This window comes from Microcaecilia unicolor, chromosome 11 (genome assembly GCF_901765095.1).
Source record: "Microcaecilia unicolor chromosome 11, aMicUni1.1, whole genome shotgun sequence".
In the NCBI taxonomy this organism is placed as follows: domain Eukaryota; kingdom Metazoa; phylum Chordata; class Amphibia; order Gymnophiona; family Siphonopidae; genus Microcaecilia; species Microcaecilia unicolor.
In genome coordinates, this window is record NC_044041.1 from 161134458 (window position 1) to 161278636 (window position 144179).

At 45.5% G+C, this 144179-nt stretch overlaps 1 protein-coding gene across 2 annotated transcripts; it reads right to left on the minus strand.

Moving 5' to 3' along the window:
- Positions 1 to 616: 616 nt before the first annotated feature.
- LOC115480231 (probable G-protein coupled receptor 132) lies at positions 617 to 103925 on the minus strand. Of its 2 annotated transcripts, none has more exons than XM_030218751.1 (4): positions 103804 to 103925; positions 75549 to 75572; positions 36886 to 36970; positions 617 to 2085 (listed from the first exon to the last, which is right to left on the minus strand). In XM_030218751.1, the coding sequence occupies exon 4, from the start codon at positions 2080 to 2082 to the stop codon at positions 997 to 999; it is 1086 nt and encodes a 361-aa protein (XP_030074611.1). In that variant the 5' UTR covers positions 2083 to 2085; positions 36886 to 36970; positions 75549 to 75572; positions 103804 to 103925; the 3' UTR covers positions 617 to 996. The 2 variants fall into 2 exon arrangements, with proteins under 2 accessions (XP_030074611.1, XP_030074610.1); XM_030218750.1 differs by having other exon boundaries at positions 103697 to 103925.
- Positions 103926 to 144179: the final 40254 nt, after the last annotated feature.

Sequence of the window (144179 nt, forward strand, 5' to 3'; positions counted from 1 at the left end):
GTGCACTCCTAAGTCCCAAATTATGAACACAGCATGAACAACTGAAGCGAGATCTCTTGGGAGGAGACAGCAGTGCCTAGAGCCACCCAAAGGAAGAAGACAGCTGAATAGTGCCAATATAAGTTTCTCATATTTTATTCCATACATGTGTAACAGAAGAAATTCTTGGTTAGAATTTCTGGGAGGTCATGATGTACATTAGCTTCTGAATTTGTACCAAGTAGTATTTTAAACTGGAAATTAATTTTTTAAGTAGAAAACTCATTTGAAAAGGGTGGCATAGTTTTGACCAAGGGGGTTTAATTGACAGGAGACCGTGGCACAAGACAAGTTGAATTTGCAGCCATGTTGATAACACTCAAAGCAAAGCAAACTATTGGGGAAGGGGAAGGGAGGAGAAGGGAAGGGAAATGGGACTTGATATACCACCTTTCTGAGGTTTTGTTTTTTTTTTACAACTACATTCAAAGTGGTTTACATATATTCAGGTACTTATTTTGTACCAGGGGCAATGGAGGGTTAAGTGGCTTGCCCAGAGTCACAAGGAGCTGCAGTGGAAATAGAACTCAGTTCCCCAGGATCAAAGTCCACTGCACTAACCCCTAGGCTACTCCTCCACTGGTCTATGCCAAGCCACACATAGGCAGTCCTTATTTCTAATAAGCAGTTGTTATTGTTTTGGATGACTCAGTATGGCGGCAAGCTCCGCGTACTGGCTTCAGGCTAGATAATGAGCCAAGTAGGATCCCACTATCTCCTATCAATTAAACCTCCTTGGTTCTTCCTGATGGGGCAGTGGAAAGGCCTGGAGTGAGAGGTTGTGACAATGCTGAACTCTGGCCACCCCAGACTTCTTGTCTCTCTACTTCTGGTTTCTGGAGCTTGAGACTTGCATTTCCAGTTCAAGAAGTTCTGGGCCCTTACATTTCCAGTTCAAGTAGTTCTGGGCCTCTGGGCTCCAGCCTCACTGTGTTTTCCAGGTGCTATGATTCGTGGTTACAATAGTTGCAAACTGACAGACTGTAAGACTGGCATTGAAGTTTGCACTTGTGCCATGGTATTTGGACTCCCAGCCCCTTGGCAGCCAAAAGCCTTCCTGAGGTCCTCTTTTATACTGTCAGTGACCAGCACATAAAGAACAGGGTCTAGAGCACTGTTCAGACTGGACACAGCCAGGGACACAGAGAAGATAACATGGACTTTCTGCTCAAAAGCACAGCTGGAGCAGGGGCCCATGTGAGAGAATACAGCTGTGCGGACCAGTAACAGGAGGTGGTACGGAGCAAAGCAGAGCAGGAATATACCTATAATGGCAAAAGACAGACGCTTGACCTTATTTTTCTTCTGGCTGCTAAGTGTGCTGCTTTGGTTTACACCGTGGAAAATCCTCAGATAAGAAAAAGTCAGGACCAGTAGTGGCAGCAGGAAGCCTGTTGTGAAACGGAAGTAGTTAAAGGAGGCGATGCTGCCCTGCAGTGGATACCCATCATAACAGGTGGCATTTTCTTGCTTCCCAGCTCTCACAGACACGCCCAGATGGAAAGTGAACACCAGCAGGGTGACCAAGCCACTGACAAAGCTGCTGTCTTGCGGCTGCGTATGGCCAGCGACGCGGACAGGATACACAACTGCTAGGTAGCGATCCAGGGAGATACAGCACAGTAAGAGGACGCTGATATACATGTTGGAGTAGAAGATAAAAGCCACCAGGTAGCAGACAGGCCCTCCTAGTGTCCAGATGTGGCTTTTGAGGACATAGAAGATCCACAAGGGTAGTGTGAAGATATAGAGCAGGTCACAGATGGCCAGATTCAGCAGATAGATGCCCAGGACATTCTTCCTTTGCTGCACCTGCAGCATGGTGGGCCATAGGGTCAGGGTATTGGTAACCAGACCCAGGATGAACACTACACCATATAGGCAAGCAATGGGCACCTGGCCATACTGGAAGTCAATTCCACAACGGGCATGCTCCTGGGAGCAAGCAGTGCTGCTATTCAAAATAGGCACCACAGACTCCAGCAGGGGGTTAGGAGTCAGGCTGAGGGTCATTGCAGAAGTAGGAAGAAGTGTGGCCAGCATCAGCTGCAAGGAGAAGGGAGAGAGTATTAATGAGGTTAGAGGAAAGGTAACATGGTAACATAGGAAATGACAACAGAACTATAATGGCCTATCTAGTCTGTACATAAAATCCCTTCTGCAAGCCAACATCAAATCCTTATCTCCTCAAGGTTTTACTTATCCTCTTAACCCATTTCCTGCCATATCTGTCCCAAGCACGCTCAAAATCTACCATACTGATGGCCTCTACCACTGCTGTTAGTGGGCCATTTAATGTCTTTCCCTTTCCAGCTTTCTAAGGCAAGACCAAGGCTTCCCCTTCCCCTCTTGTTATCAAGTTTTGCTATCGTTCCTACAGTCCCTCAGTTAATGATGTTTTGCCATACACCTGGTACAGACTTCCTGAGTTGGTACATTATTGAGGCTACTTTTAATCTTAACCCCTTATTCCTCTGATTTCACACACATTGGGAGTCAATATTCAAAGCGATTTAAATGGCCAGGAGAGGCTCTTGGCTGTTTAAATCGCTTGTGCAGGACTATCGGATATTCAACCACACTTAACCGGATAGTGCGCTGAACATTCCCTCTATCCACCTAGTTTGTGGGTGGTCCTGAGGCGTGGTTGGGGCAGAACAGAAACCTTAGCTAGTGGCAATTTTCAGTCCACTAATCAGCTAAGTAACTGCACAAAGATAGGACAGCAAAATAGCTGAATATCGGCAGGTGCCTGGTTAACCTCCGAACAGGCCCCAGCATTGAATAACCAGGGTTAGTTCAGCTCATGGTTGAATATTAACTCCCTTGTTTCTATTTTAATCATTTTCCAAAATGAAACTCCTTAATCCCTTATTTGTCCTGTTTGTCTTTCTTAGATTGTAAGCTCTGTGGAGTAGGGATCATCTCTGATCCGGCCAATATTCAAAACCATTTAACTGGCCAAGAACGGCACCTGGTCAGTTAAATGGTACTTATCTGGCTATCCAGTAATATTTAGTGGTCGATACCTGGCTGGCTTCTGCTGAAATATTGCCAGATAGCACCTAGCGGATAGCCGGTTATATCACACAATATAACCGTCTGCTGAGTTTCAGTGCACCACCAGCCAAGATTGGCAGGCAAGTATAGCCACGTCATACCTGGAATATCTTTGGCCGGTTCAAACTTAACCAGCCAGTGCTGAATATCGGCTTGGCCGGTTAAGTTGGAATTGGCCAAAAAATAAGCCAGATCTTCAATGCTGGTCACTGGAAACATCCCAACATTGAATATCTGGTCTCAAGTGCTGACAGCGGAAGGCAGCCCAGCTACCGTCTGCAGACTGAATATCAGCCCCTATGTGTATATGGCCAGTGTTGTGTATGTCTACTAGCATGTTCAGACGGAATCGGCTTGTGCCACTAACGGTAATATGTAAGCCACATTGAGCCTGCAAATGGGTGAGAAAATGTGGGATACAAAAACAAAAAACAAAAATTATAGAAATGATAAATACAGTAGTACTGCTGTGGGGAAAATAATCCTGCCTCCCCATGTGGGGGACTGCAACCATAGTCCCTCCATTTAGATTGCCCCAATCTTCTTCAATGTCAGTGCTGTTGAACCACTTTTGCTTATATCCACCACTCAATGCACATTTACCCTACAGCTTCTCGGATGCCAATATAATGTACTATTGCTGTTTAGGATTGTAACCACTGCTCTGTGCAGCTTACCCCAGTGCATTCTTGGAAGCACAAAGCAGTCATATACTGCCATTATGGAACAAACTGCTGCTCCATGCAGTGACATGAACAGGCCAAGACACCAAAAGTGGCATAGAGCACCACAAACAATGACCTGAACAGCCCAAAACACTAGCGCTAGAGAGAGGAAAACATATTTTCTTTTTATTCTGGTCTTTTGTTTTCTTTTTGGGGATAAAATACCCTAGTGGTAGGATGGCTGATTTCACCATACAGCAGGACAGTGGTAGCATGCTGCTCAGAATGTAGCAGCAGCCAAAAAAGCAAACAAAATATTAGGAATTACAATGTTGTTGTATTGCTCCATGGCATAATCTCACCTTGAGTATTGTGTGCAATTCTGGTCACTGTAGCTCAAAAAAGATATAATATCATTAGAAAAGGTTCAAAGAAGAACAACCAAAATGATTAAGGGATGGAACGCCTATCGTATGAGGAAAGGCTAAAGAGGGCTAGGGCTCTTCAGCTTGGAGAAGAGATGGCTGAGATGGGATATGATAGAGGTCTACAAATTCCTGAGTGGAGTAGAAAAGGTAAATGTGAATTGATTGTTTACTCTTTCAAAAAAGTACAGACTAGAGGACACTCCATGGAGTTAAAAGGTAATACTTTTAAAATGAATAGGAGAAAATATTTTCAGTCAATGAATAGTTAAGCTCTGGAACTCGATGCCAGAGGATGTAGTAACAGCATGTAGCTGTATATGGGTTTAAAAAAAGATTCAAATTCCTGGAGGAAAAGTCCTTATGCTGCTATTAAGGTAGACACGGGGGAAAGCCACTGGGCTTGGTAGCATGGAATCTTGCTATCTTGGGATTCTGCCAGGTACTTGTGACCTAGATTGGGCACTGTTGGAGACAGGATACTGGACTAGATAGAAAATCTGTCTGACAGAGTCTAGCAAATTCTTATGGTCTTAGTAGACAGAAGAGAGGGAATCAGAGCATAACAAGCAAGCCAACTAGTGGAAAAAAGCACAGAGGGCCTTCACGAACAGGTTAGTGGCGAAATATGGCTTTATTGAGCGACCCAACACAGGGGTCTTGATAGTAGTCAATTATCATCTGCTATGATTCAATGAGTTAAATAGAAAAAGCCAATCAAAAAAATTTTTCAGAAATAGCAGCATATGTACAAAGCAGATTAGCATGCACCAACTAATAAAAATGGCGTAATCTGCTTTGTATATACGCTGCTGTGTTTCTGATAAGTTTTTATGACTTGTTTTTTTGTATTTGACTCATTGGAACATAGTTGATGATAATTGTCTACTATCAAGACCCCTGACGCAGGCAGTTTGCCGAAATGCAGACCATGTCGGTTCTCTCAACAAAGCCATATTTCAACACTAACCTGTTCTTGAAGGCCCTCTGTGCTTTTTTCCACTAGTTGGCTTATGTTCTGAGTCACAAGCGTATACAGGGCAGGCAGTGAAACAGACTACTGCAGCAACAGCAGAACCACAAAGAAGCACAGAGGATGTAGATGTTTTTCTCTTTGTTTTGTTTTCATATGTAGTGTTAACAGACCCAATGGAACCAAGATAGCAAGCCAGGCAGCATGTAAAAGTCCTTCCTAGGAGTGGTTTCAACCTATTTTATAATATCTATCTATCTATCTATCTTATAATATCTGCTTGTTACATTACCATCATGTTTCTATCATTACAATGTTACCCAATACCCTCTGTACTACTAATTATCTATTTTCTTATAGATTTCTACTATTCATGATGTATTGTAAGCCACATTGAGCCTGCAAAGAGGTGGGAAAATGTGGGATACAAATGCAATAAAAAATAAAATAAATAAATAATTTTGTACTTTGGATGCTGTCTACCTCTTTACCAAGGGTGTGCACCCCACAAATTTTCATTTTGTTTAGTTACCCAGGTCATTAACAGGAATTTTTGTTTTGTTCTCTTTTTAATTTATTATTTTTGGAATCAGTATCTTTAGTAGTGCACACTTTCCACAAGTCTGCACTGTTGTGAAGAGTGTGCACTATTTATGACACAGAGGAAAATATGACACAAACAAGAGAAATGTTTGGAGCATTTATTTGAAATGACATGAAATATTTCCCTATTGTGTACACCTGGGTAAATTCAGTGCAGAAGTTCGCACCCTGCACAGACTTCTACATTATTGCACAGATTTTGGCCATGAGAGAGGCAGAGAAAGACAGGCAAGGAAGCTGCAGCCAGAAGAGGAAGGAGGGCCAGGTTAGGCCAGGAGAAGCAGGGCTGGCTTTTAGCAGACAATTGTATAGGAAGCAGCCTTCTTGGGGGGGGGTGGGGGGGGGGGCTGTAGTCATAGCAATAGATCCTGATAGCCAAATAGCTCAAAGTACATCAACATATACTTATACTTACCTGCAGGGAAGGTTCAAAATGTTCAAATTGCCCATTTACCTAGATAAATAGACATTTACGGGTATTGATTTTCAGAAGAGTGTAGGTTCAGGTTAGTTGGGTTTGCCAGATTCTTCATTAAAAGTCTTACAACTGATCCAAAATGCTATGTCTGCTCTTTAGATAGATAGATATTTCATCTTATTTATGCACCTTGCACTGGCTTCTAGAGCTCTAAGTAAGATGACCAAGTTATTTTAGATCTGCCTTACCTTGTATAAACTATCTCATACTCTTAGCTAATAAAAAAATTTCTGACAGCTCCTTGGCTTAAAATTGTTTGATACACTGGATTTCTTATGGAGTGATATTGCTGAAGGGTTAGAAGGAAAAGTTTGCCTTTTTGCAGATGACACAAAGATCTGCAACACGGACACACCAGAGGGAGTAGACAACATAAGAAATGAGGTTCAAAAATTAGAAGAACACTTTGCAGTTAAGATTTAATGAGAAGTGCAGTGTGATGCACTCAGGTGCAGAATTCCAAAGGAACTGTATGCAAATGGGGCAAGAGGTTGATATGCACATACCAAGACCGAAACTTTGTGGTGATAATATCTGAGGATCTCAAGGTGGTGTAATAATGTGATAAGCCACCTCCTTGATTCCTGTGTGCATGCAGTACTAAACAGATTCGTACTGCTATGTACACAGAAATCAAGGAGGTTTTTTCAGCTATGATGAATATCAAATCCCTGTATAGATCGAGAAATTGGCAAACGGGATTGATTTTAGTACCAAAAGGGACAGAGACCTTGGTACTTTGAGGCTGTTTTCCTCCATATTAAACAAAAAATGCCTACATTTAAAACATACACCTCGTCTTACTAGATATGTGGGACTATAATTACAGACTATATCCATTGAGTGAACCCCCACTACCAGGTATTGTGATTTATTAAACTTAAAGTGCCTCCACCAAAGCGCAGCAAGCAGCGGCAAGACCACTCCTTCCCTCCGTGTCCTGCCCTCGCCTGACGTAACGTCCGCTGGAGGGCGGGACACAGGGATGGAAGGAGGCCCGAAGGGAGTGATCTGCTGCTGCTGTTCTGCTTTTTCGAAGGTGAGGCCCTGTGAGTTCAATGCAGAGGGCCCAGGGGTGGAGGGAGGGCCCGGACCGGTGGCGGGTGGCCCACAGAAACCTCGGGTGGGGGGGGGCGCCCTGGGGTCGGCCTTGTCCCGGGCCTGGCCCAGTCTCTGGCGGCCCTAACTGGAATGTGCAATATCTCATTAGGGAGAAGATATTTTCAAGGTAAAAACCAAGTTTGTTGCATGGAGTTTCAGCAGGACAGTGCTGTCTGAAGCAAGATGGTGAATGCCTCATGTCTGTAGCAAGATGGTGAATGCCTCATGGCGAAAGGGAGAAGGAGGTCAAAAGCCTCACAATGGCTCTGGGAGGAAGCAGGTAAGGACAATAAGAACAGAGCCTGTCCACCGGGTGGCAAGGAAGGTGCTAGAGGACGGCCCTTGGTTGGAGGGAAGGCTCATTCCTGGCTGACCTCTTAGGACAGAGATAGTAAGAATGACCAGGGAAATGATAGCGGTAGACAAAGGAGCCAAGCTTGGCTGAGGAGAGAGAGCGGTCAAGGAGCAGCGCAACCAATGGTAACAGTTTTATATAGACAGGCAAGTTTGGCTGCATTTACCTGCGAACTACATTACACACAATGCATTGCTCACATATCTTTGCAGCGAGAACTGCAGCAATGATAGTCCTTAGAAATGAGAACAACAGTAAAGGCATTACACATATTTAGGATCACATTATAAACTAGTGTGCGGCTGTCAGAGGACAGAACATTGGTTGCTTAGCTATGCAGCTGCAAGCTCTGAATTTGGCTGGCAACTGCATAACTTCCAGGTCGCAGTCACCAGATCATTGATCCAATCCTTCCCTTGGTCTCACCAATCCCCCACACTCTCTTCCCAATTTCAATCCTCTACCATAGACCCTCCCCACCATGCGATTCCCCACACACATAGATACTCAGGAACCCCCTAATCCAATCCCCTTCCCTTCTCATAAACCTCCCCTTTCTGATTTGACCCCCCCCCCACACACACACACACAGACAGACACACAAGAACCCTCCCAATCTGATCCCCTTCCCAACTCAGAATCTCACTTTTCAGAGTCCCCCACCCACTCAGGAACCCCCTTTTCCAATTTGACCCCTGAACACAGAAATCTCCCCTTTCTGATCCAATGCCCTCTCAGAACTCCCCCCCCCCCACCAATGCAGTCTCACTTTGACCTCCCACAAACTCCCAAAACTTAACCAGGGGCCATCTGAAGGTTCTAGCAGAAATAGGGCAGAAACAGACCCCTTTTACTCCTGCCCTATCTGGCAAATTGCCCTTATATCAAAGGCTGACCCCCTAGCAGTAGTACCCCAAGATCAACACCAGGGTCAATGGGCAGCATTTTGGACTCAGAGCCAGATGAGACAGGTGCAGAAGAGGACTACTCCTGCCCCCTCTCACTAGACTACCGCAGATGGTCCCAAGCTAAGTCTCGGAGGTTCTCAGAGGTTCAGTTGTGTAGGGGGTATCGAAAAGGGAGGTTCTTATTGGGGGTTTGTTTGGAAAGGGGAGGATTTGAGTTGGAGAGGGTATCAGATCAGGGGTTTCCTCAGTAGGAGAGAGGAATCAGATAGGGGGACATATGGCAGAGGATTGGAACTGGAAGGGGGGGGGGGGGTTCAGGACTATACAAATGTCTTGTGTGGCAGCCAGCACATAACCCAAATATTCTCAGCTATTCAATTCCAGTGCTCATACATGGTCTGGCATTAAATAACTAGGTCTAATTTAGCTAGTGGTAGCAGTGCTTAAAACTGCTGACTGAATATTGACCAGCAATTTACTAATCGTATAGATTGACACAGCTTAATGGGAATGAGTCAGAATGAGTTTAACAAAAGCAAGCCTCATCTTACCAATTTATTAGATTCTTTTGAAAGTGTAAACAATCAAATGGATAATGGTGAGCCAGCTGATGTGAATGTATTTGGATTTTCAGATGTTTGTCAAAGGAAAGTCCTTTGTGAGAGATTTTTTAAAGAAGTTAAAGAGTCACGGAATAGAAGGCAATGCCCCAATCTGGGTAAAAAAAAAAAAAAGAAAAACAGAGAGTAGGACTAAATGGTCAGTTATCCAGATTGAACAGGGTCAATATTAGAGTGCCCCAAGGGTCTATATTGCGACCTATTTAACATATTAATGATCTGGAGATAGGAGGGATGAGTGAGGTGATCAAATTTATTGACACAAAATTATTCCATCATTAAAACATAGGCACATATGCATTTGCCATACTGGGACAGGCCGAAGGTCCAGCAAGTCCAGTATCCTGTTTCCAACAGTGGCCAAGTCAGGTCACAAGTATCTGATAGAAGCCCAAATAGTAGCAACATTGCATGCAACCAAACCCAGGGCAAGCAGTGGCTTCCCCCATGTCTGTCTCAATAGCAGACTATGGACTTTTCCTCCATGAACTTATCTAAACCCAGAAACGCTAACCGCTGTTACTACATTCTCTGGCAAAGTGTTCCAGAACTTAACTATTAGTTGAGAAAATATTTCCTCCTATTTGCTTTAAAAGTACTTCCATGTAACTTCCTTGACAGTCCCCTAATCTTTGTAGTTTTTGAAAGGGTAAAAAAAAAAAAAATCAATTCACTTCTACTCGTTCTATACCATTCGGGGTTTTTTAGACCTCAATCATATCTCCCCCTCAGCTGTTTCTTTTCCAAGCTGAAGAGCCATAACTTCTTTAGCCTTTCCTCATATGAGAGGAGTTCCATCCCCTTTATCATTTTGGTTGCTCTTTTTTGCAATTCTCAAGGTGAGGTCGCACCATGGAGCGATAGAGGCATTATAGTATTCTCAATCTTATTTGCCATCCCTTTCCTAATAATTCCTAGCATCCTGCTTGCTTTTTTGGCCACCGCCGCTGCACATTTGACAGAAGATATAAGCATATTGTCTACAATGACACCTAAACCACAAGCACCTGGCAGGATCCTAAAAGAGTAAAATAGATTCCATGTTGCTTATGCCAAAAATAAGCAGTGGATTTTCCCCAAGTTCATCTTAACAAATGGTTTATGGACTTTTCTTCCAGGAATTTGTCCAAATCTTTTTAAAATCCTGCTGCATTAACTTTTTTTTCTTCTCTAAATATTTATTAGAAATTTAATGTGGGAGGAAATACAAGAAATGGAAGGACAGTGGTCCAGGCTGAAAGAAGCTATAAATAGGGCCACGAACCTTTATGTAAGGAAAGTAAATAAAAGCAAGAGAAAAAGGAAACCGATATGGTTCTCCAAGCAAGTGGCTGAGAAAATAAAGGCTAAAGAGTTGGCGTTCCAGAAATACAAAAAAAACTCAAGAAAAGGGGCACGAGGAGGAATACCGGATGAAACTGAAAGAAGCCAAGAGAGAGATACGTCTGGCGAAAGCGCAAACGGAAGAACAAATGGCTAGAAATGTAAGGAGGGGTGGCAAAATTTTCTTCAGGTATATTAGTGAAAGGAGAATGACTAAAAAGGGAATTGTGAGACTAAAAGATACTGCGAACCGCTATGTGGATAATGATGAAGAAAAAGCAAATTTGCTAAATAGATACTTCTGTTCTGTTTTCACAGAAGAAAATCCTGGAGAAGGACCGCGATGGACTGCAAAAAGTACAATGAGATGAAGTGGATAGAGCACCGTTCACGGAAGAGAGTGTGAATGAACAACTTGAAAAGCTAAAGGTGGACAAAGCCATGGGACTGGATGGGATCCATCCTAGATATTGAGGGAGCTCAGAGAGGTTCTGGCGGGTCCTCTTAAAGATTTGTTTAATAAATCCTTGGAGACAGGAGAGGTTCCGAGGGATTGGAGATCGGCGGATGTGGTACCTCTTCACAAAAGTGGTGATAGGGAAGAAGCTGGAAACTACAGGCCGGTAAGCCTCACTTCAGTTATTGGAAAAGTAATGGAAGCAATGCTGAAGGAAAGGATAGTGAATTTCCTGGAAGCCAATAAGTTGCAAGATCCGAGACAACATGGTTTTACCAAAGGGAATCATGCCAAACGAACCTCATTGAATTCTTTGATTGGGTGACAGGAGAATTGAATCAGGGATGAGCTATGGACGTAATCTACTTAGATTTCAGCAAAGCTTTTGACACGGTTCCCCACAGGAGGCTCTTAAATAAACTGGATGGGCTGAAGATAGGACCCAAAGTGGTGAACTGGATTAGGAACTGGTTGATGGACAGACACCAGAGGGTGGTGGTGAATGGAATTCGCTCGGAGGAGCGAAAGGTGAGTAGTGGAGTGCCTCAAGGATCTGTGCTGGGGCCGATTCTGTTCAATATATTTGTGAGTGACATTGCCGAAGAGTTAGAAGGTAAAGTTTGCCTATTTGCGGATGATACTAAGACCTGTAACAGAGTGGACACCCCGGAGGGAGTGGAAAACATGAAAAAGGACCTACGGAAGCTAGAAGAATGGTCTAAGGTTTGGCAATTAAAATTCAATGCGAAGAAATGCAAAGTGATGCAGTTAGGGAGTAGAAATCCACGGGAAACATATGTGTTAGGCGGGAGAGTCTGATAGGTAAGGATGGGGAGAGGGATCTTGGGGCGATAGTATCTGAGGATTTGAAGGTGACGAAACAGTGTGACAAGGCGGTGGCCCTAGCTAGAAGGTTGTTAGGCTGTATAGAGAGAGGTGTGACCAGCAGAGAAAAGGGGGTGTTGATGCCCTGTATAAGTCGTTGGTGGGGCCCCACCTGGAGTATTGTGTTCAGTTCTGGAGGCCGTATCTTGTTAAGGATGTAAAAAGAATTGAAGCAGTGCAAAGAAAAGCTACGAGAATGGTATGGGATTTGCGTTACAAGATGTATGAGGAGAGACTTGCGGACCTGAACATGTACACTCTGGAGGAAAGGAGAAACAGGGGTGATATGATACAGACGTTCAAATATTTGAAAGGTATTAATCTGCAAACAAACCTTTTCCGGAGAGGGGGAGGCAGTAGAACTAGCGAACATGAAATGAGATTGAAGGGGGGACAGACTCAAGAAAAATGTCAGGAAGTATTTTTTCACAGAGAGAGTAGTGGATGCTTGGAATGCCCTCCCGCAGGAGGTGGTGGAATTGAAAACGGTAACGGAATTCAAAAATGCGTGGGATAAACATAAAGGAATTCTGCTCAGAAGGAATGGATCCTAAGGAGCTTAGACGAGATTGGGTGGCAAAGCCAGTGGCGGGAGATGGAGATGGTGCTGGGCAGACTTATACGGTCTGTGCCAGAGCCGATGGTGGGAGGTGGGACTGGTGGTTTGGAGGCGGGGATAGTGCTGGGCAGACTTATATGGTCTGTGCCAGAACCGGTGGTGGGAGGCGGGGCTGGTGGTTGGGAGGCGGGGATAGTGCTGGGCAGACATATACGGTCTGTGCCCGGAAAAGGACAGGTACAAATCAAGTAGCACATGTGAGTTTATCTTGTTGGGCAGACTGGATGGACCGCGCAGGTCTTTTTCTGCCGTCATCTACTATGTTACTATGTAAATACAGTTGCAACCCCATACAATAATAACTACAAAAAGCTGACCACCAGATAGGTAGCAATAGTTAAAGTTATCAAAGTCCCCCTCCCCCCAAACAAAATCCTCCCCCAACTCAACCAGAATTCCCACAGTGCTGTAGAGCCCACTGTTGTTCCTTCAGTAGACTCCAAGCATTGAGTCCCTCTACCCTCAATCCAAAGTGTCCCCTGCTGAAAAAAGATCTTATAATTGGGTCCATTCCTCATGTGTAGGATCATAACAACCTTGATGCTTATCTGTCAGTTTTTCCAGGTCACTAACAACCCTCAAGTCTCAGAAGCCAGGCATGCACTGTAGGCCTCACAGCTGTTTCCAATGCACAGCAATTTCACACTTAGCAGCTGCTAAACACATTCTCTCAAATCTGGTTTGCTATTTAAGACCCCTTCTGTTCCCCAATCAATCCCAACAGACAAAGCCCTGGATCCAGCATAAAGGTAGTACCCAAACCCCGTGATATCAAATATACAACTGCAGATCAAAAATGTTGTACTTTTCTGCATGACCACCAAATATGATAGAAGGTTCCCCGATCTGCCCAACACCTCCAAGACATCAGAAGCACTCCCAGAGAACACTGCCTTTAATTTTACAGACGTATATATATGTTCAGTAATTTTGTTCTTTATAATAGTCTGGCACCCCGACATCAGACTTACCGGTCTATACTTTCATAGTTCACCTCTGGAAACCTTTTTAAAAATTAGAAAAAATGGCAAAGGATTGCAAGGGAATTGCAGAAGGATCTTGTGAAACTAGAAGACAGGTAGAGGTATGCAGTTGCAAGCACACATTTGGTTTGTATTCATGCAAATCACTTGTATGTGCACATACCTACAATTAACGCTTGTGCAATCAATGTATACATGCAAAAATTCTTGTGCATGCACTATAGCACTCATTTTCGAAGCAGATGGAAGTCTCAAAATGGCCAAAAAAAGTCCATCTACCAAAAACATCCAAATCACGATTTTCAAAAGGCAGAATTTGGACATTTTACACTGCAGTTTGTCTAAATAGCAATGGTGTGTGATGGAGGTGTGTTTTAGGTAGGACTTGGGCGGGCCCAAAATTAGGACATCTTTCATAGATAATGGAACGCAAAGAAATGTCTAAGGCAAAAAAGAAAGACGTTTTTATCTAAACCTGTTTCAATCACTTCCTGGGTTTTAAAAAAAATGCCCCGATTAACTGACCACTAGAGGGATGAAGGCATGATCCCTCCTTCATCTTCCAGTGGTTACTGACCTCCTCCCACTCCCCTAAGAAGTAAAAGTGACAGTACATATCAGACTCTATAATAGCCTTAGGTATTATGGCCATTCCTAATAGAGCAGCAAGCAAGTGTAAAGAGTAGCCTAGTGGTCAGTGCAGTGGACTTTGAACAACAGGACCCAGGTGTAACTCCCACTTTAACTCTTATTTCTGTACAAATATGTGAGTGCTCCTGGCACATAGAAATACTTACCTGTACCCAAATTTATAAGACATCTGCAAGCGTGATGGCTGTTGTAGTGGTGTACCTTTAGGTACAGTAGGTTTTTTATCTGTTCCTGGAGTGCTCTTAATAACATAGTATTCCAGGGGAATTCCGTGCAAAAGAAATTGAAAATTCTGCACAATTCTGCTTATTTGCAATTTTACTGTGCAGAATTGCCCCATTGAAAGGGCTGGCATCTCCCCCTAGGTGTGAAATACTCTCCCCTCCACCATCACCGCAGTTTCCCATGCACATTCCTACAGACCTCTACCCCATTTTCATAGCACATAAACCTTTTCCAGCCCCCCCCCCCCACTTACTCCATTCATCTTTTCCAGCCTCCCCAACTCACTCCATCCACCTTTTCCAACCTCCTCCTTGTGCGCACACACACATGCCTCATCCATCTTTTTAGGAAGAAAATCCAGAAGAGGAACCAGAGTTCTGCAGAAAAACAACACAGTCCACAATAGCAGAACACATGTCTTTAAAGGTTGAAAAGGCTTTTATTCTTGCCACTTTAAAACATTACCTGACGTGGCCACGTTTCGCCTCCCTAGAAGCTACATCAGGGGTTCTCAACTATTAGGGTCTCTCTATGGAGGCGAAATGTAGCCACATCAGGTAATGTTTTAAGGTGGCAAGAATAAAAGCCTTTTTAACCTTTGAAGATGTATGTCCATCATCTTTTTTACAGGCCCTTCCCCTTCCTTATGCTTGAGGTCCCTCACTCCATCCCTGCACCCTCAACCACTTTAGCGTGGCAGGAGGAGCTGCCCAGCAGCATATTGGGCTGCTTCCTGTTCCTCTGTCTTCCCAGGCCCAACTGTTCCTTTGAGCTGTGTGGGCCTCTGTGCAACCCCACGGCAACAACTACTGGGGACCAAAGGAGCAGGAAGCAACCTGAAGTGCTGCTGAGCAGCGTCTCCTCTTGCCATGCTGAAGCCAGTGAGTGTGAAGGTAGGCAGCCAAAAAGCAGACTGCACAAAATTCTGCACAGTCTGCAGAGATGGGGCATTCTGCGCAAACTCTGCATTGCACAGTAGTGCAAAATGCCCCGGGACTCAGTAACATATACAAAAATGAAGATGGGATTCCTACCTGGGTTCCATTGTTTAAAGTCCACTGCACTGCTCTGCAGGGACATCTATGGGGCCATTTTTGTACAAATGATGCCATACAGACGTTTTTATGCCTGCTTTTTTGGCATGCATATTTTGAACATTTCATTTTGGAAAATGGCTGTTCATTTTTGTTATTTTCCACACAAGAATGTCCTTCTCACATATTTTTGAACAGGAAATAGTGACCTTTTTTCTGTTCAAAAATGGCTGTATGATGGATTTTTGTTTTGGACGTTATGAGTAGGACGTCCCAATTCAGAGTTGGACATTCTTTTGATATACTCCCTCCAGTGTGCGAAAACCATGAAATTGCAAAAAGCCCCATTTAAAACAAAGACTAACCAAACTTTTGTGGCCATGCACACACCTACAGACTGGGCATTTAAATGACAGATGAAATATAATATGGACAAGTGCGAAGTGATGCACATAGGACAAAGTAATCCCAACTACTGGTATAAAATGTTGGGTTCTGAGTTAGAAGTTCCCACTCAAGAAAAGATCTTGGAGTCATTATAGACAATATGTGGAAATCTTCAGCCCAGTAATGTGACGGCTGCTTAAAAAGCAAATATTAGAGATTGTTCAAAAAGGGATGGAGAACAAAACTGAGAATATCATTATGCCTCTGTATCTTCTCACTGACTCCGGAAACTCACGGTCCGACGGCCTGCTCCCCGGCAGAACAACCCGAGAGGGATCCTTTCGAGTGGATGCCCTGGTTGACCAGGCCTCAGCCTTGCCGATCCCAGGAACCCTCGCACCGCCGTTGCGCCCCCCCCCCGGCAGGAATTGCCCGGGAGTCGAGTCACAGTGGTGAAAAGAGTGAGCCCGCCAGCGGCCTCCGACACTGGACGCGGATCGCCTACCGACGGCTTGTGAGGCCCGCCTTGGCTTGGCACCCCTGACCCATCAACCCGACACGCGGACGCGACCCTACTCGCGTGGCGGCGCCTGAAGCACCCGACTGGGGGACTCCATCGCCGGCCAGCACCACTCGTCCAGGTACAGACAGTGAACTAACATGGTGGAACGGATCTCCTTTGACTGCCAAGACAAAGGGATTGAAGTTTTCTGCCACAAATCATCTGGATTCCAGTGGCTTGGTTGATGCCTTCACTGGTTTGCTTAAGTTCTGGCCACTCAGAAAGGCTCTTCATCAGCAAACCCTGCTCCAGATCGCTCCAGTCCGTCTTCTCCTGCGTGTCCCGGTCCTGCCACTCAGCTCTCCTCTGTTCCAGCCCACCTGACCCAGCTTGTTCCAGCGTGTTTCAGCCCTGCTGCCCATCTTGTTCCAGTCCACCTGATCCAGCCAGCTCCAGCTCGCTCCAGTCCTGCCGCCCAGCTCGCCCAGCCGCAGTCCGTCGGATCCAGCTTCTCCCTGTTTGTTCCAGCTACCTGCTCCTGCCTCTCCCTGCTTGTTCCAGCTACTGCAGTCCATCGGATCCAGCTTCTCCCTGCTTGTTCCAGCCGCAGTCCGTCGGATCCAGCCTCTCCCTATTTGTTCCAGCCATCTGCTCCAGCCTGTTCCAGCCTGCCTGACCCAGCTCATCCAGCTCGTCCTAGTCCATCCACTCCAGCTTCTTCCAGCCCGCCTGATCCAGCTCATTCTAACCCGCCTGCTCAGCTTCCCCTGTTTGCTCCAGTCCTTCTGCTTCAGCAGTGCCAGCCTGATCCAGCTTGTTCCTGTCCACCTAATCCAGCCTCTCCCTGCTTGTTCCAGCCTGTTCCAGCTACCTGCTCTGGCTTGTCCCAGTCCGTCGGATCCAGCTTATCCCTGCCTGTCCCAATCATCTGCTCCAGCTTGTTCCAGCCCACCTGATCCAGCTCGTTCAGCCTCTCCCTGCCTGCTACCAGCTCCAGCTTGCCGCAGTCGATCGAATCCAGCCTCTCCCACCTTCTCCCCGTTCGTTCCAGTCCATCTGCACCAGCATGCTCCACCCCGCCTGATCAGCTATCTGCCCCAGCTTGCCGCAGTCCATCGGATCCAGCTTCTCCCAGCTCCTCCCTGCTTGTTCCAGTCCATTTGCACCAGCTTGTTCCAGCCCGCCTGATCAGCTACCTGCTCCAGCCTGCCGCAGTACGTCAGATTCAGCGTCTCCCAGCTTCTCCCTGCTCGCTCCAGTCCATCTGCACCAGCTTGCTCCAGCCCGCTTGATCAGCTACCTACTCCAGCTTGCCGCAGTCCGTCGGATCCAGCTTCTCCCAGCTCGTCCCTGTCCATCTGCACCAGCTTGTTCCAGCCCACCTGCTAGCTTGTCAGCCATTGACTTACCTGCTCTCCAGTCCATCAATTCCATCAATTGCTTGTTAAATAGCTTGTCAGCCATTGACTTACTTGCCTGCTAACTTGTCAGCCACTGACTTACCTGCTCTCCAGTCCATCAATTCCATCAATTCCCTCTGCTCGTTTCTGTCCATCTGCACCAGCTTGTTCCAGCCCGCCTACCCCCTGTCACTACACATACACCTGTCACCCCTCAATCACTACTTATGACCCCTGTCCACATTCTCTTCCTTGCCCTGTCCCTTCCTAATCTTTTTCCCCTCCCTCTACCGCTGTCTACTGCTGGAAATCATTGCCCCCCCCATGCCCCCTCCCGTCCTACTCGCTACGGCAATACCCTATTCACCCCCATCCCTCACCACCTCACCATCTCTCTTGTCCCCCTCCTCCTTCCTAGCTCTAACCTTCAACACCTCCTTCCTGCCATTAACCCATCACCATTCCTCCTACGTGCATCCCGTCTTCGTCGCCCGACCTCCCCCACCCTCCTCCGCACTCTTTTGCTCCTCCTCTTGCTATCCGCGGGAGACATTAATCCTAACCCAGGCCCCCCTCACCTGTCCTCCCCCTATCCATGCAAATGATTCCATGAGGTCTCCAATCTCCTCCCTATTCCCCTCCTTCCCCCCTCTTCCCTCCCCTTCTCATGTGCCCTGTGGAATGCCCACTCGGTCTGCAACAAACTGCCCTTCACCCATGATCTCTTCATCTCTCGTTCCCTTCAACTGCTCGCCCTAACTGAAACCTGGCTCTCCCCTGATGACTCTGCCTCAGTTGCGGCCCTTTGCCATGGAGGTTATCTCTTCTCCCACACTCCCCGTCCAGCTGGTCGCGGTGGAGGCGTCGGGCTTCTACTCTCGCCCTCCTGTAGTTTCCAACCCCTCCTCCTACCACAGTCTCACTGCTTCTCATCCTTTGAAGCACCCTTCATCCGGCTATTCTATCCATTGCCACTCAGAGTGGTAGTCATTTACCGCCCCCCTAATAAATCCCTCTCTTCCTTCCTTACCGACTTTGATGCCTGGCTTTCCGTTTTTCTCGAACCCTCATCTCCATCCCTCATTCTCGGAGACTTTAACATACACGTTGATGACCAATCCGACCCTCACGCTTCTCGGTTCCTCACTCTAACATTCTCCTTCAACCTCCAGCTATGCTCCACCACCCCTACTCACCGAGACGGCCATTGTCTTGACCTCATCCTCTCCTCTTCCGGCTCTCCCTCCAATTTCCACGCGTCAGCTCTTCCTCTGTTGGATCATCACCTGATCACCTTCACACTTCTTCACCCCCCCCCCTCAGCCCCGTCCAACTTTAACCACTACCTCCAGGAATCTCCAGGCTATTGACCCTCCCACCCTATCCTCTAGTATCTCTAATCTCCTCCCCTCCATCATGTCCTCCGAGTCTGTCGACAAGGCTGTCTCCGCCTACAATGCCACTCTCTCCTCTGCTCTAGACACCCTCGCACCATCCACCTCCCGTCCCACTAAGCGTACCATTCCCCAGCCATGGCTGACCCCTTGCATCCGTTACCTTCGCTCCTGCGCCCGATCGGCTGAACGCCTCTGGAGGAAATCCCGCACCCACTCAGATTTCCTTCACTACAAATTCATGCTATCCTCCTTCCAATCCTCCCTATTCCTTGCCAAACAGGATTATTACACCCAGTTGACCAATTCTTTCAGCTCCAACCCCCGTCGTCTCTTCGCCACCCTTAACTCCCTCCTTAAAGTGCCCTCCGCTCCCACCCCCCCTCGCTCTCTCCTCAATCACTGGCCGATTACATCCGCGACAAGGTGCAAAAGATCAACCTTGAGTTCACTACCAAGCCATCTCCTCCTCCTCACCCTTCAACCCTCTCCCTCAACCAATCAACCCAGGCCTCCTTCTCCTCCTTTCCTGACATCACCGAGGAGGAAACCGCTCACCTTCTTTCCTCCTCGAAATGCACCACTTGCTCTTCTGATCCCATCCCCACCAACTTACTTAACATCATCTCTCATACTGTCACCCCCTCTATCTGTCATATCCTCAACCTCTCTCTCTCCACTGCCTGTCCCTGACACCTTCAAGCACGCCGTAGTCACACCTCTCCTCAAAAAACCATCACTTGACCCCACCTGTCCCTCCAACTACCGCCCCATCTCCCTCCTACCCTTCCTCTCCAAAATACTTGAGCGCGCCGTTCACAGCTGCTGCCTCGACTTTCTCTCCTCTCATGCCATCCTCGATCCACTTCAATCCGATTTTCGCCCTCTACACTCGACAGAAACAGCACTCTCTAAAGTCTGTAATGACCTGTTCCTTGCCAAATCCAGAGGCCACTACTCCATCCTCATCCTCCTCGATCTATCCGCCGCTTTTGACACTGTCAATCATGATTTACTTCTTGCCACACTGTCCTCATTTGGGTTCCAGGGCTCTGTCCTCTCCTGGTTCTCCTCCTATCTCTCCCACCGCACCTTCAGAGTTCACTCTCATGGATCCTCCTCCACCCCTATCCCGCTATCTGTTGATGTTCCCCAGGGATCTGTCCTTGGACCCCTTCTCTTCTCAATCTATACCTCTTCCCTGGGCTCCCTGATCTCATCTCACGGTTTCCAATATCATCTCTATGCTGATGACACCCAGTTGTATCTTTCCACACCAGACATCACCGCTGAGACCCAGGCTAAGGTATCAGCCTGCTTATCCGACATAGCTGCCTGGATGTCCAATCGCCACCTGAAACTGAACATGTCCAAGACCGAGCTCATCGTCTTTCCACCAAAACCCACTTCTCCTCTTCCTCCACTTTCTATCTCAGTTGAAAACACCCTCATCCTCCCCGTCTCATCTGCCCGCAACCTTGGAGTCATCTTTGACTCCTCCCTCTCTTTCTCTGCGCATATCCAGCAGACAGCCAAGACCTGTCGCTTCTTCCTCTTTAACATCAGCAAAATTCGCCCTTTCCTCTCTGAACACACCACCCGAACTCTCGTCCACGCTCTCATTACCTCTTGCCTTGACTACTGCAACTTACTTCTCACCGGCCTCCCACTTAGCCACCTAACCCCTCTCCAATCTGTTCAGAACTCTGCTGCACGTCTTATATTCCGCCAGAACCGATATACTCATATCACCCCTCTCCTCAGGTCACTTCACTGGCTTCCAATCAGATACCGCATTCAGTTCAAGCTTCTCCTTCTTACTAACAAATGCACTCAGTCTGCTGCCCCCCACTTCCTCTCTACCCTCATCTCCCCTTATGTTCCAGCCCGAAACCTCCGTTCACAGGACAAATCCCTCCTCTCATTACCCTTCTCTACCACCGCCAACTCCAGGCTCCGCTCATTCTGCCTCGCCTCACCCTATGCTTGGAACAACCTCCCCGAGTCCTTACGCCAAGCCCCCTCCTTGCCCATCTTCAAGTCTTTGCTTAAAGCCCACCTCTTCAATGCTGCATTCGGCACCTAACTCTTACCTTTCAGGAACTCCAATTTGACTGCCCCTATTGGTCTGACTGCTCACGCGTCTTTTAGATTGTAAGCTCTTTTGAGCAGGGATTGTCCTTCTATGTTAAATTGTACAGCGCTGCGTAACCCTAGTAGCGCTTTAGAAATGTTAAGTAGTAGTAGTAGTATAGGTCCCTGCTGCATCCCCACCTTGAGTATTGTGCCATTCTGGTCACCACAAAAAGGATTTAGTGCAACTAAAAAAATATTTTAGAAAGGGGTACAAAAATGATAAAGTGGGTGGAATGAATCTTTGTTGAACAAAGGCTAAACAGGTTAGAGTCCTTCAGCTTCAATAAAACATAACCAAGAGGTGATATGATAGAAGTTTTATAAAATGGTGAGTGAGGTAGAACAAAGGTTAAATAAGCAACAGTTGTTGCTTAAACTTTAAAACAATGCAAAACAAGAGAAGATGCCTTAACATTAATGATAGTAAATCATAAAGTTCTTTCAACTAGCACTTAAAGAAGCTGTAGAATCTGTTACTAAAGGATGTGGTTAAAGTAAGTAGCATAAGTAGGATTCAAAACAGTTTTCTACAAAGTTCTGGAGGAAAAGTCAATAAAAACTTATTAACCAGGTAGGCTTGGGAGAGACATTATTCATTCACAACCACAACTGCAGTGAAAACCCTAAATGCAACTAATGTGACCAAACCAAAGACAATCACTGTGTAACAAACAGGTTATAGTGGACCACAGCACACTTGCTAGTAAGAGAGGAAAAAGAAGCCTCAGCCACTGCAATGAAAGAAAAATTCTCAATCTTTCCACTAGCAGTTCTTTTATCTTTCATCAGTCCTCTTAACAAAACCTCTCAATTTTTTTAAAGTGTTCCTTGTGTTATGCACATTCAATTAAACATCATTCAAACGTGAAATTTTATTACTGCTAACCCAGATTCAAAGCACCTTATATTCAAAAAAATCAAAGCTTGGCACGGGCACTTACCTGGAAACACCCAATTGGGCCGCAATTTCACACAGCAATATTGGCTTCCTTAGGGGTTCCTTACTCCAATTACGATGTACTCATCTTCGTGCCAAACATGAAGAAATTTTTTTCATGGCTAGTCTCACTAACTGAATCAAAAATATGGTGACAATCAAATACAGTCTAGGTCTAGCATCCATAACTTCTTCTTGTATCCCCCCACCCCCGACGCTTCATCCTGAGGGATGTGCAGCATTTGTGCAATTACTTGGTAGATGAAAGATTTCTTCAATTCAAGTGATGGCAGAATAATATTTTTTGAGGTCTTTTTCAAATTGTAAAACAGATTTTGTTGTATATGTGGTATAATGTCCTTGTTTTATGTTCTATATAGGCATGACATCACGCCCATTCAAGATCAGAATGCTGGAGCACAAATCAAATATGAAGAGAAATCTGATACAGGAACCTTTGGTATCGCAATATGAACAATTTCACCGTCGTTTTAATGATTTGAAATGTTTTGTGATCGATACAGAACCACTCCAAAAATGTGGAGAGGATTGACTGAAAAGGTTGCAGCACGAGAAGCGCAGTGAACTCACAGGCTCCACACCATGTTACTCAATGGATTAAATTTGACAGTGGATTGGGAATGTTTTCGTACAGTGTTTTGACAGCTGTTTCCGGCACTTTCAGTTGATAGGATGTGATGTGTGCATCATTCAGTTTGATAAGAGTTTTTGGAAACTGACATATGCAACGCCATTTTTTGAAGATTGGGCACAGTGAAAAAAGCTGTAAACATTCCACAGCAAGAAAGTTGTTTAGTAAGAAGTGAACATTAGCTAACCACTTTCATGTTTTAGAAAAGTGGCATGAAGACTGAACACATCATGATTGGAGTAATGAACCCTTGAGGAGGCCAGTACTGCTGTGTGAAACAGCAGCCCTGTTAGGTATTTCCAGATAAGTGCTCATGCCAAGCTTTGATTTTTTTTCAATATAAGGCGCTTTGACTCTGGGTTAGCAGTAATAAAGTTTCAAGTTTGGATTATATTTAATTGAATTTTCATAACACAAACACTTGAAAAATTGAGAGGCTTCTTTTAAGAGGACAGATGAAAGATAAAAGAACTGCTAATGGAAAGATTGAGAATGTTTCTTTCATTGCAGTGGCTGAGGTCTTTTCTTCCTCTCTTACTAACAAGTGTGCTATGGTTCACTATAACCTATTTGTTACACAGTGCATGTCTTCAGCTTGTGCTAGACACATTTTTCATCCCTGGAAGTGAGCTATGATAATTAGATCTACTTTTTGGGATCTGCTGGACTGGCCACTGCCAGTGCCAGTGAAAGGATGCTAGGTTTGATGGACCTTGGTCTGATTCAACATAGCTTCCAGGGTGAACATTCCCTTCCTCAGAAAGTAATAATGTGCACAAAAAACATTCCATTTTGTGGCTTTTGTTCAATTTGTCCTTTTCTGTCATTTGGTTTGTTTTGCTTTATTCTTGATTTCATTCCCTTTAATGTCAGTGGGTGGGGGGGAGGAATGCATTTTATCAAATTTTATCAAATTTTATCAAATTGCAGGGAAGCATCAGCAGTGGATACAACAGCACCCCCAAACACCAAGTATGGGACAAAATGATATGAAGAGTGGCAGGAACATGATCATCCCATAGCACAGTGTCCGAACTGTAGCTTGAACAGCACATAGCCCCAAGAGAAGAGCAAAGCAGCAGGAGTGGGGGAGAAGGGAAAAGAAATTGTAAGAAACAGGCAGGAAATGTGAGGAAAGGCAGGCGAGATGAATTTAAAGTAGTTTGAAAGAATATCAGAATAAGCAGAATATGAGAGAGGAAGTGGCTTTACAAGACAGCTCCTCACATGCCAGCATCTCACAGGGAAACTGCTATCATGCAATATACAGACACTAGCAGAGCATCTGCAGTGTCCCTAGCATTCACAATCACAACCCCCCTCCCACCAGGAGTCGTCTCCCTTTCCTTTTCCCCTGTACTCTCTCTTCCCTCCCCTACCCAAGGCACACTTCTCCCTTCCTTTCCCTCTCCCCCCAGGCACACAATCTCTCTTTTCTGCTTCCATCAAAAGTACTCTCCCCGCCCTCGCTCCCCACAGACATACCCACTCTCTCTCTCTTGCTACACTTTTACTCTCCCCTTCTTTCCTCTCTACCACTGACAGAGATAGGAGGCACAGAGAAGCCTCTTTAGCCCTCCCGGTTCCTGCGCCTACTCACTCTAAGGATCAGAATCCACTGTCAATACCCAACACCTCCTCCTTATCCTCCATTAGCTTCATGGCGTGCACTATTTGAAAGAGTAAATAACTGTTCCCTATTTACCCTTCCTGCCCCAATCATAATTTTATAGACCTCTATTAAATCTCCTCTCAGCCATCTCTTTTCCAAGCTGAAGAGCCATAATCTCTTCAGCCTTTCTCCATAAGGGAGGTGCTCCATCCTCTTTAGCATGTCTATCACCCTTCTCTGTACCTTTTCTAGTTCTGTTATATCTTTTTAAGATGCAGTGACCAGAACTCCACACAATAACCTATGTTCAATCACACTATCGATTATATTCTTGGTTTTATTTTCCATTCCTTTCTTAATTATATCTAGGATTTCAGTGTATTGTCCACAATGATACTTAGATTATTTTCCTCAGTGGTGATTCCTAATAAAATACCCAGCAAGATGCACTTATAGTTTGGATTATTTTTCCTTATATGCATCACTTTGCTGTTGTCCTCATTAACTTTCTTCTGGCATTTAGACACTGAGTCCCTGTAGGGCCCGGAGGGATGACAGAGTAACACCTTTACTACATCAACTGCATTGGCTTCCGGTTGAAGCAAGAGTTAAGTTTAAAGCCTTAGTTTTGACCCATAAGGCTTTTTATACACTAAATCCTGACTATCTGTCAAATCTAACTATTCCTTACACTGCCACATGAACCCTTAGATCCCTGACAGACAACAGGTTAGTGATTCCTCCTCTCACTAGGGCTAGATGGGAATCTACACGGAATTCGGCTTTTTTCTATTTGTCTCCCTCTCTTTGGAATGGCCTTCCAAAAGAGATCAGACTTGAGAAATCTTACTTTCATTTTCGTAAACTTTTGAAAACCTTCTACTTTATCGAGTATGTAGACCAGAATTTAGAATAATGGAAGAAAGGTTATAAATGGGCATCTGTAATATATACTAAATCAAAACTGTATTATCTGTCTGTGTAGATTATATTATGTATTTAATTTTTGTATTTGCGGTGTTCTCCTGTGTACTAATCATGAGTTATATTGTTTTCATCTTATGTAGCTAGTTTGTGGGTTTGCTGTGCTTTCCTGTAATGATTGGAGTTCTAATGTTTGTCCAATTTGTACTTATTGTATTGCTTCTTTTTATAAATTGTAAACCGTTCTGTCTTGCAGTAGCAATAAGATACGGTATATAAATTGACGTAAATAAAATAAAAATAAATAAAATCTCCAAATTTACTAATCTTATTTTTGCATTTGGTCACCTCGCTCATTGTTCCCAGATCATTTATAAATATGTTAAAACACAATGGTCCCAGTGCAGGTCCCTGTGGTACGTCACTATTCACGTCTCCATTTAATCCTACTCTGTTTCCTATCTTTTAACCACCTCCCTATCCACATTGTTTCCTACCCTATAATGTTTTAATTTTCTCGGATATCGTTCATGAAGGACTTTATCAAATGCCTTCTGAATATCCAGACACACTGTAAGGATAACTTTGTATATATCATCTAGATGGGGAAAAGAATGTCTAAATCAGCAAGTTCTGAGCCTTTATGGTGCTGCAGAAGGAACAAGTATATTTGCTGTGGCGTCCAACAGAAAAGGCCATAGGAACATAAGAAAAACCATGCTAAGTCAGACCAAAGTCAATCGCGCCCAGAATCTGTCACTGATATGGGACAATCCAGGTTACAAGACCTAGCAGATCCTAAAAAACTAAATCTATTTCTCATAGCTCATTTCCAGGAATGAACAATGGCTATCCCAGGTCTGCTTAACCAATCATTTTCTATTAACTTTTCTTCTAGAAATGTTTGAACCGCTTTTGAACCACGCTATGTTAGTCACTTGACCACATCGTCTGGTAACAGATTCTACAGCTTAATTGTGCTCCAAGTGAAAAAAATATTGTTTTCAATCTGCTGTTTATTAGTTTCGTGGATTTTACTTTTGTTTTAATATTGTTTGAAAGATTAAATAACTTTCACCTGGAGTGTAAATTTTAAGGGGCTTCGACGTTAGCTTCAGAACATTTAGTACAGGAAAAGTGCTGGGCAGACTTTTATGGTCTGTGCCCTGAGAAGGGCAGGGAGAAATCAAACTCGGGTATACATATAAAGTATTACATACCATGTAAAATGCGTTTATCTTGTTGGGCAGACTGGATGGACCGTTCAGGTTTATGTTACCTATTCAACAGTACCACCTCACTCATGATTTTATAACATCTCTCAATTCTCCTCTTAGTTCTCTTTTCCAAACAGAAGGAAATCCTAACCCAAAGCTACCCAAACTGTGGGTCGGGACTCCAAATGCAGTTCAAAACCTGATTTTGGGGTCACGACTTAGGTGGGTTCACCATAGATACATCATTATTCTGTACTTCCAGGGGGGTCACATAATTTTATTTAGCTACAATTATGGGGTCACAGGCACAAAAAGATTGCAAAGCACTGCCCTAACTTGTTTAGACTTTCTTCATAAGGGAGGTGTTCATCATCTTGGTTGCCTTTCTCTGAACCTTTTCAAGTCCCACTATCTCCTTCTTGAGATTGGGCAACCAGAAGGTATGGGCACACTAGCATTTCAATTATGTTCTCCATTCCTTTTTGAATAGTCCTAACATTCTATTTGGTTGTTACCTGTGTGTTTGGTGGGGGATGGGTTGTTTTTTTTTTGGGGGGGGGGTGGTATTTTGGGCAACTAGACCATACCAATCTTAATATTTCAACTTATTATCCATAATGACATCAAAATCTTTATCTTGGGTGGCGACTCCTAACTTGGAACCCAGCACTTTGTACCTGTACTTGGAATATATTTCCTATGTGCATCACACTTTGCAGTTGTCCACATTAGACATCCAGTCTCCCATGGTCCTTCTGCAATAAATAAGAATCCTCTGCCATTTTAATGAGTTTCAATAATATTATCCTATCCTGTCTACCTTCTTTAATCCCAGAGGGGTATAATCGAACGGCCCCGGCGAAATACATGGACGGCGATGTATTTTGGCGGCGCCGCAAACAGCTGGCCAGACCCGTATTTTCAAAAAAGATGGCCGGCCATCTTTTGTTTCGACAATATGGGTTCCGGCCAGCCAAATGCCTTGAATTTGGCCGGGGTTTGAGATGGCCGGCTTCGTTTTTTAGCGATAATGGAAAGTTATGTCGGCCATCTCAAACCCCGGCCAAATTCAAGGTATCTGGCCGTGGGAGGAGCCAGCATTTTTAGTGCACTGGCCCCCCTGACATGCCAGGACACCAACCAGCCACCCTAGGGGTCACTGCGGTGGACTTCAGAAAAGCTCCCTCGTGCATAGCGCCCTTACTTTGGGAGCTGAGCCCCCCAAACCCACTACCCACAAATGTACTGCACCCACTAAAATTGCTCCAGGGACCTGCATACAGCTTCTAGGACTTATTGCTGCTGTATAACACCAGTTCACACCTGAAGACTAATCTCTCTGAAAAAGTCCTTTCTTGAAATAAGCACGATTGCTCACAGTTAACTGCAGATCAGAGGTTGTGCCCCACTGGCAAAGAGTCCCCTGGTACTAAGATTAGCAGTAGGTCAGAGCTGGCACAATGGTGTACAATGCTCTCTTTCAGCACCATGCAAGGTATGAACTATGTTCTCTAACGTGGGTAACACAGGAAAGGAAAGGGAACTAAAACTGGCTTACAAAAATGGCCACTACCGCATGGACTACAACAGGAAACAAAACAGGGCACACTCTGACCTGGTTGCAGGGGGGAAAAGCACCATGGGAGTAGAGCCCAGTACCCTACACCCAATACAATGCATTGGTAATGTGACTCTGCAGTGCACCTAACAGAAAAGGTGTCACACTCACCCGAGAGCCACATCGCAACCAGGGAAAGGCTGTCGGAGGATACAACACATTCTGCTGTCATGGAGGTGGGTACGGCATTTGAGGCTGGCATACAGGCTGGCAAAAAAGGTTTTTAGTTTTATTTTTTTAGTTTGGAAGGGGGTTGGTGACCACTGGGGGAGTATTGGGAGGTCATCCCCGATTCCCTCCAGTGGTCATTTGGGGCACCTTTTTGAGGCTTGGTCGTGAAAATAAAAGGACCAAGTAAAGCCGGCAAAATACTGCTTAACGCCGCTTTTTTTTTTCCATTATCGGCGAAAGCCGGCCATCTGGTAGCCACGCCCATGTCCCGCCTTCGCTAATCTACCGACACGCCCCTTTGAACTTTCTCCGGCGAAGCAACGGGAAAGCGGCGATGCTGTCAAAAATGCCGCTTTCCATTATACTGATTTCGCCGCTTTTCCGAAATCGCTGGCCATCTCCCGATTTATGTCGGGAAATGGCCGGCAATAACTTTCGAAAATAAGCTGGCTAGTCATATATTATCTAGCTCAACTTATCATACACTACTAAGCCCGACTATGTTGTTTTACTACTGTTTTATTGAAAATTCTATTCTTAATTTTGTATTTCAAATTACTATGTAAGCCGCATTGAGCCTGCATTATGTGGGAAAGCACGGGGTACAAATGTAATACATAATAATAATAATTATTATATCATCTACAAATTTTCTCCTTTTTCCAGAACATATATATATGTGCAAGGGTCTGGGACCAAAGAAATACATGCAGTTAACCGGAGCGTGCACTTAACCGTTGTGACCCAAAGAAGCTTGACATCTGATAAACATATGTACTGTTTATTATACGTACAGTACACAGTCTCCGTTAACTAACATTATACAGTCTTCGTTAACTGACGTTAGGCTTACTTGAAGTAATCAGTCATAGTCCTCTGTACACTCTTATGTCTGTGAGTTCCATAGACTACGTCTGCCAGACAATAAAAACTGTCATAGCACTGACATCCAGTGGCCTCCAGATAGGCCCGCACGGTGTTGAGACTCTCCAGCGCTCTTGCAAAAGTGACAGGAGGTTGTTGAATTTCGTCAGCATGTGCCTTGCTGCTCATTTCATCATCTGTTTCATCATCAGCCGTTGCCTGCGTATAGGCGCATATCTGGACATCAGTGCTGTAGTCAGCTGTTTGTAGACGTAATCAACAGCTATGTAGTGATGAAACTCCTCTTCAGTAACACCGGCTGGGATGTCAATAGTCTGTTCATCTGACGCATTTGCAACAGCTGCATCTGTTTTGTCCCTTTCCACATCCCTAACAAAGCTTGCCCACTTGTAGCAGTTCACAATGGTAGCCTGTGCAACATAATTCCAGGCTTCTTTCTGCATATGTAGGGAATCCAACAGTGATAGATTATGAGCCAGTTCAACAGCACGTTGCCTGTCTGGTCATCCATAACGCTCATCAGACGACGTAGCACAAGAGCCCGATAATGTTGTTTGAAATTGGCTGTTATGCCCTGTTTGGTGGCAGGAAGACCACCTTGACGTTACACAGCCTGAAATCATCACTGTGTGCAGCACAATTATCACAAAGCAACAAAATCTGACACTTTTGTGCCCGCATTCTAGTGTCTAACTTCTTTAGCCACTGCTTCCAAATTTCCCCAGTCATCCATGAATTTGCGTTAGCCTCGTATGACATAGGAAGTCTTTTAACATTCTTGAAGCAACGGGGCTGTTTGCTCTTTCCAATGATGAGTGGTTCCAACTTCTCACTCCCATCCATATTGCAGCAAAGGAGGATCGTCTGTCAGTCCTTCGACGTTTTACCTCCTGTAGTTTCGGCTTGTTTGAATGCAAGTGTTCCATTAGGAATCACTCACCAGTTGAGACAGTTTTAATCAGCATTGAAAATGTCACGAGGTGCAAACTCATTCAAGATGGTAGGAAGAACTGAAACAACCCAATTTTCAGCACCAAAGTCATCAGTGTCTTGTTTTTCACCATGTTGTTTCTTGAATTTTATGTTGTTCCTCTCCTTCCATCTTTCCAACCATCCAACAGTGGCTTTGAATTCAGTTAGTCCAAGACTTTCAGCTAGCTGATTAGCTTTCTCCATAAGCAGTGGACCACTGACAGGAAACTGTCTGCTCCTGACTTGAGAAAACCACTGAAGAAGAGCATCTTCAACCTCCTCAGCTTTTCCCGCTCATTTTCGTTTCTGGTGTGGATTTGTCTTGTTTTGCCAGTCTTCCAGAAGCTGGTCTTTCTGCTTCAAGATAGGTGAAATTTTACTGGGATTGACACCATATTCTTTAGCAATAGATGCTTGACTTTGCTTTCTAATTTTTTAAGAACTTTTATTCGTTCAGTTGCACGACGACGACTCCTCTAGTGTATACTCTAACAACATTCTTTCACTTATTCTGCCTGTGGCAGTTAAAGGGGCGGTAAATTTGAAATCTTGTTGGTTGTCACGCGCCAATCGGCTTCCATATTCCGTGCGCGCGCTTATACAGAGTCTTTCCTGCAGAGCAGCGGTCTTAAACCATGCATATAAGCGAATCTTGCACTTATCAGTGGTGTGCTAAACCGAAGTTTGTCCACATAGAAATTGATGGCGCCAAAAACGGGACCAAAGTACGGCATGCAGTTAAACAGAGCATGCGCTTATCCGACGTGCCAGGGGGTGAGATGGAAAACCCGGACTGGACTCCTAGCTGCAATGGGGGAGGACATGGGTGTAGGCTAACAGGAGGTGTAGGCTGGCTGCCACTAGGGGGAAAGAGATAGGAAACCCTGGGTGCAGGAGCTCCTCATTAGGCTCATGCTCAACTCAGCTGGTATGGGTGTGTAGAGAAGCTAATGAGTGGAGAATGATTGGTTGTGAAGGCAGAAGCCAGGGATTGATAAGGCAGGTGGGAAGGAGACTCATTAGTTCAGTTCAGGAGAGAGAAGGGGAGAAGTATTTGCAGGCTGAAAATCCTTGGGCAGGGAGGTCCCTAAAGTACTGAAGCAGGCTGAGATTCTTTGGGTGAGAGGAAGTCCCAAAAGTATTGAATTCACTGTGAAGCTGATGCAGGGGAAAACCCTTGGGTAGAAGAAGTCCCTAAAATATTGAACTCTCCTGAAGAGCCCAGACTGGAACCTGTAAGCCTGTATTGAATCCTGGTATGTGATATGCTGCTGTTGGAACTGTGTACTAGAAACCTGCATGGAATAAAAGTCCTTAAGATTGAAGTTACTGGTGGACATCTATTTCTTCATTGTACCGGGAGCCTGTGGCTGGAGGAGATTGTTCTATTCTTGGCTGCACAAGAAAGGTACCTGGTTACTATATATATATATATATATATATATATATATTACACTGTATATACATAGATAGATAGATATAGACAAGTCCCAGTACAGACCCTTGAGGTACCCCATTTTGAAAACTATCCATCGAGTCCTACTTTCTTTTTCTTGTCTTTTAACCAGTTATAAATCCATGATAAGTCATTGCCATAGACTGATAACTGAGGAGTCTGTCATTATGGACTTTATCGGATGTCTTCTGAAAATCCAAATACTCTGTATTAAATAACTTACCTTTATCTATGTGTTTGTTTATGCCTTCCAAGTATCTAATAAATTGTTAAAGCAAGACTTGTGTTTGCAAAACTCCTGCTGACTCATTTCCATTAAGCCATGTCTATGTATATGTCAGTAATTTTTTTTTGTTTAGAATAGCTCCTACCATTTTGCCAATCTTTAATTTCTTGGATCACCCTTGGAGCTTTTTTTAAAATTGGTATTTAGATGCCGAGTCATCCTCCTGCAGTTCTTCACAATTTGCTAGTCTTTTAACAACTAGAGTGGAGGAGTGGCCTAGTGGTTAGAGCACCAGTCTTGCAATCCACAGGTGGCCGGTTCAAATCCCACTGCTGCTCCTTGTGATTTTGGGCAAGTCACTTAACCCTCCATTGCCTCAGGTACAAGCTTAGATTGTGAGCCCTCCTGGGACAGAGAAATATCCAGTGTACCTGAATGCAACTCACCTTGAGCTACTACTGAAAAAGGTGTGAGCAAAATCCAAATAAATAAACTGACTAGTTTTCTCTCACCTCCACAAAAAAGGGTGGTGGATGCTTGGAATACCCTCCTGAAAGAGATGGCAGAGTAAAAACAAATGTGCTGGCAGGGCCGGTCTTAGGCAGAGGCGGCCGCATAGGGCCCCGCGCCTAAGGGGGCCCCGCTCAGTGTGCCTCAACTCTGCCTCGTGCCTCCGCTCCGACCCGGACCGGGACCACATCGAGTCACTCAACCTCTCTCCAGCCATAGGCAGATAAAGCATTCCTGGCATACCTTGTACAGTGTAGCACTGTGCTGGATCTTTTCTTAATATTTTTCCTTATTTTCTCCTTTGTTATGAGAATTGGAACTACTAATTGTAGTGGACTTGAACTGAATAATTTCTGTGGAGTGGAGGTTTCATGATGATAGCATTGTGCTTATTATTTCAATCAGTTTTTTTGTACAAGTTTAGCTTCATTTGTCTTTATTTGAAATTTCATAAATAAAAAAAAATTCTAAAAATGGAATAATCTTATCAATGGGGTGGAGCTAGGGTGGGGCGGAGCTATGGTGGGGCGGGGCTAGGATGGGGCCCCACCAAATTGGTCTGCACAGGGCCCGCACTTGCTAAGACCGGCCCTGTGTGCTGGAATAGACACAGTGGATTGATAAAGAGAATAGAAACAAAGCATAGAGTACCTCAGCTGAAACAACTGTGAAATAAATTTTGCACTTCTCATAAAATCATGGGGGATGTTGCCTGCTCTATAAAGTAGGTAGCATCCCTCTCCCTCACCCCCTCCCCCCCAAAAAAAATAGAAAGGCACAGAGGAAAGTAATTTGCATTTTACAGCAGGTACAGCCACCAAACAACAAAAGCATGAAGAAAGTATTCTGAACTCTGTAGCAGGTACTACCCTAACAAATTTACTGGGCAGACTCAATGGGCTATGTTTGTCTTTATCTGCTGTCACCCACTGTTTTGCTATGGTAATATTGGCCACCCTGCAATCTTCAGATGCTATAGGTGTTTAAATGATAGCTTACAGATTACTAGTAACAAGTTAGTTTCAGAAGGGGAAGGGAAGTTTATGTCTAAAAAGTTAACTTTTTATTTAGACGTGGTACTTGGTACGTTCAGGTTATACAAAGGCACTCTGATTGAGGAGCTGTCCACTGGAGGGATTAACGCGTCACCTCCTTAATTCCCCAGTGGTTGCTGTCCTCCTCCCGTCCCAGAATATGAATCTAGCAAGGGATACTAGGGATCTATGAATGCTTCAGGAACTATAGAGCAGAGGAGTGGTCTAGTGGTTGGGGTGGTGGACTTTGGTCCTGAGGAACTGAGTTCAATTCCCACTTCAGGCACAAGCAGCTCCTTGTGACTCCGGGCAAGTCACTTAACCCTCCATTGCCCCATGTAAGCCGCATTGAGCCTTCCATGAGTGGGAAAGCGTGGGGTACAAATGTAACAACAAAAAAAAACATTCAGGGTGCTAGAATCTGTCAAATTAATTTCCTAATAGACCCCCATGCAGAGTTGAGGAGAAACCTAATGGTTAACAGAGTGGTCTAAGAACCAAAGGACTCACTTCAGCTCTTTGTGGGTTTCTTTTTCTTTTTAAGAAGTTATGTAGCCTAATGGTTAGTGCAGTGCCCTGAGAATTAGGGGAACTGGATTCAATTCCCACTGCAGCTCCTTGTGACTCTGGGCACGTCCCTTAACCCTCCACTGCCCCAGGTACAAAATAAGTATCTGTATATAATATGTAAACTGCTTTGATTGTAACCACAGAACGGCAGTATATCAAGTCCCATCCCCCCTCTCCCTCTTTAAATTGTGAACGCTCCAGGGACAGAAATACCTACTGTACCTAAATGTATAAGAAACTTGCAAGCCTGAACGCTATTGACGTAGTGTGCATGCTGCCACAGTCATCCACGTCCCTTGTTTTGCCCTGTTCATAATTTGGACGTTTCAGTTTATAAAATGTGGTCATCAGCTGCACATAGACTTCCATTTCTCATGTATTTTAGAACAGGCTGGATGTCAGCAGATCCTGTTCTAAAATACACGAGAAATGGACGTCAGTATGTGATATGCATACCCGAACGATCCAACTTAAATGCCTCAACTCTGCAACACAACAAAACCAAAGCTCTAACTCTTCCTCCTCATGATTCCTAAATCTGTCTGTCACGCATGAACTTTATTCTACCACAACCTCACTCTGTATTTGTTCATACCGATATTGGTGATCGCCTCTACGATACTATGTAAGCCACATTGAGCCTACAAATAGATGGGAAAATGTGGGATACAAGTGTAATAAATAAATATACCGACATGGATGTACATATTATGAGTTGGACATCTTTTCTAAGATGCCGTTCTAAATCTTCTAGATTTACTGTGATTTACTTTAATGCTCCAAACATTGAAGAATGTTTCTGGTTTGGTTATGTTCCCAACATCCTCCTCAGTAATGTTTAGGGGATCATGTCCTCTCAGTTAGCATGAGGTAACATTACTGCTTCGAGGCCCAGACTTGAACCTATGCAACTGGGGAGCTGTCCTGCAAAAATCTTTCTGTCCAAGGAGGTGACTTTAAAAGCCAAAAATATAAGCACAGTTCCCCCAACGCACTCCTCCAAACTCTAGATCTAAATATGTTAACTAGGGGTTATGTGTAATTCAAAGCAGGTACAAACCCAACAGTTCAAACTGCCCCTATAAATTATGTAGCCATAATAAAATAAGGCATTGCACATATACTTTGAAGAACTGCCCGGAACGTGCCTCCTTTAAAATCACCGCATGCTGATATATTTATGTATAAGTAGTGCCTTTTCTAAAATTGTTCTGTATATGTGCATGCTAATTTACATACATAAAACTGTATGTAAAAGTTAAATCTAAGTCAACTGATTCAACTCCACACTTGAGAGTTGCACAGGGACAGAAATCTTACCTGTCCCCGCCTGTCCTTGATAGAATCTTGCCCGTCCCCACTGGAATCTTACCCATCCCCGCAAGAATTTAACCTGTAACCACTCAGTCCCACAAGAATAATGGTACATAAAAAAGAATTCCGGTAGATAAAGACCTGAACGGTCTATCCAGTCTGCCCAATAGTCACACTCATTATCAATTCATAATTAAATCAACAATGAACATGATATTATATACTTGATTATGGTCTTTCTTTGGCGTTTCTGGGACATAAACCATAGAAGTCTGTGCAGCCCCATCCTTATGTTCCAACTGCTGGAGTTGCCGTCACAGCCTACTCCAGCCTATTTGTCTTCTCATTTGCAGGACACAGACTATAAGTCTGTCCAGCACTGTCCTCATGTTCCAACCAGATTGCCATATATGAGAGACAGACCATACAAGTCTGCCCGGTATGAGCCCTAGTTCACCACAGCCAGAGTCACTATCTAAGCGTCACTCGATACATCCACACACATGCAGCCATTTAAGTTTAGGATTTTTTTATTCCCATAGAACTTCTTCCATTCCCACGGAAACCCTGCAGGTTCTGCAGGATTCCCACGAACCCCATTCCCATGCAGGTCTCTACTCCACACTCACCCTTCCCACCCCTCACATACTGCTCTTCTCCTACTCTTATCATACAATCCTCACCTGTTTCTTTCATCTACTCTCTTTTGCCCCCTTTTATCTCTGTTTCACACTAGTCTTCTTCCACTTTTTCTTCTCCTCACACTATAGTCCTCTTTCCATTTTACCCTTTCCCATTCACCTATCTTTCTCATCCCTTTTACAACTTTCTGAACTTCCCCCAACTCCTGCCATCCTCAGTCCCTCATCATCTCTCTCCTTACTTCCCCTTATACTCTCCCCTCTTTCCTTGCTCTTTCATTCTTCCTCTCTTCTTGCCTTCACCATCTGCTCTTGATTCTAGCTCTATGTCTCCTCCTGGCCTATCTGATTGTATGGTGTTCCCTCTAGCTTATGCTTTAGCCTTTAAACCGCCTTGATGTATAAGGTGATATAGCAAATCCAGAATAAACCATAAACAACCTTATCTGCATGTTTATAAACACCTTCAAAAAATTTGGAAGGGAAGACTTCTCTCTACCACACCAATGTTGGCTCAGCCTCATTAACTCATGCCTAGCTAGTTTCAACAATATTGTTTTTCAGAATATCTTCTACTATTTTACCTAACACTGGCATCAGGCTCACTGGTCTATAGTTTCCTGAATTCATCCTACAGCCATTTAAAAAACTGATTTTACATTGTCCATCTTCCATTCCTTGGCTACCAAAGAAGATTGTAATAGGTAACATATCATTAATTAATAAACTTGCAGTTTCAGTTTTGAGTATTTTCACAATCCTAGGTTGTATACCATCCAGTTCAGGTGATTTGCTAGTTGTAGTTTAACAATCACATATTCCTGTTCTACTGTGATTTGCTTTAGTTTCTCCAAATCATCACCATCAAAGATTGTTTCCAGTGTAAACCCAAAGAAGAGACTTCACAATTTTTCCACTACTACCTTAACATTCCCAAGTGCTTCTTATAACCCTCAGTCATCTAGTGGTCCAACTCACTCCTTCACAGGCTTCCTGCTTTCAATGTACCTGAGAAAAAAAAATACAGGTATTATGAGTTTTAGCCTCTATGGCATGCTTCTTTTCAAATTCTCTTTTGGCTAGCTTACAACCACTTTATATCTAACTTACCAATGCTTATGCTCTTTCCTATTTTTTTCACTTAGATATGTTTTCCATTTTTAAAACGTTTTATTCTGATTGGTTGGTGAATTTACAGGGGGTAATATTTTGGTATATTATGCTGGAGTTTTAATAAAGAACTGCATAAACATAAGAGTGGGTGGGTTGTAAGTTTGGATAGGGTGGGGGGAATGTTAAAACGTTTGATGACATGCCTATTTTTCTGCTCTTATTCAGACAGTGTTATTTCTAAAACGTATTTTGAATTTGTTGGCTGATTTGTCATGTTGTGTCATCAATAAACTTGTTAAATAATAAAAATTTTTATTCATAAAATTTGACATTCCAAATTCAGGACAAACTCTTGAGTAGAAAGACAAACAAATAAAAGAAAAAGCAGTTCCACATACACCCCATTCATATCACAAGTCCACAATAAGAAAGAGACAGATAATTTAAATCCAAAAAGAAAGTCACTATGGGCTCCTTTTACAAAGCGGCGCTACCGATTAGCACACTGAATGTGAAGAAGCTCATTCAATTCCCAAGAGCTTCATCATATTCAATGCATGCTAATCAGTTGCACCACTTTGTAAAAGAAGCCTTACATAGTTTAAAATTTAAAAAAACAGAGAATATAAGTAGAGAATACCCTACCAATACAATCTCAATACTTAAAAATTAACTGGTTCCAGATTCAGGATGCAGCTAGTTACTCTACATTCACTTATTTTATAAAAAGCTGCATTAGTTCCAAGGAAACCAAATCAATATTTTGATAATCAACTAAACATTTATAAGGAAACTTAAGATAAAAAGATGCACCCAGCTTGCTCTAACCTAAGCCACTTTGCTAAAAAATAGTAATAGTTTCCTCCTTCTCTATGTTGCTTTAGATATATATATATATATATATATATATATATATATATATGTATCCAAATATTCAATCAGATGATGTTTATATGCAGTTGAGGATACCCAAAATCAGCTTTCGATTATGCCGATTTGGGTGACCCTGTGAGAAGGACGCCCATCTTGCAATTTGTGTCGAAAGATGGGTGCCCTTCTCTTTCGAAAATAAGCCTGTTAACCAGTCAAGTTTTCAGGATATCCATAATGAATATGCATGAGATAAATTTGCATGCACTATGTGTGTCTTGAGGACCAAGTTGAGAACCATTGACCTACAGCAAGTTTCACACACAAAGTTCCTACAGTTGCATTGTTCTCATCTGATATCTGTAATAATAGAATAAACTCTGCACTATCCTGGGGCTCTTGGGACTCTTCCAGTTGACCTCACTCTGCCTCAGACATCTTCTTTGCAAAGGGTGGAAGATAATGGCTTCTAAGAAGAGGAGGGAGTGACTATGAAAAATCTTGGGTGTGTCAGTAGGGTGTCTTTAAAACATACCAGCAAGGGATACCAAGGGCAACCAGGGAAAATTAATTATGCACAAATTCCACTATTCCACTTTCCATTTTTTGAAAGCCGTCTTTTTACCTTTAATCGCCTTTTCCACCTCCCCTTTAATCATGCCAACAGTAATTTGGTCTTTCTTTGACCTTTTCTAATGTGTGGAATACATCTGATCAGGGCTTCCAGGTTGGTATTGTTTTAAACAGTGTTCATGCTTAATGTGCAGGCCCTAGCAATATATCAAATATGTAGAAAAAACAAATATCAGTTTTAACCTTTGCAGCCCCTCCTTTAACTTTTTTTTCCCTACTTTCTTCATTTTATTACCATTCCTTTTTTTTTTTTAATTTAGGGGAGAAGTTATCATAACGACATAAGAATAGCTATACTGGGTCAGACCAATGGTCCATCTAGCCCAGTATCCTGTTTTCAACAGTGGCCAAGCCAGGTCACAAGTACCTGGCAGAAACCCAAATAGTAGCAATATTTCATGTTACCAATCCCAGGGCACTGAAGGAGCGGATGTCTTGAAGATTGGCAGGATCTAGGGGTGTCAGAATTTGAATGCCATCTGCGTATATAAAACCCATGAGACCTGTGGAAGTAGTGTCAAGAAAATATTGAATAGGGTTGGCACCAAGATGGAGCCTTGAGAGACTCCACAAGCAATGGGGAATGATCTAGATGATGATCCCTAGTAACTTACCAGTGGCGTAGCCAAGGGTGGGCTTGGGTGGGCCCAGGCCCACCCACTTTGGGCTCAGGCCCACCTAGTACCAGCACAGCTATAATGTAGCTGGCAGGGATCCCCAAGCCCCACCAGCCGAACTCCCAACAACTGTCCCTCCTGCATACCTTGTAAATAGCAGATCTTCGCCTGCAATGAGCAGTGACTGATGCATACTGCTCGCACCAGCCCCATAGCTTTCGCTCTGATGTATTCTTGCCTAGGCGGAAACAGGAAGTTACATCAGAGGGAAGGGTATGGAGCCAACATCAGCTGTGTGTATTAGTTGCTGCCTGTTGCCGATGAAAATCTGCTATTTAAAAGGTATGCAGGAGAGGGAGGATATTTGAGAGACCATATGGCATGCAGGTAAGAGGAGAGACCACATCATCTGTGGGATGAGGCAGGGTTCTTCTGCCCACCCATCTTGGGCCCAGGCCCACACAAAATTGGGTGTCTGGCTACGCCCCTGTAACTTACTATGCTGCTCATTTTCAAAGCACAGACAAAGTTACATGGAGGCTCGTAGACTTACAAAATTATATAGGTTACTACGGGGCTCATTTTCAAAGCACTTAGACTTACAAAGTTCAATAGGTTACCATGTAACTTTGTAAGCTAATTGCTTTGAAAATGAGTCTCTATGTATTCTCTAGATGACAGATATGAATGGAACCAATATATTACATGGCCTGTAATGCCAATGTGGTGTAAACATTGTAAGAGAATAGAATGACCTAGATAGCCCACATTGCTAACTTCTCCCCTAAATGGTATAGCAGTCATTTTCTTTTTAACTTACTTTTTATTGAGTTTTCAAGACAACAACAAAAAGCACAATAATCCACCTAACAAAGTTTTGGCACTGCATTGTCTTTTTCTATATCCATTAACTATTCTCTGCAGGTAACTAACCCTTCAGGCTTTTGTTGGATTATTTGTAGTAAATAATTAGCAGATTTTTATACACACAGCTTCAGCTTTAGAAATGTTAATTTCTTTTCTTCATCTCTCTCATACACCCCAGAATAATTCACTGCTGAGTCACTTTAAAGTTGAAGTAACAAAACATCTGTTTACTCACAGTTTGTAGTTAGATTATATTCAGACAGGCTTATATATACATAATACTATACATTTGGATTATCAGCTCTTTCCATGTGCTTAGATGGTAATGGATGCTCACACCATAGATCCTCAGCTTAGGAGAGATCATGAGCTCCATGTGCTGTGCCTAACCCCCACAGGAAGTTGCATGGGTGTGACCTCTCTAAGCAATTTACATCAGAGGTCACAGAGTAATCACAGAGAAAAAAAACATTTCTGACAGGCAATGCATGTTAAATACAATACATTATTCCAACAAACCCCTTCTCATGCATAACTGTCATGCAATTATTAATTCACACAAAGTCCAAGCTTTATACGCAGATTCTCAAAACGTTCTCTGGGTAACGGTTTGGTCATGATGTCAGCTGTCATCTCACTGGTGTGACAATAGTGTAGACTGATGACCCCTTCTTTCGCCAACTCTCGCACGTTGTGGTATTTCGTTGCGATGTGCTTGGTGCGTGACTGAACCTTGTCATTCTGTGACAGTCTGATGCAGCTTTGATTATCTTCCATTATCTGGATTGGTCTCTGTTCATCTATTCCAAAATCCAGCAAAAGTTTTTCAATCCACATCAGTTCTCTGCATGCTTCTGATACGGCCACATATTCAGCTTCTGTAGAAGACAGACTCACAATACTTTGTTTATGACTGGCCCAAGAAATTTGTACATTTCCATACATAAACACATATCCACTTGTGGATTTATAATCAGAATGATCCCCTGCCCAATCTGAATCACAGTAACATATTAGTTTTGGATTACTATTGGCTGAAATCTTCAATTTACAATCAATGGTACCTTTTAAATACCTTACCATCCTTTTAACTGCAGTCCAATCTGATTTGGTAGGTGAGCTGACCCTTCTGCTCAAAATTCCTACTGCATTTGCTATATCAGCCCTGTATGTGGTAGTCAGATATAAAAGCTTACCTATGGCTGATCTATATTGGATGTTATCTGGTAAAGGTTCTCTTACTGTTTCATCCTTCAGAAAATCAGTGATCATGGGAGTGCTTACAACTTGGGCATCTTGCATACCTAAACTTTCAATAAGCTCATTTATTTTCTGCTTCTGGCTTAGAAGATAAGAACCATCATTTTGTTTCTCAATTTCTATACCAAGATAGTATGACACATTACCAAGTTCTTTTATCTCAACATTCAGGTTTAAATATTTTACAATGTCCTTGTACTCTTGCTCACTTTCGCTTGCAATGAGCAGATCATCAACAAAAGCTAAAATGTATGCATATTGTCCATTTCTGCACCTAGTGTACAAGCATTTATCTGCTTCACCTTGCTTAAATCCTAAATTTGTCAATATTTCATGCAATTTGTCATTCCAACATTTTGCACTTTGCTTTAATCCATAAAGACCTTTGTTTAATTTACACACTAGCTGTCTTTGTTTTGTATTTATGAAACCTGTTGGCTGTTCCATGTACAAGTCTTCAGTTATATCTCCATGAAGAAATGCTGTTTTCACATCAATGTGGTTGACTTGCATGCCTTTTGAGACTGCAATGCTCAGAAGTGTTCTAATTGTCGTGTGTTTCACTACAGGTGCAAACACTTCATCAAAATCTTCTCCATATTTTTGAAGATATCCCTTTGCGACTAATCTGGCTTTATACCTTTCCACTTTTCCTTGTGCATTCCTTTTTAACTTGAATACCCATTTGCATCCTATAGCTTTCTTGCCAGGAGGTAATTTTGTAAGAATCCAAGTATTATTTTTATGCAATGCATCAATTTCTTCTTGTGCAGCTTTACGCCATTCAGCAGCTTCTTCTGCTGGCATTTTCTCAATCTCATCCCATGTTAAGGGCTCTTGAGCTTCTGCTGACTTTGTTAGGTAAGACAGTCTTGGGGGTGGAACACCTTTGTTTTTCCTGGATGAGCGTCTGACAACAGGTTGGTCCGACCTTTCCGCATCCTCTAAATCTGAGAGTCCTTCTCCAATTGATTCCCCTTCTCCAACTGTACTGTCTTCTGCAATGATCCTTTCTGTGTCTGCTTCCTCTGCCTGTTCCTCGTTAGATACAGGTGAGTTGCTTTCAGACATCTGCCTTGGTATGGCATTTATATACACTGGCATGTCTATTATGGTTCTAGATTCATATTCTGGATGATAAGGCTCATCTGGGATAATCCAGCCTTTATCAACCCTTTTGTTTTCATCAAAATATGTAACATGTCTTATGCCAACAATGCCAGTTTTCAGATTCAAAATTCTATATCCTTTGTGTCCTGGAGCATAGCCAACTAAAATGCCCCTTTCTGTTGTGGAATCCAGCTTATGCCTTCTTTGCTTTGGTACATGAGCATATGCTGTACTTCCAAATGTTCTTATGTGTGACAGGTTTGGCTTCCTACCATGCCATGTCTCATGTGGTGTGCGCTCAGCGCCTTTAGTTGGCATTCTGTTTTGTAGGTACACTGCTGTGAGAATAGCTTCCCCCCATAGTCTTTTAGGGAGATTGCTATCTGACAGCATACACCTGGTCATTTCCACAAGTGACCTAAATTTTCTCTCTGCAACAGAATTTTGCTCTGGTGTATAAGCTACTGTTGTGATATGCTGAATGCCTTCTTATTCTAGAAATGTGCGCATGCTTTGTGAAGTGAACTCACCACCATTGTCGGTCTGAAGAACCTTTGGTTTTCTTTCAAATTTATTGCTCACCATGGCTACGTATTTCTTCAGCATGTCTGTGACTTGACTTTTTTCTTTCAGCAAATAGGCCACACAGTATCTAGAAAAATCATCCAAGAATATTAGCACAAATCTGTTATTTCCCAATGATGGGATATTAAATGGTCCACATAAGTCACTGTGTATTAAGTCCAGTACTTTATTACTCCTATTTCCGGTGTATGCAGGAAATGAGGGTCTCACACCTTTTTGAGTAACACAGTCTATGCATTTCTCCATTTTACCAGTATCTGCACTTATTTGAATGCCTGTGGCTAGTTGCCCACTGTGAAGATCCTGGATCACCTTAAAATCACGATGTCCCAGGCGGCGGTGCCAGATTTCCAGACTACATTTACCATCATTCTTCCTTACTTGCGCCATATGTGAGGCTTCACCTGAAATGCTCAGTTTATAAACATCATTATGCATAAAAGCTTCAGCATACACTTCATCATTTTTAGAGATTGTGCACTTATTGTTTTCAAAATGAATCGCAAATCCCTTCTTATCTAATGTAGATACACTAAGCATATTGCAAACTGCTTGGGGAATATACAAGACATCACTTACAGGAATTTCTTTAACTTCATTAGACACTTTGCATTTTAAGAATCCAATGCCTTTTGCTTGGATCTGAGTAGTCCCTGCGTTTGCAGTTTGAAGAATACCTTCTTCTGGACTCATTTCCTGAAAGAAATCCTTACAATTGGTTAAATGGCATGTGCTCCCCGAATCCAAAATCCAAGTACTTTCATTTGAATTATTATTTACCATAGTCAAAGATTTTTCTACCATTAGAAAGCTCTTATGTTTATCATTGTCTTTTGTACATGTCCTGCTTGGAAAATTCTTTTGTTCCATTGGCTTAGGTGAGCTAGAGGGAGTGTTTTGTGTTTCCTTACACCATTTAGATACATGTCCCTCCTTTCCACATGAGTAGCAAATCAGCTTGCCCTTGGGTGGAGTTTTCCCATAGCTCCGCCTTCCTCTGTTCTTTGCCAAGAAATTTGTTTCATTTCTCTCTGACTGTCTTTGAGAACACATCTCCTCAGAATCATTAATTATGCATTCCTGCCTCAGTTTTGATGCTGCCTGTTCAAAAGATTGCCCTTCAATGGCTTCATTTACAGACCTAAAAACATCAAACTTCTTTGATAGTGAGGTAAAAAGAAATGCTCTTTTCAATGCATCACACATGGGAATTCCAGAAAGTTCTAACTTTTGAAATGAAGACATAAGATGCATAATGTGATCATTACATTTACTTTTATCCCTTAATTTGGTTTCATTCAACTCTGCCAACCAAATTGGTTGCTGTTTTGCATATGTAGTTGCATACATAGTTCTTAGTTTATATAAAATTTCGTTTGCTGTATCTTTTGCCTCCACTAATATGGCTTGTTTCTCTGAGAGAGCTTCCAAAAACATGCACTTCACATAATAGTTTGCATTGTCCCATTCAGCCATATTTTCAGCTGTTCTGTTTTGGTCTAAGCATATATTTAATTTCTTTGCTTGAAGGAGACATCTGAATCTTAGTTCCCACTGCTGATAATTAAATTCAGTTAATTTAGGCACCTTGAGAGAGTAGAAAAATGGTGAATTTCCTCCCTCAGCCATTTCTTAGCCTTGCCTTCTGTTTGTTGTGTGGGGGGAGAGAGAGAGACAGACTGAATCTTTCTTTTAAAACTTAAGAGAAAAATGTGGCTTTTTTACTGCCTGGTAATATTTCTCTTCTTTTTCAATTCCTGACCCTGGGCCCATAACCCTTTTGTTGGATTATTTGTAGTAAATAATTAGATTTTTATACACACAGCTTCAGCTTTAGAAATGTTAATTTCTTTTCTTCATCTCTCTCATACACCCCAGAATAATTCACTGCTGAGTCACTTTAAAGTTGAAGTAACAAAACATCTGTTTACTCACAGTTTGTAGTTAGATTATATTCAGACAGGCTTATATATACATAATACTATACATTTGGATTATCAGCTCTTTCCATGTGCTTAGATGGTAATGGATGCTCACACCATAGATCCTCAGCTTAGGAGAGATCATGAGCTCCATGTGCTGTGCCTAACCCCCACAGGAAGTTGCATGGGTGTGACCTCTCTAAGCAATTTACATCAGAGGTCACAGAGTAATCACAGAGAAAAAAAACATTTCTGACAGGCAATGCATGTTAAATACAATACATTATTCCAACAGTTTTGGCACTGCATTGTCTTTTTCTATATCCATTAACTATTCTCTGCAGGTAACTAACCCTTCAGGTCCAGCTGCACTAACATGTCTACTTTATTCCTTCTAGGTTAAAGATGCCTTATCCACTACTCATATTAGCAATGCTGTTTCTCCCACTAAGATTTAACCAAAACACCGAAAACCTCAGCAATGCACCTTGCCAATGATTTTACACCGTTGCAAGGATTTCTTGCACCTACCTCGTCATCGGTTTTCAAGTGTTTTAATACGGAATGAATATAAACTTCCCTCCACTTTCCTGCTGCATATACAGTTATCTTATGTTATATATTTGAATTTTTACATAGTAACATAGTAGATGAAGGCAGATAAAGACCTGTACGGTCCATCCAGTCTGCCCAATAAGATAAACTCACTATCCAGCTTATAATCGAAAGAGAACAACGCCTATATTTCGACCCAAATCGGGAGATGGGCGTTTTTCTCGCAAAGGCGCCCAAAATCAGTATAATCGAAAGCCGATTTTGGGCTTTTCCAACTGCACTCCGTCGCGGAAACGAATAAAGTTGACGGGGGCGTGTCAGAGGCGTGTCAGAGGCGGGACTGGGGCGTGGTTATCAGCCGAGGAGAGATGGGCGTCTGTAGCTGATAATAAAAAAAAGGCGTTTTGACCGCGATTTTGGGTCACTTTTTTGGACCCTTTTTTCTCACGAACAAGTCCCAAAAAAGTGCCCCAACTGCCCAGATGACCACTGGAGGAAATCGGGGATGACCTCCCCAGACTTCCCCAGTGGTCACTAACCCCCTCCCACCAAAAAAAACCCCACTTTAAAAACTTTTTTCCAGCCTGTATGCCATCCTCAAATGCCATACCCACCTCCATGACAGCAGAATGTGTTCGATCCTGTCACAGCCTTTCCCTAGGTTAGATGTGGCTCTCGGGTGCAGTACAGGTTCACATCAGCATTGCATTGTGGTGGGTGTAGGGTATTGGGCTCCGTGATTTCATTAGCTTGTGTTACAGTCTCACGATGTTGGTAAGCTTTTCCCCCTGCCTACTGGGTCAGAGTGTTCCCTGTTGTGTTTCCTGTTGTAGTCCATGCGGTAGTGGCCATTTTTGTAAGCCAGTTTTAGTTCCCTTTCCTGTGTTAGCCACGTTAGAGAATTTAGTTCTTACCTTGAATGTGTCTGAAAGAGGGCATTGTACAGCATTCTGCCAGCTCTGACCTACTGCTCATCTCAGGACCAGGGAGACTCGTTGCCAGTGGGGCACAACCTCTGATCTGCATTTAACTGTGAGTAAACGCTTTTATTCCAATAAAGGACGTTTTTGGAGAGATTAGTCTTCAGGTGTCAACTGGTGTGCCAATGTTATACAGCAGCAACAAGTCCTAGAGGCTTGCGTGTATGCAGGTCCCTGGAGCACTTTTAGTGGGTACCGCAGTGCACTTCAGCCAGGTGGCCCCAGGCCCATCCCACCCCCCACCTGTAACACTTGTGCTGGTAAATGGGAGTCTTCCAAAACCCACTGTACCCACATGTAGGTGCCCCCTTCACCCCTAAGAGCTATGGTAGTGTTGTACATTTGTGGGTAGTGGGTTTTGGGGGAGGGGGGTTGGGAGCTCAGCACCCATGGTAAGGGAGCTATGCATGTGGGAACTTTTTTTGAAGTCCACCGCACTGACCTAGGGTGCTCAGTTGGTGTCCTGGCATATCAGGGGGGCCAGTGTACTATGAATCCTGGCCCCTCCCACGACCAAATGGCTCGGATTAGGCTGTTTTTGAGCTGGGCGTTTTTAGTTTCCATTATCACTAAAAAAAGCAAACGCCCAGCTCAAAAACGTCCATTTTTTTCGAAAATACAGTTCGGCCCACCCCTTCATGGACCCGTTCTCGGAGATAAACGCCCATGGAGATAGGCGTTTGCATTCGATTATGCCCCTCTGTATGTACTACTTTATATGTATACCCGACCTTGATTTGTCCTTGCCATTTTCAGGGCACAGATTGTAGAAATCTGCCCAGCACTAGCTTTGCTTCCCAATCTCCACAAAACTTCTGTGGATCCATTCCTTCTGAACAGGATTCCTTTGTGTTTATCCCATGCATTTTCGAATTCCGTTACCATTTTCATCTCCACCAGCTACCACGGGAGGGCATTCCAAATATCCACACCACCCTCTCCGTGAAAAAATATTTCCTGACATTTTTCCTGAGTCTGCCCCCCTTCAACCTCAATTCATGTCCTCTAGGTCAACGGCCTTGCCATCTCTAGAAAAAGTTTGTTTGTGGATTAATACCTTTCAAATATTTCAAATATTTCTCCTTTCCTCCAGGGTATACATGTTCAGGTCAGTAAGTCTCTCCTTGTACATCTTTGTAACACAAATCCCATACCATTTTGTAGCTTTTCATTACAATGTTTCAAGTCTTTTTACATCGTTAGCAAGATACGGCCTCCAAAATTGAACACAATACTCCAGGTGGGGCCTCATCAACGACTTGTACAGGGGCATCAACATCTCTCTATTTTATTTATTAGGATTTATTTACCGCCTTTTTGAAGGAATTCACTCAAGGCGGTGTACAGTAAGAATAAATCAAACATGAGCAATAGGCAATTACAGCAGTAAAAATATTCAAATAATACAAAATATGGCATAGTATGCTACTTACAATGTCAACACAATACTTAATAGAACATTTTCATTGATAGTGAAGGGTAAAGCAAAGATGTAACATATATATAGGTAAGAGAGTAAGAAGAGTTAGAAAGTAAGGTCACTGATTTAAAGAAAGTTGCACATGAGGTCAGAGAGATGGTTGAATATTATCTCAGCTAGGGTAGGAGTGGATAAACATGTCCTACTGCAGTATGTGCAGCCCGAGTCACTCCTTGTGTGTGTGAGTGAGACTAACAAGTAAGTTACTTCTTCCATTACATACATTACAGCCTAGCATCCTTCTGGCTATGGCCACTGCCATGTCACGCTGTTTTGTCGCTTTCAGATCCTCAGATACTATCACCTCAAGATCCCTCTCCCTGTCTGTGCATATCAGATTCTCACCGCCTAACACATATATCTCCCGTGGATTTCTACTCCCTAAGTGCATCACTTTGCACTTCTTTGCAATGAATTTAATTGCCAAACATTAGACCATTCTTCTAGCTTCTGCAGATCCTTCTTCATGTTTTCCATTCCCTCCAGGGTGTCCATTCTGTTACAAATCTTGGTATCATAAGCAAAAAGGCAAACTTTACTTTCTAAACCTTCGGCGATGTCACTCACAAAATGCATTGAACAGAATCGGCCCCAGCACCGATCCTTCAGGCACTCCACTATTCACCTTCCCCCCTATGACTGAATTCCATTAACCACCACCCTCTGGCGTCTGTCCGTCAACCAGTTCCTAGTCCAGTTCACTACTCAGGGTCCTATCTTCAGCCTGTCAAGTTTATTCCAAAGCCTCCATATGAAGAACTGTGTCAAAGACTTTGCTGAAATCTCCACAATGGAGAAGGGTAGTTAGTGGGGTTCCCCAGGGGTCTGTGCTAGGACCGCTGCTTTTTAACATATTTATAAATGACCTAGAGATGGGAGTAACTAGTGAGGTAATTAAATTTGCTGATGACACAAAGTTATTCAAAGTCGTTAAATCACGGGAGGATTGTGAAAAATTACAAGAGGACCTTACGAGACTGGGAGACTGGGCAGCTAAATGGCAGATGATGTTTAATGTGAGCAAGTGCAAAGTGATGCATGTGGGAAAGAGGAACCCGAATTATAGCTATGTCATGCAAGGTTCCACGTTAGGAGTCACGGACCAAGAAAAGGATCTAGGTGTCGTCGTTGATGATACGTTGAAACCTTCTCAGTGTGCTGCTGCGGCTAAGAAAGCAAATAGAATGTTAGGTATTGTTAGGAAAGGAATGGAAAACAAAAATGAGGATGCTATAATGCCTTTGTATCGCTACATGGTGTGACCGCACCTCAAATATTGTGTTCAATTCTGGTCACCGCATCTCAAAAAAGATATAGTGGAATTGGAAAAGGTGCAGAGAAGTGCGACGAAAATGATAAAGGGGATGGAACGACTTCCCTATAAGGAAAGGCTAAAGCGGCTAGGGCTCTTCAGCTTGGTGAAAAGGTGGCTGAGGGGAGATATGATAGAGGTCTATAAAATAATGAGTGGAGTTGAACGGGTAGATGTGAAGCGTCTGTTTACGCTTTCCAAAAATACTAGAACTAGGGGGCATGCGATGAAGCTACAATGTAGTAAATTTAAAACGAATCGGAGAAAAAATTTCTTCACTCAACGTGTAATTAAACTCTGGAATTCATTGCCAGAGAATATGGTAAAGGCGGTTAGCTTAGTGGAGTTTTAAAAAGGTTTGGACGGCTTTCTAAAGGAAAAATCCATAGACTATTATTAAATGGACTTGGGGAAAATCCACTATTTCTGGGATAAGCAGTATAAAATGTTTTGTACTTTTTTGGGATCTTGCCAAGTATTTGTGACCTGGATTGGCCACTGTTGGAAACAGGATGCTAGGCTTGATGGACCTATGGTCTTTCCCAGTATGGCAATACTTATGTAGGGGTGATATGATACAGACGTTCAAATATTTGAAAGGTATTAATCCATAAACAAACATTTTCCAGAAATGGGGAGGTAGAACCAGAGAGCACGACTTGAAGTTGAAAGGGAGCCGACTCAGGAATAATGTCAGGAAGTATTTTTTCACTGAGAGGGTGGTAGATCCTAGAATGTCCTCCCGTGGGAGGTGGTAGAGATGAAAATGGTAATGGAATTCAAAAATGTGTGGGACAAATACAAAGGAATCCTGTTTAGAAGGTCTGGATCCAAAGAAACTATTCAGAGATTAAATAGGAAATCCGGTGCTGGGCAGACTTCTATGGTCTGTGCCCTGAACAAGGCTGAATAGATTTGGATGGGCTGGAGTGGAGCTATTCAGGGGCATTGACTACAACTTTAGAACAAGGCCAGTGCCGGGCAGACTTCTACAGTCTATGCCCTAAAAATAGCAAGGATAAATCAAGATCAGGTATACATATATAATGTATCAGTTCATACCATATGCAATGAGTTTATCTTATTGGGCAGACTGGATGCACCATACAGGGGTCTTTTATCTGCCGTCATCTACTATGTTACCAAGTAAGTAGTACATTTAAAACAAACTGGAGAAAGTATTTCTTTACTCAGCATGTAATTAAACTCTGGAATTTGTTGCCCGAGAATGTGGTAAAAGCAGATAGCGTAGCAGGGTTTTAAAAAGGTTTGGATAATTTCCTGAAACAAAGGTCCATAAGCCATTATTAAGATGGACTTGGGAAAATCTATTGCTTATTTCTAGGATAAGCAGCTCAAAATCTGTTTTGCTGATCTGGGATCTTGCCAGGCACAGAATAATGGGCTTGATGGACCTTTGGTCTGTCCCACTATGGCAACACTTTTATTCTATGGCAACACTTGTAGATTACATCTATCACACGTCCTTGAATCAATTCTCTGGTCACCCAGACATAGAATTCAATGAGATTCGTTTGACACAATTTAACTTTGGTAAAACCATGTTGTCTCAGATCTGGCAACTTATTGGATTCCAGGAAATTCACTATCCTTTTCTTCAGCATTGCTTCCATTACTTTCCAATAACCAAGTGAAGCTTATCGGCCTGTAGCTTCCAGCTTCTTCTCTGTCATCACTTTTGTGAAGAGGGACCTCATCCACTCTTCTCCAACCCCATGGAACCTCTCCCATTTTCAAGGATTTATTAAACAAATCTTTAAGAGCACCCGTCAGAACCTCTCCTAGTTCTCTCAATATCCTGGGATGGATCCCGTCTGCTCCCATGGCTTTGTCTACCTTTAGATTTTCAAGTTGTTCATAAACACTCTCTTCTGTGAATGGTACTATATCCGCTCCATTCTCATATGTAATTTTGCCAGTCAATCGTGGTCCTTCTACAGGATTTTCTTCCGTGAAAACAGAAGTATATTTGCTTTTTCTTCATCACTTTCCACATAGCAGTTCACAGCATCTTTCAGTCTCACAATTCTATTTTAGTCTTCCTCCTTTCACTAATATACCTGAAAAAATGTTTGTCACCCCCTCCTTATATTTCTATTCATTTATTCTTCCGCTTTCACCAGATGTATATCTTTCTTGGCTTCTTTCCGTTTCATCCGGTATTCCTGTTCTTGAGTTTTTTTGTATTTCATGAATGACAACTCTTTAGCCTTTATTTTCTCAGCCACTTACTTGCTTGAAGAACCATATCGCTTTCCTTTTTCGCTTACTTTTATTTACTCTCCTTACATAAAGGTTTGTAGCCATATTTATAGCTTCTTTCAGCCTGGACCACTGCCTTTCCGCTTCTCGTATGTCCTCCCAGCACATCAGCTCTTTCTTCAGGTATTCCCCCATTGTACTAAAGTCAGCATGTTTGAAATCCAGGTCTTTGAGTTTTGAGTGACTGCCCTCCATTTCAGCTGCTATATCAAACTGTTTGATGGTCACTGCTGCCCAGGTGGGCACCCACTCGGACATTTGAGACACTTTCCCCACTTGTGAGCATCAGATCTAGCGTTGCTCCCTCCCTCGTGGGTTCCGTCACCATTTGTCTGAGCAGAGCACTTTGAAAAGCATCCATGATCTCTTTACTTCTTTCTGATTCCACAGATGGAAATTTCAATCCGCATCCGGCACGTTGAAATCTCCCAGCAACAGCACCTCTCTTTTCCTAGAAAGTACAGGAAGTAGTATATAAGGTCAAAAGAAAATGCCATCACCATCTTGGCAGAGATATTTCATATATGTATGAGCTGACCTGGTGCTATTATAATTTGAGGTAAGGTAGTGGGTATTAAGAGTGTCACCCATGAGGGGGTGGGGCCTTGGGAGGTATATTTACCCATAATGCCTGTGGACATTGCCAATGGTGTAGCTTCACTATGGACAGTGCTGTTATGACCCGGTAGTGGTGAGCCCCTGTGCCCCGACTGAGCACGGCAGAGATGGAGTGGCACCGCACTCGGTCAGGCAGCCAGACAACCCCAAGCTTCACCTGGGAAGCGACCACCGTTCACCGGGAGTTAAGCCCCCAGCTGCAGGCGGCCACCAGGACTTCAGGAACCGGAGGGGTTGCACAGCCGCTGACCAGGAAAGCAGGAAACAGACACTGTCCAGAACCAGTACTCCAACAGGCCAAGAAATAGTCAAAATCAGTCCAGAGTCAAGGCAGGCAGCAAACAAGCAAAATCCGAAATAACTAGCCAAGGTCTGGTACACAGGAAAAACAGGAACAGAAGGCGGTCGGTGAACAGCACTCCGACAGCAACTCCTCGGAACAAAAGAGGACGAAGCAATGAAGGCCTGGAGGCAGTGCTTTAAATAGTGAGAAAATCTGAACAAACCACACTCAGGTGAAATCAACATGGCTGCCCCCATAGGAGATCCTCCCAAGACCAAATATGGAGTTCCTTCCTGATCTCGTTTACACAAGATGGCCGCCCCCTCCTGAGCTAACCAAGATGGCCACTGCCTGTGCTCTAAACCGGATGACGGCTGCCAGACTTGGGAAACTGAAACCGACCCATCCTGGAGAAACATCAAAAAGCCGGCTAGCACTGCCGGACCGCACCTCGCCGGTGAATCAGACGCGCAGGCCTGGAATCAGGTGAGGAACGTAACAGTATCCCCCCCTGACGCCTCCCCCGTCTCCCTGGTCCGAGTCGATTAGGATGGAGGGAATGGTACTCACGGACCAGGTCTGGAGCATGGACGTTGGTTGCTGGCTCCCAGGAGTTGTCTTCGGGTCCGAAGTGTTTCCAGGACAACAGGTAGAACAACCTCCCTCCACGTAGCTTCGAGTCCAGAATCCGGTCCACCTCGTACTCGGGGTCTGGATCACTCTCTGGCACGACCACCCTCTTAGGTTCCGGATGCCACTTGGACCTGCGGAAAGGTTTCAAGAGAGACACGTGGAAGGCATTGTGTACTCTGAGTTGACCGGGCAGGTGCAGCCGATAAGTCACCGCGCCTATCCTGGAGCGCACCGCAAACGGCCCAATGAAGCGAGGGGCAAACTTGAGTGATGGGAGCCGCAGCTTCAGGTACCGGGTGCTTAGCCAAACCTTCTCTCCTGGCTGGAACGTGGGAGCCGCCTGCCTCTTGCGGTCGTACGTCTCCTTGGCCTTGACCGCTGCCCGGCGCAGCTGCTCCTGAACCTTCTTCCATGCTTCCTGAAGAGTTCGGACCGTGGACTGAACTTGGGGTGGAACCTCAGCGGGGGAAATTGGTGGAGGTAGACGAGGATGACGCCCATAGATGGTGCTGAAGGGTGTAGTCCGGGAGGCTGAATGCAGACTGTTGTTGTAAGCGAACTCCGCCCAGGGTAGCAGGGTGGACCAATCATCTTGGCGCTGATTTGAGTAGGCTCGGAGGAACGCCTTCACGGTTTGGTTGACCCGTTCCACCATCCCGTTAGTCTGCGGATGGTACGCTGAGGAAAAGAGAGTGGTTACCCCAAAAGCTGAACAAAGCGCTCTCCAAAAGCGGGAGGTGAACTGAGAGCCCCGGTCACTGATGATCCTTTGGGGTAATCCATGGAGCCTGAAGATGTGGGTGATGAAGCTGGCGGCAAGGCTGGCTGCAGTGGGCAAGGTCTTCATAGGAACAAAGTGAGCCATCTTGGAAAACCGGTCAATCACCACCCAGATGACGGTGTTGCCCTGGGAGGCCGGCAGATCAGTGATAAAATCCATGGACAGGTCCTCCCAGGGCTGCTGTGGTACCGGCATGGGCTGCATCAAGCCCCACTGCCTCTGATGGGAACTCTTAGTTCGGGCGCATACTGGACAGGTGGTCACATACTGCCGCACATCCTGCGCCATCCGCGGCCACCAGTATGACCGAGAGATCAGATGGAGGGTCTTATGGAACCCGAAGTGTCCGGCGAATTCAGAAGCGTGCCCCAGCGCAGCACCTTCCTCCGGAGACCCACTGGTACTGCCCTCTGGCATGCGGCACTCGCCCCGGATATGGAAGGAATGCAGGCCGGATTCAACATGGGATATGGCTCTTCCTGGTCCCCGGGAGCCTCGAAACTGCGGGACAAGGCATCCGCCTGGACGTTCTTCTCCCCTGGTCTGAAAATCAGGCGGAAGTCGAAGCGTGCAAAAAACAGAGACCACCGGGCCTGACGAGGATTCAGTCTGGTAGCATTTTGGAGGTATAAGAGGTTCTTGTGGTCGGTGATCACCATCACCGGATGCGCTGCTCCCTCCAGCAGGTACTGCCATTCCTCAAAAGCCAACTTGAGCGCCAGAAGCTCCCGATCTCCCACTGTATAGTTTCGTTCCGCGGGGGTGAACTTACGGGAGAAGAAGAAGCAGGGATGCTTCTTCCCGGCAGCAGATGTCTGGGAGAGCACGGCCCCTACTCCCAAGGCTGAGGCGTCTACTTCCACCAGGAAAGGCTGGGTAGGATCCGGACTGCGGAGGACTGGTGCAGAAAGAAACGCTTTCTTCAAGGTGGCAAATGCAGCAACCGCCTCTGGCGTCTAGTTCTTGACATCGGTGCCCTTCCTAGTGAGGGCCGTTAAGGGAGCCGTGATGAGGGAGTAGTCCTTGATAAACTGTCGGTAGTAGTTGGCGAACCCCAGGAACCTCTGCAAGGCCCGCAGGCACTGGGGAGCCGGCCAGTCGCGGATTGCAGTCAATTTCCCAGGATCCATTTGTAATCCGGTGGAGGACACAATATACCCCAGGAATGGAAGACTCTGCTGGTGAAACGAGCATTTCTCCAATTTGGCATATAAGCGGTGCTCCCGGAGCCGCTGGAGCACAATGCGGACATCGGACACATGCTGGTGCAGTGAGGCAGAGAAAATCAGGATGTCATCCAGATACACTATGACAGAAGTGTACAGTAGATCTTGAAAAATGTAATTCACGAAATTCTGGAACACCGCTGGGGCATTGCAGAGTCCAAAGGGCATAACCCGGTATTCGAAGTGCCCCTCGTGAGTGTTAAAAGCCGTCTTCCACTCATCCCCTTCACGGATCCGCACCAGATTGTAAGCCCCGCGCAAATCCAGTTTGGTGAAAATCCGGGCTCCTTGAAGGCGGTCAAACAACTCCGGAATGAGTGGAAGCGGATACCGGTTCTTAATGGTGATCTTGTTCAGGCCCCGATAATCTATGCAGGGGCGAAGGGACCCGTCCTTCTTGGACACAAAGAAGAACCCGGCCCCTGCAGGAGAAGTGGAGGATCGGATAAACCCCTTGATGAGATTCTCCCGAATGTATTCTCTCATAACACGGGACTCCTCCCGAGATAATGTATAAAGACGCCCCCGAGGTGGCTCTACACCAGGCAGAAGATCTATAGCACAGTCAAACGACTGGTGTGGGGGTAAAGTATCCGCTGCCCGGGCGCTGAACACATCCTGGAAGTCCTGATAGTCATGGGGTAACCCAGATAACCCCTTCTGCGGGGTTGGCAGTGACACAGAGCAGAGTGGAATAGGGGTCTTGACTCGCAGGAGACAGTGCTCAAAACATCGAGAACCCCACTGCCTAATCTCACCAGTAGTCCAGTCGATTACAGGCGCGTGTAGCCGCAGCCAGGGGAGTCCCAGAATCACTGGATGGATGGCTCGGGTGAGCACCAGAAACTGGATCTTCTCCTGATGCAATGCCCCCACCTGAAGATGGATGGCTGTGGTAACCTGAGAAATAGTCCGGGGAAGGCTGTCCCCCTGGATGGAGGTGACCCGGAGCACCGGCTGACAGGGTAGCGTGGGACTTCCCAGCTGGGACAAGAACTCTGCGTCAATGAAGTTCCCTCCGGCCCCAGAGTCCAACAAGGCTCTAGTCTGAACCCGACGCTCCCCGTCTTGGAGCAGAACAGGAACTGAGAGCAAATTGTCTGGAAGGGAGGCCAACCGGCCCAGAGCCACTCCCTTCATGGGGCTCGGGCCGGAGCGTTTCCCGACCCCTTAGGCTTGTTTGGGCAATTGCCTGAGAAATGGCCGGCCTCCCCACAATACAAGCACAGACGGTTTCGGAGTCGATGATTTCTTTCTTCCTTGGACAGGCGATGTCGGCCCATTACCATGGGTTCATCCTGGGTTCCTTCCGAACCTTCCTCATGGAAACCACGTGCCTCTGGATGAGGACACGGACCTCCGGATCTCTGCCGCGGCCGTGACATTCCTCTCTCCTGGGCTCGCTCCTGGTACCGGATGTCAATCCTAGTGCAGAGAGCAATAAGGTCGTCCAAAGTGGCCGGAATCCCTCGGCCGGCCAGCTCATCCTTGACTCGCCCGTCCAGTCCTTGCCAGAAGATGGCCGTTAAGGCCTCCTGGTTCCACCGAAGCTCCGCGGCCAGCGTGCGGAACCGGATGGCGTACGCCCCGACCGACCCGGAGCCCTGCTGAATCCGCAGCAGTGCTCCCGAGGCAGAAGATGGTCGGCCAGGTACGTCGAACACCATCCTGAAATGCCGCAAGAACTCCTCCAGGTTGGTCAGTATCGGGCTCCGCTGTTCCCACAGCGGAGATGCCCAAGCCAGAGCGGCACCCGACAACAGAGAAATGATGAAAGTCACTTTAATTTGATCGGAAGAAAAAGCATCCGGCTGTAACTCAAACAAGATCTGACATTGGTTAAGGAACCCCCTGCAGGCTGCTGGGGTTCCATCAAAGCGCGGTGGCTCCGGGAGACGCAGACATGTGGTGGAAGCCTCCGCTCTAGATCCTGGAGGACCCGCAGCGGCCTGCTGCTGGGCCCCTAGAAGTTGATTGCTGACGTTCTGCAGTATACTGGACAATCGGGCTATTTGCGCCTGCTGCAGCTGTACCGCCTGAGCCAGCTTAGGAAGCTCGGAACCATCTGGCGAGCTCATGGCTTCGTCCTACTGTTATGACCCGGTAGTGGTGAGCCCCTGTGCCCCGACTGAGCACGGCAGAGATGGAGTGGCACCGCACTCGGTCAGGCAGCCAGACAACCCCAGGCTTCACCTGGGAAGCGACCACCGTTCACCGGGAGTTAAGCCCCCAGCTGCAGGCGGCCACCAGGACTTCAGGAACCGGCGGGGTTGCACAGCCGCTGACCAGGAAAGCAGGAAACAGACACTGTCCAGAACCAGTACTCCAACAGGCCAAGAAATAGTCAAAATCAGTCCAGAGTCAAGGCAGGCAGCAAACAAGCAAAATCCGAAATAACTAGCCAAGGTCTGGTACACAGGAAAAACAGGAACAGAAGGCGGTCGGTGAACAGCACTCCGACAGCAACTCCTCGGAACAAAAGAGGACGAAGCAATGAAGGCCTGGAGGCAGTACTTTAAATAGTGAGAAAATCTGAACAAACCACACTCAGGTGAAATCAACATGGCTGCCCCCATAGGAGATCCTCCCAAGACCAAATATGGAGTTCCTTCCTGATCTCGTTTACACAAGATGGCCGCCCCCTCCTGAGCTAACCAAGATGGCCACTGCCTGTGCTCTAAACCGGATGACGGCTGCCAGACTTGGGAAACTGAAACCGACCCATCCTGGAGAAACATCAAAAAGCCGGCTAGCACTGCCGGACCGCACCTCGCCGGTGAATCAGACGCGCAGGCCTGGAATCAGGTGAGGAACGTAACAAGTGCATCCTGGATAGATCCCCAAACTGGGTGGTGTTTAAGAGCCACAAACAATACAGGCTGTGGGACAAGGAATGTAGTTTATATCGTTCTTTGTTCGTGCAGTCTGGATTATGTTGGCAGGAGTAGCCATCATCCCATCAAGATCAGATTAACAAAGCATAAATCACATATTATTAATCAGAATTTACATGCCCCATTGGGTGGCCCAAACACATGCTGTTACTAATATGAGATGGTGGATCATTGATTATATCAAAGTGGGGAGGGAGGGAGGTTCGATATTTATAGAATTACAGAGAACAGCAGACGTTTTGTAAAATTAAATACAATGATGCCGTGTGGGTTATATTTAGAGTTGGAATGGATGTCTATTTTAAGGTAGTCAGAATTCTGGGGCTGGGTGACGTAGGTATACAAGTAGTAGTATATAAGGTTATAAGGCTAGAAGAGAGAAACTGGCTAGATCCATGTCAATCTGGATTCAGATCCGGTTATGGAACAGAAACGGTCCTCGTATCCCTACTAGATGATCTTCACAGAAACCGAGACAAGGGATTTGCCTCGATGTTAGTACTGCTAGATTTTTCAGCAGCTTTTGACATTGTGTATCATGATATCATGCTAGCACGACTGATAGAAACAGGCATCAATGGAACAGTACTTGCCTGGTTCAGATCCTATCTATCAGACAGGCAACAATTCATAATGTTTGGCAGCAACTCATCACCACCATGGACACTGACCTGTGGGGTACCACAAGGATCGATACTGTCATCTATTCTGTTCAATATCTACCTCAAGCCACTAGCTGAGCTGATTCAGTCAATGGACACTCAGTTCTACATCTATGCAAATGATGTGCAGCTACTCACACCCATTGAACCTGACTTATCTACAGCCTTGAATAAACTGATTACCTGTCTAACATCAATTCAAGAATAGGCTAAACACAACAAACTTTGCCTGAACCCAAGTAAAACCGAGCTTCTCTGGGTCCCTAACACAAATGGATACATACCTGACATCAAAATCCCTTTTGGAAAGTATGAACTCCCCCTCAAATCACAAGTCAGGAACCTTGGAATACAGTTAGATTCAACACTTACTCTGATTCCCCAAATCCAAGCAACCTTCAAGAGCTGCTTCTACTATTTGCGACAGCTATGCTACCTCTCTCCTTACACCGAGAAGGTAAATCTTATCCCAGTTGTGCATGCCATGATAACATCAAGACTGGATTACTGCAATGCACTATACAATGATCTGACTACAAAGGGCCTGTACCAGCTCCAGTTGATTCAGAATGCAGCAGCAAGACTCATAGAAGGTTGCAAATGATGTGACCACATCATACCATTTTTGCAAAAACTTCATTGGCTACCAGTACAATACAGGGCTAAATTTAAAACTACTACTACTACTACTTAACATTTCTAGAGCGCTACTAGGGTTACGCAGCGCTGTACAGTTTAACAAAAAAGGAGAGTCCCTGCTTGAAGGAGCTTACAATCTAAAGGACGAAATGTCAAGTTGGAGCAGTCAAGATTTCCTGAATAGAGGTGTAGTGGTTAGGTGCAGAAGGCGACATTGAAGAGGTGGGCTTTGAGCAAGGATCTGAAGATGGGCAGGGAGGGGGCATGGCGTATGGGCTCAGGGAGTTTATTCCAAGCATGGGGTGAGGTGAGGCAGAAAGGGCGGAGCCTGGAGTTGGCGGTGGTGGAGAAGGGTACTGAGAGGAGGGATTTGTCTTGAGAGATCTATGTCTGATCTTCAAATCCTTGAAAGGAAATGGCCCTGAGTACCTGAAGAATAGGATGATCCTCCACACACCGCCAAGGACACTGAGGTCCTCTCAAGGACTATCACAAACTACACTCTCTCCAAAAGACATTACATGATGTAATACCCGCAAGCGAGCCTTCTCCGAAGTAGCCCCCACATTCTGGAATGCACTGCCTGAAAGGCTTTGCTTAACACAAGACTATCTCTACTTCAGGAAGCAGGTGAAAGGTTGGCTCCTCAACCAGGCCTTTAATGGAAGAGCTAACCAAGTTGTTATTCTCACTCACACAAGGAGTGACTTGGGCTGCACATACTGCAGCAGGACATGTTTATCCACTCCTACCCTAGCTGAGATAATATATATATATTTTTTAAAATATTTTATTTATGCTTTTACATTTATTAAACAACATAAATGTAATGGAAATATGGGAAACTGTTTACAAAGCAAAAAATAATTTTTATACATTGGAAATATTACTCTATCACTTTGTCCACAAAAAGGATCCAGATACTAGGCAAACAGAAGGAAATTAATTATCAATGAGCATGAAAAGCAAGTTTATCCTGCGAGCCAACTTTACAGCGTATTACATTCTTTGGGATTCAACTAAGGAGTATTAACACTTTCCTTTGCTACTATAAATTGTTGCAGTTTTAAGGGATCAAAGAATACATAGTTATTTGATTGTAGGAATACTAAGCATCTACAAGGAAATTTAAATTTGAAAACTGCACCCAGGTTGAGAAGTCTCGCCCTATATTGCAAGAATTCTCTCCTCCTCTTCTGCGTATCCCTTGTCAAATCGGGAAAAATTTGAACCCTCGAGCCCCAAAAAAACTGCATTAATATGTTGAAAATAAATCTTAAAGATGTTGTTCCTGTCCATTTCAAAGGCAAAAGTAGCCAGCAGTGTGGTCCGTTCTGTCACTATGTCCAAGGAGCTCTCTAGAAAGTCAGTTAAATTTAACTGCTGATTTTGCGGTTGTTGTTCGTTTAAGTTGATTGTAGCTCCTGTTATGTACTGGGCCTTAACAATGGGTGGAAAACCCTCCACTAGTAGACCCAGGACGTCACTGAAATATTTCCTTAACATCTCCACCGCAGGAATCAATGGAGACTTGGGAAAGTTTATAAACCGCAAGTTATTCCTACGAAACTGATTATCAAGAAATTCAATTCTTCGTGCTTGGATTTCTTTATCTTTCATTAAATTTGTCGTAATATTCTTAAGTTTAGCGACTTCTCCTTCCAGGAGTGCTGTTTTATCTGATTGTTCTTGAGATTTGACAGTCAAAGTTTGGGAAATTTGTTTAACCCCCACAATCTCCTTTTTAAGAGAGTTTGTTATCATTTTAAGGGAAGCATTTAATCCTTGGATTGAGTCCCAGAGCACTTCTAGTGTAACAACAGCCGGTCTTACCACAATCCCGCCACCTTCCGGGGTGTCTCCTCGATATGAGAGCGATTCCTCCAGCTCTCCCTGTGTTGTTTCGATAGGGGTAGAGAAGCCGACAGGTCCTCCCAGCTGAACGGGCAGGGGCTGCACAACCGCTTCCTCCATCCGATTCCTCTCCATCGGCGTCTGAACACCTCTTGGTGGGGGGGGGCTGCCCTTACGGGGGGACTCAACGTCACCTCCTCTATGCTCTGACCCGTTTCCGCGGGTCTCGTCGAAGCAGGAGCTTGCGCTTCGAGCGGTCTCATCCCGAAGGCTTCTAGTGTGGTTTGACGAACAGCGGGACCCATAACAAGGTTCGGGGAGGCTTGAACCTTTGTTTTCCCCTTCCTTTTCCCCATTCTTCAAGCAAAAATGGGGAAATTCTGGCGTTTTACCACAACTATCCCTCGGAGATAAGAAAACGCCCACACAGCTCAAATCGCCAACTTGGATCTTTATCGCTGCGATAATATTTAATCATCTTTCTGACCATTTTGTATTGGGTTTTTTTTTAATATTTTTACTGCTGTAATTGCCTATTGCTCATGTTTGATCTATTCTTACTGCACACCGCCTTGAGTGAATTCCTTCAAAAAGGCTGTAAATAAATCTTAATACATAAATAAATAAGAAAACGCCGTCACCATCTTGGCAGGTATACATCATATATATAAGCTGAGCTGGCGCTATTGATAATTTGAAGTAAGGTGGTTGGGTATTAAAAGTATCACCCATGGGGGGCTGTGTACACACATCTTCTAATGGAGTGTATTATGAATTTTATTTGTAGGGGACAGTCTTCGGGACAGCCCTGGGGGGGGGGGGGTGATCATGTCGGATATCATGTCCCCTGTCTGACAATGCTCTGCTTGAAGTTAAATCAATCTATAGGTTATATAAAAATTCAAATATATAACATAAGATAGCTCTATATGCAGGAGGAAAATGGAGGGAAGTTTATATTAATTCCGTATTAAAACACTTGAGAACCAATGACGAAATGGGTGCAACAGTGTAAAATCATTGGCAAGGTGCACCGCTGAGGTTTTCAGTGTTTTGGTTAAATCTTAGTGGGGAAAAACAGCATTGCTATTATTGATTGTAATCTCCCATACAAGAATGTGTGTGCGGAGGAAGTGACGTCACGGACCGGGATGGCAGCTTGAACGCGGAGCTCCATCGGGGCATTGTTTAGAGCGAGCAAATCCCACAGACTTGAGCAGCATCCCGAAGACTGCATCGAAGGGGAAAGGTCCCTGAGGTATGCCGCCAAAGAAGGGACTGGAGCAATTCCGTTTTTCGACGGATCAAAGTAAGAAAATGCTGGCGGCTTCGGCGGGGCCAGAGCGGAGTGAAGCAAAGATGGCGGCGAGTCCAGCTGTGGCCGGGGAGGAGCACGCTGAGGAGGGACTTGAGGCTGGCGAGATTGCAAAATCAGAAGTAGTGGCTTGGTTTCAAGACTTGAAGGCCGATCTGGCGGGGGTCCGAAAGGATATACAAACTGCCCTGAGAGAAATTAGGGCTGAAATTCGTGTCGGTGAGGTGGAGGAGGGATGGAGACTTTTAAGCAGGACATGGGGAAACTGCATAAAGTGGTGAATGCTGACACTCGGGAATTACAACAACTCAGGGAGCAGGTGGAAGACCTGGAGAATAGGTCGCGCCAAAACAATTTGCGATTCAAAGGAATCCCTGACTTGGATATATTTAGCAACTGTGAAGCAGTGATTCAAGAGCTGTGTGGGTTCATTTTGAATTCTGAGGAAGGTGGTCAACTACTAGACCTCCGCATCCAGAAAGCACACAGAGTGGCTGGCCCGCAGCGAGAATCTCACCTGAGGGACATTGTAGTGTGTTTTGCTGATTTCCCCATGAAGGAGAAGATATTGTCTAAAGCGAGGCAGCAAAAAGAGAATCTTTGGAAAAACTGTAAGATTTGAGTGTTTCAAGATCTGGCATGGACTACATTGCAAAAGCGTCTATCCTTTCGCGAAGCCACAATATTTATGAGGTCAAAGGAGATCCGGTACAGGTGGCTCTTCCCATTTGGGATGTGGCTAACGGTGGACGGTAAATCGCGTAAAAACCCCAGATGAAACATGGTTAACATTGCGCTCTTTGGGGTGTAGAGATGTTCCCATTCAGAAGGAGTTACAGGAGACCGCCAAGGAACCCAGAGCGGATTCAGCGTGGCAGAGAGTGGTGGATCGGGGAAAGAATTCTGACAAGCAAGCTTCCTGAAGGAACACAGACTTATGCGGACTAGTGGAGGATTGATTAATTCATTGAGAACATTATGCAGATAAGCAATTACTCAGGGGGTGCTATGTATAGGGGGTCTGCAGGGGAGAGGGGAGGGAGGGCAGGGTACTCTGGGGAGTATGGGAAGCATGGGAATAGGTTGGAAGCTGGTGAGGGGTGAGGTGTGAGATGGAATTGGAGGGATTTTGGATGAGGGAATTAAAATTATGCAAGTTTGGGGGTGGAGGGATGGAGGGAGGTTGCGTGGAGGGGTGTGGGATGAATGAATGCAGTGGATGTGGGTGAATGTAGGGTGATGGGAGGGTTAGGGATTAGCTTTTGAGAGGTTAAAGTCCTGGGAGAGTGCGTTGATTCCTCGTGGGATGGCTGATTTACTGATAGAGGGATCAGCTACAGGGAAGGGAAGGATGGGGGAGGGGTTGGGGATATGTTGGAGCAGAGGAGAGTTGGTTTGGAGCGGGGGGAGGGCAGAGATCGCCTGTGGGGAAGGGGAGGGGAGAAACCTTATTGGTGAGTACATGGAATGTAAATGGGCTAAATAATCAGGGGAAGCGCAATAGAGTATTTAAGGAGTTGGGCAGGCTGAAGTGGGACGTAACGTTTTTGCAAGAAACACACTTAAGACTGAGAGATACTCACATGCTGCGTTGCAGGCCTTTTCGGGAAGTGGTGGTACATCAGGGAATAGGACCAAAAAGGATGGGGGGAGTGGCCATTTTGATAAGATAAACTTGTGGGTTTGTGATTAAAAAGGTGTTTTGAGATACCAGTGGGCGTTGTGTGGCCCTCAGAGGGTGGTTGCAGGGCAAGGAGCTGACATTGATTAACATTTATGCTCCAAATGTGGGGCAGAGGGAATTCTTTCAAACATTAAAAGAAGAAATTTTAGGATTTGTAGGCGGGCAGGTCGTGGTAGGGGGGGATTTTAATATTGCCCCGGATGCAAGGCTAGATCATTCAACAGGAGGAGGGCAGCAGAATGGCCCTGGGCAGAAAGCATTGTTACAATTTTGAAGGGGTTGGAGGTGGTGGATTGTTGGAGGTTGTTACATGGGGTACAGCGGAATTACACCTTTTACTTGCATGCAGTGCAGACTTATTCCCGGATAGATGGGTTATGGGTGCATCGCAATGGATGGCATATGGTGGGGGCTGCTGAAATAGAGACCATTTGTATTTCTGATCATGCGCCACATGTGGATTAAATTAACTGGGTTGGGTCAATGCAGGCAACAAGGAGTCTGGAGACTCCTCCATTGTCCCAGGTACAAATAAGTACATAAGTACATAAGTACATAAGTAGTGCCATACTGGGAAAGACCAAAGGTCCATCTAGCCCAGCATCCTGTCACCGACAGTGGCCAATCCAGGTCAAGGGCACCTGGCACGCTCCCCAAACGTAAAAACATTCCAGACAAGTTATACCTAAAAATGAGGAATTTTTCCAGTCCATTTAATAGCGGTCTATGGACTTGTCCTTTAGGAATCTATCTAACCCCTTTTTAAACTCCGTCAAGCTAACCGCCCGTACCACGTTGTCCGGCAATGAATTCCAGAGTCTAATTACACGTTGGGTGAAGAAAAATTTTCTCCGATTCGTTTTAAATTTACCACACTGTAGCTTCAACTCATGCCCTCTAGTCCTAGTATTTTTGGATAGCGTGAACAGTCGCTTCACATCCACCCGATCCATTCCACTCATTATTTTATACACTTCTATCATATCTCCCCTCAGCCGTCTCTTCTCCAAGCTGAAAAGCCCTAGCCTTCTCAGCCTCTCTTCATAGGAAAGTCGTCCCATCCCCACTATCATTTTCGTCGCCCTTCGCTGTACCTTTTCCAATTCTACTATATCTTTTTTGAGATACGGAGACCAGTACTGAACACAATACTCCAGGTGCGGTCGCACCATGGAGCGATACAACGGCATTATAACATCCGCACACCTGGACTCCATACCCTTCTTAATAACACCCAACATTCCATTCGCTTTCCTAGCCGCAGCAGCACACTGAGCAGAAGGTTTCAGCGTATCATCGACGACGACACCCAGATCCCTTTCTTGATCCGTAACTCCTAACGCGGAACCTTGCAAGACGTAGCTATAATTCGGGTTCCTCTTACCCACATGCATCACTTTGCACTTGTCAACATTGAACTTCATCTGCCACTTGCACGCCCATTCTCCCAGTCTCGCAAGGTCCTCCTGTAATCGTTCACATTCCTCCTGCGACTTGACGACCCTGAATAATTTTGTGTCATCGGCGAATTTAATTACCTCACTAGTTATTCCCATCTCTAGGTCATTTATAAATACATTAAAAAGCAACGGACCCAGCACAGACCCCTGCGGGACCCCACTAACTACCCTCCTCCACTGAGAATACTGGCCACGCAATCCTACTCTCTGCTTCCTATCTTTCAACCAGTTCTTAATCCATAATAATACCCTACCTCCGATTCCATGACTCTGCAATTTCTTCAGGAGTCTTTCGTGCGGCACTTTGTCAAACGCCTTCTGAAAATCCAGATATACAATATCAACCGGCTCCCCATTGTCCACATGTTTGCTTACCCCCTCAAAAAAATGCACCTGTATATAATATGTAAACCGCTTTGAATGTAGTTGGAAAAAACACAGAAAGGCGGCATATAAGTCCCATTCCCTTTCCCTTCCCCTTAATGAGTCACTGCTTGGAGATGAGAAAGTGCGGGAAGATATTAAGCTTACTATTCAAGAGTTCCATCGCTTTAATGACAATGGGGAAGTAACTGATGGGGTGTTATGGGATTCGATGAAGGTAGTGGTGAGGGGTGCCTTGATTAAGTGGGGGTCGCGCAAGAAAAGGGAAAAAGGGCAGCACTCGCTGACTTTGCAGAAGAAGTTATTGCACTTAGAAAAGCTGCATAAAAGAAACCCTACACCGCAGGTATGGGAAGACCTTAAGCAAGTGAGAGGGGAAATAGCACAATTGCAGATGGCAGATGTGGATTTTATGAGAACCAAGTTAAGCAGCAATATTTTGAGTTTGCCAATAAATCAAGTGCAATGTTGGCCCGCTATTTACGGGCGAGGAGAGGGCGCACCCTTATTCAAAAGATGATAGGGGAGGTTGGCACTATGCTGACTCAGACATTGGAAATTGTTTTATGAAATACTATCAAGATTTATATAGTGCTTCTGAGGATACACTGGCTGTAGATATAGCTCGGTATTTGGACCAGGTTCCATTACAACTATTGGAAGAGTCTGAAAGAGCTCAGCTTGGGGAACCCATTAGACTAGGGGAGGTACAGGGCGTGATAAAACGGCTCCCTAATGGTAAAGCACCAGGTTTAGATGGATACTCGGCAAGGTTTTATAAATGTTTTGTGGAGGAGCTGGGAGACATATTGGTGCGGGTGGGAAATGGAGTTTTGGAGGGCAATGGGCTCCTGGTATCCATGTCTGAGGCTGGGTTAACAGTTCTGCCTAAGCCTGGGAAAGATCCTGTGGTTTGTGGTGCCTATAGGCCTATTTCACTTCTGAATGTGGATGCAAAGATAGTAGCCAAGGTCCTGGCTAACAGGTTGGCTAGGGTGTTGCCGAAACTGATCCATCTGGGTTTATCCCGAAGAGGCAGGTAGGGGATAACATAAGGCATACTCTCCATTTAATATGGAAGGCACAAAGATCCCTGTCTAGTACAGCCTGTAAGGGTACCGGGTTCTGTGAGAATGGGGAAGGAAAACTTCTGTTTTTAGGGAGTAAGAAAAACATTGGAAACTTGAAGTTTATTCCATAAGTACATAAGTACATAAGTAATGCCACACTGGGAAAAGACCAAGGGTCCATCAAGCCCAGCATCCTGTCCACGACAGCGGCCAATCCAGGCCAAGGGCACCTGGCGAGCTTCCCAAATGTACAAACATTCTATACATGTTATTCCTGGAATTGTGGATTTTTCCCAAGTCCATTTAGTAGTGGTTTATGGACTTGTTCTTTAGGAAACTGTCTAACCCCATTTTAAACCCTGCTAACCGCCTTCACCACGTTCTCCAGCAACAAATTCCAGAGTTTAATTATGCATTGGGTGAAGAAAAATTTTCTCCTATTTGTTTTAAATTTACTACACTGTAGTTTCATCGCATGCCCCCTAGTCCTAGTATTTTTGGAAAGCATGAACAGACGCTTCACATCCACCTGTTCCACTCCACTCATTATTTTATATACCTCTATCATGTTTCCCCTCAGCCGTCTCTTCTCCAAGCTGAAAAGCCCTAGCCTCCTTAGTCTTTCTTCATAGGGAAGTCGTCCCATCCCTGCTATCATTTTAGTCGCCCTTCGCTGCACATTTTCCAATTCATCTTTCTTGAGATGTGGCGACCAGAACTGAACAATATACTCAAGGTGCAGTCGCACCATGGAGCGATACAAAGGCATTATAACATCCTCAAACCTGTTTTCCATACCTTTCCTAATAATACCCAACATTCTATTCACTTTCCTAGCCGCAGCAGCACACTGAGCAGAAGGTTTCAATGTATTATTGACGACGACACCCAGATCCCTTTCTTGGTCCTTAACTCCTAACGTGGAACCTTGCATGACATAGCTATAATTCGGGTTCTTTTTTCCCACATGCATCACCTTGCACTTGCTCACATTAAACGTCATCTGCCATTTAGCCGCCCAGTCTCCCAGTCTCGTAAGGTCCTCTTGTAATTCTTCACAATCCTGTCGCGAGTTAACAATAAAATGTGTCATCAGCAAATTTAATTACCTCGCTAGTTACTCCCATCTGTAAATCATTTATAAATATATTAAAAAGCAGCGGTCCTAGCACAGACCCCTGAGGAACCCCACTAACTACCCTTCTCCATTGTGAATACTGCCCATTTAACCCCACTCTCTGTTTCCTATCCTTCAACCAGTTTTTAATCCACAATAGGACATTTCCTCCTATCCCATGACCCTCCAATTTCCTCTGTAGCCTTTCATGCGGTACCTTGTCAAACGCCTTTTGAAAATCCAGATACACAATATCAACCGGCTCCCCTTTGTCCACATGTTTGTTTACTCCTTCAAAGAATTGAAGTTAATTGGTCAGGCAAGATTTCCCACACAAAAGCCGTGCTGACTTGGTCTCAGTAATCCATGTCCTTGGATGTGCTCTGTAATTTTGTTTTTGATAATAGCCTCTACCATTTTCCCCGGCACCGACGTCAGACTCACCGGTCTATAATTTCCCGGATCTCCCCTGGAACCTTTTTTAAAAATCAGCGTTACATTGGCCACCCTCCAATCTTCTGGTACCACGCTCGATTTTAAGGATAAATTGCATATCACTAACAGTAGCTCTACAAGCTCATTTTTTCAGTTCTATCAGTACTCTAGGATGAATACCATCCAGTCCAGGAGATTTGCTATTCTTCAATTTGCTGAACTGCCCCATTACGTCCTCCAGGTTTACCGTGAAGTCAGTAAGTTTCTCCGACTCGTCCGCTTGAAATACCATTTCCGACACCGGTATCCCACCCAAATCTTCCTCGGTGAAGACCGAAGCAAAGAATTCATTCAATCTCTCTGCCAAGTCTTTATCTTCCTTGATCGCCCCCTTTTACCCCTCTGTCATCCAGCGGCCCAACCGATTCTTTTGCCGGCTTCCTGCTTTTAATATACTGAAAAAAAGTTTTGCTATGTTTTTTTTGCCTCTAATGCTATCTTTTTTTTTGTAATCCCTCTTGGCCTTCTTTATCTGCGCCTTGCATTTGCTTTGACACTCCTTATGCTGCTTCTTGTTATTTTCAGACGGTTCCTTCTTCCATTTTCTGAAGGCGCTTCTTTTAGCCCTAATAGCTTCCTTCACCTCACTTTTGTCACGTCTGTGGCCGTGGCCACCCTCAGACTTACCTTATTTCTGGGGGTCAGCTTCTAAGCTGGCTTCTGCCTATCCTTTCTGGAGTAGTTTTCCTTCTGTGTGCTGGCTGCTTCCAGCATGGCTCTAATTACTCCACTCTACTGCACCTGGGGGTTCTGCCTGAGTTAGCTCTATCTCTGTCTCCAGCCTGGCTCTGTTTGCTCCTCTGTAATGCACCTAGGTATTCTAAGTCTCTCTATGTTCTGTGTGCGCTCTGCCTGCTCCTTGATTTGTGCTCCTCTCACCCGCTAGAGGCCAGAGCCAGTGGCTGCCATAGTTTGTCTTGCTGTTCCTACCCGTTCCAGACTTTAGCCCAGTCCGGTCCGGTTCTTCCAGGCTGCCGGACTTGTCAATCTTGTTTGTGCCTGGACAGCCTCCGTAGTTGCTTACTGATGGCTGCAGCTGCTCCTCAGGTGTTGATGGGCTTTATTAATCACTTAGAGACTGCAGCCTTTGCCTTTGCATCATCTAAGGTCCCTGGTATGTTAGAGTGCTCTGTGCACTGCTACCTTGTCCAGTTCAGTGTGAGTTTCTAGCTTGTTACTAGTAGCTTGGGCATAGCTTTTCTTGTTGGCTTGTGTACAGCTTTACTAGTTCTCCTGTATGTTATGTTATGTTGTGTGAGTTCCTAGTGTGTGACTAGTTAGCTTGGGCATAGCTTTGCTTGTTAGCTTGTGTACAGCTTTACTAGTTCTCCTGTGTTTTGCTTAGTGTGAGTTTCTAGCTTGTGACTAGTTAGCTTGGGCTTAGCTTTCTTGTTAGCTTGTGTATAGCTTTACTAGTGCTCTTGTGTTTAGCTTTCTGGTTTTCCCGTGTGTGTTTTCCTTTGCTTCTGGATCTTCAGCCCTAGTCCTGTCCGCTGCCAGTACTCCTTGCTGCTGGAGCTCCAGCCATAGTCTTGCTGCTTGACCTGACCTTTGCCTAAATCTGACTACTCTCTGCCTGCTGTCTGACCTGACTGCTGCCTGTACCCAGATATTCTCTGCTTGCTGCTTGACCTGACCATTGCCTCAATCTGACTACTCTGCCTGCTGCCTGACCCGACTACTGCCTGATCCCGGATATTCTCTGCCTGTGGCCAGACTTGACTATTGCCGGAACCCGGAGATTCCCTGCCTGTCTGCCTTGCTTTCGCCTAGGTGCCTGGGGGCACTTCTGTATCCTGATTCCTGTTGTTCCTGCTTGCTAGTTCCAGTTCCGGTTTTCCTGTAAGCCCTGCCGGCTGCCCGAACCTGAGGGCTCAACCCTCGGGGAACGGTGGCTAAGCATAGGTGAAGCCTAGGTCCGTGTGTTCCAGTCCAGCGGGTTCCGGTCCCGTGTGTTCCAGTCCAGTGGGTTCCAGTCCAGTGCGCACCCGTCCGGTGCATTCCAGTCCTGTGTATTCCAGTCCAGCCTTGCCTCTTCTCTGCTTTGAAGGTGACCTTGCCTGCCACTGCTGCTCCACGGTAGTGGTCCAAGGGCTCATAAACCCAGTGCTTCCAGGGAAGAAGCCTGACAACCACGCCGGCTGTCTTTTGGACTTCCGTCTTTCTTTTCTAATTCGCGGAATATGTTTGGCCTGGGCCTCCAGGATGGTATTTTTGAACAGTGTCCATGCCTGTTGTACAGTTTTCACCCTCTCAGTTGCCCCCCTAAGTTTTTTTTTTAACCGTTCTTCTCAGGTTATCATAGTCTCCTGTTTAAAAGTTAAACGCTAACGTATTTGACATCCTGTGTATAGTTACTTCAAGGTTGATATCAAAACTGATCATATTATGATCACTGTTATCAAGCGGCCCCAGTACCATAACGTCCCTCACCAGATCATGCGCTCCACTAAGGACCAAGTCTAGAATTTTTCCTTCTCCTGTCAGCTCCTGCACCAGCTGCTCCATAAAGCTGTCCTTGATTTCATCAAGGAACTGTACCTCTCTAGTGTGTCCCGATGTTACATTTACCCAGTCTATATTTGGATAATTGAAGTCACCCATTATTATCACATTGCCCATTTTGTTTGCATCTCTGATTTCTTTTATCATTTCTGCGACTACCTGCTCATCTTGGCGAGGCGGACGGTAGTACTCTCCTATCATCATCCTTTTCCCTTTTATACATGGAATTTCATCCCACAATGATTCAAAGGTGTGATTTGTGTCCTGCTAAATTTGTAATCTATCTGAGTCAAGGCTCTCGTTAATATACAATGCTACCCCTCCACCAGTCCGGTCCACCCTATCACTACGATATACTTTGTACCCCGGTATGACAGTGTCCCACTGGTTATCCTCCTTCCATCAGGTCTCAGTAATGCCTATTATATCCAATTTTTCATTTAATGCCATATATTCCAACTCTCCTATCTTATTTCTTAGACTCCTAGCATTTGCATATAGACATTTCAGCGTATGTTTGTTGTTCCTATTTGCATGATGCTTAGTACTTGACACTAATGATTTGCCATCTTTTGTCTGATCTTTGGTTGTATTTAAGGGCACCTGGCCTACCACGGTCTGTTGTGCAACCTCACTATCCAGAAACCCTATCTTCACTGTTTGTGAGGTATCCTTGCAAGATACCTTATCCCGAACCATGCGCTTTTGAGTGACTGTCAGCCTTCTCCCCCATTTCTAGTTTAAAAGCTGCTCTATCTCCTTTTTAAATGCCGATGCCAGCAGCCTGGTCCCATCCTGGTTAAGGTGGAGCCCATTCTTTCGGAATAGGCTCCCCCTTCCCCAGAATGTTGCCCAGTTCCTAACAAATCTAAAACCCTCCTCCCTGCACCATCGTCTCATCCACGCATTGAGACTCCGGAGCTCTGCCTGTCTCTTTGGCCCTGTGCGTGGAACAGGTAGAATTTCAGAAAATGCTACCCTAGAGGATCTGGATTTGAGCTTTCTACCTAAGAGCCTAAATTTGGCTTCCAGAACCTCTCTCCCACATTTTCCTACATCATTGGTACCCACATGTACCAAGACAGCTGACTCCTCCACAGCACTATCTAAAATTCTATCTAGGTGACGCGTGAGGTCCGCCACCTTCGCACCAGGCAGGCAAGTCACCAGGCGATCCTCACGTCCACCAGCCACCCAGCTATCTATATGCCTAATGATTGAATCACCAACTACAATGGCTGTCCTAACCTTTCCCTCCCGGGCAGCACTTGGAGACATATCCTTGGTGCGAGAGGATAGTACATCCCCTGGTGGGCAGGTCCTGACTACAGGAGTACTTCCTACTTCACCAGGGTGATTCTCTCCTTCTAGGAGACCTCCCTCCTCCAAGGTAGCACAAGGGCTACCAGACTGGAGGTGGGACTTCTCTACAACATCCCTGTAGGTCTCCTCTATGTACCTCTATGTCTCCCTCAGCTCCACCAAGTCTGCTAATCTAGCCTCAAGAGAACGGGCATGTTCTCTAAGAGCTAGGAGCTCTTTGCATCGTGGCACACACATATGACATACTACTACTACTTATCATTTCTATAGCGCTACTAGACGTACGCAGCGCTGTACACTTGAACATGAAGAGAGTTCCTGCTCGACAGAGCTTACAATCTAATTAGGACAGACAAACAGGACAAACAAGAGATAAGGGAATATTAAGGTGAGGATGACAAAATAAGGGTTCTGAACAAGTGAATAAGGGTTAGGAGTTAAAAGCAGCATCAAAAAGGTGGGCTTTTAGCTTAGATTTGAAGACGGCCAGAGATGGAGCTTGACGTACTGGCTCAGGAAGTCTATTCCAGGCATATGGTGCAGCAAGATAAAAGGAACGTAGTCTGGAGTTAGCGGTGGAGGAGAAGGGTGCAGATATGAGAAATTTACCCAGTGAACGGAGCACTGTGGCCTGTAAGTGTAAGTGTGAACAGAGGATCAAGACGTTGAATGTCTCTCACTGTCAGTGGATGGATGGAATGCACTACACTAAATAAAATCAAATTTCTACACTTCTTAGATGGTAATGAAATGTATTTAAAACTCTGTAAGAGCACTCCTTGCTTGTTACCCTAATTACAATAACTGACTATAAATGAAGAGTTGTCCTAGGGGTGGGAAGACTAAACTAAGTGGAAAAGACTATGAGGCATATTTTCAAAGCACTTTGGGAGGCTAAGTTCCATAGGTTTCTATGGAACTTTGGGAGGCTAAGTGCTTTGAAAATATGCCTCTATGGCAATTAGTTGTTAAAATTTGCTTTTTATATTTTTATTTTGCCTAACACTAACCTACAGTTCCTCCAAGCACAAAGCAAAGTAGCGTTCACTTACCAGAGAAATGTCCTCTTCTCTCAGAACTTCTCAGAAATGCCAGAGCGCTAAAAAGAGTCTGAAGAGCTTGGGATTTCAGAGAAACAATATTCTCCTGAGGGTTATTACAGGGGTTATTAGAGAAAGCTATTCATTTCATGATTTTGTTTTAAAGAGAAGCTGGTATCTTAAGAGGCTGGTTTAAAAAAAAAAAACAAAAAGCCTTTAAAAACCTAAAGGGAAGTGTAACTTCTGGGAAGAACTGTGTTTTAAAAAGTAATTTCTGAGTTTTCCCTGAATTTCTTGAGTGAAACAGAAAATCAGAGCTGAAAGCAGTATAGAATGTTCAGCGCTGCATAGAAGCCGAAGTGACCCAAAGCTTGAGGCAGCTTCAGAATGGTCTGCATAGGGAGCAGTGCTGGAAGCAGCTTAGAATGTCCAGTGCTGCATAGGAACTAAAGAGGAAGCTTGGAATATGAGCAGGGCTGGAGGCTGCCCAGAAACTGACAGAACCTGAGACTTGCCATTTTGCTGAATTTATGATCTCAAGTTTTTAAAAAAAGGGTTTGCGTGCTGCACTGGTGTGGTTGAGCTTTGCTGACAGTGAATTGCTCAGATTGCATTAAAAGACCTTATTGGGTTTTGTAACATTAGAGCAGGGACAAGCAATTATATTTTGTTTTCCTAATTAGCATTCATGGCCTTACCGCCAAAGAAGATACTGACTCAGCTACATACACAGGGAATCAGGGTCTTGCTTCTTTGATTTTGTTGAGAAGGTTAGTAAGGGCCAGATGCACTAAACTTTAACGAGCCTTAAATGAGCCTTTAACCATTGCATGCACTAAAGCCCATTTTCCAACGACGGTAGCAGCTAATGAAAACGGAATGCAGATGAGCAATTCGTGTAGAAACCCTATTGTAACGAGATGCACTAACCTTTTCTGATTGGTTTAACGCAGGAAAACCGAACGAAACGCCGTGAAATCTAACAAGAGGTCTGGACCTCTCGTTGTGGCTGTGCAGGCTTGGAAAAACAAAAAACAAACAAACAAACCTTATAGGATGGCAAGCTCACAGAGGTGAGAGGCGCTGCACGGGCCTGGTAAGAAGGAGGGGGCCCGGTGGAGGGGGGAAGCGGTGGCGACAACCTCAGGGGGGGCGGTGGGGCAGGGCACGGGGCGGAGGATGGCGGGAGGCGGAGCTGGGAAAGAGAGGAAGAGAGGAAGGGAGGGGGGCCGGGGGGGCAGCCTTAAGTTTTGATTTTTGTTTTGATGCTGGGAGCAGCGGCGAACTCGGGCGGGGTGAGGGGGGCAAGGCCGTCCATGAAGGACGCTCCTGACGAGCGCCTTTGCTCCCTCCCGATCCATGCAACATGTTTGTGTTTTGGTTTTCTTTTTTTGGTTGTTTTGACGTTTGTGGCATGCGCAGAGCAGCCAGCATAACGCTTGGCTGGTCTGCGCATGCTTTAGGGGCCGATTACCGACGGGGATTACACCAGTTTGATGCATTCTACTTTACAGTATCGCACCGAACATGTGCGACTTGTTTTTTTTGGTGCATTCTTCGTTTTTTAAAATTCGTTAAGGACTTTAATGTTTTAGATTTTTTAACATTTGGTTGATGCATCTGGCCCTAGGTCCTGAGAGCACCTTAAAGAAGAGATTCCAAGGAGGGGATCCGGAGACTGGACCAGCTGCTGAGGAAACCATGGTACCCACCGCAAGAAAGCGCCAGAGTCGATGAAGGGTTTTTTTTTTAATATTTTTATTTTTTGGTGTGCCCACTCAGTTCTTTTTATTTAAATGTCAGTTTTGGTTGGATTTTAAATGGACATTGGGCCAGGGCAGAGCAATATTTACCTGAAAAGCTATAGTTAGGACATTCCTGCCAGAAACACAAAGGCTGGTTAAGACAAGTTAATTTTGAAGACTCTTGTTGAAGTAACTGTTTTATACAGAGTTTTAGTGACACATTCATACTAACCTAGAAAAAGATTAAAAGAATAACACAAAAAGTACTCACCTGATGTTTTAATCAAAGTATTATCTGCAAAAGAAAGAACAATTGTCATCTTGAATAAATACTGCACTTTACAAAGCTCAGTTGAGGTTTTAAATGTCTTTGAGTTTAAAGGATTTTAAAATGACTTTCAAAATTTTAAATGCACTTTAGTCAATGGTTTCTGGCTTACTATCTTAAAGCTGTTTAATATTTTTTTTAACATTTCTGTGCAATTAAAAACTTGATTTACCTATAAAGCCTGCAGAAGCCTGTTACTTGTGTGGAGGTCTCACTCACTCTGAGAAATCAACACTGTTTTTTTAGTGGCAGTGGTGTCAAGGGTGGAAGTTGCTTCGTTTCAGGGAACCATCTTACCCCCGGTGCTGTAACCAATAGCAAGTTTTGTTATTGTAGTGAAACAAAGCAGCGCTGAACCGGGGTGGGGGGGCACTACATTTTCTTTATAACAATGTTTCTAGTATCTTCCACATCAGGAACTTTGAAATTCAAGGACACTTATCTTGATTTCAATACGATTCACATCACCAGCTTGCATCTTCAGGAGTCAAACCACCAGACATTTTATGATTAGAGGTTTACCTCTAATTTTAGAAGTTAATTCCATTTTTTATTATAATATATCTTAATTCTTTGCATCAGGCTTTCATATTCAGGGATCTCAGAGATTTTCATCTAACTTCTCTGCCCATATTGAACCCAGGGGATGCACATGGCGACTGAAGTTTTCAGGCCCTGCTGCAGGTCGCTTTTTAATTTTGTATTATACATAGTCCCAAATTCCCTAAATTACTATGTATGATCCCATTATACACGATAGTGTGCTGTTAAGCCCACAATAACAGCACACAATCCCTCAAACACAAATTGTGCACCACACTCCCTGAATTATACAGCTTTACTGGTGTCATATAGCCTCTTGTTAAATTTATGATAATATTAACAGAAATAGACTATTTCCACATGTCATCTGGGATTTGCTCCCAGTCCTCCTCTTTCATGACTTCCCCTATCTCTTTAGTCCAAACTCCCCTTCTTTCTGTTGAATTCTAAAGCTCAGACGTCAAATATATCCTGCTTTTTCTCCCCTTTGGTTATGTATCAAAGATGCCTTCTTTCCATCTTGTTCAATGCTCTCAGGTAATGCCCTGTTTCTCTTCACTAGATCTCTCTCTCTCTCTCTCTCTGAATGGAAAAAAAAAAAAAACATCAGGAAATCTTCCAAATTAATTTATGAATTTTCTTTAAAAAAAAAAAAAAAAAGTATTCCCTCTTAAACAGTTGTGAGAGTGTCTAGGGATGAGTGCGCATCTTGCTTTTCAATCTGTACAAGCCCTAACCAGGATTCTTGGATGGGGCAAAATTAGCATAACCGGTGATGGGTATTTCATGGGTCCCTACTGCATACTGACCTCCGTTTCAGTCCAGTAATCTCTATTCCTATCTGCCATCTCTTTTTTGCTAACCTCCATAGTACCCAGTCACTTTTTCCCCATTTCTGTCATCCCACTGAGTGCTGGTTGTCAAATGGGCAGTACCATTATGTAAGCATGCTAAAGAGAGTTGCTGCACAGTAAGGATGAAAGTCTGGGAGGGTTATTTCCTGTCTTCATTATGCCTTTGCACAATATCAACTCACCTTTATCATAAAGGTGAGTTAGTTGATATAGAGGGGCATTTTCGATATGACATCTAAATCAGATTTTGGATGTTTTGCAGAAAACGTCCAAAAATCCAGTAGCAAGCATGGCCATTTTCAAATCTGAAAAAAGTCTTCTTTTTTTTTTTAATGTCCATTTGCTAGATGTTGTGCTCAGTGCATCTATTTTTTTGGACAAATTTCGGGGGAAAAAAAAGGTCCAGGTGAACAATGCACAAAGTCAAGCCATTGGGATGTAAGAGGAGCCAGCATTCTTAGTAGACTGGCCACACAGACATCAAAGCAGAGCTATGGGGCACCCTAGGGGGCACTGCAGTAGACTTCACATAAAAGGTCCCAGGTACACATCTCACCATTACTCCCCTTATATTGTATGGTGAGCCCTCCAAATCCCACCAAAAACCTACTGTACTCAACTGCACACTATTACAATAGCCCTTAAACCTGCAAGTGTCACTTATATGTAGGTACAGTAGGTTTTTGGTGGGTTTTGGAGGGCTCACACTTTCCACCACAAGTGTAACGGAATGGGTTATGGGCCTGGGTCCTCTTCACTACAGTGCACTGAATCAACCACTAGGCTACTCCAGGGACCTGTTTGCTGCTCTAATAGGCCTGACCATAAGGTCATAGAGCCTGGTACCGTGTTTCCCCGAAAATAAGACAGTGTCTTATATTAATTTTTGCTCCCAAAGATGCGCTAGGTCTTATTTTCAGGGGATGTCTTATTCGGGAGTAGTAGGGGGACTGTGGCGGTCGGGAACAGTATTGAAGTGGGGGGCGGTATCCTGCAGGAGTAGGCCGTGGCTCGCCTTTCTGCCCACAGTGACCGCAGGACTCGTGTGGAGCAGAGCCGCCCGGGCCGGGCTGGGAATGGAGGAGGGGTATGTACTAGGAAAGGTAATGGAATGTGGGGCCGGGCTGCTCTGGCTGGGGGTCTCAGGAGGTTGTGAGAGGGCTTAGGATGCAGGATCATCCCTACCGTATTAAAAACGTTAAAAAAAATTCTATGGTAGCTCTGTTCCCCGTTGGTGGCGCTTTATGCACTTCTCCTGTACATTCGCAACACTTTCCATCCTTCTAGTCTGACTTAGCCCTTGGGCGATGGAGCAGCGCCGAAAGGGCTTGGTTACTCATTTTCTTTTCTTATTTCTGCAAGGGGGATGTTTCTTTTCTTTCCGGGCTCACTTACCGGTAGTTGATCTTCACAAAAGCGTGAAGGAGGATGGTAGGAGTCTACTGGACGATAGATTTTCCACCTCAGTCTTGTTTCTTGCATTTCTTTAATGTTATTTCGTCTTTGGGTTGCAGCAAAAAAAATTAAGGTTTCTGTGTCCATGTCCCATCGGGGCCAACCAAAAACTTTGCTAGGTCTTACTTTCAGGGGAGGCCTTATATTTAGCAATTCAGCAAAACCTCTACTAGGTCTTATTTTCAGGGGATGTCTTATTTTCGGGGAAACAGGGTATGTACTGTTTCTTTTACATATTTTGGGGATGGGAGGAGATCAGTGACCCCTGGGGGAGTAAGAGGTGGGGTCATGCCTTAATCCCTCCATTGGGCATTTGAGGCACCTTTTTGTGACTTAGTCTTTATTAACCCATTAGTGCCCGATGTTCCCATATGGGAACAAATCAATTTGTTTCCATATGGCTTATTATGGGAACATTGGGCACTAATGGGTTAAAACAGGTCTAGCCCACATCATCTAGGTTTTAGCCCTGGGCATGTTTGCTTTGTTTCATTATGGCAGAAAAATGTCCAGGTGTTACCCCTTCATGATGTGGACGCACTTCAGATGAACTGCATAGAAGAAGTCTTAAAATGGGTTTTGAAAATAGTGATTTGAGTCCAAATGTCACTTTGTGCTGCTTTTTGGACATTTTTCTGTTTTAAAAATGAGCCCCATAGTGCATTTGGATTTTCAGAAGGTGTTTGGTAAAGTCCTTCAAGAGAGACTCCTCATGAAGAACTTCATGAAGGCATTCCATGACTTATATGTAGGTACTTATATGTACTTACATATAAGCAGCGTTGCCAGATGGGTGGTTTTCCGCAACCCGCCACGGGAAACCTTTGCCCGCGGCGGGTTGCGGTTTTTTGGGCTGGTTTTGTTTTTTTTGTGTGGGTTTTGGGGCGGTTTTTCGGCCGGCGGGGGGTAGGGCTAATGGCGACAGAAGCGGGGTTTGTGACGTTTTGGACGGGGTTTGCCGACGTTTTGGGCGGGGCTGATGACAGAAGGGGTGGGGCTGATGACATCGGGGGTGGGGTGTGTGCGGTTTTTGGGCGGGTTTTGGGCTGTTTGGTGTGGGAATTTTTTTTTTTATATGGCAACCCTGCATATAAGTCATGGACTAGGAGGCAGAGTCTTATTGTGGCTTGGCAACTGATTAAAGGACAAGAAACAAAGAGTTGGAATGGTCAGTTTTCCCAATGGAAAAAAGCAAATAGCAAAGCACCTCAGGGATCTGTACTGTTTTTTTATCATTGTGTACATCACTTTGAATGGAATCGCTCCAAGGAGGGGGTATATAGCTTTTTATAAAAAAAAAAAATAAAAGGTGGTAACAAGTGAATTCCATCAAATTTGCAGCCGACACACAAATATTCACTGATAAGCTAAGTTACCCAGTTCCAGGCTGGACACTTTTTTGCCTGTTCTGGTTTTATCCAAAAGCAGTGTGGGATTTTTTAGTGCCTGATCCTGCTCATTGAAATCAGTGCTGCAAGTCCCATAAGGCACCATGATGGGGTGGGTGGTCAGAAATCCAAGAACATCCCATAATCTCCAACCTGAAACTGGGTGGCATCTATGTATTCAAAGTAGTTAAAACGCAATCAAGCTGTGAGGAACTGCAGGAGCAGGACTGGTCGGTCCCTATAACTTATATCCTGTACTTTTGTGTTATACTGCCACTCTGTGGCATCCAGTTGCATTAGCTAATCCAGATAGCTCAGAGATGGTATTTATGGTTAATTCCCCTCTCCTTCTGTTGAATGTGTCCTGTGTCCATAATCTGTGGGTCAACCCTAGAAGCATGCAAAGTGGGAAAGTTTGCACATTAAATCTCCATTGCAAACAAAGGATATTGGAGAAGTAGCCTAATGGTTAGTGCCATGGCCAACTAGGGGAACCAGGTTCAAAGATTTCCACTGCAGCATTTGTGACTCTGGGTAAGTCACTTAACCCTCTATTGCCCCAGGTACAAAATAAGTACCTGGTACATAATATGTAAACTGCTTTGATTGTCAAGGCTGGTTTTAGCAATTGCAGGGCACTGTGCAGAACCATTTGGTGGGTCCCTGCCTGCAAATCAATTCACCCACCCTGCTGATTTCAAATGAGGTGTCAGAGATTTATTTATTTAAACAGAATTTTTTAATTGCCAACTAGTATTGTAATCTTAGTAAGACTGCAATAAAGAATAGAGGATGGCATTCATGAGGAGCTAGGGGATGCCACAAAAGTCACACAGGAAAGAGAAAGGCACAAATTGGGGGGGGGGGGGGTTCTGAGACAGGGGGACATGCCAGGTAGTGATGTATCTAGGCAGAAATCTTTGGGATGGTAACGAGGTGGGGGGGGGGGCTGGGCAATTCAAAGTGACATTTCTGCATATCATAACCTCTTTCCCCCCTACTTTTAAATTAGCAATAAAACACCACAGTCTTCTGTGCATAAAAGAAATCCTCCCCCCTCCAGTCAGTTTCAACTACCCAGTAAAACAGTCATTCAACAAATTCTTCTATGTGGGTGTGGAGTTTGGATTCTCTACAGAGCTGGTCAGAATCTCAATATAAACCCTGAGGCTCCAGTTCTGTATCACAAACTCCATATCCCCCAACAACTCACCATACAAAAGACATTCAAATTGTGAATATCACCTCAGGAGCAGCACACGCTCCTTCCACCACTAGACACCGTTTAAAGCAGATGGGTTTTTCTTTGTGTGGTGACTCTACCGGATGTAGAGACTACTAGTCCTGAGCATTTTTAATTTTCAAAGCAGACCAGATAGTGGAAAACACCACCACACCCTGTAAAATATACTTAAAAACCTATATAGAAAACTTACCAAACCATAATAGGCCACCTGTGACTATGGTCTCTTTTACACATGCAGAATATAGACAGACTCATCAAGTACAGAACAAATAACCACAAACTAAATTTAGAAATATGTACTACAAAATTAAACCCCCAAGAAGCCAGTCTCTGCATATAGTGCAACAACCAAGAAAGTGAAGTAATGATGCATACCCCCTCTGCTGTGCAAAATATAAAGACAGCAGATATAATTTTCAAAAACTGACTTATTCCAATCACTACATTACCAATTAACAAATAAAACAAAGATGGAAAATAAGGTGATACTTTTTTATTGTACTAACCTAAAAAAAGTTTTTGACTAGCTTTCAAAGGACAAAGATTCTTAGTTCAGAATACAAGTATATTGTACCAACTTGAGGAAGGAGGCTTTGGCCTCCAAAAGCTAGAAACGTAGTCAAAAATATATTTAGTCCAATAAAAAGGTATAATCTTATTTTCTATTTTTTTAATAACCTTTAAAAGTGGGATAACACAGCTACCATGTTACTTCATCCAAAATTAAAAATAAAATTCTTTATCTACCCTTGTTCTGTCCACTTAATTTTTCTAATCGTGTTGAATCCAGTCTCTGGTTACTGCTTGCTGTCTTTAATTCTCTTTCCAAATGTCTCCTGTCCATTTATCATTTTTTCTCTCCATCTGTCTTCACCTCTATTCCATCCAGCTTTCGTCCACTTTTGTTCTGCTTCTCTATCCATTCAGATTTCATGTATTCTTATCCAGTATCTCCCTTTTGTTACTGCATCTACCTATAGCTTTCATCTGTTTCCCTCACCTTGGCCCACTAATTCCCCTTTTTCACTGTCTTTCCTTTCTCCCCACCCCCTACCATCCAGCATTATCCCTGTCTCTGTCTCTTTGCCCCTGGCATGCATTTCCCATCTCTCTCTCTCTTTTCCTCCCTCTCCCTGGACCATTCAGCATTGCCCCATCTCTCTCTCTCTTCTGCCATCCAGCATTACTCCATCTTTCTCCCTCTACCCCAATTATTTATTAGGATTTATTTACCACCTTTTTGAAGGAATTCACTCAAGGAGGTGTACAGTAAGAATAGATCAAACATGAGCAGGAGGCAATTAGAGCAATCTACACCTCTTCCTTGGGCTCGCTGATCTCATCTCATGGTTTCCAATACCATCTTTATGCTGACGACACCCAGCTTTACCTCTCCACACCAGACATCACTGCAGAAACCCAGGCCAAAGTATCAGCCTGCTTATCCGACATTGCTGCCTGGATGTCCAACCGCCACCTGAAACTGAACATGGCCAAGACCGAGCTCATTGTCTTTCCACCCAAACCCACTTCTCCTCTCCCTCCACGCTCTATTTCAGTCAACAACACCCTCATCCTCCCCGTCTCATCTGCCCGCAACCTCGGAGTCATCTTCGACTCCTCCCTCTCCTTCTCTGCCCATATCCAGCAGACAGCCAAGACCTGTCGCTTCTTTCTCTTTAACATCAGCAAAATTCGCCCTTTCCTCTCCGAGCACACCACCCGAACTCTCATCCACTCTCTCATCACCTCTCGTCTTGACTACCGCAACCTACTCCTCACTGGCCTCTCACTTAACCATCTATCCCCCCTTCAATCCGTTCAGAACTCTGCTGCCCATCTTATCTTCCGCCTAGACCAATATGCTCATATCACCCCTCTCCTCAAGTCACTTCACTGGCTTCCGATCAGGTACCGCATACAGTTCAAGCTTCTCCTTCTCACCTACAAATGCACTCAATCTGCAGCCCCTCATTACCTCTCTACCCCCATCTCCCCTTACTCTCCTACTTGTAACCTCCGCTCACAGGACAAATCCCTCCTCTCAGTACCCTTCTCCACCACCGCCAACTCCAGGCTCCGCCCTTTCTGCCTCGCCTCACCCTATGCTTGGAATAAACTCCCTGAGCCCATACGCCAAGCCCCCTCCCTGCCCATCTTCAAATCCTTGCTCAAAGCCCACCTCTTCAATGTCGCTTTCGGCACCTAACCATTGTACCTCTATCCAGGAAATCTGGACTGCCCCCAATTTGATTGACTGCACTTTTTTTGTCCTTTAGATTGTAAGCGCCTTTGAGCACAGACTGTCCTTCTTTGTTAGATTGTACAGTGCTGCATAACCCTGGTACCGCTTTAGAAATGTTAAATAGTAGTAGTAGTAGAGCAGTAAAGCGAATGCTACATACCTGTAGAGGGTATTCTCCGAGGACAGCAGGCTGATTGTTCTCACTGATGGGTGATGTCCACGGCAGCCCCTCCAATCGGAAACTTCACTAGCAAAGGCCTTTGCTAGTCCTCGCGCGCCCATGTGCACCGCGCATGCGCGGCCGTCTTCCCGCCCAAACCGCTCGTGTTCGTCAGTCTCATATGTAGCAAGACAAAGACAAGGGAAGACAACTCCAAAGGGGAGGCGGGCGGGTTTGTGAGAACAATCAGCCTGCTGTCCTCGGAGAATACCCTCTACAGGTATGTAGCATTCGCTTTCTCCGAGGACAAGCAGGCTGCTTGTTCTCACTGATGGGGTATCCCTAGCCCCCAGGCTCACTCAAAACAACAAACATGGTCAATTGGGCCTTGCAACGGCGAGGACATAACTGACCTAACAATTTATCCAACTAACTGAGAGTGCAGCCTGGAACAGAATAAACATGGGCCTAGGGGGGTGGAGTTGGATTCTAAACCCCGAACAGATTCTGAAGCACTGACTGCCCGAACCGACTGTCGCGTCGGGTATCCTGCTGCAGGCAGTAATGAGATGTGAATGTGTGGACAGATGACCACGTCGCAGCTTTGCAAATCTCTTCAATAGTGGCTGACTTCAAGTGGGCTACCGACGCTGCCATGGCTCTAACATTATGAGCCGTGACATGACCCTCCAGAGCCAGCCCAGCCTGGGCGTAAGTGAAGGAAATGCAATCTGCTAGCCAATTGGATATGGTGCATTTCCCCACAGCCACTCCCCTCCTGTTGGGATCAAAAGAAACAAACAATTGGGCGGACTGTCTGTTGGGCTGTGTCCGCTCCAGATAGAAGGCCAATGCTCTTTTGCAGTCCAATGTGTGCAGCTGACATTCAGCAGGGCAGGAATGAGGACGGGGAAAGAATGTTGGCAAGACAATTGACTGGTTCAGATAGAAACTCCGACACAACCTTTGGCAAGAACTTAGGGTGAGTGCGGAGGACTACTCTGTTATGATGAAATTTGGTGTAAGGGGCCTGGGCTACCAGGGCCTGAAGCTCACTGACTCTATGAGCTGAAGTAACTGCCACCAAGAAAATGACCTTCCAGGTCAAGTACTTCAGATGGCAGGAGGTTTCATCAGCTGGGTGAGAACGACATTGAGATCCCATGACACTGTAGGAGGTTTGACAGGGGGCTTTGACAAAAGCAAATCTCTCATGAAGCGAACAACTAAAGGCTGTCCTGAGATCGGCTTACCTTCCACACGGTAATGTTATGCACTGATTGCACTAAGGTGAACTCTTACAGAGTTGGTCTTGAGACCAGACTCAGACAAGTGCACAAGGTATTCAAGCAGGGTCTGTGTAGGACAAGAGCGAGGATCTAGGGCCTTGCTGTCACACCAGACGGCAAACCTCCTCCATAGAAAGAAGTAACTCCTCTTAGTGGAGTCTTTCCTGGAAGCAAGCAAGATGCGGGAGACACTCTCTGACAGACCTAAAGAGGCAAAGTCTACGCTGTCAACATCCAGGCCGTGAGAGCCAGAGACCGGAGGTTGGGATGCAGAAGCGCCCCTTCGTCCTGTGTGATGAGGGTCAGAAAACACTCCAATCTCCACGGTTCTTCGGAGGACAACTCCAGAAGAAGAGGGAACCAGATCTGACGCGGCCAAAAAGGATCAATCAGAATCATGGTGCCTCGGTCTTGCTTGAGTTTCAACAAAGTCTTCCCCACCAGAGGTATGGGAGGATAAGCATACAGCAGACCCTCCCCCCAGTCCAGGAGGAAGGCATCCGATGCCAGTCTGCCGTGGGCCTGAAGCCTGGAACAGAACTGAGGGACTTTGTGGTTGGCTCGAGATGCAAAGAGATCTACCAAGGGGGTGCCCCACACCTGGAAGATCTGTCGCACTACACGGGAATTGAGCGACCACTCGTGAGGTTGCATAATCCTGCTCAGTCTGTCGGCCAGACTGTTGTTTACGCCTGCCAGATATGTGGCTTGGAGCACCATGCCGTGACGGCGAGCCCAGAGCCACATGCTGACGGCTTCCTGACACAGGGGGCGAGATCCGGTGCCCCCCTGCTTGTTGATGTAATACATGGCAACCTGGTTGTCTGTCTGAATTTGGATAATTTGATGGGACAGCCGATCTCTGAAAGCCTTCAGAGCGTTCCAGACCGCTCGCAACTCCAGAAGATTGATCTGCAGATCGCGTTCCTGGAGGGACCAGCTTCCCTGGGTGTGAAGCCCATCGACATGAGCTCCCCACCCCAGGAGAGACGCATCCGTAGTCAGCACGTTTTGTGGCTGAGGAATTTGGAAAGGACGTCCCAGAGTCAAATTGGACCAAATCGTCCACCAATACAGGGATTTGAGAAAACTCGTGGACAGGTGGATCACGTCTTCTAGATCCCCAGCAGCCTGAAACCACTGGGAAGCTAGGGTCCATTGAGCAGATCTCATGTGAAGGCGGACCATGGGAGTCACATGAACTGTGGAGGCCATGTGGCCCAGCAATCTCAACATCTGCCGAGCTGTGATCTGCTGGGACGCTCGCACCCGCGAGACGAGGGACAACAAGTTGTTGGCTCTCATCTCTGGGAGATAGGCACGAGCCGTCCGCGAATCCAGCAGAGCTCCTATGAATTCTAGTCTCTGCACTGGGAGAAGGTGGGACTTTGGATAATTTATCACAAACCCCAGTAGCTCCAGGAGGCGAATAGTCATCTGCATGGACTGTAGAGCTCCTGCCTCGGATGTGTTCTTCACCAGCCAATCGTCGAGATATGGGAACATGTGTACCCCCAGCCTGCGAAGTGCCGCTGCTACTACAGCCAAGCACTTCGTGAACACTCTGGGCGCAGAGGCGAGCCCAAAGGGTAGCACACAGTACTGGAAGTGACGTGTGCCCAGCTGAAATCGCAGATACTGTCTGTGAGCTGGCAGTATCGGGATGTGCGTGTAGGTGTCCTTCAAGTCCAGAGAGCATAGCCAATCGTTTTCCTGAATCATGGGGAGAAGGATGCCCAGGGAAAGCATCCTGAACTTTTCCTTGACCAGATATTTGTTCAGGGCCCTTAGGTCTAGGATGGGACGCATCCCCCCTGTTTTCTTTTCCACAAGGAAGTACCTGGAATAGAATCCCAGCCCTTCTTGCCCGGATGGCACGGGCTCGACCGCATTGGCGCTGAGAAGGACGGAGAGTTCCTCTGCAAGTACCTGCTTGTGCTGGAAGCTGTAAGACTGAGCTCCCGGTGGACAATTTGGAGGTTTGGAGGCCAAATTGAGGGTGTATCCTTGCCGGACTATTTGAAGAACCCACTGATCGGAGGTTATGAGAGGCCACCTTTGGTGAAAAACTTTCAACCTCCCTCCGACCGGCAGATCGCCCGGCACTGACACTTGGATGTCGGCTATGCTCTGCTGGAGCCAGTCAAAAGCTCGTCCCTTGCTTTTGCTGTGGAGCCGAGGGGCCTTGCTGAGGCGCACGCTGCTGATGAGAGTGAGCACGCTGGGGCTTTGCCTGGGCCGCAGGCTGTCGAGAAGGAGGATTGTACCTACGCTTACCAGAAGAGTAGGGAACAGTCTTCCTTCCCCCATAAAAACGTCTACCTGTAGAGGTAGAAGCTGAAGGCTGCCGGCGGGAGAACTTGTCGAACGCAGTATCCCACTGGTGGAGCTGCTCTACCACCTGTTCGACCTTCTCTCCAAAAATATTGTCCGCACGGCAAGGCAAGTCCGCAATCCGCTGCTGGATCCTATTCTCCAGGTCGGAGGCACGCAGCCATGAGTCTGCGCATCACCACACCTTGAGCAGCGGCCCTGGACCCAACATCAAAGGTGTCATACACCCCTCTGGCCAGGAATTTTCTGCACGCCTTCAGCTGCCTGACCACCTCCTGAAATGGCTTGGCTTGCTCAGGAGGGAGCTTGTCCACCAAGCCCGCCAACTGCCGCACATTATTCCGCATGTGTATGCTCGTGTAGAGCTGGTAAGACTGGATTTTGGCCACGAGCATAGAAGAATGGTAGGCCTTCCTCCCAAAGGAGTCTAAGGTTCTAGAGTCCTTGCCCGGGGGCGCCGAAGCATGCTCCCTAGAACTCTTAGCCTTCTTTAGGGCCAAATCCACAACTCCAGAGTCGTGAGGCAACTGAGTACGCATCAGCTCTGGGTTCCCATGGATCCGGTACTGGGACTCGATCTTCTTGGGAATGTGGGGATTACTTAAAGGCTTAGTCCAGTTCGCCAGCAATGTCTTTTTTAGGACATGATGCATGGGTACTGTGGACGCTTCCTTAGGTAGAGAAGGATAGTCCAGGAGCTCAAACATTTCAGCCCTGGGCTCGTCCTCCACAACCACCGGAAAGGGGATGGCCGTAGACATCTCCCGGACAAAAGCCGCAAAAGACAGACTCTCGGGAGGAGAAAGCTGCCTTTCAGGGGAGGGAGTGGGATCAGAAGGAAGGCCATCAGACTCCTCGTCAGAGAAATATCTGATGTCCTCCTCCTCCTCCCACGAGGCCTCACCATCGGTATCAGACACAAGTTCACGAACCTGTGTCTGAAGCCGTGCCCGGCTCGACTCCGTGGAACCACGGCTACGGTGGGAGCGTCGAGAGGTAGACTCCCTCGCCCGCACCGGCGAAGCTCCCTCCGCCGACGTCGTCGGGGAGCCTTCCTGGGAGGCGACCGCAGTCGGTACCGCAAGCGGCACCGATGTCGGAGACCTCACCCCGAGCAAGGGGCCAGCCGGCGCCTCACTCGACGGTACCGGTGGCGCAAGCACCCCCGGTACCGGAGGGGAAGGGCACAGCTCTCCCAGGATCTCTGGGAGAACGGCCCGGAGACTCTCGTGCAGGGCGGCTGTGGAGAAAGACATGGAAGCAGGGGCGTATCTGCGTGGGGCCTCAGGGGCCTGGGCCCCCGCAGATTTTGCCCTGGACCCCCCTACCGCCATCAACCCTCCCCCGCTGCCGTTCTTACTTTTGCTGGCAGGGGACCCCAAACCCCCGCCAGCCGCCCCGCGGTGTTTGAAATTCATCTTCGGCCTCCGTGGCCGTGCTGCTGTGATAGGCGCTGTTGAAATCCACTTCAGAGTCTGACGTCGTTGTACGTTGTACGTGCTGCGACGTCAGACTCCGAAGTGGATTTCAACAGCGCCTATCACAGCAGCACGGCCACGGAGGCCGAAGATGAATTTTAAACACCGCGGGGCGGCTGGCGGGGGTTTGGGGTCCCCCGCCGGCTGAAGAAGTTTTTACGGCAGCGGCAGGTGGAAGCAGACCTCGGCTGGCGGGGGGTTGGGGTCCCCCGCCAGCAAAAGTAAGAACGGCAGCGGGGGAGGGTTGGCTGCGGGAGGGGGGTAGAGAGAGTCATTGGTGGCGGTGGGGGCTCGGCGGCGGCGGCGGGGGGGGGGGGGCTAAAATGTGCCCCCTCCCTCTGGCTCTGGCCCCCCCTACCGCCGGAGTCCAGATACGCCCCTGCATGGAAGCCGATGCAGGAGTCGAAGTCAGAGTCTGTTCCGGGCGTGGAGGCTGTTCCGGGCTGTCCAAGGTGGAGCGCATCGACACCTCCTGAACAGAGGGTGAGCGGTCCTCCCGGTGACGATGCCTGCTGGGTGCCGACTCCCTCGGCGACCCAGAGCTCTCGGTACCGATGTGGGAAGGAGACTGGTGTCGATGCTTCTTTGACTTTTTCAAACGAAGCATGTCACCGGAGCTTCCCGGTACCGGCGAGGAGGACGTAGAATCCAGCCGTCGCTTCCTCGGGGCCGAGGCCGAAGAAGGTCGGTCTCGGGGGGGCTGTACCGCAGGAGCCCTCAGGGTAGGGGGAGACCCACCCGAAGGCTCACCGCCACCAGCAGGGGAATGAACAGCCCTCACCTGCACTCCAGACGAAGCACCACCGTCCGACGACATCAGCACTAGTGGAGGTCCCGGTACCACCGACGCCGACGCAGCCTTCCGATGTCTCGGCCCCGACGATGCAGAGGGTCGATGCCTCGATGCAATGGATACAGTCGCGGCAGAGGGCGGAGGTCTTGACGCTATCGACGTCGACGCACTCGATACTCCCGGTGCCGATGCCGACGAAGAGCCCGAGAACAAAACGTTCCACTGGGCCAATCTCGCTACCTGAGTCCTTTTCTGTAAAAGGGTGCAAAGACTACAGGCCTGCGGGCGGTGCCCAGCCCCCAGACACTGAAGACACGACGCGTGCCTATCAGTGAGCGAGATTACCCGGGCGCACTTCTTGAAGCCGCTGGGAGACTTCGATGACATGGGCGGAAAAATCACGCCGGCGAAATCAAAACTCGTAATTGCGGTAAGGCACCAAAAAGAGGGGGAGAAAAAACTCGACCCGAGGCCTCAAAGGGGCCTACCCCGAAAACGAAAGAAAACTTATCGGGGCCAAAAACTAGAAATACGGGGAAGGGAAAAAGACCGAAAGGCCCTTCTCCGAAATCCCTTTTTTTTCTTTTTTTTTTAGAGCGAAAAAGTCAAAAGACGCACGAGGGTCAACTTAAGGGGCGCGAACGGCGCAAACACGACCGTACCAAGCACGGACAAAACAAGACTGACAAACACGAGCCGGTTCGGGCGGGAAGACGGCCGCGCATGCGCTGTGCGCATGGGCGCGCGAGGACTAGCAAAGGCCTTTGCTAGTGAAGTTTCCGATTGGAGGGGCTGCCGTGGACGTCACCCATCAGTGAGAACAAGCAGCCTGCTTGTCCTTGGAGAAAAATATTTGAACAATAATACAAAGTATGGCATGGTATACTACTTGCAATGACAACACAATATGTACTAGAACATTAAAATTGGTAGTGAAGGGTAAGGCAAAGTTGTAATATATAGATGAATAAGAAAGTAGGAAGAATTAGAAAGTAAGGTGATTGATTTGAAGAAAGTTGCACGTGAGGTCAGAGAGATGGTTAAATATTATCTCAGCTAGGGTAGGGTAGGGTAGGGTAGGGTAGGGTAGCGGGATAAACATGTCCCGCTGCAGTATGTGCAGCCCGAGTCAATCCTTGTGTGTGTGTGTGTGTGTGAGACTAACAAGTTAGTTACTTCTTCCATTAAAGGCTTGGTTGAAGAGCCAAGCTTTCACCTGTTTCCTGAAGTAGAGGTAGTCTTGTATTAAGCGGAGCCTTTCAGGCAATGCATTCCAGAGTGTGGGGGCTACTCCAGAGAAGGCTCGCTTGCGGGTATCACATCGTGTGATGTCTTTTGGAGAGGGTGTAGTTAGTGAAAGTCCTTGGGAGGACCTCAGTGTCCTTGGTGGTGTGTGGAGGATCTTCCTATTCTTCAGATACTCGGGGCCATTTCCTTTCAGGGCCTTGAAGATCAGACATAGAGTTTTAAATTTAGCCCTGTATTGTACTGGTAGCCAATTAAGTTTTTGTAAAAATGGTGTGATGTGGTCACGTCGCTTGCAACCTTCTATGAGTCTTGCTGCTGCATTCTGAATCAACGAGCTGGTGCAGGCCCTTTGTAGTCAGATCATTGTATAGTGCATTGCAGTAATCCAGTCTTGATGTTACCATGGCATGCACAACTGGGATAAGATTTACCTTCTCGATGTAAGGAGAAAGGCAGTGTAGCTGTCGCAAATAGTAAAAGCAGCTCTTGAAGGTTGCTCAGATTTGGGGAATCAGAGTAAGTGTTGAATCTAACTGTATTCCAAGGTTCCTGACTTGTGATTTGAGGGGGAGTTCATACTTCCCAAAAGGGATTTTGATGGCAGGTATGTATCCACTTGTGTTAGGGACCCAGAGAAGCTCGATTTTACTTGGGTTCAGGCAAAGTTTGTTCTGTTTAGCCCATTCTTGAATTGATGTTACACAAGAGATCAGTTTATTCAAGGCTGTAGGTAAGTCAGGTTCAATGGGTATGAGTAGATGCACATCATCCGCATAGATGTAGAACTGAGTGTCCATTGACCGAAACAGCTCAGCTAGTGGCTTGAGGTAGATATTGAACAGAATAGGTGACAGTATTGATCCTTGTGGTACCCTGCAGGTCAGTGTCCATGGTGGTGATGAGTTGCTGCCAATCATTATGGATTGTTGCCTGTCAGATAGGATCTGAACCAGGTAAGTACTGTTCCATTGATACCTGTTTCTGTCAGTCGTGCTAGCAAGATATCATAATCCACAGTGCCAAAAGCTGCTGAGAAATCTAGCAGTACTAACATTGAGGCAAATCCCTTGTCTCGGTTTCTGTGAAGATCATCTAGCAGGGATATGAGGACCGTTTCTGTTCCATAACCGGGTCTGAATCCAGATTGACATGGATCTAGCCCAGGGGCATAGCTACATGGGGCCACGGGGGCCTGGAACCCCCTGCCGACAACCCTCCCCCCCAATCGCTGTGGGCTACCTTTGCTGGTGGGGGACCCCAATCCCCGCCAGCCGAGGTCCTCTTGCTTCCCACGTAAGGCTTCGTTCTGTTTCTGATGTCAGACTCACAGAAACAGAACAAAGCCTTGCGCGGGAAGCAAGAGGACCTCAGCTGGCGGGGATTGGGGTCCCTCGCCAGGTAGGCGACGGCGGCAGCAGCAGGGGAGGGTTGGCGGTGGCGGAGGGGGGGGGTCTAAAATGTGCCCCCTCACCTGGGCTCTGGACCCCCCACCCACTGAAGTCTGGCTACGCCCCTGATCTATCCAGTTACTCTTTTCTAGCCATTCATTAAGTTCAACACAGACTGTTTGTTCTATGAGTTTCCCTAGAAACGGGATGGGATACTGGCCTGTAACTTTCAAGTTTGTCCTGGTCAAGGTTGTTTTTCTTCAGCAGAGGGCGAACCACTGCCCTTTTTAATGCTGTTGGTAGTTGCCCATTAGAAAGAGAGGTGTTCACAATTTTTGTGGCGCCTTCTATAAGGCATGCAGTATTACCTCTGCCTTTGTCTCTCTCCCACCTCCCCCTATCCAGCATTGCTTGCATACTCTCTCTCCCATCCCATTTAGCATTGCCCCTACCTCTCTATACTCCCCACTTAGCATTGCTTCGGTCTCTCTCTACCTCAACACTGCTCCTCTATCTCACTGCTCCAGCACTGCTCCCCCTGCCCCCCAACAGTGCTTTCATCTCTCTCCCCCCAAACACTGTCCTTGTCTCTCTCCCCCTGTCGCCCCTTAGCTGTAGCACTTTTCTTTCCCTCCCTCCTACTTCCATCTCTGGCGGCCACAGTACTAATTATACAGCAAAGCCGTGGTCGTGAGTGGCTTTGTGGTATAATTAGTACTGCGGTAGCCACAGATGGTATCAGGAGGGAGGGAAGGAAAAGTGCTACAGCTCAGGGGGCAGCTTAGCGGGGAGAGAGAGAAGCAATAGTGGGAGTAGCGATGCCTATGATGCCAGGGCTGTGGGGCCCCTAGGAACACAAGGCCCTGTGCGGCCGCCCCTGTTGATTGTAACCACAGAAAGGTGGTACATTAAATCCCATCCCCTTTCCAAAGGGCACAGAGCTGACCCTACAGCAACTGGCTCACTGAAACCTCAAGAATGCATTATCTTTTTACACTGATTATAGCTACTCTAGGTCCATTTTGTTCTTGCTTTAAGTTCTTTGTCTCGTTCAGGGGCTTTCAATCCAGTCCTCAGAACATATCCAGCACCTGGCCTTACGGAATTTAAAGGGGGTTTGGACAGAGTCCATTGAACATTATTAATTGTTTTTTTGGGGGGAGGGGGGTTTGCCGGGTTCTTGAAGCCTGGATTGGCCGCTGTCAGAGACAGGATGCTGGGCTTGATGGACCTTTGGTCTTTTCCCAGTATGGCGGTACTTATGTACTTATGTCAGGGTTTTCAGGATATCCATATCCTGAAAACCCCGACTGGCTGGGTGTACCCCGATGTCTAGGTTAAAAACCTCTGGTTTAGTCAATTGCTCTGTAAATAAACTATTTTTGAAGTCAAGAAGTGAATAACTGAATATTTGAAATTGGGTCACATATTTAACCGTCTGCGATAATTACAAAGCAAAATGTGGAACAACACTTAAATATGTATACACTTCAATAAGGCATAGAGAGGTATAACCTGCAGGGAGCCACAGATATTACCCTAAACCAGGGGTTCTCAACTCAGTCCTTGGGACACACCAGGCCAGTCAGAGTTTCATGATATCCACAATGAATGTGCATGAGAGAAATTTGCATTCACTGCCTCCATTGTATGCAAATTTATCTCATGTAAATAGGAGGATGTAACCTGCATGGAGCAGCAGGTGCAACTCTAATCATCTTAATGGGCATTATAAATGAACCATACTGGTTATGTACTCCTAAGACAAGGGGACTCTCTGTGAAACAGGTAAATTTAAAACAAATTGGCAAAAGGGTTTTGTTTTTTGTTTTTTTAGCTCAATCAAGGGGTTTGGACAAGCTCCTAGAGGAAAAAGTCATAAATGATTGCTAGCCACATAGATGGGAAATCTATTAAGTATCCCTAAAAGTGAACTGAATGGAATGAATCTATCCTGTGGAATATACTAGGTATTTCTTTGTAATCCAAGCTGGCCACTGTGGTCTGACCCAGCAAGGCATATGTTTTGATATTTTTGGTCTGAAAATACAAACAAGAAAGAGAAAAGCCCTAACAGGCTGCTAGAAAAAAAATTCTTGCAAGGGATTACTCCTGCTCCTTTCCCCCATCCCTCACTGGTTCTATACTGTTTGTGCTCGGAAAAAAAAATAAGAAAAACATGAAATGTTTCTTTTTCCCCCACAGAATTTAATAGCAAATGAAACAAAATAAATTTAAAATAGAAATGAATATTTTGTTGTCAACCTTATTTGGTTTCAATTTGGAAATGGCTCAGAATGAAACAGCCTGTTTGGGCCAGTCATTTTTTAACATCCCCCTCCAAAATCTAGTACTAGGCATGCCGAGAATTCAAAACGCTCAGGACCTATAGAGCAATTCTACCATACCATAAGCAGTAATTTCTACGAGTCATACAAAGAAAAGGAAAGCATCTTAAACACTACAGTGAGCACTAGAACATCAATTCACCTATTGTAAAATGAAACCAAGCAGAATAACACAGATCGTCGATCCTGCACAGTCAATGCCAACTGAAAGCCATGTCTTTTTCACAAACACAGATACACCCTAATCCACTATAGAATAAGTAATAATAAACTTTCTATTTAGACAAAAATTAAACTGAACCCCCAAGATGCCAGACTCTGCATACAATGCAACACCACAGAAAGAGAAAATGTCCCCTAGTACTGTGCAAAATATAAAGACAGCAGATGTAAATTTGAAAAAAAAACTAACAAGTACCAATCACCACTTTACAAATTAACAAATAGAAATAAATATAGAAAATAAAATAATACCATTTTATTGGACTAATACATTTAGCTTTCAGAGGCCAAACATCCTTCCTCAGGTCAATACAGTATAGTGCTGTTACAGTATCCTATCCTGACCTGAGGAAGGGGGTTTTGTTCTCTGAAAGTTAGCCAAAATGTATTAAAATTAGTCCAGTAAAAAAGATTACCTTGTTTACATGTTCTGTCCCCTCTCTCTGCCCCTTTTTTTCAGCCCCCAGTTCCAGCCCCACTATCCCACCAGTCCCCACTTTCAGCCCCAGCCCTTTTCTCCCACCAGTCCCGAGCTTCAGCCCCCAGCCACTTCATCCTGTCCCCTTTTCAGCCCCCAGTTTCAACCCCAGCCCTTTTCTCTCACCAGTCCCGAGCTTCAGCCCCCAGCCACTTCTCCCTGTTCCCTTTTCAGCCCCCAGTTTCAACCCCAGCCCTTTTCTCTCACCAGTCCCGAGCTTCAGCCCCAGCCACTTCTCCCTGTCTCCTTTTCAGCCCCTGCCCCTTTTCAGCCCCCCAGTCCCACTACTAGCCCCCTTATCCCACCAACCCTCCTTTTCAGCCCCAAGTTCCAGCCCCCTTCATCCACATGCCTTGCATTAGGGCCCCCCTTTTCAGCCCGACCCATTCTCCCACCTGACCCAGGCATGCCCCATTTTCCCTCATGATCCCTTCTCAGACCCCAGTTCAAGCCCCCTTCTCCCATTTGAGAGCCCCCACCCCTTCTCCCATTTGAGAGCCCCCTCCCCTCCCTATCTGAGAACCCCCACAACACCCCTCCCCACCCCACCCCACCCCAGTCCCATTCTCCCATCTGAGAACCCCCTCCCCACCCCAGTCCCCTTCTCCCATCTGAAAACCCCTTCCCCTCGCCAACTGAAAACCCCTTCCCCTCTCCATCTGAGAATCCCCTCCCCTCCCCATCTGAGAACCCCTCCTCGTCGTCGGGCCTCACTGTGTCCCGCCCTCGCAGAAATAGGAAGTTACCTCAGAGGAGGGCGAGACACAGTGAGACCCGACGACGAGGAGAAGAGATTTACTTCTTTTACAAGCAGGACAGATGCGAGGCGCTGCCTGCAACGACACTTCACAAAAAAAATTTTTAAAGGTAGGGTGGGAGGCTGGGAGCAGAGCACCCCCCACCCGCTGACACCCGGGGTGAACCATCCCCACCCTTGCTACGCCACTGCCATCACCTACTATCTCTTCCTCTCCCTAAGAGATTCCATGTGCTGAGATCTCCAAGGTTCTGCCTTCTGGATGTCAGAGACCTCTAGTGGCTCTCCTAAAATATTGTGCTTTGACCTGTGTGTTCCCCAACAGATTCTAGAATGAGGGAATAGCTCTCCTGATTAGTGTGATGATAGGAGGTGACCCTTTTTGAAGGGAAACAGGGACTGGTATAAAACCCAGGCCTTTAGGGTGTTGCCTGTCTTGGTTCGCTAGCAGCCATTCTACCTTAAAACAAGGGGAAGAGTCTTTGGCTAGCCCAGCCATTGTACCATTTGGGGCAGAAGAATAGTGAGAGGTGGCAGGGGTTGCACAGACCTCTACATTTTCCTGAGACAGCATCCTGATTAACTATGCCAACATACTCCTGTGACTAAAGAGAAGGGAGACAGGAATTAAGCTTCTGTGACCACATTGAGCCTGCCATGAGTGGGAAAGCGCGGGGTACAAATGTAACAAAAAAAAATTCTAAATTCAATCCAGCTCCAAAAGGTATTCATGAAAAAGGAGAGAAAAAGGAGTCTCTTTGGGATTTGTGAGTATCGGAAGAATGAAGTGACTAATTGTCTGCCTATTTCTGTGAGTCTGTCCTTTAGCTTGGAAGACTTTATTGAGAAAAGTTTGGTTCAGAACCCCAATTCTGGCCTGGACTGAGTTCTTGAGTGCTGGCTTGAGAGTGTGGATTAATTTGAAAACAGCTCCCCAGTTATGTTAGTTGTAGCTAGGGTTGCCAACTGGCCAGTTTTGCTATGGCCATTCTGGCTGCTGGCAGACTTAAACCAGCAATAGAAAATCATTTTTTTTCCTTAGCCTCAAGTTTCCTGTCCCTGCCCTATAGTTCTGCAGCTCTCTCTTACCTCCCCTCCCTCCCTCCCTACTCTCCAAGTCCTTCTCCAGTGGGACTGGCAGTATTTCTCCCTCCCTTCTCCCCCATGGTCCTCCCACAGCAGCAATGAACGCACACCCAGCTGCCTCATGACCTCCCACATCCTGCCTCCTCTAATACAACTTCCTGTTAGCAGGACACAGCAAACAGAAGGCTTCAAGGTGGCTGGAAACAGCTGCCAGTGACTCAAGGTTTTTCTTGAACCATGGGGGCAAGGAAAGAGGGAAATATGCTGTACCTCCAGTGGAGGGAGGGAGATATGCTAGACCTGCAGGGGGGGGAAGGAAAGAAGAAACGCCAGACCCACTGGATGTGGTGGGGGGGGGGAGAGGGCGAGAGATGCCAGACCTCCAGAGGGGGGGGGGGAGGGAAAGAGGAAGAGATGCCAGACCCACAGGATGTGGTGTGGAGGGAGAGAGAGAGAGATATAAGACACACAGGGGATGCCAAATACAGAGGACGAGTTTAGAGATGCCAGAACTACAGGCTGGGGGAGGGAGGGATGCCAGACCCATAAGGAGTGGGGAGAGAAAGAGGTGAAGAGATACCAGACTGGAAAGGAGGAGAGAGGCCAACCAGACTGGACATGGCAGAAGAGAGGAGGAGAGATGCTGCTGCACACGTGGATAAAGAGAGAGGAGGAGAGATGCTGCTGCACAACGTGGATAAAGAGAGAGAGAAGAGGAAAGATGCTGCACAAGTAGATGAAGAGAGAGAGGAGGAGAGATGCTGCACAAGTGGATGAAGAGAGAGAGAGAGAGGAAAGATGCTGCACGTGGATGAAGAAAGAGAGAGAGGAAAGATGCTGCACAAGTGGATGAAGAGAGAGAGAAAGGAAAGGAGAGATGCTGCACAAATAGATAAAGAGAGAAAAAAGGAGAGATGCTGTACAAATCGATGAAGAGAGAGAGAGAGAGGCGCACCAAGGTGGGGATTCAGGAGGAGGGGATATGCTGGACAAAGGTTGGGACAGAAACACAGAAAAAAAAAGCTACTGAGCATGGAGGGAGCACAGGTATAGGATCACAGAGAGGCAATGATGGATACAGGGGAAGGGAGAAGGGACACAGAGAAGGCGGATGAGGAACATGGGGGGAGGACAGGGACAGAGGGAAGATGCTGGACAGGACAGAGAAGGGATGCAGAGGAAAAATGGATAGTAGACATGGATGGAAAGAAAAGACATGTGAAACAGACAGGAGACTTTGGCATGAGAATTAGAGGGAAAAAAACGAGAAAAGACATTGGGTCTAAAGGGAGGGAAATGGGACTTGATATACCACCTTTCTGTGGTATTTTGCAACTACATTCAAAGCGGTTTACATATATACAGGTACTTATTTTGTACCTGGGGCAATGGAGGGTTAAGTGACTTGCCCACAGGCACAAGGAGCTACAGTGGGAATTGAACCCAGTTCCCCAGGATCAAAGTCTGCTGCACTAACCACTAGGCTACTCCTCCACAGCAAATGGAAACATAAAATGATCAGATAACTGTAGAAAAAGTTTATTCTGAATTTATTAATTGGAATGTGTCAGCTTTGGCAAGTGTGCATCTCTGATATCTTGCAAAACATTGCTGCTCACTTTTTGTGCAGAGCAAAGTGCTGGGACTCTGTCACTCCACTTTTCTTTGAAATTGCATTGGCTTCCTGTTTGGGCCCTCATTCAGTTCAAGATTCTCTCCTCTCTAATGTTCAAGGCCTTACATGATGGTATTTCCAGATTACTTATCTTGTTTTACAATTCCTTATTCCCCTTTGCAATTGTTGTGATCTCTCAATGATCATAGCCTGGTTCGTTCTTCTCCATCTTAGGCTCGTTAGGAATCTACAAGGTCCTCTGCCTGTCCCCTTGTCTTTGAAATAATTTACCTCTAGACTTGTGAACCAAGCAATCCTTTAAGAACAAACTCAAGCCCCATCTTTTCGCTGTGACTTTTAATGTGTGAAGGTTCTGGTGAACCTTTTAGCAACAACAGTTATTTATAGTTACGTTTTAGTCGCCTCTGCTTTCCTCTGTAGCTTTCTAAAGTTAGTTTTGGATGTGTCTGTTTTCTGGTGTACCTGGGATCTGTCCGGTTTTCTTTTCTTTTCATATATATTTGTGAAATTTTGTAAATCGCTTAGATATAGGATTTCCCAGGATTTGCCAATTCATCAAATCGTTAATAAACAAAGATTTCAGTTTCTATTTCTCCAGTATTGCTGTACATGAACAGTCTGGCCTTGAGATTCCAGTTAATTTTTTCCTTCGTATTTCTATTACTGATGTGTGGTTCTTTGTTTCATATTTGTTGAGTGCCTGTCTGTGTTTTGTGCAGGTGACTATGGTGCAGTTGTCTGTAAGCATTTAGTTTCTGTGGGGTATTCTGCTAGTTTTTAGTTTCTATGTAGAAATCTGTTCTGTTTTTCCAGCAGGATGTATACTGGTATTCTAGGGTGCTGCCTTTTTATAGATAAGGTTGTTGCTATTTGAGTCCTGGACATTACTGATGCTGTATTATCACAGGTTTTCTATATAGGTCTGGAATGGGTTTTTTTTTTTTGCAGGGTTTGATTACTGGAGCTCTGTTTCTGTTTTATGAAATAATCATAGAATGTACATACACGTGGCAGTTTTTTTGTTCTGAGATGGCAACCCTAGTGCGGACAGTCAGTAGCAGAGGCAGGCTGGGAAAATGTGCAACAGTAGGTGTGGCAAGGGGCAGGGAAAAGGAGGGTCCTGGAGCAGAGCCAAAGTTGGGTTTTTCCTTTGTCAAAAGATTGGCAACCCTAGTCCCGGTCTGGACCCAAAGTATAGTGTCCGGTGAGAATAATCTTGAGAGGTCCATTCAGAATGCATTACTGTGAGCTAACCTGTTTGTACTTTGTGTTTTACTGGTCGAGCAATTCAGAAATGGTTTCAGTGATATCTTGCACTGTAAACCATTACTGCAGACTGCATTAAAATGCATGTTAATGCAGTCATTAAGTATTCTGCAGTCATTAAGTATTCCACAGCCATGCAAAAAAAAAAGAAAAAAATCCCGACGTGCATTGTACACGGGAAACTTTTTGCCAGGTCTAGGGCAGTGTATAAGGGTTGGTTGAGAAGTGCGGGTGTCTAGCAGCACCCCTTCTCTCACTCCATCCCAATTACCCTGCCCCAGATTGCTTTCTGCAGTGGCATTCTCCAGATATTAAAAACAAATGTGGCCCTGGTAATCTAGGATACCCCCCCCCCCCCCCCACCAAACAGATGACAGCACAGGAGGAAGGAACAAGTGGGCATCGTTTCTGCCTTAAGGTATAGAGCCGGTGGATAAGGGACTCCAGAGTGGGTAGGAAGGGGTCTTATTAGACTTCCAGGGATTTTTTTTAAGGGGCACCAGACTACCATGTATTTTTTTTTTTTTGAAGAGGAGGGAGGGAGGGAGCAGGGCCACTAGACTCCCAGGGAAAAGTCAGAGCAGCCCAGTCTTCAGGACACACACAGCCAGTCATGATTTCAGGATGTCCACAACCGTAACAGAGAGGACACTCTGGAGGGAGTGGAAAACATAAAAAGGGATCTGCAAAAGTTAGAAGAATAGTCTAATGTTTGGCAATTAAAATTTAATGCAAAGTGATACTTTTGGGGAATAGAAACCCAAGTGAGCTATATGTCCTAGGAGGTGAGAAGCTGATATGCATAGACAGGGAGAGGGACTTTGGGGTGATGGTGTACGAGGATCTTAAAGCAAAAAATCAGTGTGAGAAAGCGGTGGCCATAGCCAGAAGGATGCTAGGCTGCATCGAGAGAGGAGTAAGCAGCAGAAGAAAGGAGGTATTGATGCTCCTGTACAAATCGCTGGTGAGGCTCCACCTGTAGTATTGTGTTCCGTTTTGGAGGCTGCATCTTGCTAAGGATGTAAAAAGACTAGAACCGGTCCAGAGGAAGACAACAAAAATAATAAGGGGCTTGCGCCATAAGACATATGAGAAGAGACTGGAAGACCTGAATATGTATAGCCTAGAGGAAAGAAGGGGCAGGGAGATAAGATACAGACATTTAAATATTTGAAAGCTATTAATATAGAAACAAATCTCTTGCAGAGAAGAGGAAATGATAAAACTAGAGCGGAGTAATGTCAGGAAATTCTTTTTCATGCAGAGGGTGGTCGATGCCTGGAATGCCCTCCCGAGGGAGGTGGTAGAGACAAAAACAGTGACGGAATTCATAAAGGTGTGGGATGAACACAGAGGAACTCTACTTAGAAAATAGATGGTAGAAAACAGTGCTGGGCAGACTTTTACGGTCTGGGTCCCGCAAATAACAAGACGGATTTGGATAAGCTAGAGTGGGCTTTGATGGCAACTCCAGTAGGTGGAACATAAGGACATAGCTGTCGAGAGGGGGAGCAGGGGGGGCAAGATTCCCCAGGCCTGGGCCGCCAAGGGGGGCCCGGCGCCGGGGTCTCTCTTTCTCTCCTGACGGGACCTGAGTGATCGCGTCCCGACAGGAGCAGGAGACAGAAAACTCCAGCACTGTAGCCAAGCCCCCCTTGGAGGCTGGGGAGGACCCGGAGGAGCACCTCCAGCACTGCTCCTCTGCCCAGCTGAGCGGCTGCCACAAGGGCAGGCAATCGGTGGAAGATCAGCGCTGGAGGAACATGTTTTCTGCTGGGGGGGCCTTGGGGGGGGGGGTGCAGCAGCTCTGCCCCAGGCCCGGTTCAGACTCTCGGCGGACCTGCATAAGGACATAGCCGGACAGACTTCTATAGTCTATGTCACAGAAACACCAAAGAAAGACTCATGATAAAGTATATAATATCACATTCATTGTTGATTTAATCACGAATTGATGAGTGTGACTGTTGGGCAGACTGGATGGACTGGAATGTGTTTGTTTTTTTGCAGAGTTTGATTAGTGGAGCCATCACTTACTATGTTACTATGTAATGAATATGCATGAGAGATTAGCATTCAATGCAGTAGTGCATGCAAATGTATATCTCATGTATATTTATTGCGGGTATCCCGAAAACCTGACTGGCTGGTGTGTCCAGAGTACGGGGTTAAGAATCCCTTCTTTAGGCTTACCCCCAAAGATGATGTACAGGAAGAGGCGCCCAGTGGACTTTGTACTAATTATTCATTACAGCATGGCATTCTCAACCCAATCTTTGGATTGATTGATTTATTAGGATGATTTACCGCCTTTTTGAAGGAATTCACTCAAGGCGGTGCACAGGATTACACCTAGCCAGGCAGTATTTGAGGATATCCACAGTGAATATACATAAGACAAATTTGCAAGCACTATCTAGTTATTTATTGTTTGTGCCAGTTTTGCTATATGCATAATCATTGTGGATATCCTGAAAACCTGACTAGCTAGATTTGTCCCAAGGACTGGGTTGAAAACCCGTGTGCTATAGGAATAAGTCTTAAAAGGGTTCCCAGGTATATATGCCATGTTCCAAACCCCACACAGTCTAAAAATGTGACTGGAATATTTAATTATAGGGCATTTTCAATTAACACACAAAGCTAACCAGGACCCTTCAGCACTGGGTTTACACCCTGAAGTTTGAATAGGGTGGTTAAAAGGGAGGGTTGAAGGTGTTGGGGGAGGGGGGGAGGTTGGATTGAGGTGTAAGTGTGTCCCGCGTTGTGGAGTTTATTGTGGGGTGGTAGGGGGAGTTTATGGTACTTTAGTGTAATTTAGAAGTGTTTTGGTGAGGTTTGTATTTTCTTGTTTTATTGTAATAAAATTTAAAAGGGAGAACATGACGTGCACATAAACCTCCAAGTTTTAACTAGACAGTGTACCCTGTGTGTGTATTCTGCAATATTAGAAAGGGAGGCAAGGCTACACACAGCGGAAGACCCCACCACCCAGCAACATTACATTACCATGTTAAATTATCCATGTTTTTGGCATTAGTAAATCAGAAAGGTTGAATGGATACAGAGGACATGCTCTGTGTACAGGATTAGAGTCACCCACCCATCAGTCTTTTTCGTAAGCTGTGAATTGCTTGTTTACTCTTTCCAAAAATACTAGGACTAGCGTGCACGCAATAAAGCTAAGTAGTAAATTTAAAACAAACAGGAGAAGATATTTCTTCACTCAGCGTGTAATTAAACTCTGGAATTCATTGCCAGAGAATGTAGTAAAAGCAGCTAGCTTAGCACGATTTTTAAAAGGTTTTGACAATTTCCTAAAAGAAAAGTCCATAAGCCATTATTAAGATGGGAAAATCCACTACTTATTTCTAGGATAAGCAACATAAAATCTGTTTTACTGTTCTGAGGTCTTGCCAGGTACTTGTGACCTGGATTGGCCACTGCTAGAAACAGGATACCGGGCTTGATGGACTTTTGGGCTGTACCTGTATAGCAACACTTATGTTCTTATTAAATGCAAGTACAGCCTGTGATCCTTTTCAGTCTTTGCTACCCAATCTTATCCCACAGCCTTGGGCCCACTGGTGAGTGATTTTACACCCATCTCTCCCTGCAGCAGAGCAGGATTTCATTCTGCTGTTTGCCTATCTTGGGTGCATCATAGCTGCATGCTTCACGTGCCAGAAAGATGAGATCCCTCCTCCAGCTCAAACTTCTCGACTCATGCTTCCATGATCCAGAGAAGAGCAGAAATTCAGCCTGCCTTACTTCCCCCTCCCCAGGTACTCTGTTTTTGATCATCCAATTGGATGACTTTCATTATGTACTGTGTGTGCATGGGTTTCCATCCATGTGTCTCTGTGTGCTAGCTTACCTCTCTGCCTGCCCATGTTCATCCATGTGTTTGTGTCTCTGTGTTCCTGTCCCAGGACAGCACAGTAAAGCCTTAGACAGAAATCTGAGAAAAGAAAGTCCCGCTACCTTCTTAGGATGGCTGTAGCTCCTTGTGGTGGCAGCGTCTGGTGGTGATGAAGAATGAATAAGGGGGTTTCTGTGTCACAGCATGCAAGATCCAGTGAGGAGAGTCTCTGTTCGCAAGATCCAGCCAGGGTGCTCAGCAGGACTCTGTGGCAGGTGCAGGGGGCACTGGTGCTCTGTACAGAGCAGCAAGGAGGGGAGGAAATATACCCAGGAACATGTTCTGATTGGCCAAAATGTTTCAGTAACTGGCAGACAGCGGAAAGGAGAAAAAACACTCATAAAGAGAGCAACATACTCCTACATATAGATGCACACACTACTTGTAATGAATTAACCAGAAAAGAGAAATGAGAGCAGGGCAATGGGGATAGGAAGTGGCAGAAAAGCACAGATTTCTAATCTCCTTCACCTCAATGTTCAGCATTGTGTGACTGACTAAATTCTTTGTAAAGGTGCTGTGCCATTTGCTCAGGCTGAAATCTGTAATGTGTGAAGGAGTCTTATATGAACTGTTAAGTACTCCCCACCCCACCCCTCCTTTCCTCTCCCCCTTCTAGGCAGAGAAGTATATTCTCAGTTCAGGATGGTATTACTCTTGAATTAGTTTAAACAGCTGCAAGCATTGTTCAGCCTGTGCTTAACATACCTGAGGACACCTTACCCTCTTCAAATACAGCTACTTAATGCCACCTAAACACCAGCTTCCTGCAAAGGCCTCAAAATGCCCTCCTCCTGAATAAGATGGGGGAGGAAGGGTACTAGAAAGGAAGTAGAGGAGATGTTGAGGCAAGGGTGCTAGGTGCTCTGGACAAGTCTTCAGCTTTATGCCCATCCTGCCAGCTAACCTCCCCTGCTGATCCTGACTTCAACATAGTGTGTTGAGTGTTGCCAAGTATTTTTTCACGGAGAGGGTGGTGGACGCTTGGAATGCCCTCCCGCGGGAGGTGGTGGAGATGAAAACGGTAACGGAGTTCAAACATGCGTGGGATATGCATAGAGGAATCCTGTGCAGAAGGAATGGATCCTCAGAAGCTTAGCTGAAATTGGGTGGCAGAGCAGTTGGGGGGAAGAGGGGGTGGTGGTTGGGAGGCGAGGATAGGGGAGGGCAGACTTATACGGTCTGTACCAGAGCCGGTGATGGGAGGCGGGACTGGTGGTTGGTTGGGAAATACTGCTGGGCAGACTTATATGGTCTGTGCCCTGAAAAGGACAGGTACAAATTCAAGGTAAGGTATACACATATGAGTTTGTCTTGGGCAGACTGGATGGACCATGCAGGTCTTTTTCTGCCGTCATCTACTATGTTACTATGTTACTATGAGTGTTGCCAAGTAGCCGGTTTTCAGCCAGCCTGCACGGTATTTTTAGACCCTCAAAACCGGCAGTAGAGAAACCAGGTTTTTTGTCCCCCGATGGTCATGCTGAGGCACTTTACCATTTCCCTCTCCCAGTGCAGCATCTCACTCCCTGCCCCCCCCCCCCCCGATCCATCTCTCTCTCCCCTTGCACCTCAGGTCCTGGAAGTAACTTTTTGACAAGTAACACAGCCACAGTAATTGAAGAAAGCAGTCACTGCCTGCATTCAGGGCCTTCCCTCGGTTGCATCCCGCCTGTGCGGCTACAAGAAGTTGCATCGTAGGAGACAGGATGCAACTGAGAGAAGGCCCTGAATGCCGTGCCAGAGAAGAGCAGCCAGAGCTGCACGTGATTGTGGAAAGCCCCACAATGACTTACTGGACTTTCAAGCGGGTGTATATAAGAGAAGAAAGCTCTGATAAAATCCACACTCAAGAGGAAATTTTGTTTGAAAGTTATCTACTTAAGAACCCTCTGGGGAATTTCTGTCACACAGAAGACAATTATTGGGGCTGAATAGAACAGAGAACCGTGACCTAGAGTATTTGTAATGAAATATTTTTTTAAAGGACCAGACTAGCTAAAATAGTTTAAGCTAAGGAACCTTACAGAAAGGTTGCTGACCAATCTGCTGTCCCAGCTTGTGAGCTGTGGGTTGAGGCGACTCATGTACACTGCTGCTGCTTGAAAGCTTGGTACTAAGAACTCTATCAGGGGCGTAGCCAGACAACAGATTTTGGGTGGGCCTAGGCAACAATTGGGTGGGCACCAAGTGTTCTCCCCTCCACCCCCCCCCCCCCCAAAAAAAAAAAATCTCAGCTGGTGGAAAAACGCTTCTTTCCACCTTGGCAGCAAGAATGCACTGAAAACTGAGCATGTGCACGTGCCAGTGTTGTGGAGAGTAGCGTTTTCGTTATCATCAAGGGGCAATCTTCAGCTGGCAGAGCTTGGGATTCCCACCAGTTACCACTAAACATGTGCTACTGTTGGGTGGGCCCTGGCCCACCCAAGCCCACCTGTAGCTACGCCACTGCTAATGCTGTTGGTGTTGAGATATTTAAGGGACCACAGCACAGTTATTCTTTTTTTTTTTTTTTTTAAATATCTTTATTGAATTAGAGAATCACAAAATAAGCATACAACAAAGAACATCAAAAGCGCTACATCAAAGCACATTACACATCAGAATGGAATGCACAAAGCATAGGCGCCCCGTATAAGAGGCTTGGGGAGGCTAAGCCTCCCCAGCCCAGTTGCCTGCCTATCTGCCAAGACTAGACTCCCGATGAAATCTTCTGCTGCCGCCATCGCCGCTTCTGTTGAGCAGCGGCAGGAACAAGACCTACGCTGTCAGCTCTGCCGTTCTCTGCCCCCTGACATCAATTTCCCGTTCCGGGGCAGAGGACCGCCAGAGCCAACAGCGCATGTCTGAAGGCTGCTGCGGCCCTACGCTTCTTTTTCTTCTTATGTCAGCACTGCTGTAAAGAGGCCCGGAGGGAGAGAAGAGAACGTGGCTGGAAACAGTAGGAGGAAAGAGAGAAGAGAACGTGGCTGGAAACAGTAGGAGGAGAGAGAGAAGAGAACGTGGCTGGAAACGGTAGGAGGAGAGAGAGGGAGAGCAGGGGAGAGCCAGGGACATGGAAAAGAGCAGGGGATAGCCAGAGAGAGATGGGGAGAGAAAGAGGGGCCATAGAAAAGAACAGGGGAGAGCCAGGGACATGGAAAAGAGAAGGGGAGAGCTAGAGAGAGATGGTGAAAGAAAGAGGGGACATGAAAAAGAGCAGGTATGAGCCAGAGAGAAGATGCTGGATGGAAGAGGGGTACAGAGAGAGAGAGAGATGAGTGGAAAGATGGGGAGAGAAAGAGGGGACATGGGCAGGAGAGAGAGAAGCTGCTGGGGAGAAACTGGGGGAGACCCTAGCAGTCAGACTGAGAAATGCTGGATGAAAGGAGGGAGAAAGAGGAAAAATGCTGGAAGGAGGGGGCAGAATGAGGGAAGATGCTGGTAGGGAGGGAAAGAGGAAAGACACTGGAAGGATGGGGTGAGAGAGGACATGCTGAATGGAAAAGGGTCGAGAGAGAGAGAACTGTCTAGAAGGAAGGAGAGATAGAGGGAGACAATGGATGGAAGGATTGGGAGAGGGTAATGGGTGGAAGGATGGAGAGAGAAAGAGGGATGACACTGGATGGAAGGGTAGGAGAGAAAGAGGGAAGGTGCTGGACAGGGATGAAGGGGAGGGAAGTATATGCACATGGATGGATGGAGGGGAGTGAGGAGAAGTGCTGGATATGGATGGAGGGGAAATTGCTGAATTTAAGAGCTGGATCGGGACACTGAAGGATAGGGACAGGGCTACAGCTGGTAGACAGGACACATAAGGACACAGAAGGATGATGGACATGGTGAGAGAAAAAATATCAAATGGAAAGAAGACACTGCATAAAACAGAAGACACTGGGACCAAAGCTAATAGAAAAACTAAATGATCAGACAACAAAGGTACAAAAAAGTATTTTATTCAGAATTTATTAACTGGAATATGTCAGCTTTTGGAAATGTGCATCTGTGATATTTTGCATGTAAGCTTCAATTTTTCTAGTATTGCTGCATGCTGAGTCTGACTTCTTGAGGTAACTTTCCAGTTCAGTATTTTGCCTTCATTTCTGTTGTGTCATGTGTTTTTCATGTGTGATCAAGGTGCAGTATTCTGCTAGCGTGTAGTATTTTCAGCCCTTTTTGGTTTGGTTTTGTTGTTTCACTAGGTTGTGTACTGGTGTTTTAGAGCCCGGTGTAATTACAGTGTTGCCTTTCCACGCATAAGGTTGTAGCTCGTCCTGTCCTTGGAATTAGTGCTGTTATGGTTTGGTGAGGTTCTGAGTGTGTTTTTGCACACGTTTGTGTATATTGTTTTGCAGTTGAGCAATTGTGGTTAGTATATGCTTTGAGCAACCACTTTATTCTTTGACATATGATACATATCTAATATCTATTTTACTCATTTTTTTTTCTGTGTCTTGTCAGACAATTATGGATATAAGCTCTGCCCCTGGCTCCACCCCTAACCCCACCCCCTTTAGCCTCCCCAAACAGTTGGGCCAGTTGCACAAAGGCAAAATTCGAACTTACACTTGTCCCCAACTTACTTACACTTGTCCCCAACTTTCTAGGTACCAATAACAAACAGCAACTCCCCTCCTCTGATTCATAGTTTCTTAATTTTATCCCCTCCCCTCCACACAAACACTCAAAGAAGTAGGTCTCCCGCAGCAGTCTCTGATACATACAAAGAAGCATATCTACTCCAAATGTCTCCATACTGATGATGCCCCACTGAAACCAAAAACATAAGGGAAATGAGCAGCCAGCTTGCCATTTCCCCCCTCATAAAACCATGCCAGGCAGCTATTGAGGGAGGAGCCAGGTCAGCCCAGGACTGTAAAATACATTTTTTTGATAAGGAAGGTCGCTACTAACACAAACTTACACTGTGCCTCCCCAAGGCCCTTCTGTGACAAGTGAGCCAGCACTACCCATCAACACTACCGAGTAAGACCAATCCTTTTGTCTTTTAAATGCACATTACTATATATCTTTTTACTCGGACATATTGACATCATTAGTCACATTACCCCCGTTTTGATCCATGGGTTTCTTACCATTGTAGTTTTTTCACACTTAATCACTACCCTTGGATGTTCAAATCTAGATACGTTTTATTTCTTTTTAAATTTTAGTTAAGAATATTTTTATAAATTCATTTTGGCGCGGAATGAGATGACGTCATCAAAGAATCACCATAAGTTCACCACGGTAGCGTCCAAATTTCCGTTACCATTTGGTAGATGTTGTTTTGAGAGGAAGGCTGTTAGTGGCGATATTTTCACAGCTTCACGTGGCGAGTTTGATTTATCTAGTCTCATTTCAAAGTTTTGCGTTCACTTTTCAATCTAGCTACACCCGTGATTAAATGATGGTGTATATAAGATCTATTTGTAGATATTTATGTTCAGTTTTATAATTAATTATACAAACCAGGATATAGTATAATGGAGACAATACCAGTGAGAGGATTGACCCAAGAGTATTCCAAAATATAGTGCTATATATAAATTCTATGATCAAGAAGCTTGTCCACCCTTAGAGACGTAAATCACTTCAGTGTAGCCTCGCTTCGGTGAGTTTATACTCTGAGAACTTCCTTTTTCTTAGCTGGTGAGAAAAGTGGAGTGGAGGAGTGGCCTAGTGGTTAGGGTAGTGGACTTTGGTCCTGGGGAACTGAGTTTAATTCCCACTTCAGGTACAGGCAGCTCCTTGTGACTCTGGGCAAGTCACTTAACCCTCCATTGCCCCATGTAAGCCGCATTGAGCCTGCCATGAGTGGGAAAGCGCGGGGTACAAATGTAATAAAAAATAAATAATATATTTACATATAGCACTATATTTTAGAATACTCTTGGGTCAATCCTCTCACTGGTATCGTCTCCATTATACTATACCCTGGTTTGTATAATTAATTATTGAGATTTTTACCAGAGGTAATCTGGAAACCCTTTTTTGATAATCAGTTTTATTGATAGGCATATCATAAAATGGTTGCTGGCTAGCAGTAGTCTTGTGATAGACGGTAATTTTTAATCCATTTTTTTATTTATTTTTTCCTTTTTACTTATTTCCTTTTTATTGATTGATTTTTTTATTTTTTAATAATAATACTCCTTGTTTATTTACAAAAATGTTGTTTAACATGCAACCTAGTATACCAATGTTTGATACAAGTCCTCTTGATGCTTACATTGAAAAATTTCTTTAGTTCACGTGGTAAACACGGGTGTGAGTAAGCATTTACATTTATTAGGGAAGGTTTTCCTATATACATTTTTATTCTTTGGTCTTTTTATTGTTTCTTTTGATATATTGTTATCCTTTGATATTTTTACGCTTTGATTTTTTGATCTTTTGGTCCATATAATTTTTTTATTTTTGTCCTTTTTATTCACCCCATCGTGTTTTTGGGTTCATATTCATTTTTTTAGGTTATTCTTTATTCCTATAGATGTATATGCATATATATACCAATTTTGATTATCTTTTACCCTTATTTCTTTTTTCTATTTTTTTTTTACTTTTCTGTCTTTATCCAGATGTACCGTTTTTCATGTACACAATTTTATATTTTTTAATTTTATTTAATTTTATTGTCATTATTTTTTCTAATCTTCATTCATTTTTTCATTTTTATAATTTTATTATAGATGAATATTCTCAGAGATATATATATATATATAGGTGTGGATTTATTTATATAAACATTTTGCAATTTAATCTGTTATTTCTTTTACGGTCTTGGCATTATTATATACGTTTTTTGTATACATGTATTGGTTTAACTCAATGTATATATTGTTTTCTTCATATTACAAAGTATCTTATTATGTCCGCAATATACTTGTTTTTATACCTTATACATATTTCTTTGTTGTTATAGATATTCCGGATCACATTCAGATGGACCTCGCTATGTTCATGTCATATATGTTTTATGCTTTAAGTATACTTTTTTTGTTGTCATAGATATTTCAGACCATAGAAAATCGACTGAAAATCTATTGGTATAAAAAAGATTTTCTGTATCCAAAATCACTAGGTACGTTCCTTTATAACATATGTTTTACTGTATCATACAAATGTTTTATTTGTTTTTAATTATGTTTATTGTATGTATTTTTCACAAACCTTTATATATATGTTTTGCTTATTTTCATTATATTTACTCATAGACCCCTGAAGCAGGCTGTTAGGCCGAAACACGACTCGTGTCGGGTTGTTATTTTATTTGCATAAAGACCTTGTTCAAGAACACTGTCTGAGAGGGGAGTTTTTTGGATCCACTTGTTGTCTGCTTGACTTTCGTTTTCTTATGAAGAGCAGAGGCGTAGGCAGACAACAGATTTTGGGTGGGCCTAGGCAAGAAGTGGGTGGGCACCAAGTGTTCTTTCCCCCCCCCCCCAACCAAAAAAATATCTCAGCTGGTGAGAAAACGCTTCTTTCCATCTTGGCAGGCATGCACTGAAAACTGAGCATGCTCAAGTGCCGTTATTGTGGAGAGTAGCGTTTTCATTACCATCAGGGGGAAATCTTGAGCTGGCCGAGCTTGGGATCCCCACCAGCTGCCGCTAAACATGTGCTACTGTTGGGCGGGCCTGAGCCCTAAGTGGGTGGGCCCCGGCCCACCTGTGGCTACACCACTGGTGGAGAGTTCACCTTCTGTAGGTGTTGCCTTACCCAGTTTCAGCAGGACCACAAATCGTGCCATAGAAAGGGAGTCCAGCATTCGCCTCTCTGCCAAAATCGAGTGGAACATGTCAATGGGGAGACGATATAATCCTGAAGCAGCAGTTTAATAAAATTCTGCCCAGAAGCAATTTGGACCTGGTGTTTTTTGGTTGGGACTATGACTAATGACATCCTCTACCTCATCCACTGAAATGGGGCTCTTAAGAACCTGGACTGATCTAGAGAAGAAAGATCCTGACTATGTAAATAAGTTGTACCATGCAAATCCAGAACCAATTCTGAGTAGGAAAGACAAGCATAATATCTATGGAAAATGGCAGCAATTGTTTTATTTTTCACCAAGGAGCCTAAAGGATTCCGCAAAAAATGTACTTTTTACCTGGCTTAAAACAGGAAACAGGATACTGGGCTAGATGGACCATTGGTCTGACCCAGTATTGCTACTAAAGTTTTCCCCTCTGATTGTTCCGTCAGTCAAGCTAAAAGGGCTCCTGATGTATTGCCATAACAGAACAATTTATATTTATAATATAACCGTGATTTCCCTGACCGTTGACAGAGCAAAGTTTTCAAAACTGATTGAGACGTCAGGAGTTAGTTGCTCTTTATGTTCCTGGGAAGGGACCCTCCCATAAAGCCTATGTGAGATTGAAACAAGCGTTGTAACCAAAATATTTCTCTTGAATCCTATGTTTTTGCACCACATAAGCAATTATTTCTCCCCACTAAACTGCCTTTGTCGCATCCCAAAACAATACTGGGGTGTGTTGATGTTGGGCATTATAAGCATCATAATCCTTCCATTTAGCTATCATGGAAGTTGGTGTCATGATAAAGAGCTGGAGAGAACTGCCATAGCAGAGGGCCCTCCTCACTGCCGAACAGGGGACACCAAATCAACTATACCAGAGCATGATCTGAGATTTGGTAGGCATCGATGGTAGAGCAGATATGAGAAAGCAAAGACTGGGATGCTAATAAGCAGTCTATATGGGACTGAGTACCATGGGCATGTGAGAGATGCGTGTAATTACAGGTCATGGGATGTAAGACCCTCCAAAAATCTAACTAATTCAGGGACCCATTAAGCAGTGGTATTCCCTTGGTCAAATCTAGCCGATCAGATCTTCAGGGGTTCGGATTTATCTAACAAAGAATCAAAGACTGTATTAAAGTCTCCCCCCATATCAAAGGGCAATCACCCAAAGAAGCTAGCTCCTTAATGAGGGTAGCAAAAAAAAAAATGTCCAGCAGACATTGGGGGCATATGCATTACAGAGAATCACCTGTTGTCAGTCTACTGTTATGTGAACTATCACATAATGGCTGTCAGAACCAATAAGCTGTTTGTGACTTTGGACATCTAATAACACGGGTTAAAATAATACAACCTGCCTTTTTCTTATTAGAGGGGCAGTCACATAATTTCTCACACACCATGTTTTGAATTTAGCTTATTCAGTGTTATCTAAATGCATTTCTAGCAGCATTACAATCGATATGGAATGCCCTCCCGCGGGAGGTGGTGAAAATGAAAACGGTAACGGAATTCAAACATGCGTGGGATAAGCATAAAGGAATCCTGTGCCAAAGGAATGGATCCTCAGGAGTTTAGTCAAGATCGGGAGGCGAGGCTGGTGGTTGGGAGGCGGGGATAGTGCTGGGCAGACTTATACGGTCTGTGCCAGAGCCGGTGGTGGGCAGCGGGACTGGTGGTTGGGAGGCAGGGATAGTGCTGGACAGACTTGTACGGTCTGTGCCAGAGCCGGTGGTTGGGAGGCAGGGCTGGTGTTTGGGAGGTGAGGATAGTGCTGGGCAGACTTATACGGTCTGTGCCAGAGCCGGTGGTTGGAAGGAGGGGCTGGTGGTTGGGAGGCGGGGATAGTGCTGGGCAGACTTATACGGTCTGTGCCCTGAAGAGCACAGGTACAAATCAAAGTAGGGTATACACAAAAAGCAGCAAATATGAGTTATCTTGTTGGGCAGACTGGATGGACTGTGCAGGTCTTTTTCTGCCGTCATCTACTATGTTACTATGATATGCATTTTCTTTATAATGGCTGAAGAATTTTACTTTGCTTAATCAGGGAGGTCACACCCTCTACATTCCAGGTGGCAGTTTTGATAATCATGTAATCTCCAATTTATCCAAGGACCAATCTAGCCTGCAAATTAGTGGGAAAATGTGGGATATACATGCTACAAATAAATAAATACAAAATGAGGAGGAAGGCGTCCCAGCCCATCACCTCCCTCCTATCCTAGCAGGAAAGGAGAATCATGTGAAATAAGCACAAAAACATTGTCTAGGATTTTTAGAATAGAATTCAAACCCATCTGGAGTTGGAAGGAAAGAAAAAAAAAAAAAAAGACCCCACTATCAACCACCCTACTCCCCCCCCCCCCCACCTCTTCCTCCCTCCCAGACTCTCATCAACAGTCACCACACCCCCAACTCCACTTCTCTTTTATTCAATCCCTAATATCTAAATGGGGGGACCCAGTAGAGTGTAGCCCCCCATCCACTCCCTCCCTCCTCCCCCCCCCATGACCACCAGCAGCTATAAAAGGAAAACAGAAATTTAAAAAAAAAAAAAAAAAAGGAAAGTTTTAGCTCAAAGGAAATCAGGTGGAATGGGGTTCCTTTAATCCTCCACCTCAGGTATCAGTGAGAGGCTCCAGCATGCATCTCAAAAGAACTAAAACAGAAGAAGCGTTAAGGCCCTTCAGTGGGGTTAGGACATGGTCCACAAAAGCCTTAGCCTCTTGGACCATGGTGAAAATCTTGGGCTGTCCCTGATCCATCACTCAGAGTTTAGCCGGGTAGAGAAGCACAAATTTCACTTTCTGTTAAAAAAAAAAAAAGTCTAGAACAAAGTGGAAAAAATTCCCGTCCCTGAGCAGGCACTTTCGGGGATTAGTCTTGATAATAAAGAAATCACTGACCATTGTATTCCAATTGTTTCCCTGCCTTGAGAGACTGTAGAATCATAGCCTTATAAACAAAGTTCAGAAGTCTCAAGATAAAACACCCTAGGCCTTTGATCTCCCTGCCTTTTTACTCCAATCCTATAGGCTCATTCTATCCAGAGGGCCCACATAGTTCTGCATCTGTGACCAACTCCAGGATGTCAACCACACTAAGGTTACTCCAGCGTGAGCGGTTTTCTGGGATGTCTGCCTTTAAATATAAAGTCTGCTTACTTAGTGCCAGGCATGAGGGACTCTTCCTTCTTTTTGTACAAAATATAATCCCACCCCAGCTAGAGATTTAGAAGGGTAGATAAATCTTTTAAGACAATCTGACATTGTCTTAGTTTCAGAACCAGGTAATACTTACCACCACAAGATGACATTATTTCAGAGAGTAGTTCAATGGCTCTACTCTATTTGCAATATTTGGGGAGAATCTTTGTTTGCTTGTTTCTGAAACATTGGCATATGAGAAGTATTCTGTCAGGAGACCCAAAGGCACCTCAGTGGTGGAGGCTTCAAGGACAGGATGCAGGGGTTAGGATCGTAGGTATATGGGAGGAAAAACATGAATATTCGGAAACAAACTATACCCATCACCAATGAATAAGGGGGTTGTGTTCCAGAAGCCAAGCTAATTCCAATGGTGCATCAGTGACCTATGATGAAATGGTCTCTGAGCACCAGGCACCCATCTTTTGCTTCAAGCTCACAATGACTTGTTGTACCTCTCCCTGGCCCAAGGGTCTGCAGTCAGTGGCTATGATGGAAACTGGTAATAATTTCAGCTTCAGCGGTATCCCATATGAGTGGACAAGATCAAGACTAAAAGTTTTCAGTGGCTTCCAAATCAATAATGGCCATGATCGCCATACAACCAGAAGATCAACACAGGGGTACTAAGCCAGAACGACACTGAGCCATGTGATTCAAAAGTATGATGAACAAATTCAGTGGATACTCTTGTATATCCCTTCTCCCAAACAATAAAGAAACAGACCATGTCTTGTCCTCTAGTATCCCTTCTCCCAAATAATAAAGAGCCAGGCCATGCCTCTTCCTCTAGTTTTTCTTTGCAGAGGATGGTCTAAACTATATATAGACTACATCCATAGATTAATTCTCCCAGGACCACGTCATGCACAGTGGAAGTTCATAAGACAGAGTGCTCTCTCTCTCTCTTTTTTTTTTTTTTTTAAAGCACCTGCATTGTGGAATTCTCTACCGTTATCTTTGCATGCCAAAACTTCTTATAAAATTTTTAGAACTAAGCTTAAGACTTGATCTGCAAGTTTGCTAATGGTGGTAAAGCAAATCTCAAGTTTTTCACTGCAGCATTTGAACCTGCTGTGAATTATTTGTTGTTTATACTGCTGGTTCTATTCTATTAGTGTCTTCTAAATCGCCAGCTTTCCCAAAGGATTTGTAACAGTTTACAGAAAGGTAGATCTACTCAAGCAGAGGGAAATAAACTTACGATACATCTCAGCAAAACATCATGACAACAACAAATTATTATTCAAATAAAAAAGTTTTCAAAGCTTTTCTAAACAATAAATAGGATGAGAAGCTTCTGCCAATGATAGCATGGAAGATACTGCTCCAGGTTTCTAGAATGTGTGCTTGAATGCACTCTTCTTACAAATGTGAAACTTTTCTATTATTTTATGGAGTTCCTTTCTTTTATTTATTGTTTTATTTCACATTGTAAACCATTTGACTTGCAATGTAAATAAGGTGGTATATTAAAATTAAAACAATAAACGATGCATAGGCTCTTCCATTTGCAAAGGGTGAACATGCAGCAAGGCAAAAGTGGTAGGAGGGCTCCAGAAGGATTACTGGATACATGCATCTAAATTTGTTAATCTTCTTAATTTCCGTCAGCCTTTCACTGATTTTTCATCTTATCCAGATGGATGGTAATATACCCTCACCAGAATACTGGTTCCCATCTCATATGTAATTTCTATACATAACAATTTCACTTTGCATTTTGTTTCCTGCAGGACTTTTATTCTATTTCACTCTATGCCATCCTTAGCAAATAGTGCCATCCCTTCACCAATCTGATCCACTATTATTTCAGTATTATTTTCTACCCTAGCATCACTGTGGGCCATTATACCTATTATGTATTTTCAGACTTCTGATATTCACATATAAAAGTATATATTTATTTGCATTCATAACCATGCTTAGCAGTTGATGGGGGCAATTTAGAATAATTTACCTTTGTCTGTTCTTTATTTAAATTTACATGGGCTATTTCAGCTTTTTCCACAACTTTTCTATCAGTGGTGATGGGACAGGATAGGATACATCGAAGGATGATGAATAACTTTAAGAAGTGCTGGCTACTATTTTGACTCTCATTCACAACACTCTATTGGAATTCCATCATACCTGTCTTCCTTAATAATTCAATGTTGCCCCTAGACTCCTTAGGTCAATGAATGATCGTCGTCTCCACACCCCCTTGCCTTCTGCTGCACAACTAAAATCCACATGCCAATCAGCCTTTTCTTGTGTGGCACCAGCTTTATAGAACTCATTATCTATGCTTCATCTTGAACTGTCATTTCCCAAATTTAAAGCAGCACTTAAGACCCAGTTATTCAAGGCTGTAATGTCTGCAACAGGAACCTATGGGCGTTGTTCTGCTGTGACTGTTTGAATCTCTCTCACCTACCCTTTTTTGGTATAGCTGCGGCTGCTGCTCTTCTTTCTCTGTCCTAATATCGAAGCTCTTTTCTGTCTAATGACCTGTTATTTTTTATATTGTAAACCACTATGCTGTACCTTATGAATAGTGTATATAAAAAAAAATTACAACAAACCATATCTGACATTCTCAATGCTTGTATCAAGATGTCAGTAATTCCAGATGAGTGGAAGAGGATAGATGTAGTCCCTCACCACAAAAAAATGGAAGTCCGGAAGAGGTTGGAAGCTACAGGCTTGTTAGTCTGACTGGTGTGCTGCTGAGTAAATTAATCAAACCAAGAGCAAACTGAGGGTGGTCTGGGCCCCCCCACCCTGCTGCTGCCTGGCACCCCCCCCCCCCCATTGCACCCCTGCCACCACCCCCGCTGCCATGGTCCTACCTGAAGAGTTCTGGTAGTTTGCTGGCCTCTGTTGGGGGGGGGGGGGGCATATTCTTTCCTTCCTGCTGCCCTACTGCTATTCCCCTGCCTGCTGCAGGGAATCTCGGCTGTCATTTTTAAAATACGGTGGTGCCAGGTTGGGGGGGGAATAGTGGCAGCCCAGTGGGCTTGGCAGGAAAGAACATGTTCCCCCCTTGCTGAGGCTACTAGATCACCAGCAGCACGCTGGGCATCCGGGCAGAGCCTCTGGGCCCTCGGGCACTGCCCAGTTGCCCGAATGATCAGTCTGCCCCAATTCAAACTCTGCTAAAACAAAGAATAGTGCAACTTCTAGAATCCAGTGGATGGCAGGATCCCAATCAGCAGGAGCGGACTGACATTGATCTGGACCCCTGGGCAGTAAAGGTCAGTCACTAGGCCTTCTCCAGCCCCCCCCCCCCCCGCCATGCTGCCTCCTTCCCCCACCACACTCTACAGTCCCCCAGAGCCTCAGTGGGCCCTTCCTGCTCCTACCTCAAAGGGCCCTGTGGTCTAGTGGCTTCTTCAGGAGCAGAACCCCAGCCCACTGCCGCTATTCTGCCCGGCACGCGCATAGCGCTGCCATGTTTTCAAAATTGGTGCCAAGACTTCCTGTGGTGGTCTTGACAGTCTTGGCAGCCATTTTTAAAACACTGCTGCGCCAGGCCGAATAGCAGCAGTGAGCAGGGAAGTGTGTTCTTTTTTTGCCCTGAGGCCACTAGACCACCAGGTCCCTTCAAGATGGGACTGGGGAGAGCCCACTGAGGCTCTGGAGAGGCTGTAGAGTGTGGTGGGGGGGGGGGGAGCCTCTGGGGAGGCTGAGTGGGTGACCAGACAGTTGGTTTGAAGGAAAGCACTGGATGTGACGTATTTAGATTTCAGCAAAGCTTTTGATACACTTCCACATAGACAGCTTATCAATAAAATTGATCAGCTTTGGTATGGCTATCAAGGAACGCATAAACGTCAAAGCACACACAATGATCTACAAGATCCTCCATGGCGAATCTCCAAGCTACATGTTCAACTTGATCGATCTCCCAGCCAGGAACGGGTCCAAATCTTCTCGAACATATCTCAATCTTCATCTTCCCAATTGCAAAGGCCTCAAATACAAAACCCACTACGCATCCAACTTCTCCGTTATAGGCAGCCAACTCTGGAACGCCTTACCTCGACACATCCGATCAACCAATGAACACCTACCCTTCCGAAAGCTGCTGAAAACTTACCTCTTCAAACAAGCTTACCCAAACAACCCAACTTAATTCTCCACCAGCACTATCCATACTACTACCCTCTCCTCCACGTCTCTACCTATTGTCCTACTCTTTATACCAGGGTTACCCTTGTGATAATTTGTACCAAACTTTGTTCTCTACCTCCATGATACTTTGTACCATACTTTGGGTCATCTCCGTGATACTTTGTACCATACTTTGGGTCACCTCCGTGATACTTTGTACCATACTTTGGGTCATCTCTGTGATACTTTGTACCATACTTTGTAAGCCGCACTGAACCTGCTATCGAGCGGAATTGTGTTTTTTCCTTACAAGCTGCTTTGAAGTCAATGGGGATAATTTGCATTCTTTACTCTGTTCTCCCATCCTGGCTTTCTTTCACCATTAATGAAACCATTCTATTGGGATTCCCTAAAACTCTTGTTTCAGTTCTATCCTTCAAGGCTACTCCATACTGAACCATGCACTCCTGGGTGACTGTCGGCTCCCCACCTCCCCATTTTAGTTTAGAAGCTGCTCTATCTTCTTTTTAAATGTTAATGCCAACAGCCTGGTTCCAACCCGGTAAGGTGGAGTTCAACCTTTTGGAATAGGCTCCCCCATTCCCAGAATGTTGCCCAGTTCCTAACAAATCTAAATGCCTCATCCCTGCACCATAGTCTCAACCATGCATTGAGACTTCAGAGCTCTGTCTACCTCTTGGGTCCTGCACGTGGAACATTTTTGAAAATGCTACCCTGTTGGATCTGGTTTTTAGCTTTCTATCTAAGAGCCTAAATTTGGCTTCCAGAACCTCGTCCCCACATTTTTCTATGTCATTGGTACTCAAAAGAACCAAGACAGCCAGCTCCTCCACAGCACTATCTAAAATCCTATCTAGGTGACATGTGAAGTCCACCACCTTCACACCAGGCAGGCAAGTGACCAGGCGATCCTCACGTCCACCACTCACCCATCAATCTACATGCCTAATGATCATATCACCAGCTACAACAGCTGTCCTAATCTTTCCCTCCTGGGCGACCCTCAGGGGGAGGAATGCTGGCTTCGGCTTAACCCCTGGTAAGCCTTTCCTCAGCTGAGAGGTGCCCAGCTCTACCACCGGTTGCCTTTCAGGTGCTGTGGAGGACGTGCAGCTCATCTGCATATCCTTACAGCCTTCTCCGGGGTGACACCCAGGTCCACTCCGATCCACTCAGGGCCTCCGCTCTAGGTGCCCAGCGCTCCCACCAGGTGCTGTGGAGGACTTGCAGCCCTTCTGCATTTCCTCACAGCTGTATCCGGGGTGATTCCAGTTCCACCCTGATCTTCCCAGGGCCTTCGCTCCAAGTGCACAGAGTTTCCAGGTGCTTTTTGGCTAGGATCAGGCGACCCTCAGGGGGAGGAATGCTGGCTTCGGCCTAACCCCTGGTAAGCCTTTCCTCAGCTGAGAGGTGCCCAGCTCTACCACCGGCTGCCTTTCAGGTGCTGTGGAGGACTTGCAGCTCATCTGCATATCCTTACAGCCTTCTCCGGGGTGACACCCAGGTCCACTCCGATCCACTCAGGGCCTCCGCTCTAGGTGCCGTGCGCCTAATGGCGCGTGGGGCATTTTTCTCTTAACATCTAATCTTGCTAAAGTACCTCAGTCATTTATGGCCCCTATTCATATTCTCTTCCTAGCCCTGTCCCTTCCTAATCTTTTCCCTCACCCCCTACCTCTCTCCGCTACAGGAACTCACTGCCCATCCATCGACTTCATCACCTCACCTTCTCTCCTACCCTCTTCCTCCCTCTTGGCTTTTAATCTCCGCCTCTTTCTTCCGTCCATTTTGCCTTCCCCATTCCACCTAAATACCTCTCGCCTTCGACGCCTTCATGGCCACACCTCTCCTACTCTCCTCCGCTGTCTTTTACTCCTTCTCTTACTCTCAGCCGGTGACATCAATCCCAATCCTGGCCCCCCTCACCAACTATTATCCCAACTCTACAGATCTCACCGCGACCTCTCTAACCTCATCTCTATTTCTCTACTCCCCTCCTCTTCTCTGCCCTTCTCTTGCGCCCTATGGAATGCCCGCTCTATCTGTAACAAACTCGCCTATATCCATGACCTCTTTATCTCGCGTCACCTCCATCTGCTCGCCATAACAGAAACCTGGCTCTGCCCTGATGACTCTGCTTCAGTCGCAGCCCTGTGCCATGGCGGTTATCTATTTTCACATACTCCTCGCCCTGCTGGGCGTGGGGGCGGTGTTGGACTACTTCTCTCTCCCTCCTCCAGATTTCAACCCCTTCTTCCACCTCAATCTCACTGTTTTTCCTCCTTTGAAGTCCACTCTATCCGCCTTTTCTCTCCTCTGCCTCTTCGAATAGCGGTCATTTATCGTCCCCCTGATAAGTCCCTTTCATCCTTTCTCAGTGACTTTGATGCCTGGCTTGCCTTCTTCCATGATCTTTCCTCCCCCTCTCTCATCCTTGGTGACTTTAATATTCCTGCTAATGATCCTTCCAACTCTTATATTTCCAAGTTACTCGCTTTAACGTCCTCCTTTAATCTCCAACTATGCTCCACCTCCCCCACTCATCAAAATGGTCACTGTCTTGATCTCATCTTCTCCTCCAACTGTTCACCCTCTAGTTTCCTTGCCTCTGATCTTCCCTCCTCTGATCACCATCTTATAACTTTCACACTTAAATCTCCTCCCTCCCAGTCCCGTCCTATCTTATCTCATTTATCTAGGAATCTTCACGATATTGACCCTTCATCTCTATCCTCCCATGTTTCAAACCTCCTCTCTACTGTGGCACCATCCACATCTGTTAACGAGGCTGTTTCTTCTTACAACAATACTCTATCCTCTGCCTTAGACACACTTGCACCTTTGATGACCCGCCCTGTAAGGCGTACAAAACCCCAACCTTGGCTGACTTCTAATATCCGCTACCTACATTCCTGTACCCGCTCCGCCGAACGCCTCTGGCGGAAATCTCGGGCCCTTGCTGATTTTCTACACTTTAAGTTCATGCTGACCTCCTTCCAATCTGCTCTTTTACGTGCCAAACAGGATTATTATATCCAACTGACCAACTCTCTTGGCTCTAATCCTCGACTTCTCTTCACCACATTGAACTTCCTCCTCAAGGTGCCCCCTCCCCCAACTCCCCCTTCATTATCTCCTCAGACCCTTGCTGAATTCTTTCACAACCTTGCTTTCTCTACCTCACCACCTCTCCCTCCACTAGTCCGTTCCCCTCTCTCTCCTTCCCCTCATTCCCTTTCCTCCTTTCCTGAAGTTACTATTGAGGAAACTGTTGGAATGTAATTGTATTTTGCATGCATTGCCTGTCACCTATTATTTCTCTGTGATTACTCTGTGACCTCTGATGTGAATTACTTAGAGAGGTCACACAGCTATGCAACTTCCTGTGGGGGTTAGACACAGCAGATGCAGCAGACACAGCACATGGAGCACATGGAGCTCATGATCTCTCCTAACCTGAGAGGATCTATGGTGGTGTGAGCATCCATTACCATCTAAGCACATGGAAGGAGCTGATAATACAAATGTATAGTAATATGTATATATAAGCCTGTCTGATTATAATCTAACTACAAACTGTGAGTAAACAGATGTTTTGTTACTTCAACTTTAAAGTGACTCAGCAGTGAATTATTCAGGGGTGAATGAGAGAGAGATGAAGAAAGAAATTAACATTTCTAAAGCTGAAGCTGTGTGTACTAAAATCTGCTAATTATTTACTACAAATAATCCAACAAAAGGGTTACGGGCCCAGGGCTCAGGAATTGAAAAAGAAGAGAAATATTACCAGGCAGAAAAAAAGGCCACATTTTTCTCTTAAGTTTTAAAGGAAAGATTCAGTCTGTCTCTCTCTCCCCCCACACAGCAGACAGAAGGCTAAGAAAATGGCTGAGGAAAGAAATTCACCATTGTTCTATTCTCTCAAGGTGCCTAGATTAACTGAGTTTAATTATCAGCAGTGGGAATTAAGATTCATATGTTTCCTTCGAGCAAAAAGATTAGATATATGCTTAGACCAAGACAGAACAGCTGAAAATATGGCTGAATGGGACAATGCAAACTATTATGTGAAGTGCATGCTTTTGGAAGCTCTCTCAGAGAAACAAGCCATATTAGTGGAGGGAAAAGATACACCAAAGGACATTTTATATAAACTGAGAACTATGTATGCAACTACATATGCAAAGCAGCAACCAATTTGGTTGGCAGAGTTGAATGAAACCAAATTAAGGGATAAAAGTAAATGTAATGATCACATTATGCATCTTATGTCTTCATTTCAAAAGTTAGAACTTTCTGGAATTCCCATGTGTGATGCATTGAAAAGAGCATTTCTTTTTACCTCACTATCAAAGAAGTTTGATGTTTTTAGGTCTGTAAATGAGGCCATTGAAGGGCAATCTTTTGAACAGGCAACATCAAAACTAAGGCAGGAATGCATAATAAATGATTCTGAGGAGATGTGTTCTCAAAGCAAGTCAGAGAGAAATGAAACAAATTTCTTGGCAAAGAACAGAGGAAGGCGGAGCTATGGGAAAACTCCACCCAAGGGCAAGCTGATTTGCTACTCATGTGGAAAGGAGGGACATGTATCTAAATGGTGTAAGGAAACACAAAACACTCCCTCTAGCTCACCTAAGCCAATGGAACTAAAGAATTTTCAAACCAGGAAATGTATGAAGGACAAAGATAAACACAAGGGCTTTCTAATGGCAGAAAAATCTTTGACTATGGTAAATAATAATTCAAATGAAAGTACTTGGATTTTGGATTCAGGGAGCACATGCCATTTAACCAATTGTAAGAATTTCTTTCAGGAAATGTGTCCAGAGGAAGGTATTCTTAAAACTGCAAACGCAGGGACTGCTAAGATCCAAGCAAAAGGTATTGGATTCTTAAAATGCAAAGTGTCTAATGAAGTTAAAGAAATTCCTGTAAGTGATGTCTTGTATATTCCCCAAGCAGTTTGCAATATGCTTAGTGTATCTACATTAGATAAGAAGGGATTTGCGATTCATTTTGAAAATAGTAAGTGCACAATCTCTAAAAATGATGAAGTGTATGCTGAAGCTTTTATGCATAATGATGTTTATAAACTGAGCATTTCAGGTGAAGCCTCACATATGGCGCAAGTAAGGAAGAATGATGGTAAATGTAGTCTGGAAATCTGGCACCGCCGCCTGGGACATCGTGATTCTAAGGTGATCCAGGATCTTTACAGTAAGCAACTGGCCACCGGCATTCAGATAAGTGCAGATGCTGGTAAAATGGAGAAATGCATAGACTGTGTTACTCAAAAGGGTGTGAGACCCTCATTTCCTGCATACACAGGAAATAGGAGTAATAAAGTGCTGGACTTAATACACAGTGACTTATGTGGACCGTTTAATATCCCATCATTGGGAAATAACAGATTTGTGCTAATATTCTTGGATGATTTCTCTAGATATTGTGTGGCCTATTTGCTGAAAGAGAAAAGTCAAGTCACAGACATGCTGAAGAAATACGTAGCCATGGTGAGCAATAAATTTGAAAGAAAACCAAAGGTTCTTCAGACCGACAATGGTGGTGAGTTCACTTCACAAAGCATGCGCACATTTCTAGAACAAGAAGGCATTCAACATATCACAACAGTAGCTTATACACCAGAGCAAAATTCTGTTGCAGAGAGAAAATTTAGGTCACTTGTGGAAATGACCAGGTGTATGCTGTCAGATAGCAATCTCCCTAAAAGACTATGGGGGGAAGCCATTCTCACAGCAGTGTACCTACAAAACAGAATGCCAACTAAAGGCGCTGAGCGCACACCACATGAGACATGGCATGGTAGGAAGCCAAACCTGTCACACATAAGAACATTTGGAAGTACAGCATATGCTCATGTACCAAAGCAAAGAAGGCATAAGCTGGATTCCACAACAGAAAGGGGCATTTTAGTTGGCTATGCTCCAGGACACAAAGGATATAGAATTTTGAATCTGAAAAACTGGCATTGTTGGCATAAGACATGTTACATATTTTGATGAAAACAAAAGGGTTGATAAAGGCTGGATTATCCCAGATGAGCCTTATCATCCAGAATATGAAACTAGAACCATAATAGACATGCCAGTGTATATAAATGCCATACCAAGGCAGATGTCTGAAAGTAACTCATCTGTATCTAACGAGGAACAGGCAGAGGAAACAGACACAGAAAGGATCATTGAAGAAGACAGTACAGTTGGAGAAGGGGAATCAATTGGAGAAGGACTCTCAGATTTAGAGGATGCAGAAAGGTCAGACCAACCTGTTGTCAGACGCTCATCCAGGGAAAACAAAGGTGTTCCACCCCCAAGACTGTCTTACTTAACAAAGTCAGCAGAAGCTCAAGAGCCCTTAACATGGGATGAGATTGAGAAAATGTCAGCAGAAGAAGCTGCTGAATGGCATAAAGCTGCACAAGAAGAAATTGATGCATTGGATAAAAATAATACTTGGATTCTTACAAAATTACCTCCTGGCAAGAAAGCTATAGGATGCAAATGGGTATTCAAGTTAAAAAGGAATGCACAAGGAAAAGTGGAAAGGTATAAAGCCAGATTAGTGGCAAAGGGATATCTTCAAAAATATGGAGAAGATTTTGATGAAGTGTTTGCACCTGTAGTGAAACACACGACAATCAGAACACTTCTGAGCATTGCAGTCTCAAAAGGCATGCAAGTCAACCACATTGATGTGAAAACAGCGTTTCTTCACGGAGATATAACTGAAGACTTGTACATGGAACAGCCAACAGGTTTCATAAATACAAAACAAAGACAGCTAGTGTGTAAATTAAACAAAGGTCTTTATGGATTAAAGCAAAGTGCAAAATGTTGGAATGATAAATTGCATGAAATATTGACAAATTTAGGATTTAAGCAAGGTGAAGCAGATAAATGTTTGTACACTAGGTGCACAAATGGACAATATGCATACATTTTGGCTTTTGTTGATGATCTGCTCATTGCAAGCAAAAGTGAGCAAGAGTACAAGGGCATTGTAAAATGTTTAAACCAGAATGTTGAGATAAAAGAACTTGGTAATGTGTCATACTATCTTGGTATAGAAATTGAGAAACAAAATGATGGTTCTTATCTTCTAAGCCAGAAGCAGAAAATAAATGAGCTTATTGAAAGTTTAGGTATGCAAGATGCCCAAGTTGTAAGCACTCCCATGATCACTGATTTTCTGAAGGATGAAACAGTAAGAGAACCTTTACCAGATAACATCCAATATAGATCAGCCATAGGTAAGCTTTTATATCTAGCTACCACATACAGGGCTGATATAGCAAATGCAGTAGGAATTTTGAGCAGAAGGGTCAGCTCACCTACCAAATCAGATTGGACTGCAGTTAAAAGGATGGTAAGGTATTTAAAGGGTACCATTGATTGTAAATTAAAGGTTTCAGCCAATAGTAATCCAAAACTAATATGTTACTGTGATTCAGATTGGGCAGGGGATCATTCTGATTATAAATCCACAAGTGGATATGTGTTTATGTATGGAAATGTACAAATTTCATGGGCCAGTCATAAACAAAGTATTGTGAGTTTGTCTTCTACAGAAGCTGAATACGTGGCCGTATCGGAAGCGTGCAGAGAACTGATGTGGATTGAAAAACTTATGCTGGATTTTGGAATAGCTGAACAGAGACCAATCCAGATAATGGAAGATAATCAGAGCTGCATCCGACTGTCACAGAATGACAAGGTTCAGTCACGCACCAAGCACATCGCAACAAAATACCACAACGTGCGAGAGTTGGCAAAAGAAGGGGTCATCAGTCTACACTATTGTCACACCAGTGAGATGACAGCTGACATCATGACCAAACCGTTACCCAGAGAACATTTTGTAAATCTGCGTATAAAGCTTGGACTTTGTATGAATAAATAATTGCATGACAGTTATGCATGAGAAGGGGTTTGTTGGAATGTAATTGTATTTTGCATGCATTGCCTGTCACCTATTATTTCTCTGTGATTACTCTGTGACCTCTGATGTGAATTACTTAGAGAGGTCACACAGCTATGCAACTTCCTGTGGGGGTTAGACACAGCAGATGCAGCAGACACAGCACATGGAGCACATGGAGCTCATGATCTCTCCTAACCTGAGAGGATCTATGGTGGTGTGAGCATCCATTACCATCTAAGCACATGGAAGGAGCTGATAATACAAATGTATAGTAATATGTATATATAAGCCTGTCTGATTATAATCTAACTACAAACTGTGAGTAAACAGATGTTTTGTTACTTCAACTTTAAAGTGACTCAGCAGTGAATTATTCAGGGGTGAATGAGAGAGAGATGAAGAAAGAAATTAACATTTCTAAAGCTGAAGCTGTGTGTACTAAAATCTGCTAATTATTTACTACAAATAATCCAACAGAAACTACACTTCTCCTTTCTTCCTCAAAATGTACCACCTGTTCCTCTGATCCCATTCCCACCCACCTTCTTAATGCCATCTCTCCTGCTCTTATTCCTTTTATCTGTCACATTCTCAACCTCTCACTTTCCACTGCGACTGTCCCTGCTGCCTTTAAACATGCTGTGGTCACACCTCTCCTTAAGAAGCCTTCACTCGACCCTACTTGTCCCTCTAATTACCGACCCATCTCCCTCCTTCCTTTTCTCTCCAAATTACTTGAGCGTGCTGTTCACCGCCGCTGCCTTGATTTTCTCTCCTCACATGCTCTTCTTGACCCACTACAATCTGGTTTTCGCCCTCTCCACTCAACCGAAACTGCGCTTACTAAATGACCTATTACTGGCTAAATCCAGAGGTCAATATTCCATCCTCATTCTTCTTGATCTTTCCGCTGCTTTTGATACTGTCGATCACAGCATACTTCTCGATACCCTGTCCTCACTTGGATTCCAGGGCTCTGTCCTTTCCTGGTTCTCTTCCTACCTCTCCCTCCGCACCTTTAGTGTTCACTCTGGTGGATCCTCTTCTACTTCTATCCCTCTGCCTGTCGGCGTACCTTAGGGTTCTGTTCTTGGTCCCCTCCTCTTTTCTATCTACACTTCTTCCCTTGGTTCATTAATCTCATCCCATGGCTTTTCCTACCATCTCTATGCTGATGACTCCCAAATCTACCTTTCTACCCCTGATATCTCACCTTGCATCCAAACCAAAGTTTCAGCGTGCTTGTCTGACATTGCTGTCTGGATGTCTCAACGCCACCTGAAATTAAATATGACCAAAACCGAGCTTCTCATTTTCCCCCCCAAACCCACCTCCCCGCTCCCCGCTCCCCAAGTTTTCTATTTCTGTTGATGGCTCTCTCATTCTCCCTGTCTCCTCTGCTCGAAACCTTGGGGTCATCTTTGACTCTTCTCTCTCCTTCTCTGCTCATATCCAGCAGATTGCCAAGACCTGTCGTTTCTTTCTTTACAACATCCGTAAAATCCGCCCCTTTCTTTCCGAGCACTCTACCAAAACCCTCATCCACACCCTTGTCACCTCTCGTTTAGACTACTGCAATCTGCTTCTTGCTGGCCTCCCACTTAGTCACCTCTCCCCTCTCCAGTCGGTTCAAAACTCTGCTGCCCGTCTCATCTTCCGCCAGGGTCGCTTTACTCATACTACCCCTCTCCTCAAGACCCTTCACTGGCTCTCTATCCGTTTTCGCATCCTGTTCAAACTTCTTCTACTAACCTATAAATGTACTCACTCTGCTGCTCCCCAGTATCTCTCCACACTCGTCCTTCCCTACACCCCTTCCCGTGCACTCCGCTCCATGGATAAATCCTTCTTATCTGTTCCCTTCTCCACTACTGCCAACTCCAGACTTCGCGCCTTCTGTCGCGCTGCACCCTACGCCTGGAATAAACTTCCTGAGCCCCTACGTCTTGCCCCATTCTTGGCCACCTTTAAATCTAGACTGAAAGCCCACCTCTTTAACATTGCTTTTGACTCGTAACCACTTGTAACCACTCGCCTCCACCTACCCTCCTCTCTTCCTTCTCGTCCACATTAATTGATTTGATTACTTTATTTATTTTTTGTCTATTAGATTGTAAGCTCTTTGAGCAGGGACTGTCTTTCTTCTATGTTTGTGCAGCGCTGCGTATGCCTTGTAGCGCTATAGAAATGCTAAATAGTAGTAGTAGTAGTAGAAGCTCATGGAGACATATCCTTGGTGCAAGAGGATATTGCATCTGCTGACGTGCAGGTCCTGGCTACAGGATTACTTCCTACTTCACCAGGGTGATGCTCTCCTTTTAGTAGACCCCTCTCTTCCAAGGCAGCACAGGAGCTTCCAGACTCTACAATATCTCTGTAGGCCTCCTCTATGCACCGCTCGTCTCCCTCAGTTCCCTCAAGTCTGCTACTCTAGCCTCAAGAGAACAGACTTGTTTCTGAGAGCTAGGAGCTCTTTTCATTGGGCACACACACATATAACCTCTTGCCAACTGGGAGATAATCATACATGTGACACTGAATACAAAAGGCTAGATAGAACCCCTCTTGCTGCTGGACTGCTGTCTGCATCTTAGTATTAATAATTCCATATCATCATGCTGATCAATCCATAGACTGGTGGGTTGTGTCCATCTACCAGCAGGTGGAAATAGAGAGCAATCCTTTTGCCTCCCTATATGTGGTCATGTGCTGCCGGAAACTCCTCAGTATGTTCTCTATCTCAGCAGGTGGTGGTCACACACAGCAGCAGCTCTGGCTAGGTCTCCAAGCCTAATTCTTAGGTTTTGTTGAGTACCTGGGGTTGAGGGCTCTTCTTGAGCAAGTGCAAACCTGGTGGTGCCAGGTCCCTCCTTTTCTCCCCCCTCCCGCTGGCTCCGTTAAAAAAAAAAAATTTTTGAACGTCCTTTAAGGGCGTTTATTTCAACGTTTATATCAGCGTTTATTGCAGCTGCTCACTGGGACACCAGTTCGTTACAGCTCAGAGCGAGAAGCAGGTAATTTTTACCTTTTGTAGCGGGCAGGGGGTTCCCCGATCAGTCTCCATGTGGCTTATGGCGTCGGAGGGCGAGGGCGCGAAGAATCGCTCCCCGGACCGCCTGGGCGCGTCTAGCGGGGATGCAGGGGTTTCAAAGCCTGAATCGCCTTTTTTGGGTGTCAGTTTGGAGTCCGGTCAGTGTCCCGGTTCTTCCTCCGGTGCGGCGGTTTTTCCCGCCATAAGCGCCCATCCCCCGCTGCTCGCCCCCTCCATTTTGGCCGGCCACACTGCTCGGAAGGCTTCTTCTTGGGCCGCCCTCGAGGTAGGAGACGTTAATGCTATGGTCGCCCTTGATTCGGGCGACGGCAAGAAAGCGTCCAAAGTTAAGCGCCGTTCTTCCCGCACGGCTCCTTCTCGGAGTTTTGCACCGGACGCCATTTTGGATGCGCAGCATGTTTCTCCCCCACTCTTGCGAGCGCCGGTTGAGGGTGCGTCTAGGGCTGTGGCCCAGGCTGCAGAAGTGCACAGTTTGGGGGGTTTCTCCCCGAGTTCATTTTGCTGCTGCATCAGGCTTTTCTTATGCAAAACGCTGCCCTGCTCCCCTGTCTGATAAAGGGGTTGAGGCCTCCGGAAGCAAACGCCCTCAGGTGGATTTCCAGGCCCTAGAGGATTTGGTCTCCTCTGATGTAGATGAGGGCAGCGTATCTCAGGTCTCCCAACGGTCCTTTGGGGACTCCTTGGAACGAGACGGATTCCCGCTTTGATGGAGCGGATGACCCCTCTGCAGCGCGGATCTTTCGCTCAGAGGATTTGCCCAACCTGTTAGTGCAGGCCATGAGCATTTTGAAGATTTCCTCTCCGGAGGACGTTACTCCCTCAGCCTCTGCTGGCTCTGCCATTATGCTGGGGACGAAGCGCCCGCCTAGAACCTTCCACGTGCATGAAGCCATGCACACCTTGATTTCGGCTCAATGGGATGTCCCAGAAGCGAGCCTTAAAGTGGCTAGGGCTATGTCCCGCCTCTATCCTCTGCCTGTAGGTGAATGGGAGGCCTTTCTTTGGCCTACAGTGGATTCTTTAATCACTGCGGTGACTAAGAAAACGGCGTTGCCGGAGGAAGGTGGCACGGCCCTAAAGGACGCCCAAGACAGAAGATTGTAGGTGATGGCTTTAAGTTTGCAGGCCTCAGTTTGCGGCTCCTATGTGGCCAGGGCGTACCAAGGCGTGCCTGATGATTGTGCAGCGGGCTTCCCCCTCGGATCCTTCCTTGAGGGCTGATTGGCCGGCCCTGGAATCGGGCTTGGCCTACTTGGCAGACTTGCTGTATGATGTCTTGAGAGCCTCGGCTAAAGGTATGGCTCAGTCTCTGCACGGCGCTGGCTTTGGCTGAAGCATTAGTCTGCTGACCACGCCTCTTAAGTCTCGCCTGGCTAAGTTGCCTTTTAAAGGCAAGCTGCTCTTTGGGGTCGAGCTGGACAAGATTGTGACCAATCTCGGCACGTCTAAAGGCAAGAGGTTACCGGAGGTCAGGGCTCGGGCCAGTGGTGCCCGCCCCGGTTCCTCCAAAGGACGGTTTCAGGAAGCCCGTCGGTATCGCCCGGGCAAGTCGGGCTCCTCTGCCCCCTCTTCCTTCAAAAGGAATTTCTTCCCCAAGCAGCATTCCTTTCGCAGAGACCGCCATCCCGGAGGTGTGTCCTCCGGTCCTCCCCCAGGGTCTCGTACCCAATGACGGGGCTCTGGTCCATGGCTCAGAGCAGATTGGAGGACGCCTATCCTCGTTTCTGGGCGAGTGGACCAGGGTAACTTCAGACGCTTGGGTGCTGGAAGTCATCAGAGACGGCTACAAGCTAGAGTTCTGCTGACCCTTAAGAGACGGGTTTGTGCACTCTCCCTGCAAGTCTCCGGTGAAAGCTGTGGCAGTGCAGCAGACTTTGGACAATCTGATCCGCCTGGGTGCGGTCGTTCCAGTGCCAGAAGATCAGCTTGGCAAGGGACGTTACTCCATTTACTTTGTGGTACCAAAGAAAGGAGGTTCTGTGCGGCCTATTCTCGACCTCAAAGGGGTCAATCGGGCCTTGAAAGTTCGACACTTCCGAATGGAGACTCTCCGCTCTGTTATAGCGGCAGTGAAGGCAGGGGAGTTCCTGGCATCCTTGGACATCAAGGAAGCTTACTTGCATATTCCCATCTGGCCTCCTATCAACGCTTTCTGCGTTTTGCAGTCCTGGGCCGACACTTCCAGTTCAGAGCCCTCCCGTTCGGGTTGGCTACTGCACCGCGGACCTTCTCCAAAGTAATGGTGGTCATCGCGGCCTTCCTACGCAAGGAAGGAGTACATAAGTACATAAGTAATGCCATACTGGGAAAAGACCAAGGGTCCATCGAGCCCAGCATCTTGTCCACGACAGCGGCCAATCCAGGCCAAGGGCACAAGCCTTCCGAGCCAAGAGTACAAGTCCATCCTTATCTGGACGACTGGTTGATCCGAGCCCTCTCTTATGCAGAGTGCGGCAGAGCTTCAGACCGGGTGATTGCTCTTTTGAGCTCCCTGGGGTGGATCATCAACTGGGAGAAAAGCCAGCTGCGCCCGACTCAGTCCCTGGAGTATCTGGGAGTTCGTTTCGACACCCAAGTGGGCAGAATGTTCCTGCCAGACAATCGGATTGTCAAGCATCAGGCTCAGGTGGAGCAGTTCCTAGTAGCCTCTCCTCTTCGGGCTTGGGACTATGTGCAGCTGTTGGGCTCTATGATGGCCACGAATGGAAGTAGTGCCCTGGGCCAGGGCCCATATGAGACCTCTACAGCACTCTCTGCTGCAGCGCTGGACTCCAGTGTCGGAGGATTACGCTGTGCGCCGTCCCTTGGATCCAGCAGTGCGCAAGGCGCTCAGCTGGTGGCTGAGGCCAGACAAGCTGTCCACAGGAATGCCTCTTTTGACCCCGGAGTGGGTTGTCGTCACGACGGACGCCTCTTTGACGGGCTGGGGAGCCCACTGCTTGGGAAGGACAGCGCAGGGGCTCTGGTCTCCTGCAGAGGCAAAGTGGTCTATCAACCTCCTGGAACTCAGAGCCATTCGGTTGGCGCTTTTGAAGTTTCTCCCGGTACTGGCGTTGAAGCCAGTACGGGTCCTGTCGGACAATGCCACGGCTGTGGCCTATGTCAATCGCCAGGGAGGTACCAAGAGCACCCCTCTAGCCAAGGAGGCCATGAATCTATGCCAGTGGGCGGAAGCGAACCTGGAACAGCTGTCGGCGGCCCACAATGCGGGAGTCATGAATGTCAAGGCGGACTTTCTCAGTCGCCATACCTTGGATCCCGGAGAGTGGCAGCTATCTGATCAGGCGTTCTTGGACTTCATGAAGCGCTGGGGCCAGCCGAGCCTAGATCTGATGGCGTCATCGGCCAATTGCTGCGCTTTTTCAGCAGAGGACGGGACCCTCGATCTCTGGGAGTAGATGCTCTTCTCCAACAGTGGCCGACACAGGAGCTTCTCTATGTGTTCCTGCCCTGGCCCATGTTGGGCAGGGTGCTAGACCGGGTGGCAGAGCATTCGGGCCGGATAATCCTGGTGGGTCCAGACTGGCCCAGACGTCCCTGGTATGCGGACTTGATCAGGCTCTCAGTGGACGGCCCTCTGCGGCTGCCAGCGGAGCAGGGCCTGTTGCATCAGGGTCCCGTGGTGATGGAGGATCCCTCCCCCTTTGGTCTTAAGGCCTGGCTATTGAGCGGCAACGTCTGAGGAAGAAGGGCTTCTCAGACAAGGTCATCGCCACTATGCTGAGAGCGAGGAAGCGCTCTATTTCTACTGCTTACGCCAGGGTTTGGCGTACCTTTGCATCGTGGTGTGAGGCAGGCTCTCTTTCTCCCTTCACTGCTCCAATTTCTTCAGTGTTGGCGTTCCTGCAAGAAGGTCTGGAGAAAGGCCTGTCGCTCAGTTCCCTTAAAGTCCAGGTAGCTGCTCTGGCTTGCTTCAGGGGTCGCCTGAAGGGTGCTTCCCTGGCCTCGCAGCCAGATGTGGTGCGCTTTCTCAAGGGAGTTAATCACCTGCGCCCTCCTCTGCACTCAGTGGTACCTGCGTGGAATCTCAATCTGGTGCTAAGAGCCTTGCAGAAGCCGCCTTTGAACCCTTGTCGAGGGCATCTCTGAAAGACCTGACGTTGAAAGCAGTCTTTTTGGTGGCTATCACTTCAGCCAGAAGAGTTTCCGAGCTCCAGGCACTATCATGTTGAGAGCCCTTTCTGCAGTTCACTAAGGCAGGAGTGTCTATTCGCACAGTGCCTTCCTTCCTGCCCAAGATTGTTTCTCGCTTCCATGTGAATCAGCAGCTCTGTCTACCCTCCTTTCGTAGGGAGGACTACCCAGAGGAGTACTCTGCTCTCAAATATCTAGATGTGAGACGAGTCATCATCAGATACTTGGAAGTGACCAATGATTTCCGGAAGTCGGATCATCTGTTTGTGCTGTTCGCAGGTCCTCATAAGGGTCTGCAGGCTGCCAAGCCTACAGTAGCACGATGGGTCAAGGAAACCATTGCAGCGGCTTATGTGGCCGTGGGGAAGGTGCTGCCTATCCAGCTGAAGGCTCACTCCACTAGAGCACAGGCAGCCTCGATGGCAGAGGCCGGGTCCGTCTCCATGGAAGAGATTTGTAGGGCGGCAACTTGGACATCGGCTCATACCTTCTCCAGATATTACCAATTGACTGTGGCTGCTCGGGCGGAGGCCCGGTTTGGAGCTTCAGTGTTGCGGTCAGGGATTTCTATGTCCCGCCCTGGGTGAGTACTGCTTCGGGACATCCCACCAGTCTATGGATTGATCAGCATGATGATATGGAAGGTAAAATTATGTATCGTACCTGATAATTTTCTTTCCATTAATCATAGCTGATCAATCCATAGCCCCTCCCAGATATCTGTACTGTTTATATTCTGGTTGCATTTCAGATTCAAGTTTAGTCTTCACTTCCTGTTCAGGAGGACTTCGTGTTCAAGTTTTTTCAATTGGATTCTTCAGGAGTTGAGACGATTTAGTGTTACAGTGAGCTGCTGCATTCCTCTCCCCTCCGTTTTACGGGGCTGGATTGAGACCTAAATTCTGCCGGCGCTCCCTCCCGCTTTGTGCGGCTGTAGGGCAGCTTTGTACCCCTCCCGCTTCGGCGGTGTTAGAGTCAGTCAGCTCCTCCCGCAGTTGCGGTTGCAGGATAAGCCAGATCCCCCCCCCCCCCGCATCAGCGGGTGTGGTGTCCCTCCCCCGCTCCGCGGGGATGAGCTGGACGGATTCCCCTCCCCCACTTGTGTGGGATGAGCTGGGTTGATTCCCCTCCCCCGATTCGGCGGTGGTGAGCTGGGCAGAGTGTCCCTTTGTGGGTGTAATTCTCTAAGTGCTGAGTCCTGCGGATGGAGCTTTGATATCGACACACTGAGGAGTTTCCGGCAGCACATGACCACATATAGGGAGGCAAAAGGATTGCTCTCTATCTCCACCTGCTGGTAGATGGACACAACCCACCAGTCTATGGATTGATCAGCTATGATTAATGGAAAGAAAATTATCAGGTATGATACATAATTTTACCATACTTCTTAGTACTAGGGATATTAGATTAATATAAAGAGCCTTAATATTAAATGGTATACTGTGTGATTTATTTAGTGTGTGCTTCTCAGAAAGTAATTAAATGTAATTAAACTCTGTAATGAAAACTCCTCTTGTTATCCTAATTAGAATAATTGACTCAAAGTTAAGACTATACATGAAGAGATGTGCTAGGGGTGGGTGGTTATAAAGTCTGAACTAGGCCCTGCTGTGCCGTAGGCTCTGCAGAAAGTTCAAGTTTTAAAATTGTGGTTTATGGTTTATTTGGACTTTTACTGCCCATACTGACATGGAGAACTGAGCGATGTACAATGTGGAAACGTTTATGGAGATTAATAAAATTTACTTTTTTAAAATTCTAACTAGTTTTATCAATAAACGTACAATTCCTCTTTTAAACCTCAATCTTTAAATCACCAAAGCACAGAGCAAAATAATGTTCACTTTCCCAGAGAAATGTCCTCAGAATTTCCCAGATAGAATGTTACCTGGGACCTTTCCTCTCTCTTTAGTTTTCATTCTAAGGGAACTGCTTCAAACAGACCCTTTAAAGTTAACACAGTAATCAGGTTTCCCTAGTAACCTTTGAAGACCTTCCTCACCCCTTAACACCTAATTCAGGTAGGTAGAATACAAAGGTCTGCTTGTCCTCAGAAAAAGCAAAGTTCTCACATGTAGCAGATGTTCTCCCAGGACAGCAGGCCAAGTATTCTCATATCCCCCCTACCTCTCCTTGCAGTTGTATTCTTTAGCTATTGTATATAACTGAGGGACCAGTGAATGCACAGTGAGATGCTACTAGAAAGTTCAGTCTTGCTGGTCAGCATCCATATCGGGCTCCACCCAGCTATGAGAATACCTGGCCTGCTGTCCTCCAAGAACTCCTACAGGTAACTTTGCTTTCTCTGAGGACAAGCAGACATTTGTATTCAGGGGCGTAGCCAGACAACAGATTTTGGGTGGGCCTAGGCAAGAAGTGGGTGGGCAGCAAGTGTTCTCCCCCCCCCCCCCCCAACCACCACCCAAAAAATATCTCAGCTGGCAGGAAAATGCTTCTTTCTACCCTGGCAGTCTGCAGCAGGCATGTGCTGAAAACTGAGCATGTGCAGGTGTTGGTATCGTGGAGAGTAGTGTTTTCGTTACCATCAGGGGGAAGTCTTCAGCTGGCTGAATTTAGGATCCCCACCAGCTACTGTTAAACGTGTGCTACTGTTGGATGGGCCTGAGCCCTAAGTGGGTGGGCCCTGGCCCACCCAGGCCCACCTGTGGCTACGCCACTGTTTGTATTGTACTGACCTGAACTAGTGCTTACCCGCAGCTTAGTAAAAGGGCCCCTTAATGAAAAAAGATCACTAACTTTTGTAGTGAAAAAATAAAATTCCACTTTCCCCCTTTATTGGAGTTAACAGCCTGTAAATCAAAGAATATGCATGGGACAGGTGGAAGTCATAGGGGAGGGAATCAAACAGCCCCCCCCCCCCCCCCCCCCCCCCCAGTTTACTCGGCAATGCTGACAGCCCGTTCAGTGTGGGGAAGATTTTTAAACTAAACACCTTTTTAGCTTTACATATGCACAGTATTTTTCAATTTAACCCAGAAACTTTCTTCTCCCCAGATTTCATGATATATAATTGCCTAGCAAGTCAGTATTCCTGATTTGCTAGGCAACCAGCAGAAGCAGAACTGCTATAGTCTTCTCCGCTATGCTTGGTAATTTGTATCCATATTGATTTCTGTAGAAGTTGTATCCTACTTGACTGTGGAATTTTTAAAGTGCCATGCCAGCACAACTATCCTGCCATTTCAATAAATAGTGTATCTTGGTACCATAATGGTTATTTTTCTACCAGGTATCTGAGTTGCTTGTTGCATCAATATCTTCATTTAATGCTGTATACTAATTCCTCTTTTTTTTTTTTTAAGACTTGTGGCACTTTATCTAGATATCTAAATGCATTTTACTAAGCGGTGGTAGGGCTACCCCATGGGTAATGTGTGCCAAATCAGCACTACTGCAGGGCACACCGAGGTGTCCCTTGGCATTTCTGAGACCAGCGCACGGTGATTACTGTGCTAGAAAACAGAAACTATTTTCTAGGGCAGGGGGTGGAGAGTGGGCACACCCTGCTATAATTGGCTAGTGGGTGGCCATTGCTGCATACCGCCCAATAACTGCACAATTGGCATATCAGCCCTTACCGCTTACTAAATAGGTGGCAGTAAGGGCTCACATGCTAATGGCCATGCATAAATTTGAAAGTTAATGCATGGCCATTAACAGCACAAATAAAAATTTGGCTATTTTAGAGCCATGCTAAAGAGTGGCCAGAGCGCACAGGAAACCCACATGCTATTCACAGAACCAGCCACTTTTTAGCATGCTTAGTAAAAGGTTGTGAAAGGTTTTTCACAACCCACTTAGTAGCAGTTGCTTCAAGTATTATCAACTTTTTTCATATCCTCTGCTCCAAACTGCATTCTCAAGCAACTGTCCCCCCATTTTTTTTTCTTTAGCAGCTAATTTTTACGGATGACATTTAAGATCTGCAACAGAATAGTAACCTATGATGGAACAATTTGAGGAAAAGGCTGGGAATAATCATACTGGATCCAAAACAGTACACAAAGGCAACAACCAGAGCCACTGAGATCCTACAGCACATAGAGAGGCCTAACCAGAAAAATGACAATGCCTCTGTATAGCTCATTGATCTGACTTCATCTGGAGTAGGGCGTCTTAATTTGGGGATACAGACAGCATAGAGGGACATCCATATCTTTCTAATGAGAAGATCCTCATCAGCTATCACATTTAGTTCTTCTGATTTTAGGTTTGAACTGATAAAAGCCCCCAATACAAAAACATTGTACATAGTAACATAGTAAATGACGACAGAAAGACCTGTATGGTCTATCCAGTCTGCCCAACAAGATAAACTCATTTACATGGTATGTGACACTTTAAATGTATACCCGAGTTTGATTTGTCTTTGCCTTTCTCAGGGCACAGACCGTAGAACTCTACCCAGCACTGTTCTTGTACTAAGTTCTGAAGCTAACATCGAAGCCCCTTAAAATTTACACTCCAACCCATCCCTATCTATTCAGTCACAATCAAGGCGTAGACCGTAGAAGTCTGCCCAGCTCCCATTTTGTTTCCCAATTACCAGTGTCGCCACCCAATCTCCGCTACGATTCCGCAGAACCATTCCTTCTAAACAGGATTCCTTTGGGTTTATCCCACACGTTTGAATTCCATTACCGTTTTCATTTCCACCACCTCCCGCGGCAGGGCATTCCACATATCCACCACCCTCTCCATGAAAAAATACTTCCTGACATTAGTCCTGAGTTTGCCCCGCTTCAACCTCAATTCATGGCCTCTAGTTCTACCACCTCCCCGTCTCCGAAAAAGGTTCATTTGCTGATTAATATTGTTCAAATATTTAAACGTCTGTATCATGTCAACCCTGTTTCTCCTTTCCTCTAATGTATACATGTTCAGGTCAGCAAGTCTCTCCTCGTATGGTTTGCAACGCAAATCCCATACCATTTTTGTAGCTTTTCTTTGCACCACTTCCAGTCCAATTATATATATTGGATAAACATTGGAAAAGCATCACTTTCCCTACTACTCTCTCACTCCTCCCCTTGCTTGTCTTGAATCATTTACTCAAGTTTTCTATGCTAATCCAACCTAGTGACACAACATACAAATGTAATGCCATCGGAACAGGTGCCCAGCAATAACACCTGTAGCACAAAAACACCAATAGTGATTTTTTTTTGTATTGAGAAATTCCTAATTAGCTGAAAAATAAACACCTAAATTTACAATTTATAAGCATCTAAGTACAGAAGTCCTAAACATATTTGGTTTCAGTCACTCCTGTTTTGTTGGAGTCGATACTCTCTGTATCTTACTGGAATCTCTTTAGGCATTTTCAACCACTATGCATTGCACAGGAGTCTCCCCTCTGGTATTTACAGCCCTTGGAATCTACAACACTGCTGCATTTCAGCACTTCAGATGATGTTATTGTGTACGTAACTGCTACACTATAATATAATTTCAGAGACTGCCCTACTTGGAATTGTCACTACTATTCAAGCTTTCATTGATCATGGAAAAACCATACTTCTAATTTCTCTTCATTTATTGGCATTTGACCTAGCAGATCATTCCCACCTGCTCACCAGGCTACAATCTATAGGTATTACTGGGACACCGCTTGGCAGGTTTACCTTGTACATTTTCAATCATTTTTCTATTGTTCACTGGCAAGGAAAACAATCCCAGACATTTTCATTGACCTATGGGATCCTACAAGGGGCAATTTTGGCTCCCATGCTGTTTAACATTCTTGTCCCTTCTACTAACCCTGATACAATATCTTGGCCTTACACTGTTTGCATATTCAATTGAAATCAAAATCATCTCTTGTTTAGAAACTTAACCCCCAATAAATTCCACTTCTCAACCAGAAGCTCCACATGATAAAACTACTACACTATGTTTTGACAGGCACCGGTTCATGGGCATCTTTACCCCACTCAGTAGAGCAGGCACTCCTCTCCCAACTATTATATACGGTCAAAGTATTGAAGGTAACTTTAGACTCAGGTCCAACTTTCTCTACACATCTCTCTAATGTCTTTTTTTTCAAATTACCTTTAATCCATTCTATTTGACTGCCCTTGAAACTCACACATGCCTTGGGATTAGTTCTTTGGATTACTGCAATGCCTTATTGAGTGGCCAATGAGCAGAAGATGCCAGATAGTTACAGCTTACACAAAAACACTGTAATTAAGCTGCATACTGGCTCTAAAAAGTATGATCACGTGACCCCTTTAAAGAGGCCCACTGGCTTCCAGTTACTCATTGCATTACATTCAAGATCCTTCACTTGATCATAAAGTGCATCATGGTCACCCTTTATCTCTCTCCTGGCTATTGATACCTTACCTTCCAACCCGCTCATTAAATCTTCCTCCCAGAACCAGCTTGTGATATCTTCTCACCAGTAAATTATATTTAACTTCACTAAGACCACCATTTTTGGTGTTACCACCCCAACATTGTGGAATGCCAGGCTCAACAAACATACCTGTTCTGTGATGCCTTTTATTTACCACTAGTAAAAAATGCCCATTTCTCACACAAATGAAACGGGCACTAGCAAGGTTATCCTCAGAGTTCCAGCTTGGCCCCCTCCCTCCCCCCTCTCTCCCTCTCATCCGAGTTCCAGCCTGGCCCCCTTCCTCCCTCTCCTCCGAGTTCCAGGCCCCCTCCCTCTCCTCTGAGTTCCAGCCTGGCCCCCTCCCTCCCCCCTCTCATCCGAGTTCCAGGCCCCCTCCCTCCCTCTCCTCTGAGTTCCAGGCCCCCCTCTGTCTCCTCTGAGTTCCAGGCCCCCTTCCCCCTCCCTCCGAGTTCCAGCCTGGCCCCCTCCCTCCCTCTCCTGAGTTCCAGGCCCCCCTCCAAGTTCCTGGTCCCCCTCTCCTCCAAGTTCCAGCCTGGCCCCTTCCCTCCCCCCTCTCCTCCGAGTTCCAGGCCCCCCTCCCTCCCTCTCCTCCGAGTGTTAGCCCGACCTGCGCTGGCCGCCCTCTTCTCCCATCCTCTCCGCCTGCCCATCACCTTCCTGCGTGCCACCCAGAATTTAAAAGTTCTTACCTCGGGGTCTGGCAGCAACAGTGAAAGGCGAGCAGGCTCGGCGCTTCAGCTTGCCTTCCCTTCTCTCTCAGCTCTTCCTCTGGTGCTGCCCTGGCCGAAACAGGAAATGAGGGCGGGACCAGAGGCAGAGCTGAGCGAGAAGGGAAGGCAGGGTGAAGCGCTGTGCCTGCTCGCCTTTCACTGCTGCCACCGGACCCTGAGGTAAGAACTTTTAAATTCTGGGTGGCACGCAGGAAGGCAAGTAGCAGGGAAAGGACTGGGAGAAGAGGGCGGGCAGTGCAGGTCGGGCTAGCACTCGGAGAGAGAGGGGGGCCTGGAACTCGGTGGAGAGGGGGGAGGGAGGAGGCGATTCTCTCCTCCCCTCGATTTGTACCTGAACGTTCTCTGGCTGGCTGGCGCTGGCTTCCCTTCCTTCTCACTGTTCCGCCCTCTGACATCATTATGTTTTGACGCGAGGGCAGGGCAATGAGTGGTTATGGGTGTTACGAACCCAGGCATCCAGACGTAGAACGTTGGAGGTGCAAATTATTATATAGGATAAACCTACATAAGTACATAAATATTGCCATACTGGGACAGACCGAAGGTCCCTCAAGCCCAGCATCCTGTTTCTAACAGTGGCCAATCCAGGTCACAAGTACCTGGCAAGATCCAAAAAAAGTACAATACATTTTATGCTGCTAATCCTAATCATCTTTCCCCAGATATATCTCTTTAGAGCATTACTGTTTCCTAGAGCAAGTCTGGACCTGGACAATCAGTTTTCACTTCTTTTCTCTTTTCCTCTAATATGATTGTCAACTTTTCTATTTTCTTTCTATACTATATACCTATTTTAATTTTTAAATATTGTAAGCCACTTGGACAAATCTCCCCTTAAGTGGGATATAAAATAATAAAGAAACTTGAAACTCACTTTGTGAGGTACTATCACAACAGCTCAAGAACCCAGCCTGTCAGCATCAGCTATCATAAATCTATGCTCCAAGCTACAGCAGGACTAACCAGGAGATACCCACACAGGAAATAACCCATACAGGTTTTCGTCAGCACACCATTTCTGTCCTGTGAGTACTATATGAACCTAAGAAAAATATGACATTATGCAGGAAGCAGCATTCAAATTTGTAAATCTTGTGTCATAACATAAGCAACTCTGCGCAGAGTCTGCAAGGGTACATGGTGCCACAGCTTAGAAGCACCCCTACAAGGCATGGTGCCACACCTTTGAAACTTACAGTTGGCACACTGTGCCACAAGGGGAAACTGGTAGAAAATATCAGTGTGTACGCAGATTGCAGTAGCTAAAACTTTGATTAAAGTGCCAATTGCTGCACATCAACCCTATACAGCCTCAAATGTGAGAAAGGACAGGCATTCATTTAAAGCTCCTTATTATATATACCCATTCAACCCCATGTCCTATTCCTATCTCACTTTAGGTTTCCTCACACTTTACACTTCTCACCCCACGGTGCTGTTCTCTCCCAGCCCAACCTCCTCCAGACAGCTTCCTGCCAGCAATCATCATCATCCTAATGTGGTTTTCATACGTGGAAGGGGAGGGCGGGCACCGAGAAAGCCGCAGAAGCAGGGAGGTCCATAAGAGCTTCTTTTTCAAAGGGGAAAAAAATTAGACAAGAAAAATGAAACGAAACAAGCACTGATAATAGAGGGGAAGCAGTAGGGACAGATGTACTTGGCCACTGTCGCACCATCAGCTAAACTGTGGCTTGGGCTCAGCTTGTATTTGTACTGTATCCACAAAGTGGCCATGGGTACTTCCAGGTACATTTGTAGCAAAGAACTGCACAAGTTTACCACACTGTCCTATCCAAATGAAAAACAAAAGCCATCATGTCTCATGGCTAGATGAAGGGCCAGATGCCCAAAACGTTTTCACAGTGGAGAGCTAGGGTCTGCTTTTGCTTACCACTACTACTACTTGACATTTCTAGGGTTACGCAGCGCTGTACAATTTAACATAGAAGGACAGTCCCTGCTCAAGGAGCTTACAATCTAAAGGACAAATGTACAGTCAGTCAAATAGGGGCAGTCTAGATTTCCTGAAAGGTATAAAGGTTAGGTGCCGAAAGCAACATTGAAGAGGTGGGCTTTGAGCAAAGATTTGAAGATGGGTAGGGAGGAGGCTTGGCGTATGTGTTCTGTCCCCTGACAGCCTGGCACTAGTTATAGTGTGACCCTAAAATGTGTTAATGCCTTCACTGCTATTCTTACTCCTAAAGATCTTGATTGCTGCAGTCTTCACTGCTAAGATATGTGTGAGCAATGCATTGTGTGTAATGTAGTTCACAGACAACGCAACCCCACTTGCCTGTCTGTATAAGATCTGTTACTACTTATGATGCTGCTTAGATCACTCCTCTGTCTCAGCCAAGCTTGGTTTCTTTGTTTATGTGCCAGCACTTCCTGGCCATTCTTACTATCTCTGTCCTGAGAGGTCAGCCAGGTATGACCTTTTCCTCCAATCAGGGGCTGCCCCCTAGAGCCGCCCTTGCCACTCGAGGGCAGGCTTTGTCCCTATTGGCCTTTCTACTCCTTCTTCTCTGAGTCTGTAAGTGCTTCTGGCTCCGCCCTCCCCCCCCCCCCCCCCCCCCCATCCATGAGGAGGACAGTATCCATTTTGCTCCAGGACAAAGCAATGATCCTGTTGTAGCTCTGGAAAAGCACTAGTCTTTTCACCCTGAAAATACCCTCCTAGAGGGTACTGCACTCCCAAACACCTAACTCCGAGCTGCCTCTATCTGTGGAACTACTTTTCTTATCTCTGCAATGAGCTGATCCCACTTAAACTTCTACCTTCTCTTCACTGATACAGCTCATGAAACTACAGGGTTCCTTTGTGCTTATGAACATTTAACTGTGAGTAATCATCTATGTTATTCAATAAAGGAACTTCAGAAAAGAACAAGAGATTTAGGTGTGTTGATGTACTTCAAGATATTGAGACTTATCTACTATAATAAAACTCACCCTCAACGTTCTGAAGACAACGTTCTGAAGTCACTCAGTCACTACCTGAAGGGTTCATGGATTCATGGTGGTGAAGCCACAACACTGACCATGTCTCTCTGCCCCGCCCTCGCATGACGGACCAATCAGAAAAAACACCCTCAACATTCTGAAACACAA

Excerpts from the sequence above, each read along its gene's own strand:
- LOC115480231 (XM_030218751.1), bottom strand. The coding sequence starts at position 2,082 with ATGCTGGCCACACTTCTTCCTACTTCTGCAATGACCCTCAGCCTGACT.